Source organism: Linepithema humile, chromosome 1 (genome assembly GCF_040581485.1).
Source record: "Linepithema humile isolate Giens D197 chromosome 1, Lhum_UNIL_v1.0, whole genome shotgun sequence".
Classification (NCBI taxonomy): Eukaryota; Metazoa; Arthropoda; class Insecta; order Hymenoptera; family Formicidae; genus Linepithema; species Linepithema humile.
The window spans coordinates 31,618,891-31,726,219 of NC_090128.1; the positions used below are offsets into that span (position 1 = coordinate 31,618,891).

The window sequence follows — 107,329 nt, forward strand, 5'->3', positions numbered from 1 at the left end:
TTGGAAAATATGAAACATGTTGTTTTCGTTAATAGTAAATCTAAATAAAGCTTGCAATTTAATATATAAAATCTTGATATTGTTTAATACTAAGTTAGTTTATCCTACCTATGCTATCTGGGAAGAGTAGAATGATACCCCAGTGAGCATTATTAAGAGGAAGAGCTCTTTAAGAGGACTTTTTGAAGACCTCATTAACATCTCTTAAAAATGATATCAATAAATTATCTTTTTATAAGACGTCTTTCAAAAAATTTATGATGTCCACTTATAGATGTCTCTAGTAAGTAAGCTCTTGAACCGATGACAACCGGTAGTTCGATACGGTCGTCAAGGATAATAAACAATAATAAACGCTCGCGTTGTGCGCGCCAAGTGACATAGCCCAAGTAAAACGTAAAATAACCTAAACTTGGAGGAATTGTTATTTAGGAACACCTAATAAAACCAATCAACAAAAGATTGAACAAAATATCACAAGAAAAGAAGAATCTCATAATGAATTATGTTGTAGTAAGTGTATAAAAATAAATTTTTATTAATTCATATTCCAATAAATATGATTTAACTATAGTTATATATAAGGTAAAATAATAATTATTGGTTTCTCGAATATCTTCTATATCATATAATTTCTGTTAAGCAAATTTTTCTCCTACTCTAATACTTTCGAAAATATCCAAGGTGGCAATAGTTATTGTCTCTTCCTATATATTAATTAATTATAATATATGTACACATATTTATAATTATATATATATGTACACACACATACACACACACGCGCGCGCGCGCGCGCGCACGCACACACATTGTTTTTCTTAAATAGGAGCTTGTCAGAATGACATTAAAAAAATTACACGATTATTGGTTACAATCTAACAATTATTGTTAGATATACATCCATATTCTTCACAAGAGAACACAATAAATTTGAATTTACCGATTGGAACGCCTGAGGCACTAGAAAAATTTAATAAATTGATAACACAAAACTCCGTATCATTATCACAATATGTAAGTACTTTTTGTCAATTAAATTTAAAAAATAAAAATACATGTATAAAAGTTAAATTATATAAATTTTGTTACAGAAAAGGATAATTAGAATTATAGGAGGAAAAGATGCGGAACAACATGTAAGAAACGCATTAAAACTTACTCTAACTGATCATCCAGCTTACAAACTCTCATGGACCGGACAAAAAAATACTATACAAACGAGAGACATGAAATTTGTTGACGTCATTATCGGTATTTTTGTTTTCTTATAGTTTTATTTATTACTTTTAACTAATTATTATATAATTATTATTTTTGATAAAAATTATTAAAAATTGGAAAAAAATTAATTCAAAGTAAAAGTAAAATTAATTTATTAAATTATTTTATTAATTAGTTAAATTATTTTAAATTTTAAAATATATAAAGAGATACACAAAGTTCCAGAAATAAGCAATTGTCATATAAATGATATTAAACATAGTTTAACCAATCTGCACCATTTTTTAGGTGGACATTACGTATGAGCTATGCACTTAGTAGTGTACTTAATGCTTTGCTATGCATTCTAACAAACGTGTGACTTACAGAGATAATATCCATCTAAAGAGTTGCGCAGATTAGCTAAACTATGATTAATAACATCTCCTTTATTAAATATTGTAAAAAAACTCAAGTTTTTTAAAATTTAAATTCTATCGTCCGACATTCACTACACACCAATTGTGTCACTTTTTGGATACTTTGTGTACTGTAATCTAATAAAATGTAAAAAAGGAATAGTTAATAACATATTTTTATTGTAATTTTTCCATAATATTTTAATCATTATTATTATTATAGAGATTATTATTATTAATTAAATTTTTTTCATCTATTTACTACATATTTTTAACGTTCAAGAATTAGTTAATTAATTTATTTATTTTTACGTTTCTTAATTAATAAAAAATTTCTGAGTATAATATACTGAAATATATATTCTGAATATATTTTTTATATAATATATTCTGAATATCTTTTTAGAAAATAGTAAATATATAATAAAAATAAAAATTTATAATTTTAATAATTTTATAATAATTTATAATTTTAACTTTTTATTATATAAAATTCATTAACAGAATTTTTTCAGATGTAATCATCAGTATTAGTGGAAAGAGTATTTCTTCCCATTCCATCCAAACTGTAATTAAAAACTGGCTTCAGCATGCTGGAGATCGGATAAATCAAAATACATACAAAACGACATGAAAAGAAGAAATGAAATGTTTGAGAAAAAACTATAGATTTTTTTGTTTTATTTAGTTTTGGTAAATTATAAAAAAGTGGTATTGAAATATTCTATATATGCATTTTATTGTCATGATAATTTTATTTTTTACATATGCAATATAGTAATTACTTGAATAAATAATTAAGAAAAGTATTAAAAATAAAATTTCAATATTACTTTTATAACTTTTATTTTTATTATTTTTCTATGTAAGGATCATATATTATATGTTTTTATTTTTGTATGTAAAACACATAAAGAAAAATTATTTTTTGTATTACTCAAATGTACCATACAACATAATTTCTGAAATGTTTCTATATGGATTCTACATTTATAATAAAAAAGTTATGTAATGTATTGTATATAACATTGTGTTCCTTTTCATATAATTAAATTCATAAAAATAGTGCTATAAACTAAAAATAATGCTATAACAATTCTTAATGTTAACATTTTCTTGATATTTAGGAGAAGTCAGATTTTAATATTCTTTTAGATGTCATTTATGTGATATCTTTTTTTCCTCTAAAAGTGACGCATTAGAGGGCTTATTGATATCATTATGTTATCTTCAAGATGGTGTTGTTGGATGTCTAACTCTCAAACCTGAGTACTTGAAGAACTCTTTTTGATAACATAATGCTCACTGGGACTTTACATATGATTACTTTGGTCATAAACCATGAATCGATAAATGCTCAGGAGCTTTTGCATGTGTGGCAAGTGTATGTATTATAAAATTTTTAGCTGGTTAAAGTTTGAAACGTTCCTGGAATGATTTTTTAAAAATAATTTGTCGCTCTTGTCCTTTTGCAGGGAGAAAGTTTTGAGACCCACAAACAAAGTACAAAAGAGACCGATCCGATACATGCGTCGGAAGACACCCTTATACCCGAAAAACCACCCCCAAAATCACTTAAACAATTCTAGACAAGTTAAAAATGATTTGTCGCTCTTTTCCTTCTGCACGAAGAAAGTTCCAAAGCCTTTACACAACATGCAAAAAAGACCGATTTGATACATGCGTCGGAAGACACCCTTATACCCGAAAAACCACCCCCAAAATCACTTAAACCATTCTAGCCAAGCTAAAAATAACTTGTCGCTCTTTTCCTTCTGCATGGAGAAAGTTCCGAAACCCTCACACGACATGCAAAAGAGATCGATTTGATACATGCGTCGGAAGACACCCTTATACTCAAAAAACCACCCCACAGCGTCTAAAAAATCCTCGCCTAACAAAAAATAACTTGTCGCTCTTCTCCTTTAGCATAGAGAAAGTTCTGAGGCCCTCACATAACATATAAAACAGACCGATCCAATACATGCGTCGGAAGACACCCTTATACCCGAAAAACCACCCCCAAAATCACTTACACCATTCTAGCCAAGCTAAAAATGACTTGTCGCTCTTTTCCTTTTGCACGGAGAAAGTTCCAAAGCCCTTACACAATATGCAAAAAAGACCGATTTGATACATGCGTCGGAAGACACCCTTATACCTGAAAAACCACCCCCAAAATCACTTAAACCATTCTAGCCAAGCTAAAAATGACTTGTCGCTCTTCTCCTTTTGCATAGAGGAAGTTCTAAGGCTCTCACATGACATGCAAAAGTGACTGAACCGATACATGCGTCGGAAAACATTCTTTTATCCAAAAAACCACACCCAAAATCAATTAAACGATTCTCCTCAAGCTAAAAATGATTTGTCGCTCTTCTCCTTTTGCATAGGGGAAGTTCTAAAGCTCTCACACGACATGCAAAAGAGACCAAACCGATACATGCGTCGGAAGACACTCTTTTACCCGAAAAACCACTCCCAAAATCACTTAAACAATTCTAGCCATGTTAAAAATAATTTATCGCTCTTTTCCTTCTGCCCGGAAAAAGTTCCGAGGCCCTCACGCGACATACAAAAGAGACCGATTTGATACATGCGTCGGAAACACCCTTACACTCAAAAAACCACTCCCGAGTCTGAAAAATTTTTGCTTAGCAAAAAATAACTTGTCGCTTAGAATGGTTTAAGTGATTTTGGGGGTGGTTTTTTGGGTATAAGGGTGTCTTCCGACGCATGTATCGAATCGGTTTTTTTTGCATGTCGTGTGAGGGCCTCGGAACTTTCTCCGTGCAGAAGGAAAAGAGCGACAAGTCATTTTTAGCTTGGCTAGAATGGTTTAAGTAATTTTGGGGGTGGTTTTTCGGGTATAAGGGTGTCTTCCGACGCATGTATCAAATCGGTCTTTCTTGCATGTTGTGTAAGGGCTTTGGAACTTTCTCCGTGCAGAAGGAAAAGAGCGACAAATCATTTTTAGCTTGTCTAGAATTGTTTAAGTGATCTTGGGGGTGGTTTTTCGGGTATAAAGGTGTCTTCCAACGCATGTATTGGATCGGTCTGTTTTATATGTTATGTAAGGGCCTCAGAACTTTCTCTATGCTAAAGGAGAAGAGCGACAAGTTATTTTTTGTTAGGATTTTTTAGACGCTGTGGGGTGGTTTTTTGAGTATAAGGGTGTCTTCCGACGCATGTATCGAATCGGTCTCTTTTGCATGTCGTGTGAGGGCTTTGGAACTTTCTCCATGCCGAAGGAAAAGAGCGACAAGTCATTTTTAGCTTGGCTAGAATGGTTTAAGTGATTTTGGGGGTGGTTTTTCGGGTATAAGGGTGTCTTCCGACGCATGTATCAAATCGGTTTTTTTTGCATGTCGTGTGAGGGCTTTGGAACTTTCTCCGTGCAGAAGAAAAAAAGCGCGACAAATCATTTTTAGCTTGTCTAGAATTGTTTAAGTGATCTTGGGGGTGGTTTTTGAGTATAAAGGTGTCTTCCGACGCATGTATCGGATCGGTCTGTTTTATATGTTATGTAAGGGCCTCAGAACTTTTTCTATGCTAAAGGAGAAGAGCGACAAGTTATTTTTTGTTAGGATTTTTTAGACGCTGTGGGGTGGTTTTTTGAGTATAAGGGTGTCTTCCGACGCATGTATCGAATCGGTCTCTTTTGCATGTCGTGTGAGGGCTTTGGAACTTTCTCCATGCCGAAGGAAAAGAGCGACAAGTCATTTTTAGCTTGGCTAGAATGGTTTAAGTGATTTTGGGGGTGGTTTTTCGGGTATAAGGGTGTCTTCCGACGCATGTATCAAATCGGTTTTTTTTGCATGTCGTGTGAGGGCTTTGGAACTTTCTCCGTGCAGAAGGAAAAGAGCGACAAATCATTTTTAGCTTGTCTAGAATTGTTTAAGTGATCTTGGGGGTGGTTTTTGAGTATAAGGGTGTCTTCCGACGCATGTATCGGATCGGTCTGTTTTATATGTTATGTAAGGGCCTCAGAACTTTCTCTATGTTAAAGGAGAAGAGCGACAAGTTATTTTTTGTTAGGATTTTTTAGACGCTGTGGGGTGGTTTTTTGAGTATAAGGGTGTCTTCCGACGCATGTATCGAATCGGTCTTTTTTGCATGTCGTGTGAGGGCTTTGGAACTTTCTCCATGCCGAAGGAAAAGAGCGACAAGTCATTTTTAGCTTGGCTAGAATGGTTTAAGTGATTTTGGGGGTGGTTTTTCGGGTATAAGGGTGTCTTCCGACGCATGTATCGAATCGGTCTCTTTTGCATGTCTTGTGAGGGTTTCGGAACTTTCTCTATGCAAAAGGAAAAGAGCGACAAGTTATTTTTAGCTTGGCTAGAATTGTTTAAGTGATTTTGGGGGTTGTTTTTCGGGTATAAGGGTGTCTTCCGACGCATGTATCGGATCGGTCTCTTTTGTACTTTGTTTGTGGGTCTCAAAACTTTCTCCCTGCAAAAGGACAAGAGCGACAAATCATTTTTAAAAAATCGTTCCAGGAACGTTCCAAACTTCAACCAGCTACGAGGCAAAAATTACACATACTGTAATAGATCTTGTAGATCAATATTTTTTTGTATATATATTTTACTTAATAAGAAAAATGTTGTTTTCATTAAATATTAAAATTAGCAAATATATCAGAACTCAGTCGTTTCTAACATCGTTCGGTGAACAGGCTCTTAAATTCAATAAATCAATTATTTCTACTAAATAAATTTCGAATATGACTCAATTACGTAATGTGCATTTCTTTATTTTGATTTTAATTATTACATCAAATATATACAAATACTAATTATATAACATCGGTAAATGTATACAAATATTAATTATATAACATCGGTAAATTATTAAAACATAACATATTGGGTGACGTTATCGTTCTCGTTGACCTTCTTCCGAAACATTTTCTTATACCAAATAAAAATGCTTGTACTTTATTTATTTATTCTCCTTTTTGTGAGAATGTTAATTATTACCTAACAATTAAAAAAAAATTTTTTTTGTTTTTATTAATACCAATAAATTGAATTCGATTTAGATGTCGGTAATTTGATCAAATTCTTCGTTTATTTGTTTTCATTGAGCAAGGAATCGACGATGCACAAAACAGAAGTTAATAATGACAATTCGTACGATTGTATATCAGTTAAATAAACTGCAACAACTAAACGACTTGTCTAACGGTTGTAAATTAATTTATGCACATTTTGAAATTTTCTTTTTTTAGGATCCTTCTTCACACATGTCGATAGTCTCTTGAATATTGTTTTTTAAATGAGTAGTTTTCCGGAAGACAATAATGCTGCCGGCAATAATAATCCTGACCATCTTTATCTTTGTGACACCACGTTCCATCGGGAAAATATGGGAACAAAATGTACGGGTAACGTTCAAAATCGAACATTATTTCACGTACTAGGTAGTAAGTACTTGTGTTCTTTAGTAGGCAGAATATAGTGCAGGCTATCCATGGTTTCTCGACATCATGAGAGGCCTGCTTCCATGAGGATTCTATCCGATTTTCTAATTGGATTGTTGGACCTCTGAACCTTTCCATAGCTTTGCTCAATGTCCAGCACATTTTTAGAGCAAACTGATAAATTGTTTGGCTGGTGAAAAAATTACAGCTGAAATCATTGCACATAACAACATCATAATACGGTCCTTTGCAATTCGCCGTTCTTTTATTCCTGTGTACGCAAAATCGTCGTCTGATTTGCACGCCTTTAGATTTCTCGATGCAACTGCTTTTACAGGGGCCTACTTCCCATTCACTCCATTTATCCTTTCTATAATAATTAAAAATATATGGCGGTTCTTGAACGGGCACGCATTTTCCACCCCGGCATTCTTTCCTGGGTGCGCAATAAGTTCCTGAAAAAAAGTATATTAAATACATTAAACTAAAAAGTATGTGAGAAATCAGCAATAAAAAGCGTACCATCCAACGGCGCTCCAATGCGATTATATGATGTCTTATCGTTGGACGTACTAGGCACCTCGCATTCTAAAGTATCACATATATCATGCAACGTGACTACGTTTGCATTATGGTCACGAAAATGTAATTCGCATTGTGCTTTTGCGGTCCATTCTCTTCCGGGTAAATCATGATAACGCAAATGATAGAATGCATATGCGTCATCGAGGTTTATCGATCTCGCCTGATTTCTAAGACACTTTTCGTCGAGTTCTTCAATTTGGTTACGACTACATTCTGACCATGTTGCTTGGCCTCGTTTTAGCCAGTTATTGCCCATCAAGTATTTGTCCTTATTACATTTCCCATCTATCTCTACATCGTGATGTGCTCCTAAACTTTGAAACAAATAAATAATTGATTTTTACAATATATTTACTTCTTATCGTTATTTTGAAATACTCTGATATAAACAAACTAATAATAAAAATATCAAATAATAAAAAATAATAAAAAAATCAAATCTCTAAAAAAAAATGTTTTTATTTTTTATCAAATATAATATAATAATAGCTGCAATTATTGGTGAGAAATAATTTATTTTTCACTTAGAAACTTAATTGTCTACACTGAAACATTCTAATGTACACCGATTCCAAATTTAGATAATTCGAGTGTACGAAAATTAAATACATTAATTTCACAACAAATAATCAGAATTGCTAATAATAATTTCTTTTAATAATTTCCTACTTAATTCATACATTCTAATTCTTCGTTATGAAATCAATGTATCTAGTTTTCAAACACTCGAAGTATCTCAATCTGACGTCGGTATATATTTTGAATTCTCAATATAAACGAATAAATTTCTATATAAAAAATAAATTATTTCACACCAATAACCGCGACGACTTTGTAGCCATTATTATAATTAATAGATTACCATACGAGCCTTTCTTTTTATCTCTAACTTTAAATATATACATATATTGTACGACCAAATAAATTCTTATAAAAAATAGTGTTTATAAATAATATATACGTAAAATAAGTATATATAAACTTACACATGAGCAATTTCATGTGTGTGAGCAGCAATGCGAGCTGCTGCAAAGCCAGAATGTACTGCTCTAGGTACAGCACCGAATTTTGCTATCGCGCAAGACGACCAGTTCTTGCACAATCTTCCTATATAGGCAAGTCCTTCAATTCCACCATTACCTTGTCTTATAAACGAAAAATCTAATCCGCTTATATAAAGACCAAGGTCCCAATGACGCTTTTTCCTAAGACTGAGAGTCGCGTAATTGCAGAACGATTGGAGTATTTCCGAAGCAGTAAATATTTTTTTTTTCTCAAAGTCGTAAACTGGCAAACTTTTCGGTTGTTCTTGCATAATTTCTAAATGTACCAACCAAATATCGATGGAAACACCCAAACTCGGATGATGGAACAAAAGTTGGATTTGATTCACGTATGCAAATATCAGATTGCGTAACTTTTTATAATGGAAACGTAAAAAATATTTGTTCTTATCAGTGGCTGATTTGTCGAAGAAAACGGCCAATTCTACGATTAATTTCTGTTGCGTATTTCGTACATAACGTTGCTTCGATTTGAAATTGTCGAAATGATAAAGACTTGAATTAGCAAAATATTGCAGTGATCTTTTAATAAGGTGAGGTTTTCCGAATGAAAGATTAATTTGTTCTTGAACGTAAATATCGTCGAGTAATGACAAAGACGCAAGGTCGTTCCGCAAAGGTTTAATCTCAAAGTTGTCGTTCTTCAGAAAAACGAGTCCTTCCTACATTAAAAAAATATTTATTTGTTTTTTGCGTCTCATGTTTATGTATAAAACAAGAAACAATAAAGGTTAAAAGTAAAAATTTTAAGACAATTCGTCTTTTACATGATACTACCGACCAATCCATATTCGTCACAGAAGTTGATGATCGCTGAACTGACATGATCCCTGTGAATATATGTACATATAAACAAGGATCCGATCAGTGATGCAAACTCGAGCCGGCCAGCGATTCTCGCTTGTGTGCATGCTTCCCCTACCACGGAGCCCTGGTGCTGGCCGGCTCGAGTTCGCATCACTGGATCCGATGCTTTCAACTTGTCATTTAAATGACATTTCCATACTTCATACTCAGGCAATACAATACGATCGTTTTTATGCAAGTTTAGTTGAATCAATTGTCCGAAAGCTTTTAGAGTCAATGATATCTATAAATGGATAACAATTAAGAAAATACTTGGTGATTATGGGATAATGTTTTAAACAGTAAACAATAAAGCAGCACAATAAAACGTACGTACCTCTTTTGCGCCCGTCGGGTTCCGTGCTGGCAGCAGTATTGTTTCAGTATCTTGCGTGATATATGCATACGTTTCATTTAGTAAGGTTATTAACACTAATTTTAGTATAAAAAACATTTTACTTTTTGTGTTTTCCGATTTTAAATTATATATTAAATAATTTATACAGACACGTTAGAATACTCTCATGTTCGTCGTATCTCATAAGATCGCGTACCAAACACGTACTGGCATCTGTATTTAGGAATATGTTTCGTGTCGTTTGACTTTTGTTGTATATTCCTTCTTTGCTATATGTGTATGTATAAATATTATTTTGGAAACCCAAATTTGAAAAGAGAGAGTGGTGCTTACGATATCAATATAGATTTGGAAATTGAAATTTATTTTGCTAATATGTATAGTATGTAATATGATTGGGGAAAACGTGTAAATCCGAGAGAATGTAAAAATTAACAACAGAGAAATCACAATTCTAAATAAATTGAAAACCAATTGATTAATTTGAGATCTCGGGATGTTCTGAGAAATCACATAATTTTTCTTAGAAGCGGGGTATGGCTCGCACTTTTAATTCACGCTCGATTCGCACAATGGCACCGCTCGTCGGGCCTTATTAGAATCTGTATAATTGACGCATGATTGACGTGTGATTGATGTATACTTATGTGTATATTTTCCGTATGGGAATATGTTGAATTCAGATTTCAATTCCAAACAAACGTGATTTGAATTAAAAATTTTTTTTGTTTATTTTAATAGCTTAAAGAAACATAAAAAAACTGATAAAACTAACTGATTACAATGCAGTTGACACTATTGTGTTCAGCGTGAGGTATATGAATTTAAATTTAAAAAATACAAAGGCTGTGTTTAATTTTTTTTTTAAATTTAAATACATGTAATATAACTTTTAATCAAATTCGGTTTATTAATGCATCTGATAAGATATTATAATAAAGAGCTACTGCAAAATCTGCAAAAGTGGTATACATTTTTACTAATGTGATTCTTTATCTCAGAACTAAAAAGGAACTTTCGAATAGGAGCTTATACACAGAGTAAAGCGACTTTCCCAACATTGATCCATTGTTAAGCCTAGTAACTTGTTCGAATCATATGTTGCAGATTTCTGGAGTTCTCGGTTTAGAATGTGTAACGGTGCATTGAACAAAAATCTCATTTCACGTTATTTTAAATACACATATTATCCTTTTTGGTCCATCGTCCGCATTTATAAAAAAATGTAGATCCTTATTGCCAATAAACTTCTATTAAATTAACACAAAACACATTCATCTGTTCAACGGGATAGTTTTAATATTGCTTTGTTGTCAATCTCTAATGTACAGTATAATGTTTTCGCGTGGTAATGTTGACACAACAATATACGATTGTATCAAGAGAAATTTTAATTTCAAAATTTTAATTAACTAATTTTATTAAGTGATAACAATGCTACACCTGTTAGACATTTTGCACTCCATTCAATAATAATAATTTTACATTTGTTAAGCAATTTTTAATTAATCCAATTGTTAAACGTATCAAAAATCACAAAAAAAATATTTCCATCTGCTATAAGAGTATATTACAATAAGAAAAAAAAGAGAGCAGAGAGAGAGAGAGAGAGAGAGACAATAAGGGTAGAAATATATAACAATAAAAAATATCTCATATCATCAACTAGCCATAAATTCTTTTATCTCTCAACTTCTCTCTTTCAAATTAAAATGCTAAAAGTGCAATTATGAATTAATTATATATATGTTTCAACGTTCAACTAAAGTTCCACTAAATCAAGTCTTTTTATTTTTTATTTAAGTGATTTAACATATTACTTTTTAGTTAATTTTTGTTTAATTGTGCGTGAAAAGATAACATAGTTTTATGAATTTTTACTTAATTTAGAAAGAAAATTGTATATAAAGTTGATAAACACAATGTTAGTTTTTCCAATAGGATCAAAATCAAGATATCTAAAAATAATGGAAAAATAATGTTCTTTACAAGGAAATATAAAATATGATTAATGATGTACTTTCAAAATGCTTTTATGAACTTGTAATTATTAAAAATAATTGATTTGTAACTAAATTTTTAACATTTTTAACTGAGACAGAGAGAGAAAGAGAAAAATTGAAAAAAATGTTCATAGTTAGGTAATATATAATCCTAAACATGTTAAAAACAATAAGTATTATTATATAATAATATTTTATTTTTAAAACAATTCCTTAAAGAGTTCAAATACACTAACATATTAATAAAATAATAGTTTAGATTTAGGTTTTTTTTTTAAATGGCACATTGTGCACAATTAATATATATTAAAAAGTGATTAAAAGTAAAAGTAAATAAATGATTATGAATATCAATATATAAATAGATATTTACTCACCACAGCTGCAAAATTGTTCTCGTCTTCTAAGAATGTTTCCAATAAATCTAATTGATCTTCTGTCTTGACAGGCAGAGCTGGAGGATTTATAGGTTTTTGAAATCTCTTTTCATTCGGAAGAAGAGACCTGTTGAGCCTCCCTTGATTCATAATAATTATATCTGTCTTCTTATTAATTTCTTCTAATCGAACATATATTCTCTCACATAGCTTTTCCATTTTTGATATCTTATCTTCTTTACCAATATTAAAAAAAGAAATAAATATAATACATTTAAAAAAATTTATATTATTAAATTTTATAGGAGAACTTACCAACATCAGAATTTTCAGAAGAATTTTTAGCTAGGGAAGTAAAAAGAACGCGCTGATGAAATTTAGACTTAAGGGGACTGAAGCGTCTTGTTTGCACAGGAGAACCATGAAAAGCTACAGAGGAACCTGGAACATGCTGCATAGTATCTTTACACTTATAATTAGTCTGGCGTTTCTTATTTGGTGTTTCATTCTGTTCGCCATATGTTAAGTTCTCTTTATCTACATCCAAAGAGGAAACATAGCTTTGTGAGAGGGTATTTTCTGCAGTCACTAGTGATGTCTCCTTAATAGGTAATTGTACTATGTTCTTACGAGATAATTTTCCGTTACTGCTATGATTGGATTCATGTGTAATTAACATAGTGTGACTGACAGAAGCATTGTTACTATTGTTATTCACCTCCTGTGTCCTCTTCAGTCTCTCAAAAACACTGCTTTTTGAGCGTACCTGAACAGATGATTTTTTAAAGAATATTAAAACTTTTGAACTTACGATATAATTTCTTAAAATTAAGTTTAACATTCATTACAAATGTGTGACTCACTTTTAAAGGAGGAAAGGAAGTCACTGGAAAAAAACAATAATTGAGCTCGTTTCCAGTTTTTTGTATTATTTCCTTCCTGACCGGTACGTGTTTGAAAAGAACACTCGGCGGTGCTAGAACTGACTTCTTGCTGCAATTTACAATTTCTTCATCAGAATCAGTGTCTTCAAAGAGCCTATTTCGTACTCTTTTTCGTTTTCCTCTTCCAGTTTCTTTTTCAGTCTCATAGGCTGAACCTTATGCCACAAAACCTCTAACATCAGCTCTTGCTTTTATATAGAGATCTGAATAAAATTATATAGAAATCTGAATGAATAAATATTAGAATAGAAAAAAATGAAATAAATTACAAATGTTTACATAATAATTCAAGTGACTTCAAAATTCACTTACCGTAATACCTTAAGACCTCAATTGAATACTTTGGCCAAGATCGGTCTACTACTTTTTCCTTTCTAACAAAATTGCCAGCATCTTGATCAGATGGAGGCCAATAGGTGAAACCTTTCATTTCATCATCAATATCAGTTAGTCATTTGGTAAGGCCAATCTCATAATTAATTTCTTCCTCATCACTTTTATCATCTTCGCGTGCAAACTTTAATACTGCAAACTAAATTACAAAATTAAACATTAGCAATTCTAGCTAGTTCTAAATGATATGATATAGATCAGGGCTCGGAATTATTTCATCTTTTCGGCCGATTTTCGGTATATGCCTCCTTTCCTCTTTTTACCGCGCGCGCGGCAGACGCTACGGCCAGCGCCGCCGAGCGTTAGGAGCGGCGCTATTCGATTAATGTTAAAAAAATTTATTAAAAATATATTTTTCCTCAATAGCAATAGTACCTCATGGGTGACGTGGAAATCTATTAAAATATTTTTACATAATAAATTTAAAAATAAAAAAAATATTTTTAATAAATTTTTTTAACTTTTAATGATCAAGGGAGAAGAACCTAACGTTTATCGGATAGCGCCGCTCCTAACGCTCGGCAGCGTTGGCTCAAGCGGCTGCCGCGCGCGCGGTAAGAAGAGGAAAGGAGGCGTATACCACGAGAATCGGCCGAAAAGATGAAATAATTCCGAGCCCTGATATAGATAATAAAATTATGCATGCGTACTTTCATATAGGAAAATTTTGGACTGTGAAGGATGCGGTTTAAAATCATCATAGTGCTTGAAAAATTGAAAATGTATGCAACAATGGTACACGTAAAAAAGAGTCACGATCTGGTATAAGCCAACATTTAGCTTTTATTTCAGATATTGACAAAATTCTCACATTTTCACTTATCTGAGAGACAGACACGATTCCAAGAATAAATGAAGGAAGAGGATATGTATAAAAATCCTTAGTTTGTTAGAATGGTCTTCCCACTAAAAATACTACATTTTTACTGTAAACAATATCTTCAAGGAGTATTACTTCATCAGTAATTGATATAAAGCATGAATCCTTTTTCCCAGTTTGTAGGATAACATCATCTATAGAAATACGCTTATAGTGTACTCTATGCACAATTTCAGTTTGTGGTGTTTGTCTTTTAGATAATCTAATTTTTGGAGTATTGGTTTCTAATATCACTGGTACAGATACATTTCTCTCCAAATCTTTATTGACAACCTGATGTAAGAGCTTGTATCCAGATTGAAGTAAGTCCTTAATAGATTTCAGAAAATTTTCATATCTAAATGCACTAAAACATTCTAAATGGTCACGTAAGGCACATTCTTCTGCCAAATGAGATAGTGCATGGACATTGTACAACGAACTTCTTTCCATATATAGTAGCAGCATGTATAATAAATGTTTTTAATAACTGATTTGCATAATCATTCATAGAATGAACCAGGACAGGATTTGACAATATATATATAGCCGAATGTAATAAAAGAAAATGCTTGTAAATATTTTCATTCAAAAAGTTCCTGAAAGTCCTTAGGATATCATTATACAGGCACAATCTACGAAATTCTGTTTCTTTGAAAAATTTCAATTCTTCTAATTATGGATTTCTGTTAAAATCTTGAGGGCAATAATCTGAGAGAAATTCTAATGCTTTTGATATTGCAGCAACAGTAATTCTATGAAGTTTTCATAAACAATTCCATTTACACCAAGCTGTGATCAACCTTTTAAAGACACTCAGATGTACAAGATGGAGACTATCTAATCGGAATTGTGATACCATTCCAGTATTGATCCTTTCTAATATAGAATGATCTTGGTGATGTTGGGGTTGAGTTTGTTGCAAAAATAAATAATCAGTTCTTGGATTTTCATCTAGATTAATATATGTCACTCTATCTTCAATCCATTTGCCTACAACAGTACACTTCTCGCAAGAAGCATAGCCGCAGTGACCTATGCAACACTTCACAAAAGAGCGAGCAGGTGCATTACAAATATAATGCCTTATTTGAAATGGATATCTCCTATTATTAAAAACATAACCATTATTTAGCAGATCTTCTACTTCATTCACATACTGAAGATGTTTATTCCTGCATTCATAGGGCCGGTCAAAGCGCGGTCAGAAGCGCTTTCTGTAAAATGTTATTCTGTTCCGAAGTGGGGTGTTCTTTTCGTTTTCCCACTTCAGGGTATCATAATAGCAGCGCGCTACTACCGTTTGGCTTCTTCTTGTCTCGGCTTGTGAATGTTATATTTTTTGTCTTTATTCATTATAACCATATTTGTAACGACTATTAAGTCCTAAGCTAAATATATATTGTGTAAAACGAACACAATTGTTCTCGTTAATACGCCTGCCTTTACAAATACTCTCCAAGATAAATATTTAAATCTTGAAGATCTGTTTTTCCAAAATAAATGGCTACAATAAAAGGAGCATTTTTAGTCATTGTAAGATAGCTTAAAATTGGCCAAAACTTTGCCTTGGAGGATTTAAATAGTGGTAATCCGTCTATATTTATATCATTAATAACTTTACCATACATATGTAAATATGGTTCCAGCTGCATAGTATCCAAATTTTTTCTGATACCTTTATATCACATCTGTGATCCATCATGAAATTCATGTATCTTCAAATTTACTGGAGTACTCAACAGAGTTTTATATGATTTAGGTATATCAACAAAAACAGTACTTAATTTTCTAAGTAGATCATCCAGTTTTTTCATTGAAAGATATCCTCCCTCTAAAGCCCACTCTCGAATTAATTGAATAAGATACTGTTCTTTTTCATCCTCATTAACAATAAGAACAATAAGAACATTTTCATTGTCATCTTCACTATTATCGGAATTATCATCCTGTTTTTCACTCTGTAAGCTAACATTAGATTGAATATCTGTATTCTCTTCATTATCATTGTCCTCTCTATCACTGGTCAATTGCAGATTCACATTATCACTTAAAAACTCTATAAAATTAGCTTGTTCAAAATCATTGCACACATGATTTTCATTCAAATCAATAGATTCATCATTATTCTTATCATTGTTATTTCGCCGAATTTGTTTATATATACGGTAAAATATATCATCCACTTTCATTCTTTTGGATGAAATTCTAAGTGCCTCTCTTTGTAATCTCCTTTTATACGTTCTACAAATCTGATAAAGTCAGAAAAATACCGGGCAAATTATATTCTACCGCAACGCTCGGAATTAGTTGCACATTTCGAGCCGATTCAGGAGACGACGCCTCCTGTTCCCCCACTACCGCCCGGCCGCTGGCGGCCGAGCCGCCGATAGCTCTGGCTTGGCTTAGGAGCGTTTTATATTAGAAATAGGCTGAATTGTTTAGGCATCTCTCAGGAAATCGTAACATTTTCTTCACTACATAAATAATGTTTATTTTCTCATTAATACATAATATATATATATTTAATTATTAATAAAAATAAACATTATTTATGTAGCAAAGAAAATATTACTATTTTCTGAGAGGTGCCTCAACAACCCAGCCTATTTCTTATACACTCACCCGAAAAAAAAGCGGTACACTGAAAATGTGGGAAAAATTCATCAAATTTCAACTGACGATAACTTCGTAAATAATAAAGATAGAAAGTTCTATAAAATATGGAAATGAAGCTAAAAATCTCTACTTTAAAAATCAATTTATTTCAATGTTGCAAAATAAATTTATTGAAAATGGCGGATGACAAAGCGCGAGCATGCAAAATTGAAAAATAATGGTTCGAGTTTGCGACGGTGCACGGTATAAACAAAAAATTGTAGCTTATTGGGATCAAAAGCGTACGAAAGTACAGAGTCTCCTCTTTAAAATGCTTTTTTATGCATCTCGATACGATGATTTTTCGCCGAGAGATTCGCATTTGAAGAAAAAGGCAGATTCTTACTTCAAATGCGAATCTCTCAGCGAAAAATCATCGTATCGAGATGCATAAAAAAGCATTTTAAAGAGGAGACTCTGTACTTTCGTACGCTTTTGATCCCAATAAGCTACAATTTTTTGTTTATACCGTGCACCGTCGCAAACTCGAACCATTATTTTTCAATCAATTGTTTTGCATCCGAAGGAGATGTCTGCAGATCTTTTGTGATTTCTCCGCCCTGACTTTTTGTTTATGCTCGACCGCACATTGCGAGAAGAGTGCTTGATTTCTCTTGATCTTTTTCTTTCGAGACGCGTTACTTATTCGTACGACTTCGTCAAAGTAAACAATAATTAATCTTTTCGCATTGAAATTATTGGTCAATTATGGCGACGATAAGTCCTGAAAAAGCTGCTCAAGTTGTAGCGTTAATTGAAGATGGGAGAAGTCGAAGGTACGTTGCTGAGGCACTTGATTTATCAGTGTCAACCGTGCAACGTGCTTATGCTAGGTACTTGGAGACTAATTCTGTCCAAAGAAGACCTGGTTCGGGACGTCCTCGTTGTACGAATGAAAACGATTTATTGTTTTAAATTCATTAAGAGACAGACATCGAACGGCTGTTCAAATTCGAAACAATTTAAGAGATGTCCGCGAATGTAATGTATCCGTTGACACTATTCGAAACAGATTAGCGGAACACGGTCTTTTTCCGCGCAGGCCAGCAAATGTACCTTCGCTTATGCGTCGCCATCGCGTAACTCGACTCAATTTTGCTGTCGAGCATGCAGGCTGGACATATGCAGAATGGAGTACCGTTCTTTTTAGCGACGAATCTCGTTTTTGTCTGTATTCTTCAGACGGACGAGAACGAGTATACCGTCGCGTTGGAGAACGATTTGCAGACTGTACTGTAAGTGAGAGGCCTAGAAGTAAGAATCTGCCTTTTTCTTCAAATGCGAATCTCTCGGCGAAAAATCATCGTATCGAGATGCATAAAAAAGCATTTTAAAGAGGAGACTCTGTACTTTCGTACGCTTTTGATCCCAATAAGCTACAATTTTTTGTTTATACCGTGCACCGTCGCAAACTCGAACCATTATTTTTCAATCAATTGTTTTGCATCCGAAGGAGATGTCTGCAGATCTTTTGTGATTTCTCCGCCCTGACTTTTTGTTTATGCTCGACCGCACATTGCGAGAAGAGTGCTTGATTTCTCTTGATCTTTTTCTTTTGAGACGCGTTACTTATTCGTACGATTTCGTCAAAGTAAACAATAATTAATCTTTTCGCATTGAAATTATTGGTCAATTATGGCGACGATAAGTCCTGAAAAAGCTGCTCAAGTTGTAGCGTTAATTGAAGATGGGAGAAGTCGAAGGTACGTTGCTGAGGCACTTGATTTATCAGTGTCAACCGTGCAACGTGCTTATGCTAGGTACTTGGAGACTAATTCTGTCCAAAGAAGACCTGGTTCGGGACGTCCTCGTTGTACGAATGAAAACGATGACCGATTTATTGTTTTAAATTCATTAAGAGACAGACATCGAACGGCTGTTCAAATTTGAAACAATTTAAGAGATGTCCGCGAATGTAATGTATCCGTTGACACTATTCGAAACAGATTAGCGGAACACGGTCTTTTTCCGCGCAGGCCAGCAAATGTACCTTCGCTTATGCGTCGCCATCGCGTAACTCGACTCAATTTTGCTGTCGAGCATGCAGGCTGGACATATGCAGAATGGAGTACCGTTCTTTTTAGCGACGAATCTCGTTTTTGTCTGTATTCTTCAGACGGACGAGAACGAGTATACCGTCGCGTTGGAGAACGATTTGCAGACTGTACTGTAAGTGAGAGGCCTAGAAGTAAGAATCTGCCTTTTTCTTCAAATGCGAATCTCTCGGCGAAAAATCATCGTATCGAGATGCATAAAAAAGCATTTTAAAGAGGAGACTCTGTACTTTCGTACGCTTTTGATCCCAATAAGCTACAATTTTTTGTTTATACCGTGCACCGTCGCAAACTCGAACCATTATTTTTCAATTTTGCATGCTCGCGCTTTGTCATCCGCCATTTTCAATAAATTTATTTTGCAACATTGAAATAAATTGATTCTTAAAGTAGAGATTTTTAGCTTCATTTCCATATTTTATAGAACTTTCTATCTTTATTATTTACGAAGTTATCGTCAGTTGAAATTTGATGAATTTTTCCCACATTTTCAGTGTACCGCTTTTTTTTCGGGTGAGTGTATAAAACGCTCTTGCGCCAGAGCTATCGGCGGCTCGGCCGCCAGAGGCCGGGCGGTAGTGGGGGAACAGGAGGCGTCGTCTCCTGAATCGGCTCGAAGTGTGCAACTATTTCCGAGCGCTGTTCTACCGCAACATTCTAGAAGTCTAATTTCATTGCCTATACATTTTCCCGAAAGTATTTGATTGATTGTGATATTATGCTAGACTTTTCTAATACATCTTACATATCAATTATATTAGCACGTTTTAAGCATATTTATGATAATCACTACTTATATAACTACCAATGTAATGTAGGTTTCTTTCTATTGTAATGTATTATACTCTTTAATTATTTAATTTCTACCATTTCATGTAAGAATACGTAAGATATCAGTAAAGCATAATATACTTATAATTTTTTCTACCTATCACTAAAGATAGAATACTATAAAATAACCAATAATAGCTTATTGCTAAGTCTACTAGATAGTTGGAAAATATGAAACATGTTGTTTTCGTTAATAGTAAACCTAAATAAAGCTTGAAATTTAATATATATTATCTTGATATTGTTAACTAGTGTACTAAGTTAGTTTATCCTACCAATGTTATCTAGGAAGAGTAGAATGATACTTTACATATAATTACTTTAGTCATAAACCATGAATCGGTAAATGCTCAAGAGCTTTTGCATATGTGGCAAATGAATGTATTATAAAATTTCTATATTTGTTATATATTAAATGTAACATTACAAGTCAGCCGGATTAATTGAAAAAATTTGAAAAAAAAGGAAACAACGAGGCAAAAATTACACATACTGTAATAGACCTTGTAGATCAATATTTTTTTGTATATATATTTTACTTAATAAGAAAAATGTTGTTTTTATTAAATATTAAATATTAAAATTAGCAAATATATTAGAACTCACTCGTTTCTAACATCGTTCGGTGAACTGGCTCTTAAGTTCAATAAATCAATTATTTGTACTAAATAAATTTTGAATATGATTCGATTACGTAATGTGCATTTCTTTATTTTAATTTTTATTATTACTTCAAATATAGTATACAAATACAAATTTATATAACATCGGTAAATTATTAAAACATAACATATTGGGTGACGTTATCGTTCTCGTTGATCTTCTTCGGAAACATTTTCTTATACCAAATAAAAATGCTTGTACTTTATTTATTTATTCTCCTTTTTTGTGAGAATGTTAATTATTATCTAATAATTTAAAACAATTTTTTTTTTGCTTTTAATAATATCAATGAATGAAATTCGATTTAGATGCCGGTAATTTGATCAAATTTTTCGTCCATTTGTTTTCATCGAGCAAGGAATGGACGATACACAAAACAGAAGTTAATAATGACAATTCGTACGACTGTATATCAGATAAATAATCTGCAACTACTAAACAACTTGACTAACGGTTGTAAATTAATTTACGCACATTTCGTAATTTTCTGATCTTTCTTCACACATGTTGATAGTCTCCCGAATATTGTTCTTCAAATGAGTAGTTTTCCGGAAGACAATAATGCTGCCGGCAATAATAATCCTGACCATCTTCATCTTTGTGACACCACGTTCCATCGGGGAAGTATGGAAACGAAATGTACGGGTAATTTTCAAAATCGAACATTATTTCACGTACTGGGTAGTAAGTACTTGTATTCTTTAGTAGACAGAATATAGTGCAGGCTATCCATGGTTTCTCGACATCATGAGAGGCCTGCTTCCATGAGGATCCTATCCAATTTTTCAGTTGGATTGTTGGATATCTGAAGTTGGACGTTTTCAGTGTTCCTCCGAATATCCTGCATATTATCAGAGCAAACCGATCGATTGTTCGGCTGATGAAAAAATTACAGCTGAAATCATTGCATATAACAACATCGTAATACGGTCCTTTGCAATTGGCCGTTCTTTTATTTCGTTGTACGCAAAATCGTCGTCTGACTTGTACGCCTTTAGATTTCTCGATGCAACTGCTTTTACAGGGGCCTACTTCCCATTCACTCCATTTATCCTTTCTATAATAATTAAAGATATATGGCGGTTCTTGAACGGGCACGCATTTTCCACCGCGGCATTCTCTCCCGGGTGCGCAATATGTTCCTGAAAAAGGAATTAAATTAATTGCATTAAATTAAAAAGTATGTGAGAAATTAACAAAAGAAAGCGTACCATCCAACGGCGCTCCAATGCGATTATATGATGTCTTATCGTCGGACTTCATACTAGGCATCTCGCATTCCAAAGTATGACATATATCATGCAACGTGACTACGTTCGCATCATGGTCACGAAAATATAATTCGCATTGTGCTTTGGCAGTCCATTCTCTTCCGGGTAAATCGTGATAACGCAAATGATAGAATGCATATGCGTCATCAAGGTTTATCGATCTCGCCTGATTTCTAAGACACTCATTGTCGAGTTCTTCAATTTGGTTACGACTACACTCGGACCATGTTGCCTGGCCTCTTTTTATCCAGTTTTCGCTCATCAAGTAAATGTTCTCATTACATTTCCCACCCATCTCTTTATCGTGACGTACTCCTAAACTTTGAAACAAATAAATAATTTATTTTTACAATATATTTACTTCTTATCGTTTATTTGAAATACTTTTATATAAACAAACTGAATAATAAAAGAATTATATCTCTAAAAAAAAATGTCTTTATTTTTTATCAAATATAATATAATAATAGCTGCAATTGGTGAAAAATAATTTATTTTTCACGTAGTAACTTATTCGTCTACACTGAGACATTGTAATAAACACCGATTTTAAATTGAGATAATTCAAGTGTACGAAAGTCAAATACATTGATCTCACAACAAATAATCAGAAGTGTTAATAATAATTTTTTAAAATAAATTCCTACTTAATTCATACATTTTAATTCTTCGTTATGAAATCAATGTATTTAATTTTCGAACACTCGAAATATCTCAATCTGAGGTCGGTATATATTTTGCTTTCTCAATATAGACGAATAAATTTTTATATGAAAAGTTCATTATTTTGCATCAACAACTGCGACGACTCCGTAACCATTATTATATAATTAATAGATTACCATACGAGTCTTTCTCTTTCTCTTTGTCTTTAAATATATACATATATTGTACAATCAAATAAATTCTTATAAAAAATAGTATTTATAAATAATATATACGTAAAATAAATATATATAAACTTACACATGAGCAATTTCATGAGCAGCAATGTGGGTTGATGTAAAGCCAGTATGTATTGTTCTAGGTTTAGCATCGAATTTTGCTATTGCGCAAGACAAGCGCCCACACACTTGCCCTACATAGGCTAATCCCGCAACTCTATCTTTATCTTGTTTTGTCATTGAAAAATCTAATCCAGATATTTAAAGACCAATGTCCCAATGACACTTTTTTCTAAGACCAAGATTCGTGTAATTGCAGAACGATTCGAGTATTTTCGAAGCAGTGAATATTTCCTTTTTCTCAAAATCGTAAACTGGTAAATCTTTCGGTTGTTTTTGCATAATTTCTAAATGCACCAATCTAATATCGATAGAAACACCCAAACTTGGATGATGGAACAAAATTTGGATTTGATTCACGTATGCAAATATCAGATTGCGTAACTTTTCATAATTAAAACGTAAAAAAAATTTGATCAGTGGCTGATCTGTCGAGGAAAACCGCCAATTCTACGATTAATTTCTGTTGCGTATTTCGCACGAAACGTTGCTTCGACTTGAAAATGTCGAAATGATAAAGATTTGAATTAGCAAAATGTTGCAGTGATCTTTTGATAAGGTGAGGTTTTCCGAATGAAAGATTAATTTGTTCTTGAACGTAAATGTCGTCGAGTGAAGACAAAGACGCAAGGTCATTCCGCAAAGGTTTAATCTCAAAGTTGTCGTTCTTTAGAAAAACGAGTCCTTCCTACATTAAGAAAATATTCATTTGTTTTTTGTTTCTCATGTTCATGTATAAAATAAGAAATAATAAAGGTTAAAAGTAAAAATTTTAAGACAATTCGTATTTTACATGATACTACCGACCAATCCATATTCGTCGCAAAAGTTGATAATTGCTGAACTGACATGATCTCTGTGAATATATAAACAAGAGTCCGATGCTTTCAACTGCGACAACTTGTCTTTTAAATGATATTTCCATACTTCATACTCTGACAATACAATCCGATCGTTTTTATGCAAGTTCAGTTGAATCAATTGTCCAAAAACTTTTAGAGTCAATGATATCTATAAATGGATGACAATTAAGAAAATACTTGGTGATTATGGCATATTTTAAACGTTGCACAATGAAGCAGTACAATAAAACGTACGTACCTCTTTTGCGCCTGTCGGGTTCCATGCCGGCAGCAGTATTGTTTCAGTATCTTGCGTGATATATGCATACGTTTCATTTAGCAAGGTTATTAACACCAATTTTAGTATAAAAAACATTTTACTTTTTGCGTTTCCCAATTTTAAATTATATATTAAGTAATTTATACAGACACGTTAGAATACTCTTATGTTCATCGTATCTCATAAGATCGCGTATCAAACACGTACTGGCATCTGTATTTAGGAATATGTTTCGTGTCGTTTGACTTTTGTTGTATATTCCTTCTTTGCTATATGTGTATGTATAAATATTATTTCGGAAACCCAAATTTGAAAAGAGAGAGTGGTGCTTATGATATCAGTATAGATTTGGAAATTGAAATTTATTGCTAATATGTATAGTCAGGGCCGCGCCAACCCGAGGGTGCAAAGAGTGCATTGCACCCGGGCGGCACAACAAAGGGGGCGGCAAATTCAGTTTGTTTTATTTATGAATCCCAGTTATTGCGTGAATTATTCGAAAAATCTTTCACAGATATAGAATTTTGATTCTCTTCTATTTTTTTTTTTTTTGAAGGTTTTGTTATAGATTTTATATTTTTTGTGCCGATTCTGTTTTGTTAATCCGACGTCATACATATGTGACACATAATTAAAAAAACAAAAGTATGGCTGTGGTAATAATGCGATATTGTTAATAGCGATTCTCGTTTGTTGTTTGTGTGGACTCGAAAGCCGTAGATCGTAGACCGCTGTCAGTGCTCGGAATTAGATACCCATTACTCAAAATTTTGATCGTATTGATTACATTTAACGAATACGTTTTGAACTTATTAGTTTTTGTTGGTCAATGTTTCAGAAAAATACATATAAGCAAAGGTAAATTACTTTTTTATAATGTATATATTTAATATAATATTAAACCGTTAATAAATATATATTCTTCTAGTTTAAAATTTATAACATAACTATGTTTACTTATTATCTATAATACGTATTCATTGACTTTAATTATTTTGTTAATTAAAACTAAAAATTAAACAATTTTATGTCAATTTATGTTATGTTAATATTGTTAGTGTTGTAGCTTGACTTTTTTAATAAAAATAATTGATTTTTTCTCAACATGCTAAAAAGTTAATTGATTATCTATACATGTCAGATGGAAAAAAAGGCTTTCAAGAGCTGAATATCAAAAGTAGAAATTAGAAAAAGAAAAAAATATTAGTAAAAATACAACTAATATTTCAAAATTTTTTGAGCCCACGTTTTCAAAAAATGTAAAATGTACTGAACTTCCAAAAGAAAACGTTTATACAGAAGAGAATCAAGATTTCACATCTACAAAGGATTCGTTTAATAGTCCGTGCAACATCGAAGGCGTCTCCAATACTAAAAGCGTATCAGTTACAAATGTAAGTGCCTCTTGTATAAACGAAACTGTCAGCAGTACATCTGAAAAAAACGTGCACTACAGATGAAAGCTCCTACAATATTGATGATTTTCATGATCCAGGATTGTGGCCTAAAATTTTAATAGTGTTAGAATGACTTTAATTGATATTGGACCAAGACAAATTCAAAACTTTAACTTTCCCGTAGATAGTAAAAAAAAGTCATTTTCTTCAGAATATTATTATAAACATTTAAGTAATAACGAAAAAGTTCACAGAAATTGGTTATTATATTTAAAATTAAAAGACGCCGCGTATTGTTTTTGTTGTAAACTTTTTAATAATAAAATTAACGTTTTTAATAATGAAGATGGTTTTAAGGATTGGCAACATCTATCTAGAACTTTAGAACGACACGAAAAAAGTGAAAAACATGTTAAAAGTTTTAAATCGTGGGTTGATCTCAATAAGTCATTAAAATATGATAGAACGGTTGATACAATTAATGAAAATATCATTAAACTAGAAAAAAATCGATGGAAATTAGTACTTGAAAGAATTATACATGTAATTCAATATTTGGCAGTACAAAATTTGGCGTTAAGAGGTACCAATAATAAATTGTATAAAGAAGAAAATGGAAATTTTTTGAAATTAATTGAAATGATTGCTCAATTTGATAATGTCATGTTAGAACATATAAATCGTATACAAAATGATAATAATAAAATGCCTCATTATTTGGGTGATCGAATTCAGAACGAATTAATATCTATAATAGGTAAAAATGTAAAAAATCAAATTATAGAGATGTTAAAATTGAACAAATATTATGCAGTTATAATAGACTCTACTCCGGACGTATCTCATGAAGAACAAGTAACTATCGTTGTACGATATGTGCATTTAAATAATGAGAACAAAAAAATTGAAATAAAGGAACAATTTTTAGGCTTTTGTTCTATTTCAGATACAACAGATAAAGGGTTAACAAATTTTCTTATTGATTTTTTATATCAAGAAAATATTAATATTTACGACATGCGTGGTCACGCATTACGATAATGGGGCAAACATGAAAGGGAAACACAACGGCCTTCAAAAAAGAATTTTGGATATTAATCCAAGAGCATTTTATGTACCGTGCGCCGCGCATACCTTAAATTTGGTAGTTAACGATGCCGTGAAGGCTTCTCTAGAAATAGAAAATTTTTTCAACATTATTCAAGAAATATACGTATTTTTTTCGACATCGATATATCGTTGGAAAATTTTAAAAGACGAATGTCCCACTTTAACTGTGAAACGAGTTAGTGAAACAAGGTGGGAAAGTAGAATTGATGCTGTTAAGGTATTCAGATATAATTTAGATTCAATATATGATGCTTTATTTAATTTGTATAATGATCAATCCCGAGATAGTAACAGCAGAAATCTCGCCAAATCTTTACTAACAAGAATAAAGTCGTATAAATTTATATGTTCTGTGGTAATTTGGTATCAAATTTTATCCAAAATTAATGTTGTTAGTAATTTGATGCAAAAGTCTGATATAGTGCTACCAACAATAATACAAATGCTGAAGAACTTAACAGCTATTTAAAACAATGTAGATCTGATGACGGTTTCAAAGATATATTAGAAAATGCAAAACAAATTGCACAAGACATGGAGTGTGAAAATGAATTTCCTGCTTCTAGTGTAATTAGACCACGTAAGAAAAAAAACTTTTTATGTACGAAGCTATGGATGAAATAATTGACTCTCCGGAAAATTCGTTTAAGATTAATTTTTATTTTGTTATCTTAGATATAACAATAAGCAAAATAGATGAGCGTTTTGAACTTTTAAATGACCATAATAATACTTTTCAGTTTTTGAACGATATTTATCTATTAAAATCAATGAGTAAAGAGATGAAATTAAAATATTGCATAGACTTGCAAATTAAATTATCAGATGATTTACGAAAAGCAGCTGACATAGATGCACTTGAATTGTGTCAAAAAATAGAAAATATTTAGATTTATTTAAAACCTCAGATGAATCCATTAGCTGTTTTAGAATATATTTTTGCTAATGATCTTATTAGTATATTTCCAAATCTTGCAGTAGCTTTGCGCATATTTTTAACAATACCTGTAACAGTGGCTACGGGAGAAAGATCTTTCTCTAAACTAAAAATAATAAAAAATTATTTAAGATCGACTATGACACAGAAAAAATTGTCCAATTTAAGTATTATTAGTATTGAAAATAAGACAGCAACTGAACTAGATTTAAGTAATATAATAAATTAATTCGCAACAAAAAAAGCACGTAAAGTTAAATTTATATAGATTATATGTTAATATAATCAATTTTAATAACACTAAATGGTTATTAAAAATTCAAAACGTTCATATCTTGCTTATTGCCGTATCGAAGAGATTGAGCGCGATTGCGGCATAATGTATTACGACGTAAGCATTTTTAATATAGAATTCATAAATAAGATAAACTAAATATATATTAATATATATTTTAATATTTGTTTTTAATTTGGCAATTTATTTTACAAATTTATACTCCCTTCGGCGCGATTCTGAATATACATCTTTATGCTAGAATTTTATGCAATCTGTAAAAGTTACAGGAAAATCTAAAAGTTATTTTAATACTTACCTGGATAGATGAAAAATATTATCATAATATTTATATTTCGAATTTTTTTTCCTCTTGTTTTGCATATGATTTACCTGTAACTTTCAGAGATTATACAGTAATCGCTCATTAATTTGATATTTAATATGACAAATATATAATAAAAAAGGGCGGCAGTGTAGAATTCGCACCCGGGCGGCAAATACCCTTGGCGCGGCCCTGTGTATAGTATGTAATATGATTGGGGAAAACGTGTAAATCCGAGAGAATGTAAAGATTAACAACAGAGAGATCACAATTCTAAGTAAATTGAAAAGCAATTGATTAATTTGAGATCTCGAGATGTTCTGAGAAATCACATAATTTTTCTGAGAAGCAAAGTATTGCTCGCACGTTTAATTCACGTGCGATTCGCGCAATGCGGGTACCGCTCGTCGGGCTATATTAGAATCTGTATAACTGACGTATGAGTGACGTGTGATTGACGTATTCTTATGTGTATATTCTCCGTATGGGATTATGTTGAATTTAGAATTTAATTCCAAACAAAAGTGATTTGAATTAAAAATTTCTTTTGTTTATTTTAATAGCTTAAAGAACCATAAAGAAACTGATATGATAAAACTGACTGATTATAATGCACTTGAAACTATTGTGTTCAGCGTGAGGTATATGAATTTAAATTTAAAAAATACAAAGGCTATGTTTAATTTTTTTTCTTATTTAAATACATGTAATATAACTTTTAATCAAATTTGGTCTATTAATGCATCTGACAAGATATTGTATTAAAGAACTAGTGCAAAATTTACAAAGGTGGTATACATTTTTACTACATATATTATTTACATATAACATATGTATATATTATCAAACTTATTGTTAGTTGTTATATATATCGCCAGTTTTACATAGTTTTTGTGAATCTTTATGTGTATTTAATTTAAAAAAATTTTAATAAGTATATATACTGTAATACATTAGGTATAATTTTAAACGTTTATAAATTTATGAATGTGATATAAAATTTATGCTAAAACATATTGTTTATGCCAAATTTTTATCAATATTCTTCGATTTACTGATAAGTTATTAGTATTTGGTTCGTTGCAAATAATATCTCGAAGTTAACATAAAACAAGAATAAAGACGTTGCATTAATTACCTGTCTATTTTATTGAATGTCTAATAATATGTATTAGTTAACATCTCTATGTTCACATAAACAAAATTAAAATATTAATTGATAAGGTTAACCAAAATTCTATTTCTTTTCCATTAATTTCTAACAATATTGATCGATTTATTAAGAATTATTACATGTAGTTCATTATTAGTTGTTTGAAAAATTATGTAAAAACATTTTTATACTTTCTTAATAATTATAATTAATTGTATTTTGTAGTATAATTGATGCTACGTAAAACAGAAGTTAAGAAGGATAATTCGTCAGAATCAGACGATTGGTACATGAAGTAACAAACTGGACGGACGATTCTGGACTGATTACGTGCGTTTTGTGGTCCCAATTTCTTCACATCTTTGTTTGCGCATTGATAATTTGTTGAAAATTTTTTTCTAAATCGGTAAATCGAGAAACAATAATGCTTAGGGTAGTAATAATCTTTTCTTCAATGTTCCATCCGAAAAATACGGGATGAATTAAATCGATCTATTTCGTGGGGCGTAATAAGTAACGACGTCTTTTCGTCGACAGAATATGGTGAACGTCATTCATGGCATGTCAGTATCGTGAACTATTTGCACTTCCATCGCTGAAGCGTCCAATTACGGCGCATTAAGACTGAAAAAGTCGCATTTCATGGAATGAACTCGTCGATCGTCTTGCGTTTCTCATTGTGAGTAAAGAATGGACAATACACAAAACAGAAGTTAACAAGGACAATTCGTTCGACTCTAGGTAAGCAAATAACGATTGTAAAATTAAGTAACGTGCGTTTCGTAATTTCTTTGGATCCTTCTTCACACAGGTCGATAATCTCTCGGATATTGTTCTTCAAATGAGTAGTTTTCCGGCAGACAATAATGCTGGCGGCAGTAATAATCCTGACCATCTTTATCTTTGTGACATCACGTTCCATCGGGAAAGTATGGGAACGAAATATATGGATACTGATCGAATTCGAACATTATTTCACGTATTGGGTAATAAATACTTGTATTCTTTAGTAGGCAGAATATAGTGCAGGCTATCCACGGTTTCTCGACATTATGAAACCGCTGCCTCCATAAGGATCCTATGTTATTTTCCAGTTGGATTGGATGATTGTGCTTTTGCAGTGCGGACCTGAATGCGTTGCATATTAACTGAGCAAACTGAGAGATTGTTTTGCGTTTGAAGTCATTACAGCTGAATTCATTGCACATAACAACATCGTAATACGGTCCTTTGCAATTCGCCGTTCTTATATTCCGGTGTTCGCAAAATCGTCGTCTGATTCGTACGCCTTTAGATTTCTCGATGCAACTGCTTTCACAGGGGCCTACTTTCCATTTACTCCATTTATCCTTTCTATAATAATTAAAAATATATGGCGGTTCTTGAACGGGCACGCATTTTCCACCGCGACATTCTTTCCCGAGTGCGCAATAAGTTCCTGAAAACAAATAAATTTAATTAATTAAACTAAAAAGTATGTAAAAGATCAGCAAAAGAATGTGTACCTTCCAACGCCGGTCCGATGCGAATGTGCGATGTTTTATCGTGGGACGTTAAATGAGGATCTGGCGTCTCGCATTCTAAGGTATCACATATATCATGCAACGTTACGACGTTCGCATCATGGTCACGAAAATATAATTCGCATTGCGCTTTGGCTGTCCATTCTCTTCCGGGTAAATCGTGATAATGCAAATGGTAGAATGCATATGCGTCATCGAGATATTTTGATCTATTCTGTTGTTCAAGACACCATTTGTCGACATCTTTCTTTTCAATTATGTTACGACTACAATTGGACCATGTTATTTGACCTCGTCTTATCGGGTTAAAGCCCATCACGTATTTGTCCTTATCACATTTCCCACCATTAGGATCTTCATCGTGTTCCATTCCAAAACTTTAAACAGATAAATAATTGATTTTCAAAATATCGTGCACTTCTTATCGATTATGTGAGATCTTTTTGTATATTTTATAGTTTATTAACAGTAAACACACTGAATAATGAAAGAATTAAATATCTAAAAAAATGGTGCTACTATTTTTTTATTCTTTATCTAATATGATACAATAATGGCTGCGGTATTTTAGTGTGAATTAATTTATTTCCATACAGAAACTTATTCGTCTACACTGTGACATTAAAATATACACCGATCTCAAATTGGGATACTTCGAGTGTACGAAAATTAAATACAATGATCTTACAAGAGAGAATCAGAATGTTTAATAATTTTTTAAAATAATTTTCTATTTAATTCATACATTCTATTTCTCTTTTGTGAGATCAATGTATCTAATTTTTCACTCAAAGTATCTCAATCTGATATCGGTGTACATTTTAATGTCTCAATGTGGAGGAATAAATTTCTATCTAAAAAATAAATTATTTCGCACCAACAACTGCTGCGTAGCAATTATTATAGATTTGAAAGATTAACATACGCGATAGCCTTTCTCTTTATTTATTGTCTTTAAATATATACATACATATGTTACACAATCGAATAAATTTTTATAAAAAATATTATTTATAAGTAATATATACATGAAATAAGTAAATATAAACTTACATGTGACCAATTTCATGAGCAGCAATGCGGGCTGATAATGCGAAGCCAGAATTTGTGGTTCTAGGCATAGCACCGAATTTTGCTACCGCGCAAAAATGCCAGTGGTTGCACAAGTTCACCCCTGGAAAGGTAAGTCCCGAAACCATCTCATTACCATGTCTGTGCTTATGAAAATTTAATCCGGTTAAGTAAAGAGCAAGATCCCAATGATGTTTTTTAAAAAGACTATTAGTCGAATATCTGCAGAACGAGTTAAGTATTTCCGCACCGCTGAATACTTCTCTTTCGTTGAAGTCATAAACTGGCAAATCTTTCGGTTGTTCTTTCATAATTTCTAAATGTACCAACCAAATATCGATGGGATCACCAAAACTCGGATGACGGAACAACATTTGGATTTGATTCACGTATGCAAATATCAGATCGCGTAACTTTTCATCATTATAATATAAAAAATTGTTGTTTTTATCAGTTGCTGATTCGTCGAGAAAAACGGCCAGTTCTAAGATTAATTTTGGTTGTGTATTTCGCACGTAACGTCGCTTCGGCTTGAAATTGTCGAAATGATAAAGATTTGAATTAGCAAAATATTGCAGTCTTTTGATAAGGTGAGGTTTTCCGAATGAAAAATTAATTTGTTCTTGAACGCAAATGTCGTCAAGTAATGACAAAGACGCAAGGTCGTTCCGCAAAGGTCTAATCTCAAAGTTGTCGTTTTTCAGAAAAACGAGTCCTTCCTATATTAAAAAAATATTTATTTGTTTTTTGCATTTCATGCTTATATATAAAACAAAGAGCAATAATGGTTAAAAGTAAAAATTTCCAGACAACTCGTCTTTTATATGATACTGACCAATCCATGTTCGTTGCAAAAGTTGATGATCGCTGAACTGACATGATCCTTGTGAATATATAAACAAGGATCCGATGCTTTCAACTGCGACAATTTGTCTTTTATATGATATTTTAATACTTCATACTCAGGCGATACAATCCGATCGTTTCTATGCAAGTTTAGTTGAATCAATTGTCCGAAAACTTTTAGAGATAATGGTATCTGTAATTAGATAACAGTTAAGAAAAGACTTGGTGATTTTCGCATAGTGTGTTGGCAGTGCCGGATCTACACATAAGCTAGATAAACTACAGCTTAGGACCTCACATTATAAGAGAGTCTCCTTAGTATAGAAAAAATTTTAAAAAATGTATTTTTAATCAGATTTGTTAATCAAATTGATAATAAAATAATTACAGCAAAAAATTATTAAAATAATAAAAAATAATTTTTGTAACAGACGAAAACGAATGTTTTAAACAAAATTGGATCCCGATATTTTATATTATTCGTTTGAAATGTGAGTTGCAATAAATGCGAACATATATGTGTATGTATATTATTGTATATTATGTTTTGTTATTCCTATAAGCCCGTTGTGATAGGTTTTTTTTTTAATCGCTCGAACTATTGAAAAAATGAAATTTTGGAGAAATATGGGGGCCTCCTTAAGATCATAGCATAGAGGCCACAAAATCGTACATCCTGTGTGTTGGACATTGAGCAATGAATAAGGCAGTACAGTACCTTTTTTGCGTCTGTCGGATACCATGCTGGCAGCAATGTTGTTTCGGTATTTTGCGTGATATACGCGTATGTTTCATTTAGTAAGATTATTAACACCAACTTCAGTATAAAAAACATGTTGCTTTATGAGTTTTTCAATTTTCAATTATATATTAAATAATTTATATAAACACGTTAGAATACTCTCATGTCCGTTATATCTCATAAGATTGCGTACCAAACACATACTGGCACATCTGTATTTAGGAATATGCTTCGTGTCGTTTGACTTTTATTGTATATTATCTCCTTGCTACATGTATATGTATAAACATTTTTGTTTTTGAAATATAAATTTGTGAAGAGTAGTACTTATTGTAAGTACGACAGTAGGTTTAGAAAATGCAATTTATTGCTAATATGTGTAATATGTAACATTATTGAGATAGGCGTCTAAATCCAGGAGAACATATAAAGATTAACAGCAAAGAGATCATAATTCTAATCAAATTGAAAAGATTAATTTGAGATCTTTGAGAAATTGTATAATTTCTCTGAGAATCGAGGCATCGTTTGCACGTTTAATTCACGCTCGGTTCGCAAGATGGCACCACTTATCGGGTCTTATTAGAACCTGTATGACTGACGTATAAGTGACGTATGATTGACGTTTTATGTGTATACTCGTATGTAAATATGTTGAACTTTTAATTTAATCCCAAACAGCGTGATTTGAATTAAAAATTTCTTTTGTTTATTTTAATAGTTTAAAGAAACATAAAGAAACTGATATGACAGAACTAAGTGATAATACTGCACTTGGCACTATTGTATTCAACGTGAGATATATGGATTTAAATTTAAAAAATATAAAGACTGCGTATAAAATCTTTTTTTAATTTAAGTACGTGTAATATAACTCTTAATTTAATTATTCGATCGATTAATCCATTTGACAAGATATTATAATAAAGAACTACTGCAAAATCTTCACAGGTGATATAAATTTTTACTACATATATTATAACATTTATATACTATAAAAACTTAGTTGTTATATATGTCGTCAGTTTTATACAGTTTTCATGAATCTTTGTGTGTATTTAATTTTTAATAATTTTAATAAGTATGTATAATAGGTTTTGTATAACTTTAAACGTTTATAAATTTATGAGTGTGATATAATTTTTTTATTGAAACATATTGTTGATGGCGATTTCTAATCGACATTTTATCGACTTACTGATGAGTTATTTGGTTCGTTATAAACGATATCTCAAAGCTAACATAAAAAGAAGGGTAAAGACTTTGATTAAAACAGTTTTTATCTTGATTCGATGCGTCATATTATCTATTAATTATCTATCAATTTTATTAATTTTCTATTAGGTCCTTGAATAAGTTCTCGCTGTTTCTTAAAAGATGGCGTAGCGGCACTCTGTGCATGGAATTTCGTACGGAAACGCATCAGCTAAGTAGTACTATATGTAACCTCAAATTCTAGTAGATACAGTTTACCACAGTGTCAACCACGTATTTAATTACCTATTGCGAAAATGTCTACTTTTGTGCCAAATAAAGTGTTTTTGCGGGGAATTTTATTGCACTGCTTTATTCAAAAGAAATCTGCAGCTGAAGCACACAGAATTCTTGTTGAAACATATGGTGACAATGCTCTGTCGAATACGACATGCAGAGACTGGTTTAGGCGCTTTAAAAATAATGACTTTGACCTTGAAGATAAAAAACGTTCTGGAGCACCGACAAAGTTTGAAGACGAAGAAACCTAATGAAACTATCACGGGAGCTCGCTATCGACTTCAGATGATGCGTTTGAGTCGAGCTCTAAAAGAAAAGCGGCCACTATACGGGCAGAGACACGACAAAGTCATTTTGTTACATGACAATGCTCGGCCACATGTGGCAAAACCAGTCAAAACTTACCTGGAAACGCTTCAATGGGAAGTTCTACCTCACCCGCCGTATTCACCGGACATAGCCCCCTCGGATTACCACTTGTTTCGGTCGATGGCGCATGGTTTGAGCGAGCAGCGCTTCCATTCTTTCGAAGAAACCGAAAAATGGGTCGATTCATGGATTGCGTCAAAAGATGAATCGTTTTTTCGACGGGGGATTCAATTACTGCCAGAAAGATGGGAGAAAGTGGTCTCTAATGATGGACAATACTTTGAGTAAAGTTATTGTAAGCCTTATATTTTAAATTAATGTTTTTTTTTAACAAAAAAAACAGCGAGAACTTATTCAAGGTCCTAATAGTAAAATTTATTTGTTGATATCTCTATGTTCACATAAACTAAATTGAAATATTAATTGATAAGATTAATCAAGATTCTAATCTCTATTTTGTTATTAATTTCTGATAATTTGATTGAATATTGATCTATTTATTAAGAATTATTAAATGTAGTTTTTTATTAGTTTCGGAAAGATTAAGTAAAAACATTTTTATATTTATTTAACAATTATAATTAATTATTTTTCAATTTTATTATTAAATTTGATATTTTGAAGGCTAAATTGCATACAACACGCGTGCAATGCTTTAATATCTTAAATTTAAATACAGTTTTAATAGAAAAAATATTTAAAAGGATTTATTGTTTTTAATAATCTACGCCACTTTTGAAGGCCAATCTTACATTACTCAATGGTCATAAAAAAACAAAAGGGTTATTATATGGTGATATCAGAAGCATTATTACGTATATTGTTTTGTTTTTATAAATATGATACAAATTAGAAGCGTTGGCATGTAAATTTATATTTTACTATAGCTATTTAGAAATATTGACCTCATTTTTTATAAGTTTAACGTTTTCAATAATAACAAATCGTTAGTTAATAATGAATGGAAGTCACCGCATTTTTATAAGTTATATATAGAAATAAAATATGAAACTATGTTCTCGGAATATATTTACTAAATGAACAGCAATATTATGTACAACATGTCACGCGTATGTATATGTCGGTGAAGGTTCGTAATAAATCGTGACCTTCTTTTTCTGTAGAAAATGTTATTAAAACGATAATGTCGATATAAATGCAACTGTTATTTAAAATAATAATTTTGTTGCAATCCATAAAGTTTCTTAATCTTGAAGTATAATTTTTGTCTTTTGCAGCATTGAAAAAATGCGATTTTATTTATAATATGTTTACTAATATCTTTACGTCATTTAGATGTATTTAGTAAAATTCTTCATTTTATCACATTATTATGATTCCTTGATGCAACGTACTGGTATCAATTTTGATGTTTTCTTTATCGAGTGTTTTCAATAAATAAATTATATTAAATGTTGTCTTAATTAATGCGCGTTTAAAAAATATTTTTTTTTAATTTTGCTTATAAGTTGAACTCGTAAATATTTATGCTAAATAATATACAGAATAATTCATGTAAATAGTAATCTACAATTTTTCTGTCATCGTAAATTTCGACTAACATTTTAAAATATTTGTAGAAATTTTATAAATCAAATTTTTCATTATTATTACGTATTTATTATAGAAATTATATTTTTATCATCTTATTAACGTAACATTTTTTTTAATTTAATTTTATTTATTATATTTATACTTTTCTTTGTTTATGCTTTCTATTATCAGCAGCTAGGTCCGCACAATTCGGCGGTCAGAAGTCGATTAATTAGCAGTTCTCGTCGTGACTGCTTGAAATCATCCAAGAATGAAGTGCCGTTGTCGATTTTGCCGAGTGGTTGCGCTAAGGTCGGTGGTATAAGTGCCGATTTCACCAGCAATTTATTTATTCCGAAGCTGGAGCTTGTTCAGGCAACCACAGCATTGCGATTACAGCTTTTATCAGTTTATTGATTGTAGTATTAAACTTTGACGGTGATTTGCGTTCGCGATTAAATTATTTATGAATTTTCTAAAAGTACAAAGTTTTGCTATTTTTTAAACAATATTAACAGATTTTAAGTTAGTGCTCTAAAAAAATTTTTTTGCATTAATTCAATGCCGTGTGCTATTTCGTCTCTGTGATATCATCTTGTGGTATTTCAACAACAATATAGTTATTATTGTTTAAGGGATTCTTCAGTCTGTTCTTCATTGAATTCTTCAAAGCTCAGAGATAAATTTTGGGTGAGTATTAGAGCTGTAGTTTTAGTTATTAATTATTAGATTAAAGGAAGATTTATTTTATGCAAGATTAAAGGAAGAGAGAAGAGAGAGAGAAATATATTTTTCCTATATTATACTTATATATATGTATATGATTGTCCAAAATGTTATATTTGACTGTCTATAATGCACTTTCAAATCTAAATTAATTTTTTACCTTGATTAATTGCATAATTTTTCTATCATAAATGTATAGATTTTATTTTTTACTTTACGTTATCAAATTTTGCTGCAAAAAATACAAATTTATTTGACATTCTTAATTATGTCATACATAATTTTTAAGCTAATTAAAGTACTGTATGAACAAGTGAACGAGAAGCAGCATTTTCTATAATTTCTTCGGTATTTTTTCTTTAATATAAAAAGTATTAAAATAATTTGTCTTTGTTTTCACTCAAATATTAACGGAGACCCACATTTAGTGCTAAATATAGTCGTGCAATGTTTAATTTATGGTAATATCCTTTTTAACTAACAATTAGTATCAATGAACGCATATATATAAGGTGCAAATGTGGGTCATATCGTCCAAATATGGGTCCAAATATGCGAACACTTTATACCACATACTATTTATAGTATGATTTAAGAACCAAACAGTAAAAGCGTAGTCATGAATATTGGCATTTCGGCCAACTTAATCTATTTAAGTCACTGCTGTCTGGAGCAGACTATTTTTTTTAATCAACCAGTCTTTGTTACGTTAAAATCTAATAATGTTAGATTTGTAACATAAGATTTGTAAATTGTAACACTAGATGCTGGCTGTTATGAGATACTTAAACAGAATTGTTTAGAGTCAATCTAATTATAATAAAGTACAGTTTCAAATTTCCATCTCGATTACAACATAAATTATAATACTGATAAATTGTATATTTTATTTTTACTAAGAGAATATTATATCCTTAATTATGCAATGATAAATATAGTTAAAAACGCTTTTTTGCGATAATATTTGACTTTAGCTATTAAAAGCATCATCTACGATAATACCAATGGCAATTTGATACCGTATCTTTCGGTTAAAAGGAATTACGTAGCTGGTGTTATCGCAAGTAATGTTTTTCAGTAATTTAAATAACATTGCAACAGTCAATATATATCGAGATGGAAAACTATTTGCGCAAACAATATTTTTGAAAGAAACACTACGGTGCTTCAGCAAATCACATGTTACAGCATGTTGATTAATGCAAACGCATTGTACTTGTAGAACCAATTAAAAACTATTTACGTTTATTGTGTAATTTATTTAATCCGTTTGAATATCTGTTTGGACAAATTTTATTGAAGCAGTTTTTTTTCTCATAATTAATCATGTGGTAACATTGCTGTAGCGTATAACTGACTGAATATCGTCATAGGTAGGTCAAGTACAATTGGTTCATTTGAAGTACGCCAGTCACGTGTGTGTGTGTGTCATTCACAGTATGAAAAAACCAGCGCAATTGGTGTTGTAATCAGTGTAACGTGTCATGCGATTATCCATAGTAGACACAGATTATGATAAAATTAAAATTGTGGGTACAAAGCTGTCAGCGTAAATTACTTTAAAAATTGAGAAAAAAGTATTATGCACGAAAGAGCGAGAGAGCGAGAGATAGTATGTGTGTGTGTTTTGTAATAAAAGTATAATCACTTCAAGAGTTACGCAATAATAATATCACAGACATATTATTAAATGTTGCTCTGTAATCTAAAAAAACTGTTTTTTAAAATAAAGCACGTAAAGATACATTAAAAGAAAATAATTGAAAAATGATTTGAAACTTATCTTATCACTTGTCACTTTATTTATTTTTTGATCAGATTATTTAGGTTGCTTTGAAGATAAAGTTTATGACTGATTCTGAAAATCAGAATATATCTATTTCGCACATTTGCTTTCCTTCTCGAGTAAAATGTTTTATTATAATTTTTTCACGCTAGTGAAAATTGTACAGCGGTTGAAACCTGCATATGTCATTAGTCAGTGAAAAAATTTGTGATGTAAAAATATCTAGATAAGCGAAATGTTGTTTCCATACTGCTTAATTTTAAAACTGCATTTAAAAAATAAATGTACTTAAAAATAAAAAAATAACAACAAGATTGTTGCAAAATTACCTTTACGAAGCGACATTTCGGAAAATCTCTTACGGTTTCTCACGTTCTAGCATTTATGAAAATATTATCTATATAGCGCACGTGTGTTATCATTATAATATACGTGTATCAATGTGCTTAATTTATGTTCCGTTAAATAATACGAAACGACTCGTTTGAACAATGGAAATGGCGCTTCTAAAAATATTTTGTAATAAATATCGACACACAAAAATTTTCACATGTAAATAAAAATGTATATTTTAAAGTTTTCCGCGATTTTATTTCCATAAAATATACATATTTTGTATTTGCATGTTAAACTGTTCGTACTTGTTCAAATGTTAAGAAAATTGAATAGGGCTATGCAAATTTTGCGACTAAACTACGTAGTAAGCTTTTTCCATTGCAGTGTACCAGTTCGTGCAAAAGCGTCGACCTTGAATAAATGTAGAAAATGCAGTTTAAAATCACTTAACTCGAGATAATAGACAGCACTGAATGTAAAAATGACCATTAAATATGATTAGCGTAAATTTTCACAAGATTTTACGTAGAATTTTTATTATGCACATTTCATACACGTTATAATACAAAAATTATATTTATATACAACATAAAACAATATGTAAAACTTTACAAGCTGTTATTTAAAACAAATAATGTTATAATTATGCAAAATTAGTATAAATGTCAAATAATGTATTTTCTATTATACATGTATGTTAAATTAGAAACAGAACATGCTTTTCGTTAATGTTTGTTAATTAGTTATTTGTTGTTTAATTTACAATTTTAATTATCTTGCTAATGTCGTTTTTTTTATTAACAGCTCACTAGCCGCATCGTCTGACTATTCGAAGAATCTCCGCTTGACTCACACAAAAATCTACAAAAAGAGAATCTACCCATAAAGGATATTCAGAATTAATGAAGCGGTCTTGATCTTCTATCGATATCTATATTATTTTTCAAAATTTTAGTTAAATACATTGTTTAAAATAAATAAATAAATAAAAATAAATAAAAAAGTAGACAAAACAGTCTAATATCAATATAATATAAATAATTTATCTGTCGAAAAAGTTGCGAGAACAGCGATTTGAAATTTATTGATATCTGGTGATCGACTGGCATAATCGAGGAAGAGCATTTATACGCGACTTATCTGGAGTAAGCACGATATTGGAAAAGAGGTAGAGAAGTTTCTCGAAGCTTGAACGAACATACGCGGGAGGTACCCCATCGTCGAGAGAAGACTGTGGAGGGAGAAGGGAGCCGAAGGTGGGAATCGGACGCCACGAGACAGTGCGTCATCCTTGGAAAAGGTATATCCAGTGCATCGTTAGCCACGGATTTAAATGGCTCGATCAAAGGTAAAATATCGCGCGCGTACTGAACGAAAAGATGAAGTTGCGTTGAACTGAATGTGTTCATCAAGAAATTTGGCAGAATTATTGAAGACAGTGTGGCATTGTGGATCAACAGAGACTATATATACTTCAGATAGGACGCATTCTTTCTTTGTTGATAACGAGACAGTTAAACTCCTTACTATTGTACAAATGATTTGTTGATAGAAAATATCTTGAATAATTACTGGCAATTATAAGGATCGACTGAGGCAATACGCAACTTTTAATAAAAGAGATGATATTATTAAAATAGAAGAAAAAAAAACTAATCTTTGTTCTCCGTCTTGTAAAAAACAATTTATTAATAGCAAGTACAAGTCAAACTATGAATTGCTAAAAAAGATTACGAAAAAAGAAAGTGGGATCAATAGAAAGAATATATGATTGACACATTTTTATCGCGACAGAATGCTATCCTTATCTTCGTGAGAAAAAAAGAGCGTTGAACTTCGTGCTCCATTTTATACTGAATGATTCATTACAAACAAGTGATAATCACAAACGAGTGATAATCACTTTTCAATTAATTGTTCACTTTTAACTAACTGTGAGAGACAGAGGCGTTGTTATTGTTGAGTTACTTTCGTATAATTATTCTTTAGTGTCGTAGAAAAGATTTTTAGAGTTTGACGCTAAATCCGTTCTAGAGGCATTTCAAAGGAAAAAGCAGCTGCTAGGCCGAAATTGCTCGGACGGGAGAAGCCAAAGAAGAAACGATTTCTGTGATAATAAAAGAGTAAAAGAGAATCGAAGGAGAGTGGAAACAGGAAAGCCAGAGAAAAAGAGACAAGTCGATAGAGAAAGAGAGAGAAAAAGAGAAGCCTACGAGTTTAACTGCTACACATGGAACCGATTTAGTAGGCGCACGTATTTTGTTTGAGGAAGAAAGAAAGGAAGGGAGCCGTTTGTTGAGCAGTAAGAGGAGTGTTTGAAGATAGACGCTAAAAAACATAATAACAAAGAAAAAATAAAAAGGAGAGAAACGAAGCTTTACCTGAATTAGAATAATTTGATAAAGGGACAAAGAAATACGTCCTGTCATCAAGATGAGTAGTTTGACTAATTCGCGTGTTGCCAGAGATGTATTTGATGAGGATGCTATTGTTAAGAAGGAACGATGGCGTAATCTCATAGCCTTTTGGATTTTGGGGCTGTGCAACAATTATGGATACGTCGTAATGCTTAGCGCGGCTCATGACATCCTCAAAAGCAAGTTCGGTGAGGAGGTGAGTAATCATAATTTACATTTATTTACCGTAAAAAATATTGAAACTAATATCTGTCAAAATTTGTGAAGAACTTGGAGAATATACTTAATATTTTTTAATTAATTAATTTTTATTGTTGATATAAGCTGAGATCGCGGCTCAACACACACATATTATTACATATGTGTATTCTGTTTTCTAGCGTAATAACAGATTAATTTTAATATTAAAAAAGAATTTTAATACCTTTTTATTTAGCAATTTTTTACACACTGTTTATAAAATAGAAAATTAATTATGTTTAATTTCTAATTAAAAGTTTGATAGAATTTTACCATTTTATTGATTGCATTAATGATATCCGTTACTTTTACATTCACAAAGATGTTCTTTTTAGTCTTTACAAGCATGAAAAAATATTGAGTCATTAATAAATTATGTAACAAAAAAAAGATTTTTTTTTTCCGAGAAATGTAATTGTTGGATGTAAATACACTAGGAATTATTAGTGTACCTGATTATACAATATGCAATCTTCGAATTGTAAAAAATGGAAAATAGATAACTCTAGATAACATTGATAGAGAAATATTTAAGAATTTAAGATTAATTACAGTACAAGAAATCAATAGAATATTTGATATCTATTTTTGAAATTTATTGTTAGGCAGGCTACCTAAAATTCAATGGAGACACTGCTATTTTCTAGATAAATTCACATAATTATTTACATTATTGTTTTCTCCAGATAACAATAGCATTCATAATAATTGATAGTGAGTATCAGGTTCATCTTGGCATATGGTATGCCAAACGGTGCAACAAACTGCATTACTTTATTCACAAAGACATAATTATTATTTGTACCGCAAACTCCGAAAGACTTTTAAATATTACGTCTAGTTTCTGTATTTTATAAATCTCGTCACTTTCTTATTTCTGTAAAAAAGAAGCAGAGTTTAAAGAATAAGAAATATTTTATGATAATAGCATATATTGTAAATCTTTAAATTAATTTTTACTGATATAATTTGTTATCAATAGATATTCTTGTGCATTTGCTTTAAAATTCTCAGATTTTTTATTTTATGAATCTTTATCCGATAATAATCGGGAACACAATATCTGATAATGCAACAATAGAATCTGCGTAAGATATTTTACATCAACAGATACTTGAAACTTACTAGTCTAGATTTTAAAGTACAATGCGTTAAAGAAACATATATACAGATTACTATTAAAAACTATTACAGACTCCTATTAAAAAATTATATTATGTGTCTCGTTCTCGATGATATTATTGTAGTCATGCTTGTCATGCCTAGTACCACAACGTTTAGCGCTTATAATTTTTTAAAACTTGGCGCCTTTCCGCCATTTGGTGTCCTCCTATCCTCATATTGTTTCGTTGTGCCGAGGCATCAAGACGTGTTAGCGATCAAAATTAAGAAGATAACGTTCTTCCAGATATAATAGGATGTCAGAACGCAAAGTTAAAAAGCGAGCGAGATCCCGATCACGGGAAGATCGTCATTCTAAAAGAAAATTCGATCAACTACAACAACATGTGGATAACCTCACAAAAATCGTCGAGAAGTTGGTGAGCGTCCAAAAAGTACAGACTGCACCAACAGTCACAAAAGAAAAAGAAAATTCGTGCAATACTAATATAATGGGTAAGTAAAAACATAAAGTCGCGAAAAAATCTTATCTTTCCACACGAAAGTTGAGAGGTTAAACCCACACGGTTTTACCATAGTCCATACGACTTACATAAGACGTCAATGTGATAAAGTTCAACAAGAACGTTAGTATCACAAATTGCACAATAAGTGCCATGTGTCTTTACATAGAGAATCGTTGTGATAAAGTTTCAATAAGAACGTTAATATCACAGATTGCACAATAAGTGCCATGCGTCTGTATATAGAGATTCGTTGTGATAAAGTTTCAATAAGAACGTTAAGATCACAAATTGCACAATAAGTGCCCTATTAAAAAATCTTCCTTTCCTTTCTTTTTGTTAGAAAACGAGGAGAATAAAGAAAATAATCCGAACGTGGAGGAAATCGCAGATGTCGCAATCGGAAAGGAAGAGATAACGGAAATGGTTTCTGAACAAGAAAAAGACAGCGCCTTAAAAGTATTGGGAATGGATCCCAAGGATTCCAAATTCAAGCAGGTTAAATACCATCCAGAATTAAAAAATACATGGCTAAAATGGAAGAATGAAGGCCTTCCAGAGAAAAATAAGAAGGAGATTTTGGAATCTTACAATAGAAAAGGCGACTTATATATAGAAGCTCCTCAGTTAAATTTGGAAATAATTCCATTGCTCACAGAGGTTGCAAAAAAGAGGGACCAATATTTTACAGATACCCCAAATTGTGTTGGTACAGCCATAGCCGCCTTAGGTGCTGCAGTCTCCATGTTATTAGATCCTCCAGAAGAAGGATTAGATGAAGACATATTTACCGACTATATAAGCCATGCTGGGCAGATCTTAACAGATGTCTTTCATCAACAATCAATAGCGAGAAAGTCATTCATTACACCACAATTAAATAAGAGTATTAAGCCAGTGGTGGATACAATGTTCTCAGATGATTGGCTTTATGGAGATAATCTCAAGGAAAAAGTCAAGGATGTGAAAGAAATAGAAAAAGCTTGTACAAGCCTCAAAGACAAAACGCCACAAAAACACACATTCAGGTTTCGCGAACAGGGAAACTCGAAATACCCACCTGCGGGATACCGGCAAGTGGGTCAACAACCAAGACGTCGACAGATGAGATTCAAGACAAAACCATTCAAAACCTTCCAGGATTCGTCCAAAACAACTCAAGCACCAAACCAATCATTGACGAAGAAATAATTCCGGTAAATAAATCAGCAGGGCGTCTTAGTTTTTTCATAGAAAGATGGAAAAGTATTACCTCAGACAGGTATATTCTAAACTGTTTAAAGGGTTATAGAATTCCATTTATAGAAACACCGATTCAGAAATTGGTCCTTAAAGAAAAGACCTTTTCTGCTAAAGAATAAAAAAAATACAATTAGAAATTAACAAACTCCTTAAAAAAGGCGCGATTGAGAAATGTAAAGATTGTGAGGGACAGTTTCTTTCTTCCTACTTCTTGATTCCAAAACCTGATGGTACGAATCGTTTCATTTTTAATCTTAAAAAACTAAACAACTTTATTAACCCCCCACACTTTAAATTAGAGGATATTCGATCAGCAATGAGTTTAATATCATAAGGAAGTTTTATGGGCTCTGTAGATCTTAAAGATGCATATTTTCTGGTTCCCATCTACGAGGGTCACAAAAAATTTCTTCGTTTTAAATTCAAGGGAAAAACTTTCCAGTTTTTGTGTTTACCCTTTGGATTATGCACTAGCCCGTACGTTTTTACTAAAATTATGAAATCTGTTGTCAGTAAATTGAGACTACAAGAAATAGTGTTGGTATTATACTTAGATGATTTTTTATTTATTCACAAATCAAAAATTATATGTGAAGAAAATATAAAGAAAGCAATAGATATTCTGAAATACTTAGGATTTATTATAAACTATCAAAAAAGTTCTTTAGTGGCTAATCAAAAATGTAAATATTTAGGATTTATTATTGACTCAGTCAAATTTTCTTTAAATTTGACAGATAGAAAAAAGAATCAGATAATAGAACTGATAAATGAATTTAAAAGCGGAAAAGCATATAAAATTAGAAAATTCGCTAAACTTTTAGGAGTTTTAACATCAACTTGCCCAGCTGTAGCTTACGGATTTATTCATTGCAAAAGATTAGAAAGACAAAAATTCCTAGCCTTAAAATTCAATGGCGGAAATTATGAAGAAAACATCTGGATAAATGAAGCTATGTTAGAAGAGTTACAATGGTGGAAATTAAATGCGATTATTGGAACAAACCCAATCAGAACTCAAGCTTATATGATCGAAATATTTTCTGATTCTTCCTTATCAGGTTGGGGTTGCTACTGTAATGGTTCAGATGCCTTTGGTTTTTGGAACAAACAAGAGAAGAAAAATCATATTAATTACCTTGAATTATTAGCGGCCTTTTTTGCGGTGAAATGTTTTGCGTCACAGTTATCACAATGTGAGGTGTTACTAAGACTAGATAACACTACCGCTATTGCTTACATTAATAGAGCTGGTGGTGTACAGTATCCACATCTTAGTGAGCTTGCGAGAAAAATTTGGAAATGGTGCGAAGAAAGGAAAATATGGTTAAAGGCATCATATATTCCTTCGGCGGAAAATATAGAAGCTGACAGAGCGTCACGAAATATTAATATAGATTCTGAATGGGAACTTTCTCAGAAAGTTTTCAAACAAATAGAGAAAAAATTTGGTCCTTTTTCAATAGATTTATTTGCATCTAGATTAAATACTAAATGTAAAAAATTTTATTCTAGATTCCCGGATCCAGAAGCGCAATCGATTGACGCCTTTACTGTATCATGGGAAAAAGAGGAAAATTTTTATGCCTTTCCTCCCTTCGCACTCATTCTGAAAACATTAAAAAAATAATTAATGATAAAGCTATAGGCACTATTGTAGTACCGTTATGGCCCACTCAATCGTGGTACCCCCTTTTTTCATCACTCCTCATTGAGCGCACTATCATATTCAAACCTAATAGTACGCTATTATGGGCTTGTTCGTTTTAGCTGCACTGGGGCAGCTCTGGGTCTGCTCTAAACAAGATAATACAGGACAAACTATTTATCTGTCCTGTATTATCCTGTGTAGAGCAGACCCAGAGCAGCCCCAGTGTAGCTAAAACGAACAAGCCCTATTATCTCCTTACAGAGACAGGAGCCATCCATTAGGGTCCCACCTTTCATTAATGGCAGGCAGGTTATCAGGTCAGCATTCTTAAGAAAAGGATTAACAGAAGATGCGATAGATGTAATGATCGATTCTATCACAAAAACAACGCTGAGACAATACGAATGTAGCTTAAAACGCTGGTGGGAATTCGCACATTTAGAAAAAATAGACTTATTTAATGCAAAAACGACAGAAATTATCAAATTTCTAAATAATCTTTTCAAGAAAAGTGCAAGTTATAGCACTTTAAATACTACTCGTTCCACAGTTTCCTTAATCTCAATATATGATATTTATAAGGATGGTTTAATTAGTCGGTTCTTAAAAGGAGTATTTAAACAAAGACCATCTATTCCAAAATACGCTACAACATGGGATATTACTCCGGTACTTAACTACATTGAAAAATTACACCCTCTTAAAGAATTGAATTTAAGGGAAGCTGGGGAAAAGGTGGTAACACTGCTAGCCTTAACAACCGCTCAGAGGCTTCAAACTCTATCGCTAATAGATATTGATAATATAGTGAAATCGGATACAGGGTTAAATATTAAAATTACAGAACGAATAAAAACTTCTAGGCCTGGAGCTTTTCAACCAGAATTAATATTACCATTTTTTAAGGAGAAACCAGGTTTATGTGTGGCATCTACAATCCTAGATTATATAGATTATACTAAAAAGTTAAGAAATAAAAATAACAAAAGGTTATTTATAGCAACAGTGAAACCCTTTGGTGCAATATCATCACAAACTATTGGTCATTGGATTAAAAGACTTTTAGGTAAAGCTGAAGTTGATACCAACCAGTTTACAGCGTATAGTACACGACATGCAGCAGTATCTGCGGCTTACAAGCAAGGAGTAAACATAACAGCTATAAGACGTAGTGCCGGTTGGGCACCAGGTTCACAAACCTTCTTTAAGTTTTATAATAAACCAATTCAGACTCCGAATGACCAATTTGCGCGTGTAATATTAAAAAATAAGAAAAATAATGTTAAAAAGTAAGTTCAATAAAGAAAATAAAGAATTATCACGCAAGCTCTAAAAAACTACAATAATATCATCGAGAACGAGACACATAATATAATTGAATGATCAAACGAGCCCGCCTTCGGCGGGCTCGTTTGATCAAAATTATATGAAGTGTCTCGTTCGAAGATGATAGGTTCTCCCCTCCATAAACATTGATTCCTTACCTTAAATTAAGACCCAAAAAACATACCCACTATCATCTTCCAGTTACCTCGTGATAATCCATGCTCTTACACAAAACAATATGAGGATAGGGGGACACCAAATGGCGGAAAGGCGCCAAGTTTTAAAAAATTATAAGCGCTAAACGTTGTGGTACTAGGCATGACAAGCATGACTACAATAATATCATCTTCGAACGAGACACTTCATATAATTTTGATCAAACGAGCCCGCCTTCGGCGGTATTCAATTATATAAATCTGCCTGTTAAAACACTAAGATACATATTAATTGCAAGGTTTCGAGTACTTTTCAAAACTGACAATTTGTGATTAATTTAACGTTAAATAAAAAATAATAATAAAATAATAAAGTAAAAAGATATGTTAGTGGTTTGTTTGTTATTTTTAAGAATAAAATTTTAATATTTGCATAAAAGTAATTGAATTTAATTGATAATTAATATGCATAGCTTTCTGTGCCAGTCTTTTGTCTAAATCAAAATGTCAATTAGCAATATTTCACACTCGTCTGATGCTCGTCTGATAGATAATTGAATACTTGCAAAAGTTCCATGAAAAATTTTTTAATGGCGGTGTTATAATAGATTGATATTATAAAGTGTAATTATAAACTATATATTTTGATTTATATTGGATTAATTATTCGAATGCATTCTACGATAAAAATAAAAAAATAATTAAAAATATCCGCGCGAAAGATAATATTTAATGATATGTTTAACAATTATATTAAACATATATGTTTAACAATGTAATGATATGTTTAATAATATAATAATTTATTAGCATTACACGAAAAAACTCATCGCATTTCAATAATTCATATCGTTTGACCGGATTCTCGGAGCGAATTCCAGAGTAGGAAAAAACATGTCAATATATCATCAACAAAAGTACGAAACTGTCATATATGCAATCAGCGTTCTTTCAATATGTATATTGTGTTTATAATTGATGTGTTACATAAAATCAAGGAAAAGCAAGGTTGCAATAAACAATTAGTTTATCACAACTAAAGTGTTTCTGATGCAAAATTTATTTCTTAAATATAAACTTTTTGTTATTAATAAAATAGAGAGAGCCTGTTTATATGAGGAATAGTATAACATATAAATTAAACTAATGTGTTTAGAAAAAAATCATAAAATAAGACTTGTAATGTTCTCTTATCAAAAACTTTAATATTCAATATATTTAAAGCACTTTTTTTTTTAATTTCTTAAATTCTTTATATATTATACATAAAGGTATAGATGAAGTTAATTTGCAAGGGTTTCTCTGATTTCTCTAGGATGTCACGCCAGATACAAACAGCACGATTACAACGGGAGATCGCGCATGCAACACAGTTTCGACCGGCGCTATACTTTTAGCAGATATTATTCCATCGTTAGCGATAAAGATTACGGCGCCATTTTTGCCGTTTTTAGTGCAGTGAGTATCCACTTTATCTTTGTTTTTCAACTGCGTAGCGCTATGAAATGCATTTTTATGCGTCCTAGCGTTATTCTATGATCATTTGTTGAAACGAAGTCAGTGAGCACTGCAAACGAACATTTTCATGAAATTTGCGTTTTATATTTATTCGTTATTAATTCATGACGATTGAATTAAACATGGTACAAAATTTATTTTTTTCTTTTTTTTACAAAGTATATTCTCATTTATATTCAACACAATTATTTATTTAGTTTATCTAATTTATCAATGATTAATATTCAAATCTATGTACTCTTCTTTTGAGAATATAATTTTTATCTGAACATATGTTAAGATTTTACGCTTGAATACTTCATACGGTAATTAGCAAATTGACAGCTCAATGAATAAAAATAAACGTGTAAAGATTAATTTACATTGTGATGATTGAATGACATATGTTTAATGATAACATGATGAAATATATCGACATATGTTCAATGACGTACACATTTCTAATTATTGGATTGCCAAAATAAAATGCAAATAATTCTAGAAGAAATAAAAAGATCATAATAACTATATTTTTAGATTTTAATTTGTATTGTTGTATTGTATTATTGTTGTGATTGTATTGTTTGAAGAAGTTTTTTATATTATTTAGTTATGAAAAATTAATAATAAATTTCTTTTGTTATGTACACATCAATTATACTTTATTGATAGAAAATATTTGTGTGATTAAAAAAAGGTGGAAGATATATGTTATGTGTAAAATTAATTAAGTATGAAATTCAGCGTGTAATCTGAGTATTTCTGCTCATCATCGCCTCTCTTTTTTGATACTATGTTTTTTTTTTTATTAAAATCTTCGGTGCACGATGCGCGGATGGTGGAGTCTCGGATTTCGTGTAAGTCTTTTTCGCGGTTGTGGAAACTCGGTCGGCCGCAATTGTCCAAACTCTAATCGATTAATCGACTCGTTAATTACAGTGCTCGACTGGCTACCTGTGTGTTATTTTCCGCTGCAGGATTCCTCATGGTATCGTTAAGCACTACTGAATGGCTTGCCATTATGGGCGTCGTTATAACATCGCTCTCCTCCGGCTTAGGCGAAGTTACTCTTCTCAGTTACAGTAACGAGTTTCATAAGTAAGTACACTCTGTTATTGTACTATAATCGTTTTTGTATCTATTATAACGGAAACTGAATCTTTTTATTATTCAATTGTCAGGCGGTGTTTAACATGAATAGTTTGTTGTTGCAGATTCTTATAAAATTAAAGTTAACGATCTTGGAATAGTATAGTTTTGATAATTCTTTCGATATAGCGAAAAAAGTAGCTATAAGTGTACATAAAATAAACTCTATAACTCAGAATAATAACGAAAACTCGAAGGCAACTGTGGCTAAAGTCTGATGTTTTGACTAACTGTGATATCAGCTGCAGATCTTGATAAGTGTCTAATTATCGTATGTTAAACAATGAAAATGATTAATATTTTAACAAAACACAACAAAAACATTTTGTTAATTGGTTTCTAATTAACATTAAAAATGCGAATACAATTCCACAAAATTTGAATATATAAATTAAAAATATAAATTATAGTTTTTTAAAGAATATTTAAAGCTATTGGCTCGATATTTTTAAAGCGATGCATTTGACAGTCGGAAATTGTTATTTGTGGTTATTAGGACAGAAATATTTTCAGAATACTAAATGCGTTGACATTTAGACAGTTGTGACACAGAAGTAGCGATAAGATAACACCAACGGCAAATCAACCACTTTCAAGTTTTAACGTAGAAAAATACAATAAACTTCATCGCGCGCAATTGATATGGAGAATACTAAGATTAAAAATGCGCACGTGTGAAACTTTGTCGCCGCACGTACGTCTATGTATAATTATACTAGTGGATAATTATGGGTTGCAAAACAACAGATGTAATAACTAATCACGCTAATCATTTTCTTGTAAAGAGTATACATATTATAATTGGAACATCTATTATGTGAGGATTGTTTTATTTTTTTTCATCCTAGATGATTGCAAAAGTATGGAAACGGAAAAGAGTTACGTGATATAATCGTTAGATAAGCAGCATTTAAACTCTATTCAGCGTAATTACATAATTAAACACTAAAAATTACAAAAAATATGAGATAAAATTACACTTAATATTGATTTCAAACTTTAATTTTATTTATTTGTATTTGCGTTTTGTTTTAACGACTTCTCAACTAAATGATTAATCGAAAATTTGTGTTTATTACTTATTGTTATTAATTGTTTTACAGAGATGTGATCTCGACATGGTCATCGGGCACAGGCGGCGCCGGTATAGTCGGCGCTGTGTCCTACGCTGGACTTGCTATGGTGTTATCTACCGAAAACACATTGTTAGTCATGTTGATTGTGCCAGTTTTGGAAGCGATCGCATTCTGGTGTATTCTCAAACATCCGGTGCACACCAGAATTCCGATCACGAAGGACGGTATCAATAGTCAAGAACAAATCGTCAAAGTTCCTAAGAAGAGTTTCAGGGATAAGATCAATTTGGTGCCTGGCTTGATGAAATACATGATACCGCTTGGACTAGTTTATCTGTTTGAATATTTCATCAACCAAGGCCTGGTAAAATAATATTTTTATCACAGTTTATAGATAAAATTCTTCTCTCCTTTTATTATATCCACAAATTTTTATATATTTATTTCAATTTTTTTTTCCTTTCTGATAAGATTGGAAAATTTTGTGCGTTTGTGTTTTGTTAAGAATTACTTAAAGTAAATAACTAAATTCTTCTTTTAAATAGATAAAAGTTATATTGTTTAGTATTGTCTATAAAGTCATATCGCTTATTAAATATTTTTCTGGTTATAAATTACTATCCGACAATTAATTTTGCAAGTAACACGAGTGAAACATTTTACAGTACGAACTCATCGAATACGATGACATTTGGCTGACGCATGCCGAACAATACAGATGGCTACAAGTGGATTATCAAATAGGTGTATTTATTTCGAGATCATCGGTAAATTTAGTGAGCGTTAACAAAATTTGGATTATGTCCGTGTTGCAGGTAATGATTCAGACTCAAGAGAAATTGAACAAAGATATGACTTGTATGAATTCTGCAAAAAGTTGTTATTTCTTACGTTGATTTTCTTTTCAGTTTATTAACGTCATAATTCTTCTCTTTGAGGCTATTTATTATTACATACCATATATATGGATCGTTTTCATCATTGTATTGTGGGAAGGTCTGCTTGGCGGCGGGGCGTACGTGAATACTTTCTACAAAATATCAACAGAGGTGATAAAACTATTTTTTAAACAGAAGAGAAAAAAACAAATTTGAAATTAAATGCATGAGAATATAAAAATTAAATGCATTGAGTTCTTTTTGAATTTTAAAACTACGTAAAGGGATGAAAAAGATGTTTTACTGCATAAATAACTGGCAATATTTTTTTTTAAATATAGAATAAATAAATAAACATATATAATATGCCAAATTTTTTGTTCATAGATTCCGAGAGCGGATCGCGAAATTTCTCTGGGAATTACAGCGATGGCAGATGCGATTGGAATCACGTTGGCTGGATGGCTTTCCATGCCAGTCCATAATGCTATTTGTCGTCTACCGCAACCGAAACGATTAGGCGTCTAGAGATACGGAATTTATCTACCACCGAGTGTAATAATAAAATTAATACGAGCGGATACGTCTGCTTTTAAAAGTTCCTCCATATCGGCATTTCTAAAGAAAGATAACGCAACTCGTATCTTAGTGATTACATATAGAATGTAAGTGCTTCATCATATGATTGCGAGATTATAAAGCAATCAGCATACAGATTTGATCAATTTTTTGCAAAATTAGAGAAAATTTGCATCTGAAGAAGATGTTCAAGAATGCAAGCGGCACAGTCATAAATCTTTATCGTCAATTCTTAATACTATTTTACTTGTCTTGTATCATATTTTCTAAAAGAATTTTCTTAAACGCCGCTTCAATGTTCACTTTGCTATAACTATATCATTTAAGAATTTTCTTCTAGAACCATATTAAACAGTCTTGATTACAAATATTTAAGCTTTATTCAATACAAACGTTTAAAAGACTAAGAACAGAACATACAATATATATATTTCTATATAATGCATAATATGATGACATAGCACGTAACAAGGTTGTATATGACATACGAGCATCATCTGTGTTTTGATTGAAGAATTTTTTTTCGAGTATTGTATTGTATTATTGGTTTATTTATTTTATGATATGCATGCAACTTTTGAATTGTACTGTAATCTATTTTTTCTTATAATAATGTATCTAAATCTTGACTAGTACAATACTATTGTTTCCCCTTTTTTAATACATATCCAAAGATAAGTTTTGAAATTATTAAGTGTTTTGATTTTTTAGTAAAATTTTTTACATTGTTATGATATTTCAAGCTTACAGTGATGAAACGAAATGTTTATATAGTTTGGCATTCTCGAGCGTCCTAGAGCGTCCAAGATCCTGCACTATCAAATGTGATTCTATCGAATGTGCTGTTCTGTATTGTTTATCATTCGAGGATTTCCTCAGTATTAGTAGCTAGAGTTAATCTAATCAAGAACAATTTACAAATGCTCTTGCACATATCGTGATTAGATATAAAAATTATTAGTTTAAACTATATCTCTGTTTTGTTATATTAATTGCATTTATTATTTTGTGATTTAAGTGTATTGTCATATACATCTTTTGATTCAGTTATTATGATTTAATGTTATAATTTTGATGCCGATTTTAATAAAATGGCTGTTAAAACACAAGATGATAAATATTTTTTCCAAAATATTTGCTGAAGTATTATGTGATAGTATCTATGATACAATTTAAAAAAGCAGCAACTCAATATCTTTCACTTTTATAGAAAATTTTAATCTTTTAATGTTTTATTAATCTACCAATAAAAATTATAAATGACATAATTACACGTTGTAAGTAAAATATAAATAAATAAATAAATATTCTAAGCAATTTGAGAAAGAAAAATCCGTTTTTTTACGTAAAATTTTTAGTTGCTGCTTTTTGCATTTGTGCTATTATTGTGTTTAATAAAGCTTCGATTGTGTTTTAGTAACATTTAAGTCATTTCTACCTTTCGTATTAAAATATCTACAAATTAGTTTACTTCATTACGATCATGTTACTTCTTAAAGATAACGGATATTATCTCAATGTAAAGCGAGTATTTTGCTTACAGTGAAATAAATATCTAATGACAATCTATCACGATAATTTATATTGTACTCACTTATACTTGCAGAATAGCTTTAACGGAAAGCGATTTTTCTCTTCTAATTGTAAAGTACTATATATAGAAGATTCTTGAAATATTTAGAAACTATATTTTTTTTATAAATCGTGTTTTTTTATAAATCGTTATTATATTTATTCGCTTATTTAACCCTAGCGTCTGAGCGAGTTGTCGATTAAATACTGCTTACTCGCGATTTATGCATTACAAGCGTTTCTAATCAAATCATACTTCTTGCTAATTATATGTACGATACATTTCTCCAAAACATCTTGAATACATAAACATGTATAAAATTTTTTATTATAAAAAATTGTTATGTTCCAATCAAAATCATTCAACTTGTGTTTAAAACATTATTAGTAATAGTTTGAAGTAAATCAATTTAACTGTGACACCCTGTTTATGCACATGTATGTGTGAATATATGATTATGTACAATATACATTTTTTTTGTCTTCACAAATTCTAAAGTAACAAAAGTTATAACGAGTTATGCTTTTCATGTTTTCTACAAATAATAAAATATTTTAGATACAAGCCAATGGATTTTATTTTTTATTTTCTTTTTTTCTGAACGTCTGTTACATAAATTAGTTAATAATTTAACAAACTTTAGTAGTCATGGATACGTTTAACAATTGGCGAACCGACGTGGTGGCGATATGCCAAGGATGTTATGTCGGTCGATTATCAGTGAACTCTCTCTTCTCGAGAAAAAAACGGTCCCATGCGATGTGACGGGCGCGGGTGAAAACGATCGTGCGACGTTTACAAAATCGACGAGTGACAGAAGCAAGCAGAAGCAGAAGCATGGTTCTATCACCTCTACTGTCAAACTCATCGCTGCCGATATGTTTGAGAACTCTCGTACGTGTGACATCAACCAGGAACTTCGTCAGAAGTCGACATAACCGCGCTTTGCCGCCGACAATTTTAACGAAAGTCTTTGGCAGTAATAAAGGAAAGACATTCGGGAAAGAAGCGACTGCTGGTTCGGCGCAGAAAACGCTTAATTTCGTGTAAATATCCTTATTGTTATGCCTACATACTTATACAATAATTTGAAAATTTTAATAAAATATAAAAACGAAACTTGATGTATTCCAAGTTTGCTTAGTAATACATTTTTTTTTAATAAATGAAATATCGTCATAATGGATTGTTAATTAAATCTGCAAAGAGGATTTTTCGGGGAAACTGATATAATCAACTTTGAGATGCAAATGATTTTAAGCATGATTTAGAAATATTCATGAATAGTCATGATGTAACGTTTCGTCAGAATATTGAAGGAAAACGAATTATTCGAATTTTAGTTCACCATGTTTGCGAGAAGAACTCTTGTGCAAGGTCTCAGAGCCTGTCAGAGACTGTTGCCATAAAGTCACTATTGTTGGTGCCGGTATGGTCGGCGTTGCCATTGCCAATTCACTTCTCTTTCAAGTACCACGATCTTTTATACGCTTTTTAATTTAAATTTTGTCTTTGAACTATTTGAATTACTTGCTAGGTTACTTATTTCAAATTAAAGTAAAAATTTGTATATTATACAATTATAATTAAAGAAACGTATAAATATCATTTGCTTTATGCTGCGCATTAGTTATATAAATCACGTATAATTTTTTCGTGGATTAGAAATAAGAGTGGATCAAAATTTAATCTATTTAGTGGTATGTTTGATTAGTTTTTATAATTACGATTTTTTATTTAATATTAGCGAATTACTTCACATATCGCAATGGTAGATATCTTTCCTAAAAAACTCGAAGGCGAAGGAATGGACTTCTGTCACAGTTCCGTATTTATAGGAGATCCAAAGATCGAGTATGATACTGGTAACGGGTTTATTAAATATATATAAGTTAAAAAAATTGTACACATTTGTTTGTTTATATAAAATGCAATTAATTTTGTATATTCTGAAGACTAAGGGTTACAATCAAAATCTCATATTTTACAAAAGTATATTTACTTGTATCAATCCATTTGTTTCTAATGCTTCACTTTCTTTCTACTTAAAATAATTTTTTTCTGTTTGTATTTTAAATTAAAAAAGTATTTCTTTTGTAGATTTTTGTATAAGCCAAAATTCAAAAGTCGTAGTCATTTGTGCGGGTGTACGACCACAGAAAGGCGAAACTCGACTTAATTTGGTGCAAAAAAATACAGAGGTACTCAAAAACATGATACCACCTCTGGTAAGCTACAGCCCGAATGCGGTGTTCCTCATCATTAGCAATCCAGGTTAAAATTAATTAATCTTGCAAATGGTTCTATTAGTTAATACGTCACGGCAGCAATATCGCGATACGAAAATTTGACGCGTCTGAAATGACTTCCTTATATAGTGGATATTTTGGCCTGGATCACCTGGAAAGTAAGTGGACTTCCGGTCCATCAAGTAATCGGCAGCGGAACCCACCTGGACAGCGCAAGATTTCGCTATTTGATTGCTGATCGATTAGGAATAGCGCCGAGTTCGGTGCAAGCAAACATAATTGGTGAACATGGGGACAGTATGGGTGAGTTTTCTCAATCCTTGATAAATCGATAGATAAAAAAACTATGCTATGCAATTAAGTTCAATCTAGCATTCAATATTTTCTAGTTCCGCTCTGGTCAGGAGTGAATGTGGCAGGAGTGCAATTTCGCGATATTATTCCAAATATCGGTTTAGAGACGGATGACGAAAAATGGTACGAAATATCGAAAGAAGTTGTGAAAATGTGAGTCTAAAATAATTTTATTCTACAAAGAAATTGCTTAGTGCAAAAATATTACATTTCTTTCGTAAAGATCTGGTTTTTAAAAATATGAACTTTGGAAAAAAAATGTTTATTATTTAGTTTAGTTGCATATGTAACTAATGAATAGCTTGAATAAAAAAATTATTTTTATAGTATATCGTAGTAATTTAACATATCTTATTTGTTTAGGGGTCCGACAGTGCGATGTTTAAAAGGATACTCCAATACGGCCATTGGGCTTTCTACAGTCGACATAATAATAGCAATATTGCGCAATACACAAACGATAATGCCAGTTTCGACTTTAGTTCAGGTATATTTTATTATGCGCCTTGCTTTCCAAGAATATGTTATTTATGACAACAAATTTTTTTTATTTACATAATAAATAGTGATTAATGTCACCGATTATTTTTATGTATGTTGCGAAAACAAATAAAAATATGCTGAAATAAAAATATAATATATAAAAGTAATTCGTACTATTTAAAAAAAATTATTATTATATTAATTAAATAACTTTGAAAAGTTGTAAAATTTTATATTGAGCAAATTTGTCCCTTTAGGGTCATCATGGTGTAAGCAACGATATGTTTCTATCTCTACCTTGCGCGATTGGCGAAAATGGCATTACGCAGATCGTTCGAATGCATATCACTGAACATGAGAAAAAGTTGTTTCAGGCTTCGGCGAACATCGTATATAACGTACAAAAGGACATTAAAACTTGAACAAAAGAAAAAGATCGTGTAAACGCATTTTATTTTTGTGTAAAAAGTGCTATTAAATGTAATAAATTATACGTAACTTCTCACACTTTTCTTTATTATGATTGTCATGTTAATCGTTTGCCGCATAGGATGATTAAATTTTTTTTCGCCATGTGCAGAAAGATCCGCGCTAATCGGATGCTCCGATTGCTAATTTATGCAAATCAGGGAAGAGATTACAAATGGATTCTCCGAATTGCGTCTCTTCGAATTTGACGGTAATTTAAATTGATGGAATGGTCTTCGAGAATGATGAACGATATTACTTCGCTAACCATCTTCAGGTGCTAAAATCGGATTCAAAGAATTAATGACGTCAATGACCCATTTTTTACAATACCTGGCAGCATCTGAGGCACGTAACGCTTGATTTGCGCAACTTTAATCTCACGTTTTTTCCAAGTAAGACTTCGACGAATTGTAGTTTCACATTTTCGGAATTTCCTGCGCGTGTGGATATCAAATTGATACCTCCAGGAGGCGGTAAGAGTGCTCGTCATCGTCATTTCCACAACGCGCAAACGAGCGAAAGGTGACCAGTGGATGGTACCAGAAGGCCGCGATTACGCCGCAGGCTAGGCCACGGCAAGGTGAGAGAAGGATGTGAAAACTGTGCGCAAGATGGCGTTTCGAAGTGCCCGAAGCCTGTACAATAGGCATATCCACCTGCATTTGAAGCTGCACAGGGCCGTAAGAGAGTTCAAGTTTCTCGAAAGCTATTCTCGAAAGAATAAAATATCGCGTTACGAGTATTGCATTTATCCTGATCTATCGTCGAATATACTGCAATTAGGTATGCTAATGATAATACAGTCTATGACGACGCGAAGGAAAAAGAGGAATGATTCAACACGCGCAAAAAATAGTGAAACATTTAGATATTCATGGAGATATTAATATCGCCGAGGAGGCGAGCAGCACTTTGAACCATTCCCCCTTTACTCGTTGTAGATCCACTTGAAAGGCTAAGCGTGTCATTGATTTTGAAAGAAGGATTCTGCGTAAAACATATATTACAAGTGTTTGCAACAGAGTTACATAAATTTCTGGTCGATTCCGAATAGCTACGCGATCTGGGGTTAATCTGAGATGACTTTGAGACTGACATCCAATTCAATAGGAAGACTTTTCAGTGAAATAAATTCCTGGCGATAAGCAATTCGCGATAAGAATAGACAGAAAATTGCCACTCAACGTTTGCCATCTATCCATTAACTCATGATTAACATCACTTAGGCATGCATCAAATCGATTTAATCTGACGTAAAGTCTTCATCTTTCAATCTTTATTTCTCAATCGCGAGATCTTCGTGATAGATGATGTGTTTTGCATGTGTAATGTTTCGTTTAATTTTCCTAATTGACTCTTTCAATATTTCCCTTTTCGTGCAGTCAAGAGTTTATATAATAGTATATATCGAGCGATATCTTTACAAAATTAAAAAAAAAAAATTAGTAACATTTGATCTAAAGAGTTTAGACACAAAATAATTGTCTTTATATTCGACGTTGAACTTTCTTATATTCGATGCAAATTTAAAGTATGCGCCATTCCGGAATTGCTTTATCAATAAATATATTCCAATTCTTTTGCAAGAGCATGAAAATATTGGCGTCCCGTTGTTTCTCGTTCAATTCTCCAAGCAGGCTTAACTCAGGTGGGTTCTATAGGTGACGCTCACACACCTGGCTCTCAGGTGGAGGTGGCACAGCCGGGCCTCATTCTCCGTTGGTCCCGCCGTCAGTGGAGCTCAGTCAGTAGACAGTCGGTCCGCCCGGTCAGCTGGTTCCGTTCATTCACGCGTTACTCGGGCTTCCTGATGGTAAAGTCATCACGAGCGACCAGATAGATCCCGGCGCCTTCGAGCTCCTCCAACAGACTCGGTCAGCGATCGGACAGAATATCGGCGGCCCGCGCGCCGCATGTGTGCGAGTGTGCAGCATCTCCACCGGAAATATCAACGGTGCGAGGGACCGGGTCGTCCGTAGAAGAGGAAGAGACGGCGACGGAGGAGGAAGCAGAGGGTAGCGATTCAGGAAGGAGACGAAGCAGGAAATGACAATATCCTACGCGAGCGAAGTGCCGAACGGCTCCAGCTTTGGCTGCTTCTGGAGGATTCTGATCAAGTGAGTCTCTCGATCTCCGCTGCTTGTTCCGTGCAATCTAACGCCAAGCCCCTAGCTTTGATACGCTAAATGAATATACGCGGCTTTTTGCGGTCTACGTTTGACGTAGGCACCGGAGCTGTCAACTCGCTAGCGACTGACAGGTGGGACCGGCAACAGGCGCGTGGCAAGAATTGTTTCTTGTGTATTCCTCGGTTCTAATCGCATCGCGATGTTTCATTCTGTCGTTTGTCAAATAAATATTTATTTTGTTTTATTTTCCAGTAATTTCTAATTCAACTGACAATGAGTTTGAAGAATCGCAATATTTTATTCGCCGTTGCGAGTTATTTGCTTTTCCAAATTTTTTATTAATTATAATCGGCAAAGGTTGTATGCAGACCTACTTTTACTTCTGCTAAGTTGCATAAATTATTAAGTGACAGTATTTTTTATTGAAACTCGAACACGTGATCGGCTGGCGGCATTTGCGATTATGCGATTATTGCAAAATGTAGCAGTTTCGTGATACGAATTTGTCAAAGAACATCAGAATGTATTGGAGGATTAAGATTATTTCGTCATTTATTTTTTATACAGAGTGGTCCACACAAAATCTGATCGAGCTTTTAGCCGTCTACGCGTTGTCAGTATGCCATTAAAACGAAGACGTTGCGTTATTGCGACCGGCTGATCATTGTGCAACGTTTAACTTTCGATTTAATGCTGCACTCTCGATTTATAGCCTAGTTATATAGAAAGAGAAAAGGAATAATCCTTCAAGGATTCAACAGCTATTCTGCTGGAAATAGAAAGACAGGACATCCTTTAGGTATACTCGTATATAGCTACTTGCATTCACGCATCAAAACGTTTGATAATCCAAAACAAATTGATCAGTCACATGTTTCGAGACTCGTCGAAAATTAGCATCGTCGATTAACAACGTCCGTCCCAAATTTTACATTTTAATCATTGAAAAAAAATGCGATCTCGCGCGAATCACAATAGCGGAGCACGTAAAAGTCGTTAACACAGAAATAATGCTCGGTCAACGCTTGCTCGCGCGTTTTAAGGAAATAAGGTCGTCGATACATCGAACGACGCGCGCGTCACGCTTGTGCCTGGAATATCGTCGCTGAAAATTACTGTGCCACTACACGCTGATCCGTGTGTCGCTTATCTGATACGTAATGGATAACAATGGTAATGTTTATGTTGGAGGGATTGACTTGACAACATTAGCCGGACATGTGTTTAATCGAGTATGCATATGTAAACGTATCGTATGCCCAGAATACAGTAATGTCGCGCTATCATTGAGACCGTTCTTTCTGAATGATCCATCATGAGTGTGTGAACACTGTCAATAAATTCTGACATATCTCACAGGTGTTTTTTATTTAATTCCAGAGGTATGGCAGGAAATATTGATTAATGATATCCATTACATTTCCGTCATTTCATCAGTCTTTCAAAAATAGTCATGCATTATAAACGATATATTTGCGAAAGAGTAATAGATATTAAATGTCATTGCTAATTATTAATCACAATTAACTATTATTAATATAAAACCCAAATATTTTCCCTCTACACATATTTCTGATTAAATTCTGCAGTTCCGCTACTGATAATACTGGATGTTTTGCAAGAACTGCTATATCTTGTCTGCGAAATGCGTCACAGTAATCTGCCGTGGTAAAATTCCAGAAATGTGACCGATATGAGTTTTACACACCCAAGACGATTGTTTCATCTTAATTACAGCATAGTGCCATCAAACGTTCATAGTCCAAAATTCCAGTAATCTAAAATTGTTCGTCATTAAGTCATTGCATAATCATTCCTGTAAATCGGTGACATCAATGCCTGTCGAGAGCGTCTACACGATTCACAGTGTCGGAAATTACGTATGAAATTAAACGTTATACAATCTAGGATTTTTGTAGAAGAACATGAGAGTAAGGTGCGATTTCGTTCGAAACAATTTGCTACATTTAAGTACAATGGCTGATTGTTCGAAAATTTCCAAAAGGATGACGAGCAGAATCACTTGATTAAATAGAATTTATTCGACGATAACGATACGCCAATAATTGCTCAGCACGTCAGCCATTTCTCAAATACAATCGCGAAATGCAAAATATTTATAAACTTACTTTATCGTCAAAATAATTGTCAAAATTCTTGTCAAAATAATAAATAAAAGAAGAAAAATAGATCAAAATTGCGCTGTTTTCAAATAACAAAATGTTATATTTTTCTATACAACTCCCTCTTCTATCCTAATCCTCCCTCTTCCGTCAAAATATAAAACGGATGTGATAATTGTATTTTAAATCATTCGCATGACATGACAAACTATTTGCTGCTGACAATAAGACTCGCAGAGAGAAACATACATTATTATGAGTTAAAATATTATTGTATTTATACTTTACCGATTATACAAATTTATGCGAAATTATTGTCATTACTAATAATAGATGGCAAGAGCATTTTCTGCTAGAAAATTCACTAGTACAGTTTTGAGATATAAATACGTCTAATAAAAATATGATAAATAGATAGTTAAAAAAAACAGTATATCAAATAAAACAATTATATTTCTACACAATTTTTTTTCTGCTGCAAACTCGTTTCGATGCGATGACATGCATTTCGCACTCATTCGCAAAAATGCATCTGAAGCACCAACCTATTACCATTCGCGGCGTCCTTGTAGAAGCCCGTTTGTTAACATTTCCGCGACCTTTACACACATATACCTTTACATATTGCGTCGGTGGATGCTCCCTAGTGTCGGTTTCTCTCCGAGCGCCTCAGTGGAAACGGTATTAACGGCTTTCACGTAAGATCTCGCTTTCCTATGCGCGTTATACTACACATTGCAGTTGTTAAAGGAAAGACGACAGCGGCCAGTCTATAAATACGCCAGAATGTCCAGGAATAGAAAATCTTTCGCGATAGCGTGCAAACGAGAGCGCATATTCCGTAAGTCGGTTCTTGACAGAAATTATGATTAGCTATAATTTGCGGAGAAAGGAATGCCTATCTCTTATATGTTTTCCCGCTATTCTTGATATCTTAGGTATATAATTTTTCATATTTTTTGAACGCCGCATTCTTCATAGGATTATTTCGATTCTAGAACAGCCGTGTTTTTCGCATCGTCATTCACAATAAAAAGAAATAGTTCGTTACTATATTAGTTATGCCAAAGATAATTAGCGATCTTGCTTCGGCATTTCATCGCTAGCGTTTTGCTCCTTTAGATGCAGCGAGCACGCGAAGCACTCTTTTTTTCTCATTTGAGTCTTCCGCGGTGACCCATACCAGCTTTCTTATCCGCTTGCCGGTGCTCGCTGGCAAAAGGAAGCACGATCACCGATCTATAAATACTCAAGAGAGCCCCCGGAACATACTATAAATACATACCATGTCCAAGAATAGAAAATCCGCTTTTCCAGTACGTTGATAACGATCGAGCGGGCAAATTCTCATGTGGAGCAGATCTGTTACGAGATTAATTATGAATTAAGTTAGATACGATCGTTAGGACGTGATTCTACTGCACCCCAGAGAGATGCGTGGCGTAAATGTCCATGCATGGCGAAGGGCCAATTCCCTCGATTTCTTCTGAGGATTATAAATCGACTCAAGTTCCGTCAACGACGTGCTCTCGAAATTGTCGCAATATTTTTCCAGTATTCTTTACTTTTTATTTCTTCTGATATTTTTCTATGGTTATTTATTTTATTTGGCAACTTTCGACAATTTTATTTTATTTTATTTGGCAACTTCCGACAATTTTACTTGAAATCTTCGTGTTGTTAGTTAACGAGGAAGAAAACTTTATTGTTCAGTGGTCAGTCCGATAACGAGTAATTATCCGAAATATAAAGAATGTGTGACGTTAGCAAAATGACACAAAAGTGTTATACAGTATTTTTATGCTTCATGGTTATCACTTGGAGCATGACATTTGTGCAATAAGTGCCTGCATGTACAGCTGCCCCGATCACGTTCATGCGCGCGAAATACTCGCAGCGCATGAACGGAAGAATCATGGCGGCGAATCGCACGCGTGAAAGCAAGAACGGTTTCACGCCGCGCGGAGCTGGACGCCTAATATAGGCTTTCGTATCGTGTTTGCATTGGCGATTTCATCGAAAAGAAACTACAAATCAAGTGACTTTGATCGATACATCGGCAGCACAATGTTGCCTTCAAAGGGGCACGCAGACGATGCGCAAGGCCAGGTTGCGCGGGCAAAATTTGTGCAGATGTTTGCAGAATTACAAGCAGTTCATGTTGTGAAATAAAAAAAGCGTACGTCGCCGAATCGTTCGATTAATCGTGAAGAATCGTCACGCACTTTATGTAGGACACAGAATAAAACATGGGTATGTCGAAAATGTTGCTCTGGAACAAGGAAAACATAAATGTAAGGAATTACCACTGATTATACCGACGCGATCACTTTAAAACGGAAAATGAGTGCATAATTAAAATTTCCAGGTATTTATATACGCCATGCTATTTTAGAACACACCCTAAAGATTCGAGGGACGTGCTACGAATGTATTGTTTAATATTTTTATATGCAAGCAATTCTTTTCCATTATATATCGAAAATAAGTTTCAAAAAGCAAAAAGAGATATCATGCAATGTTACACGTAAAATGCTGAGTATGAATTCTTGACAAATATGCACACGCATTTTACGTCATTATTATGATATCATTATTTACAATGTTTATTTTGCATTTAATTTTGCATACGATTTAAGATTGTTTTTTAAATTTTAATTTAATTTTAAATTGTCTTGAATATTTAATAGTATTATTGAATAAACTCTTTTAGCGCATGTGTCACTAAAAAAAACCATAAACATTTATAACTTTACTCTTCACAATGAAATATTGCGCATTTATCACTTAATCGTACATAATCTTGAATTATCTCTAGCGTCAATCAAGAATAAAAATTTATTTTTCTTGCAGAAGGAAATAAAATTACTATGATAGAAATCAGTAAAAAAAAATGACAAAAGAGAAGAAACTATAAATCAACAATAAAAAAAAATATGTTGTTGTTATAAATAATTAGTACGTACATTACATTTAGAATCTCTTTAGCAGAATACATAAATAGAAAAATTCATTAAACAATTTAGTTTTAGTGAATAAGAAAGTTAGGAATAAGTAATAAATCTTGTAGAAACTTATTTGGAATTGGATAATCGATTTGAGCTTGATGACGAGGAAATATGGGCAGATGGAACTTGTTTTTCATGATTTCAGGGACGGAAATAACTGTCTCTCGTATCAGTGAAAGGAACATCGGAATCACGTCACATCCTTTTGATATATGATCTTTGGTGAAAACGATCGATGAAATTTTTCAAGAGTCTAACTCATGACTCACGAACTTTAATCATGTAAATCGCTTTTGCTTTAATCTATAAACCTGCCTCAAGCTAAAAATAACCGTACGAATCTCTACGTCATGGTACAGCTGCTGTTTCTTTTTTCATTCGTTATTTCTTTTAAAAATATTTAAGTGATCACTTTTACTTTATACAAATATACTTATGTGTACGTATTTCATTTCTATTTAGATTTTACTGGACTATTATCCATTTTGTCACGTCCCAAACTAAATCGTACTAAACATTGTCTTCTTATCTGCATAACATTTTCTGCGCGTGTTCCGTTCTTCAGCATTTTTATAAATTTTTTAAATTTTATCTCGTCTTTTTATGCTTTCGCGTGATTCTTCTCACGTCGACGTCAAAGAGACTTGTTTATAGCCTCATTTTTATGCGCAGCTTTTCTAATTATTCAAAAACTTAGACTAATAAGGTTTATCTCACGCAGCTTCGTCTTATCAAATTCGCGGACTGCGCTCAATTGTTTGGCCGCACGGAGACAATATCGATTAACCACGTTTGAGCTCGCGCGTTGTGACGAACGAGTCCTATCGCATCATCGGGCGGCGTCTTCGCGGCGCATCGCATCGTCCTCTCGCACACCTTGCGCGAGTATGAGCACTCGTCGCCTGTCGCTTTGCACCGCGCCGAATGACAATGAGAAAAAGAGCGAGCGGCGACGGCGGCTTGCACTTGGTTGCGCGCTACACTTCGATTGCGTGACACACATTTCGCTTACCTCGCTCGTCTTTCGTCGACCTCTCGCGCATAAGCACGCCGGAGAGCGCTTTTCACAAACGGCGCGAGACGACGCCGGGCTTAAGTGCCGCTACACGCCGCCCGGTATGTCGAATCGCCTAGAAACCCGAGCTGACCCAGTGCCTTCGCCATCGGCACCATCTCTAGCACGCCCGCGGGTTCTAATGTTCCCGCGAACTCGCATTCTCGGACTACCGGTCACAGTAGTTCGCATCAACGAGCATCTACCCGAGTTAATAAGATTTCTATGTGGCAGACGAAATTATAATCTAAAAGAAAAGTTATATTGCAAATTAAAAAAATTTAGTCTAAGAATTTAAGGAAATTTATGCTTTATATCATTAATGAATTACTATTTGCACGTATTTCAGAAACGTGTGCACTAAAAGAGGAGAGGATCGTAATCTATAGAAATGATTTAATAGATACATATACATATAACAAAGAAAAGCGCTTCAGGATAATACTAGTCTGAATGCGCTCTAAACGCTTTCATCATGTCTAACAAATGATGCCTTTATTCACTTATTAACAATTGAAAACATCGAAACAATACACATTATTGCATCAAGTATTGTGCAATATGTATGCTACGGTATCTCAAGTGCTAATTGACATTAACTAGACATTATACGTGACTTTTAAACTCACAATCTACGACTTTATGTCAAAATTTGTGTGGAACAATAGGAGAAGTTGTCCTTTTGGATGCGATTGTTCTTTTTTACAGAGTGGAGAAATACAGAATGCTATCAAGCAAATAAAAACTACATTTTATTCACATTCGGCGTTCTCGGTATTTCGAATTGCACTTCGAGATCTGACATTGGCGAGAATAATTTCCGTGTCTGCGTCTTGCAAAATACCTTCGTCGGTTGCACCCGAGGGCATAAAAGCTTGTTTTTTTCTTCCGCGAAGTCTCGTCGAAAATTTCCATTGGTCCTTGATCAACTCGGCGAATGTCCGTACGTGAGTTAAACGGCATGCCACAGGGACGCTTATCGTTTTCTCGCAAGAGGCAAAAGGCGGGCGTTTCGTTCAACGACTGATTGATTAACGTGTCACGCATCCAATTTTGCTCAATTTCTAATTGAAATGTGAGGCCACTCTTTCTTGCGCGCGGAATATGTTCTTGTCTGGTATGTTTTGATCAATCTGCGTGTAATAATCTAGATTTCTACTGGATATAGTGTGACACCAATCCTTCGATTCAGCGCATCAACCTGATGGCCGCGGAAGTACGATTCTCAAAGAATCTCCAGAGATCTGGCTAAGTGAGGGCGAACGAGGAGCATCACGCCGTGAAGCGTGACCGGCGTTAGTTATGCAACCTTTTATTGCCTTACGTCCTTGTTTCCCGCATTGGTATTATCTTGCTTAGAGCGAGGAATCAATTACAATTTGTTGCCTTGATGATGGTGTCTCTTCGAAAGGCGAGGGGGAAAGAGGGAAATCCCGGTCAATAAGTATGCCGTCGTAGCTTTCAGAGAGAATCGCGAAAATTTCAGTCGACCAGTAAAATTATGAAAAATTATCAGCTTGATTTATTTGCTGACACAGTTTGACCACAATCCGTGGCAAATGTGTTTATTGCTTAGAAGAGGCTTTTAGAGGTTTGCGACGGCTATTAAAGCCCTAATTTAAGCGTTACGTAATATATAGCACTAGTTCATAAATCATTCGACAACTACTTTTAGCACTCCATAAATGTCCGTGAGAGTTCGCATGTTACCGCGCATAATTGCAGCGCAGAGATTTCTAGATACGCTCGAACGACTAGAAAAGTCGACGATTAATGAATTCCTCAATGAATCCCGAATAGCATAAATTTACTACTTGCGATAATATCTTCTAATCATAATTTTAATCAATGTCTGATGCGCACGATCAAATTATTGTGTTTCTTAGAATATCACTTGTACTCGACGGTCGTGAAAAAGCAGAACAGGTATAGGAGCTCGAGGTGATAACAAAATGCAGGAGATATGCAAAGAGATAAGCAATAGCGTGCTTACCGCGTCTACGCACAACCATCGCCACTTCTCGCGCCGCGAACTTAAAATACAAGGCTGCCCGTAACTATGTCACTGTCAATCAGACTCATCGGTATGTATAACACTCACCAAACGCAGTCGTTGTGCCAGGACACTTAATTATCTTCACGGTCCGAGACACGGGAAAGACCTTACTATATGATTATTCCAGATTGCCAGTTAATTTGCTATTTAATCGCCGGATGAAATCTTTTTATAATGCTGCAAAGATTTATTCAAATTATATATGATATGTAGCTTTATATGTAATAAAAATATTTTACGATAAAAACAATGCTTTTAGGTTATGAGGATTATTGCTTTGCGATTACACTCGTGCCACTAAAATCACTTTATCTACTTGCAAAGGATTTGTCGGTCTTTGACCACATCAACATCCGGAATTTCATACATCATATTAAAATGACATGCAAATGAAAATAATAAGAGCCTGAGATACTGAACGCAAACCCGTAATATTTGTTTAACGCTGAATAAACATTCCCCGACAATCGTTTTGAGCGATTGTAGATTAAAAAATTTATATAATAATTTGTTTCAATATTAGTATCTTTGATAATAATTTTAATATTATATATGTATTAGCCAATCAAATATTATTTGATATCCATAGATTAAAATAATTGATCATTGTAATTATGTCAGATGCGTCATTATAAACATGAGAACTTTTAAATTAAATATTTTCGTCAACTTTATCAGTATTTTGCACTTAAATGCAATAAAATCATTACGTAGCATTGTTTCATTAGTAATCCAAACAGTCGAACGTTCGACGCTTCCCGTGCCAGCTGCGGGTGAGGCACGGCCTTGTTAACACGCTCGAGTATAATTTTCAGCATCGAGATGGGCGCTTGCCCATCACGCGGCACGATTAATTCGTTAGCGGCCGCGATTGATGTTAATCGTCTACTGGAATTATATAAACACAGAGGAAGCTGACTCTTGTTCCTAGCGCTCGGGCGCTTTACGTACTTCCGTAATCTGCGCGAATTCGCGTTAAGACTTTCATGCAGCTAATCGGCGCACCTTCTAACTACGCCTCGAATTGCGTCAATTTTTTCTCTTCTAGAATTCTTTCCGTTAATAGCTTTTCGTAATTTTCGTGCGCGCCGCCTGTTCTAACTTATGCATGACTTACGGAGTAAAAAATTACAAGACCATTAAATAACAGACTGCAACGTTTTGCTGAAATATTCTTATTATTAATTCGCAAGCTACACACGCAAAGTGCGGAGAATGCCCTTAATTACGCTTGTAAACCTTACGGTATACTGCAACAAAGTGTTGCGTACAAATTGTGACATGTAACATATGCAGAGTACATGTTTAGATTGCGCATGCATAGCTTTATGGTGTAAGAACAAAATGTAAGTAATCTTCGGGCTACGTTTCTCACAGTAATCTCGTAAATCAATGAATGTGTAACACACACGGTCAGATTGTTTTTTAATTTGTGTTAATTAATTCGACGATTATTGAATGACTCGATGGATCCCTTCGTAACAGCGCGGCGCGTCATCATTCTCGGAAACGCGGAAGCAGTTAAATCGTCGAAATCAACGGCTATTCTTTTTCCATACCGCCTATAAATTACCACGTTAGAATCAGCATTCTTGGTAAAAAGAATAATGCCCAATTATATCGTGATATTTTTCATACGTAGACAAAGTTAATCGATGTGAATCTTATAATGATTAAATCTAAAAAAAACAATAGTTGAATATCTACTATTTTTTGCGTATAATTTTGCATTAAAGAGAATTGAAAATGTGCTTGCGTAACAATTAAAATATAAATGAATGAAAAAAGCGGATTCAACCAACATGGTGCTTTTAAGTCGACTATAACTTTTCGAACACTTGCTTCGACTTCGTCCTCGTAACAATGCTGACCGCGGTTTGTGGGTTTTCATTGCCTCTGCACGTGCTTCGATATGCGTGGGCGAATGATTGGTGATTTTCTTCCTGGTTGTCCTACCGCTACATGAAAGATTCAAGTTGCTCCGTTCGTATAAATATAATTTGATTAACTTTAAAAAAAATTAAAAGATAAAATATTATTTCACAGCAATTTAAACAACGCATCTTACATATCACTCGGCAATTATACGATGCAATAAACACAAGAATAACGATAACAATTTGAGAAAGTCTTCAAGTCAACCGGTTAACCATAAATAGCTCAAGGGATCATTAACAATTATTTACTGACCACGAATCAATATTGACGTAATCATATAATGTCAATTAGCAGAACTTTTTTAGCGTGCGCGTAATATATTACGGAAACGTTACGAGAAAACAGACGTAGAAAAAGATTATCTCTTTTGCGCTCGCACGTCATTCTTCGCTTCGGTCGTTGCGAAATTCAGTTCGATTACCGCGCGAGACACAAGTAAGGTATTGCGTAGTAAAAAGATGAGCACACAGTGCCTTTTTTGCTATTATACATAACGTTATACTTTCTTTAGTCAAAGAAAATTCTATCGTGGCTCGGATCGTCGCTCGGATTCTGTGTCGCGGACCATCTTTGTCGCAATACGCAGAGAGATGAAAAAGAATACATAGCCGAGGCAGAAGCAATATAAGTTAGTGCATTTTTTCTCGACACAAACCATACACGGTCAGCTCTATTCATTCCGGGAGGATCGTCTTGATTTCCTTCGTTTCTTTTTCATCGATGCTTTGTGCTTCTAGCAAAGCGCCGTTTACAGGAATGTACGTATAAGTGGTCGCTGCCTTTGCTTGGCGCGAGATGAAGAAAAAGAAGGAAGCAGAAAGATCAGGTTCCGCTATTATTGTTTTAATGGACGCACTATTACAATTCATCCGAGAACGATATTTCAATGTCAGATCGTAAGGGAATACGCAAGAAATCGCACGAATGTAGCAAATGGCGCAACAAAACATTGTCATGGGAATCGCAGTCTTTGTTCCCAGTTATCGGACGTACTGCAGATTTTCTGCTAAACTCTCGATAAGTTTTGTAAAAAAATAATCATCAAAGCGTGCGTTCTTTTTCCGAATTTTTCGTAGAAACTATGATAATAAAAATAAATATATAAATATCTTTTCAATAATTCCTATATGTACATTAAGTTTCTCGATATATGAGAACAATGTACTTAAATTTTCGTACACTTTAGACATCTCGATCTGAGATCGGTGTACTATCTAACTGTCTCATGTAGACTAATTTACTAATTTCTTTAAGAAAAATTAAAAATTTATCATTAACATCCTGCGACGGCTTTTAATGCTCTTCTATTATATTTCTTGAATAAAAACAAATACATAACAATTTCATTATATTAATCTCTGCGCGTGGTGCAAAGTTTCATCGGAATTTTTGTATTACAGTAGCAGAAATGAGAGAATCTTCAATTTTTAAAAAATATTATACTGTTTTCAAGTTTAGAAAAAAAGCGAGAATCAATGACTACAATGAAATTAATTTATCATAAGTGACAAACAGTAAATCGCGCTATCAAAAAACTATTTTTTTAAATTCTATCTGCAGTATTTGTATATTTAAGTCGCGGAAGCTGTACCCAGTGCATCTGGACTCATTGACCATGACCACGGATAGTTGTTGAACATAACAGAACACCTTGGCAATGACTCGATCAATCATGGAGTCGATTTCCAAATACGGGCTGACCGGCTAAATTGGTTGATAATAAATACGCCGAGTTCGATGAACAGGAGCGTCGACGCAGGAAACTGCTGAAAACGGTACGATCACAAACTTGGGATGGAGTCGGCGTAACTGGGCATACCACATCAGTTATTCTATTTACGGATGACGGATCCGTTAACGCCTTCCTCATCCCATTGCTTGTTTACGAATATAAATTCATAGAGCTCGTCAGCGATAGCATCAAAAATTGTAGAATATGTGAAAAGTTACGGTTGATATTTCACATTAAAAAAAAATATTTAATGTCAGAATAAAAAACGCAATTCTCTCACGGTTATTTAAAAGCCGTAATAATTTAGCAGAAGTTGATGGTCAGTGCATATCATCCATCACTCTAAGTTAACAAGCACGACCATCGCATTGCGAGTTAAAACAAGGACAATTGCTGTGCAGATGTCTTAATTACCGTTTCTCATTGTTAACCGAGATCTCAATGCCGACAATTTTATCTATGTTAAACATGGAAAAAATCTAATATCTTCATTCAATGATATCTAATGCAATTGACGTATATTCCGCTTTCCAAATAACAAGCAGTTTATTGTCGATGTTATCCGCATTAAGTGCAGTATTATTTAATTAGTACAAATTTTTAGTAGTAAAATATACGAACAGAAATAATAATGTATATGTGGTGAAAATTTTATTTAGCGATTTAAGATTATTGACTCACTATACCAATTTTTTTATCTCCTCATCTCACAGTGCGTGACTTCGCCGCGCACGCATTATATCGAGAGATTTCGAAAGCGTTTTTTTTTGCAATCGCTTTCACCCGATCCGTCTCATTGTTCTCAAGTGTCAGTCTACCCAAAACCTTGTACCCAAATTTATATCATCTTTCGAAGCACGTGTGTAATAAGCACAGCTTATGTTGGAACACAAAGAAAATACGTCAGCTTAATAATATGTACACATACATATTTATACCTATGTTAAAATATCTAACATAAGACATCGATGTATGACTTTTAGATCAGATGAGAGTTATATAAACCATCATATAAATTATTTAAATTACAGCGTGCGTAAAAGAAAGTAATAGCTTTTAGATTATATCAGACTCTCTCGTTTCCGTTGGGGATCTCAGATTAGTAATTGATACTTTTAATATTTATTCGGCATCGAAATAACGCCGCCGCATCAAGCGTGACCATTGATGTAAATCGCGCGGAGAAATGGAGAAGGACAAGCATAAAGAGTAGGAATTGAAGAAATAGAATTGTGCAACATGGCGAAACATAGCGTGGTTGTCTGGCCGACAAGAGCGATAAAAGGCCTTGGCGAGCCTTGACCGGTGGACCGTTACTTTACGCCATCCACAGCAGCTTAAGCTCCTTATTTCCCTCTTACCAGTACAGCTAGATGTAAGACCTCACCCAGTCTCTTTGCAAAGCCACCGTTTCTAGTTTTCTTTTTTTTTTTCTTAATGATGCATCGATTAATCATGAAAATCATTACTTATCTGCTCGAGCATAATGGCCACATGCCACGAAGGAAGAAAAAAAAAGATTTTATAAAGTTTCCTTAATGATTGACGAGATGGTAAAGATATTATTTCCGCAGGTCTGACGTACGACATACGCCGATGTGAATTACGATTATAAGCAGCATTGTGTAATAATTTTCATTCAAGTACAGATTACATTGTTGCTACTTGTGTCTTAAATTGCACAATAATAAATAAGAGCGTAATCGAGAAGTTTCTAATAAATTCAGTCACTGAAGAGCTTTTCATATTATTTCTGTCTGTGAATGTGACATAAATTTTATATTTGGAATATAAGATATTCGAAGAATAATCAGGTACTAATCATAGATATTAAATTTTCTATTTGCGATGAGAATAAATCTGTTAAGCAGCAAAGCGTTCCTTCCTTTTATTCTATAAAATTCTCATGAGTGTAAACATTGTATCATACTAGGAAATGTTGATGCGAATATTCACAAAGCACATCGTACGTATGATAAATTCTTATTCATATTTATTCATTTACAATTAGTATAATACGCATTGAGAAATTATGTAGTGTCGTGTAAGATGTCTTTGCGATGCGAGTTGCATCGAGACTCTCGATTCGAGAGGCGAAACAACGGAGCCTCGATACCTACTGTAATAAACTGTATGAACGTAGATTATCGTTTGCTTAGTTTGTAAGACAGCACTGCAGTGACTCACGTTTCAGTAATATTTAGCATTCCGTCGTGATACCAAAGCGATTATGGCAAGCTCCCAGTCACTTCCTACATTGCTCTTTATTCTATATCGAGCCGAGTAAATTTATGTCTGACGTCCGAAACATAAGAGACATAGATAAAACCTTATCTATGCACTATAAGACGAACCTTTTACGTTTTGTGAGCGGTTTTATTTGCATCTTGCAATTAAAGTTTCCGAAGTTAGAGTACGAGAATATTAGAATACGAGTTCTTTGAGAATATTACTTTTGCGCGATAATTCCTCCATTTTCTTGCGTTACTTAAATTTGTTTAAACATTTTACGAAATTTGTTTTCAATAATTATTAATTTTTTTATTTAAAAAAAAGCAAAAAATAAAGATTAACCTATAAAATGATGTATAATAATTTATAACAATATAGTTACTTATAATCCCGATGAATAAAAAGTATAATAAATGAGATAAATTATTTTTTATATTCTCATATTGTGGAAAAAAGATATTTTTACGTCCCAAATAAAAAAGCCTAAAAAGTGCCTGGAAGATTAGAATGTCTTGCGGACGTCTTTACGATGTTTTCACACGTTTATATTGTCTGCGATGTTATCGCCTAACGATTACAAAATGCACTTTTCAACATCAATACGCCTTTCAGCGTTACTCGAAAAGCGCGCTTGATGTAACTATGCAATTCATCTAAACGAGGTTCAGACTCCCCGCGGCACATAGAAACTAGACGCGCTATTACAAAGCCTCCAAATCCGCACGCCCGATTTTGCACTGAAATCGCAAGATGCGCATAGAAAAAGGACTAAAAAGGAAATGCTTCTGCGCCTGGCTAAATTGCCGTCACGGCGCTATGTTATAACGATCTTGCATAAACGCTCGACATCTGGCTGACTGCGCGCAACTACGGCTTAATCGCACAACGTTCGCCCATTCACTCAGGGACCGCGAAAGTTCGTACACGTCATTGACGTTCACTTGCATATCTTTTTACGACCTGCGTCAACGTCTTCTTCGACCCCGTAGACAAGAAAAAAACGTCGTCCGATCGGCGATAAAAAAAAATCATCGCGGTACACAGATTTATTACCTGTAAACACGATCTTTACGAGTAGTAGATCGTGATGGAACATTTTCACTCAACTTTTTTTTATCAAACTATTTTATGTTTATTTCAAATGCAAATCAATTTGTTGCATCTAAAAATATTAGACATCCTTGACATATAGATTATATAGAACATTTAAAACTGTTTGAAATATATATGTGTTTTTGGAACGTCACATCGTTTGAACGTCAGATCGTTAAATCTATATAATTGTTGTTCATGTTTAAATATATTGTAAAAGATTAAATTTTTATTAACGCTTATGCAACGTACATGATATATATAATACAACTAATACTATATTATTTTTCTTGATACAATTCGCTATGCAGCGTTAACATATTGATTACTTTTAATTAAGTTTATCCTTAATTATATGTCAGAACATAAATCAATCATTTAATTGATATATGTTAGATAAATCAAGATGTATTTGTATAATTACACTTGATCTATAGTTAGCAATAATAATAAAAGTTTAGCATTTAGCATACTTATTTTAGCACATAAATTTTTAAAGATGACAAAAATAGAAACATTTTATCATAAAATTATTACAAAATAATATAATTTATATTATTTCTATCATAACTCATGCGATATAAATTATGATGTATCTTATTTTTAAATTCTGAAAATTAATTTCCGGCAATTTTGCATGCGATGAAAAATTTCGTTGTCTTGTGACGGTCAATCTTTAATTCCGTATTACGCACAAATATTTCTTAACCTTGGGAAGAAGACGAAGGTCAGTCTCATGAATTGATTAACAACACAACAGTATCTTCTTCCGATCACAGAATCGATATAACGACTCACATTACCCATGTACGTACAAATCACACGTATTTGCGTACATGAGATGAAGGAATACGGGCGTGTTATCGTGTATGTCAATGAAAAGCGCAGAACATTGCTACCATGACCCACTGACATACAAATAGTGAAATAATCAAATGCCTTTACGTGGTTGTCAAATATCTGTTTAGTAGATATCTCATTACGTATGTATTTGCGCAGCTAAAAATGATCGAAAAGTGATTCTCGTATGATTCTCTTTGTTGGCACCCGGAACTTTGTGCACCTGCAGCGTTTTAACTGATAAACGTAATCGAAAAAAATACAGACAAGAGTCCAATTATAAATATTTATATTTTTTTTGCTTATATTGACATTCCGAAATATGTTTCAGGAACTGCTGAGACTCGATGGAATCGTAAATTATTTTACAACTATATTTCAAAAATATACTTTAATGACAGATTTTTTAGGAATAATTTAGCATTGCACAAAAAATACCTTTGCAAAATTTAATTGCTTACTTTAAAAAATATATTTCTTAAAGTGAATTATATTTAATGTCTTCATGGCTACAAATTCGATGTAAACCTAATTTTAATTTAAAATCATTAAAATTATTGCAATTATTAATAAATATATTAATTTATTATTTTACAACAAAATGCAGAGCGCAAATGCTTTTAAAGAATACTGCTTCGTAAAAAAACTTCGTCGACAAGTTAAATACATTCTCTATATTTTTATTCTGCAAAAATTGTATTTAAAAACAGTTATTATTGATAAACGTTTAATAAGAAACGCATTTGTTATCTCTACGTAACAGACCGATTAAATTGTCTAGTGAACGATGACGAGCGCATTATATGTGTTAGATAAACAATTTAATTCACGACTAAAGATGCGCAATTGTGTTCCATGTACGTATGCCAATTTTATGGTTACTTTTGCAAAATTACAATTTGCGATCACAAATGTTGATTAATGCGTATTGCGCGACAAAAAAATATAATTAACAACGGCGCGCAGCTTCCCGTAATTACTAATTGCCTGATGTGCATAAGAGTCGCTATCGAAAGGAAATAATCTTGTTTACGCCATTCCAATGTTGGAATACAGTCACTGAGATTATATTCGAGGAATTCTTTTGATCTAAGCCGTTAGCGTAATTTGCTATTTCATTTTGCACTCCGCTTCAATTACTCTCTCCAGATTTTCGCTCTTCGTTGTCGTATCAGCTGCAAGTGAGTTCATCGTGCACAATAATCACCGTACCGTTACGGTCTTGTGAGCACACGAAGTGTTGCTCTGAATGTGGCGGATATCCGGTACGGCTTTTCATATCTTTCTCTCTCTAAAGAGGAGTGATATTAATTAACGTTTTTTTTTTTTACTTTATGTTTCATATTTTGTAAATTAATAGTTTGACATATACATGTATGATGTATGTGTCATTTGTTATACGCGTACTAATAAAATAAAACATTTTACTTTAAGTATGTTGTATTTAATAAAACATACATCAGCACATATTATGTTAATGAATTGCTGATAAAGACTAATTTTATTATATAGTTTTATTATATAGCATCACGTAGAGCTCATGACATAAAAACTAATCGAGAATCAGGATGTTCATAAATTCCGATAAATGAATGCCATTCATCTTTTGCATAAACTAGTGGCATAGTTCATAGCTCCATTACCAAACAATGGTTGACATATTAGCTTTACAATACCTATAAGTTGCTTTTTACTTTGACCTCATTTACACTGCATCTATTGGAGTGTAGGAGTCTGTTTTCTATTTAAAATCATTCTCTTTCTCTTTTTTTTCTCTCTCTCTCTCTCTCTGCCAGCGTTTCTAATTTGTAACTACGATCATATTGAGGAGGAAGAACATAAAAGATGAGATCATTGAATACTTTACGGCTTCCAATATTTCCTGTTGATCACTATAATCGAGTGATCGATTTCACCATAAAATATTCATGGCGAATTCACGTTCGGGAAATATTGCGTGCGGCGTATCTTCGGGACTCGTAAAATCGATTTAGCCGTGACATACTTTTCACTAATTCTCAGGCCGGTTCCGAAGCACACGTGCCGTTATCGATTTTATAGAGTGATCCAGCTCTTATCGATTATGCGCTCATATTGATCATGTTATTGCGAAAGGACAACTAATTGAAAGCAAAAGTGCAAGCTAATTCGTCTTTATACTTCGTCTATTTTCTCTTTTTAGATAAAACCTGTTCCGCGTGCATTTGTCACGCAACGCGACACATCATCGTTTTATTAATATCCATGATACTTCGAAATTAGTCTCATGCAAATCTTATGATAATGTTTCTCAATCAAAGAAACGTGCGATTCAGCGACGTTTAAAACATAAAAAAAATTATAGCGATCTTAGACGCGGTGTTTCTTAAATGTCCAAGTAAAAGTGAGGATTCTCGAAAAGAGAAAAGAGCACACTTGGCCAATACTTCAAAGTTTATTCACATAACACAAGGAAGTTTTGGGTGAGAATGAACGATGGATTTTGACTTTTATAGCTCAAGAATTGCGATTTTTTTATCACATCCGCTATTAATTTATGAGAAAAGTATATATATATCAAAGGATATATACCATATATGTATATATTTACTATAAGAATCAAGAGATAAAAAAAAACTGTCGTATATGTATTACTAAAAAAAAGTTTTTTTGCGTTTTTTAATAGATATTTTTTTATTCTGATTAAATTTGTTTATATTTTTTTATTTTTTTATTAAATATTTTAATTTTTTTATTTATGTATTTATTTTTTTATAATATATATATTATATGTAATAATATATATAGTATATATAGTATAGTATATGTAAAATGTAGTATATAATATAGTTAATTATATATACGACAGCTTTATGTGCAAGAGTTTTATAGAAGAGTTTTATAGGAATAGTGTACAACTGTTTTCATAGTTCTTTAGTCCCACTTGGAGCCATTTCCTAATATCATATTTTTTTGTAGAAAATATATATAATAGCTTTTTTTTTAATTTTAATATATATGACAGGTTTTTCTGAAAGGTTTAATATATACGACAATTTTTTTGAAAGGTAAAACAATACTGTCTTGTTTTAGTTGCGACAAGAGCGTATATTTGACGCCTTTTTTTACCTTTTTTTAAAAAGGTAATTTTTTGATAATATATATTTACTGCTAATAATTCAGCTTTTAAAATACGTTTGGATGAATATTTTCGATTAATGCAACGGCTACTCTTTGCCTTTTTTCAAAAGCATTGTGCAATATTTATTGTAATACGAGAAATATATTATAAGAAGTAAAGTTCTTAGCAACATGTAACATAATATATCGCGCTACATTTTATACTTTTATCTAAAAGAAAGCAAAAATTACGGTGCAGTATTTATTCGTGTAATCAATCATAATTAATGTATAATTAATATCAATTTAAATTAATTATTTGGTTTCTTTTTTTTTTGCAGATGGCGTGGCTCAGTTTACAAGCTAATCTGGCGGGAACTACTGGCGTACCTGTTTTTCTACTACCTCATCAATTTTACATATCGATATGTGCTCAATGACCATCAACGGTTGTAAGTAACATGAATATCTCTGGAATGAAATGATAAATTTTATTTTTTATGAGAAATTTTATTTTTATGAGAGAGCAGAAGGCTGAAATTCGAAGCAGAAAAAATGTTTCGTAATGAAATGCATTCTTACTTTTAGTATCAGAAGGATATAGTTTACGTTGAAATAAATTTTCTCGTATTGGGTAACAATTATTGCTAAGTTTAGTAACAATTATATTTTTTATTTTTTCCACGTATATACATAGTTGCTTTGAAAGAAACGCAATAAGCATTATATCGGGGCTTAGCGGATTAAATTCAAGGCGATGCGGGGTAGGAAACGTGTCTCAAAATATATATGTGTATAATTAAATCAGACAATGTGCATGCCTCTCTCTCTTGGTCGCGCAAGGAGAACGACGATTTAATCTCGCACTCCCCGATCACCAGTTCTTTTGTTGCGTCCTTATCACGGATAACCGGATTGCCGAATTCAATCGAGCAGTGCACGAACATATTTGCCATAACCGCGTTTTATGGACGTAGATAAACTCGTGCAACATCGACCTTGGCCCGCCCGCAAATCTGAAGGTTCCGGCACTTCAATCACGGTCGCGTTTCTTCGGCTAGCATTGGAAGATTCACAATACCCTCTATTTATTAGTATTCATTGATGTATTTTTTTTGCCATGCAGGACACTCTGTAACCTTTCTTTAGTTCACCTTCATAATACTCAGTTAATTTGCAGTCGATATAGAATCGCAGATCCAAGCAACAAAGGTTTATTATACACATTCATAATTATATAGGAAAAGCATTAATATTAAATACTGATAATATCAAAAAAGTAATTAACTTTCGAGTTCTTAAGCGTACATTATTACAAATCTCCATACTAATTTTATGAATATTTAACTACGTTATTCGTGAAATTGATTGAAACGTTCCATTTTTGGTAACGCACACATTTTTATATCGTTACTACAAAATAATGAAACGATCATCGTAAGTAATTATATTCAAAGATAATAAAAGTGGATTTCTATAAATACAAATAACTTTTAATTGCAGATTGCATATTTTTTTATTTTTTTGCAGATTTTAATTTTTTAATTGCAGATATTACGGTGTAAATTTAAGTGAACATACAAGATAATAAATTTAAGCAATCCTGATGATATTCGTGTATAAAATATTAATATCGTAAGATAAATTCATATTTAAAAGCAGTTAAATTCATTTATTATTTGTAGTATATGTGACAGTTTTGGAAAGATTCTTTTGACGCGCCCTGTAGAAGATCCCACATCGCGATACATCATGAAACGTGTTGGAGAAACGCCCGTGTCAGGCGTTAAAAAAGGCATAAAAATGTAAGCTGTTATTTATGCGGGGCTGAAGAAGAGCGATAAAGAAATGTCAGAAAATCCGCAAGGATACAAAAGGTTTCTCTTTTAAATCACTTTGATTCGTGAGGCTAAATTTAGAACTGTCTGGACGGTTTAAGGCAGATTTAGGATCCAGCGGGCCCAAAGAGTGAAAATTATGAAATGAGCAATTCAGCGATTATTGAATAGAATGAACCTGATGGAGCGTGGTTACAAGATTGATCGTTCTTTATTAAAATTTTTTCCACACACGGATTTATGACAAGTTAATTCTTCTTTTCTTTTCAGTGTCAAGTGTCAAATGCTCATCGTACTCGTTAGATATTTTATCGTAAAAGATATTCTTAAATTACCAGATTATTTTTTCAATGTACCTCTCGTATCTTGAGAAAAGTATCTAATATCTTTGCATCATTATTCGAGTAACTACATGTGATATCAATATCAGTTCCTTGTGACCATAATATTGTACGTTCAGGTAACGGTAAGTCAATATTATCTCAAGAGTACGAATACGGTACCAGTTACTCACGGAAATTCCAACATAAACCTACTTAGCGAAAGATCCTGGAATCGCGCGCTAATCGTTCAGAATTGATGTGCAAAGTTACTTCTTACGAAGTCGTAAAAGTAAGTACGGCTACCCATACGTGGTGATTACGTTCTTTTTAGAACGACCCACGAGGCAGTGACCGACATTGATGAGCGAAACCAGTGAGGAGTCAAACACGGTCTCGAATACGCTTTCGATAAAGCAGATTTGCGCTTTCGCCCGCAATCATTCGCAAAGACAAAGTAGAAGTTCCCGTTTACTAATACTGATCAGCATGTAAGACTGGTAGCAGTATCGGCGAGTGACGGTATCACCTCAACCTTGCTCCACTTATGTACGAGTTCATATAGGAAATTGCGCATGTAATAGGCTTTAGTAACATTTCAGTGCGTGCCAATATACCTTTCTGCTGTCTCTTGTAAAATATTTCCTTATTTAGAATTTCATTTAAATTACTAATCTTTAATTTATCATTTATTAATTATAAGATAGCACGATATTTAATGATAATACAATTAACATGCACGTATGTGTACACACAGAAAATTTTGTTCTAACACAATAACAATAACACAATATATAGAATAAAAATTTAACTAATAATTGTGTTAAGAAAAATATTTCTTTCTTTGCAGAATTTTTGAAAAAATCCGTTACTATTTCGGCAACTCCAGCGAGTCCATACCCATGTCGTTCGTCCTGGGATTTTACGTGAGCCTTGTTGTGAAAAGGTGGTGGGAGCAGTACAAGCTTTTGCCCTGGCCAGACAATCTGGCTCTCTTCATCAGCGCCGCCATTCCTGGAAATGTAAGTAGTACCTGCCCATCGAGAAGAGGCTTTCTTTGTTGGTTCCTACCGTATGATTAAAAATACAGTAGTAACGGAGCGGTTCTTCTTGGAAACGCTGTCCTCTCGTTTACAGTAATGGATTAGTCAAGTATTCGGCAAAATTTTAAGCACTTTTTCTAACAAAATATTGGTTTTTTTTTTCCTTAAAAAGAAGAACCGATAGCGTTAATAGACGCAACCTTGCTGCGGGTAGTTGTTCGTGTTACGCTCGTGTCTCATTACGCTAATGAATTGCCGTGACATGTTTCGGTGTCGTTAACCTAAGGTGCCAACCAAGTCACGCCACGCCCAGGAGCAAAAAAAATATGCGGGACGATGATCCTATAATTGGCAACTTCACGACAGATTCACTTTTATGTTCCTGCAATCGCGCTGCATATTGCAATCGCAATAATAACACGTTATATTATTCGACAAAACCTTGACATAAATTTGTTATATTTATATTTACAATTAGTCTAACTATGATAATTAGGCTCGCCTAGTGAAAAAACTTATTTCTCTTTAAAGAAAAATTAAATGTAACCGTGTGCATAATTTAGATAAAACTAAAAAATTTATGAAATGCTAATATATATCTATTATTTCAAGTGCTTTCAAAATTTTAATAATTTTACATAATTTTAAATAATTCTCTTCACTATTAAATCAACTAATATTTTGATAAATCGTTAAAAATAATCTTTAACTGTATTTTTTTGAAATTCTTCAACAACGGCAACCCTATTGAGAATAAATGAGCTTCAATTTGAACAAAATTTGGAGCGGATTCGTTACAAGCTTTTAGCTCTGGTCAATGACTCACATCAGTGTCGGAGTGAAAGTGCAACGTATCGTAGCGAAAAAGAAGGACGAACCTACACGCGCATCGTGCACACTTTTGTACAGTCTTTTTCTTCCTTATTGCTCTATTACTTCACCGATAATCGGTTTTTAAGAAAATATACATAACATTTCGTCAGTCAAGTATCGAGTGCTAAATTTATGCGGTGCGAGAGCTGAGCTGTATGTACATGCTTAATTTGCGGTCTCCGATTGCTACTGCTGTTACACTGTTGGTAGAGCGAGAGTCAATCGATCGCTGTTAAACGATTTAATTGCTATCTTATGCAACCGTCCTCTTCGTTTTCCTTACTTAGATCAGTGTTAATTTCACATATTAAACTGTGTGAAGTGCGCGCCCAGAATGCAACAATTTTCGAGAAAGTCTGCAGAAAAAGTGACTTGATTACACTATGTCCTACCACGCGTATGGTTTTTTTCAGTAGAAATATCGTTATGAATTTTTAAATGTGAAGTTAGTCTAGATGTTACTTTATCTCGCTACGCGAGATAGAACGCTAGATTTTCACGGTTTCCTGATGTTATTATTGCGGTGTCGGAGAAAGATACAAACAGCTGTGCTACCGCATAAATTCTACTGCATTCCGTTTGTCTATCTTCTAACTATCATTCTATCACCTTTGTGCGAGAAGTATTAAGTATAGTGTTTGTGTAGAGCTTTTTCAGTCGATGATTCACAGATGATTTATTGTCTCACGACTCGGCACGTGGCGCTCATCCCAACTTCAATAAATTTGTTTTACAATTTTGTTTTTATCAAAAATATCACATTATTATGCTGTAATTTACATGGAAAGTTGCTGAAACTAATTAGCTGTCATTTTTAAATGCACATAGGAAGCCAGAAAAATAAAATATTCTTCAAATAGAGGACATTTTACAGTTTTATTTACATCTAAACTAAAAACAGTCGGAAATATTTTTATCATTAAATAAACGTTCATAAAAAATGTCAGATTTTGCTAATTTTAATGGTTTATATTTTCAAAGTGCGCACCGTCAGAATTATAACAAAAAAATTAAGTCACTTTTGGAAACTATGTGCGTTTAAAAATGACAGTAAAGTTTCAGCAACTTGCCATGAGACATCCCGTACATTATAATTAAATGATAATGTACACGAGTCTTCGAAAATACACATATGTTTTTCAAAACATACGAATAATAATTCATATCATACGAATAATAATTTTTATCGCGTTGTATAGAATTAATTTAAAAAGATAATTATTTGCAACACGACTTATCCGCTAAAACAATTTTTGATGAGAACTTTAATAAGATTTTAATTGTACGGTGTACTGATGATACCACAACTCATTGCGATCGGTACACGTCTTCATGAGTTCTCGATTCGCAATGCATGCAATTACCTGCGTATAGTGCAATCAATCTCTAGAAACGATGAGCTCCGATGGAATTTTTATACGTAGGTAGGGGACAAGGTCCTCTGTGTCGCAGAGCGAGCCCACGGTTATATGTACACCCGCGGTCATGTAATCGCGTAATACAGAGTGTCCGATTTGTGAATGAGCGGTACCACAGTCGTCAGCATGAGCTTCTGAGGTGCGCCTTTCATTGAAATCTAATTGGAATGCAGACCCCGAGACGAGACGGTCGGTGTTCGGCCCTGCCATCTCTCCCCGCGGGGGGGATCGCTTCCAAGCTGCCAAGCCGGACATTTTTACACGCGCGATCGGTGAGCCGTAGAATTTTGAGGAAGGGGTCTAACTTGTCTCTCGCATATGCAAATGAAAGGTAATGAAAAGGTCATCGGAAAGGTAACGGCAGGCTTCTAAGCAATTCAAAGAGGCCAGAAATGCGGAAAGAAATTATCTTAAGAATCAAGCATTGTGTTACCATTTCAAAAGATTTCTCAACACGATCGTAATCGATAGTGCATGGCGCAATTTTTTATGAGAGCTCTACGTGCCTGAGAAGGTTTATAGCTTATTATCGCCATAAGTGAAGAATGCAAGGAGCTTCCGTGGAGATAAAATTAATCAATGTGGGATGTATAAGATATCGATGTGGCACGCTTATCACTCGTCCTGTTATAAAAAAGACTGATTTTCATCTTTTCGCGACAAAACATGATATCTTTTATTAAAGTTCCTCGACTGTTTTTTAAGTTGTAACAATATAACATGCGAAAGATCTCGTCGATCAACGTCGATATTCTTGTTCATTTCCGATCAAATTTATATTCCACCAAGCGATTGCAGCCGTCGGTGCATTACAAAACGTGATTGGTTACAAAAGTGTGTGTGTCAATGTTCAAGAACGAAAGGAAAAATAGGCGCCACCGGTTTTTCCTCCGATTAATACTAAAACGATTTAAAACCGACGGTAATTCATGCAGCGAGTGCGAATACGGTGGCACGGGGCGTCCGTAACGTCGGGCCAAGAGAATAAGGGGAAAGTATGTACGAGACGCGAAAACGTGTCCAGCATTCGTTCGGCTTCGGAAACGAATTTTGAAGTCAACGTCGTTCTCGCCAATGCTGATTTATTGCAAACTCATGGCATTTTAATTGAAGCGATAATCATAAATTTAGACACGGCGCTTCAAATAATCTGCTCTCATACGATTTAATTTTGTGAATGAATGAAAATTAAATTCAATGAAGAAGAGTAAATACGGGAGTTATCTAAAGTTTGCCAAAAAGTACGATTGATGTATGTTTGCCCGTCTGTTTCAGGATGAACGGGGACGGCTGATGAGACGCAACATCGTGAGATATGCTGTGCTCGCGTACGTCATTACGCTGCAAAGGATTTCGCTTCGCGTCAAAAGGCGGTTTCCGACTCTTCAACATATGGTAGATGTAGGTCAGTAAATCACATTTTACTAACATATTGTTTAAATATTTAATTCGTTTTTTTTTTTTCCTTTTAATTCGTTCAACTATTTTTGCAACTGACAAATGCGACGCATAAAGATAACAATCCAGTTGCATTGAGCAGATGTCACCTGCCTCTTTGTAGAATTCACGGTTTTCTTATCACATTATATGCGCTGGTTTCATGGTCGACGTGTATCGGTGAACAAAGCCATTTACCACGTCATCTATAAATATATAATATAATGTAGCTTTGCCGCACGTACCATGACGGCGCAAAGACAGTCTGGCGGTTTTGTCTTTTTCGCCATTCTTCGAATATAGCCGCTGCCAATCGCATGCAACCATTGAACATACGATAATTGTGACGCTTCTATCGCGCATTTATAATCGTGCAAAATGGATGTCGGCGGAACCAAATCGCGTCGTGTTTCAGCATTAAACGGTATTTAATGGCAGATATTAAATAAGACGCGTGTCTATCGTTGTTTATTCACAGATATGCAAATTTTACATGTAAAAAAATGCGGAAAATAAATTTTGGAGTTTAGTTTAGTAACATACATTTTTAACTCTTTTTAGTATAAATAATCTGTAAATTTACAGATAATTATTAGATTTGATATAAATACATATACAATAAATATAATTCCTTCAAATTATCAATCATCATCCAAACATATTTCTCCAAGATTTATTGTCTAAATTGCTACGATGCTTTATCTTCCTTATTATCTTTGAAAAGTCTACATGTTGACGGTTTAGTTTTTTATCGTTCGATTATCAGAGCGGATGTTACTCCGCACTAGAAATAGCACACATTTTTCAAACGAGAATCCCGCGAATGTTCCATGAACATGAGGGCACTGATCATCCCTCGATCGGGGAATAAACGATGGAATCCACAGTAAAAACTTACTTTTCCGTGGAATGACTAACTCCGTGGCATCGCGAAAAAAATATGTCGACGCACTTTATGCGACGGAAAAGTTTGATCGCACAAGACGAACGGGATCTAAATAGGACTCGTTGCTATTGTAAAAATAAAAGAAATTTACGATTGTATGTTCCGTGACAGTTCCACATTAATAATACATGAAAAATACCTTGAATTTCTTGAAATAAAATGACATCGGCTTTTTTTAGTTTTAATATCGTTCGTTAATATAAAAAGATAATCATTAAATGATGAGACAGAAGGTAAAAAATAAAATGTTAATAGTTCTTACGGCACGCGTATTAGAAATGTAACAATTTACACATTGTGCAAGTAAGACATTACACAATTATTTTTATCTGTTGAGATAAAAATAAGGAAGACCAAATATCTTCTTTTTGAAATATTCATGACAATGTTTTTACTGATAATTGATAAAATTACGAGCAAAAAATTTGCTGACGTAAAGAATTATATAGATATTATATATCAAATCTCAAGACAAATAATGTATTTTTGGTAAAGAAAACATTGTGAAAGTAGATATCACATTCAAGATTAAAAAAAAATGCAATATAAAAAATAGATTCTAATTATTTTTTTAAATCTCACTATGTCTTTCATTGACTCTGATAAAATTATGAACGAACATAGCATCCGGTACGACAAGATCACGATAATAAATTTTGCAGAAACTGACCGCACTTAATAATTGTCTTCCTCAAGAACATTCTGACAATTCCGGCAAAATTGCAGTGGACGTCATTCAAAACGATTTCATGCATGCGTGTGCACAGTGAATTGTCAATGGTCGTTGACATCAATAAAATATTGCGAAAGACTGTGACTCGCGTACCAATAGATACATATTTGTTAGTCACGTAAGAGTGAAATTCAAGATGAAAGTATGAAAGGTGTCAAAAATGGTATTAATTCATCCGATTTTTATTTTGCGCGTTTTTCCAATAATGATTGTCATTCAACAAAATCAAGAACTTAGACAAAATAGACTTTCTATCTCATTAATAATTTTCAAAATCAATTTAATTGATAAAATAATCTCACTTGCGCATTAATAAGTAATAAGTTTCATATTTTAAGCGAATATTTTGCAAATGTATTCAATAACAAGGTAAACTCCGGCACCGAAGGTTATTGCAGGAACAGAAAGTTGTCTCGTTGCGTGCTTGTGATTACTCGAGGTTATCGCGGCGAGAAGAAATCTCGAAACGTCTTGAAAGTAGACAAAATTATCCGCGTGTACCAATTCTCGGCGAATTACGATCTGGAAATTGTCGGGCGCCGCGGCAGGCAATTTTCACGTGCGTCCGGGTAATTTTCAACGAGCGCGCCGAGAGGCCGCTTAGAAACGCGAAGCGCCGGCGCCAGTCCCTCGCGCGTCCTGTTTCTTTTCTTCCCCGCGCAATTTCCTTATTTTGCCGCGGGACCGCGGCATGCAAGCGGCATGCAAGCGGCATCTCACCACTTCTATTCCCGGAGCGCCGAGCGAGTAGACGTTTGCTCTTCTGGACTTTTTCTGCTCGCATCGCGATTCACGTTGCCTCTACGTCTTCGTCCTGTTCTTGTTCTTGCGTGCCGCTCCTTCCTCCCGATGCATACAGAAATAACCCGACGCGGTTACAGCCGGTCCAATAAGCCGATGGCGTGCGCCGCCCGATAAGATAATCACCAGTCACGTCTTGGATTTCCTTGAGAAGCCTTCCTCGGTCTTCCTACCGCCCTTGCTTCTCTCTTTCCGCGGACTTTCATGCAATCATCCATTGATTTTCACCGTTAAAGCGCAATGCGCTCTTCCCTCCAGCTTTTTCAGAGATATCATTTAGCAGGAGCAAGCGAATCTCTCTCTATTTTCAGCGATTCGTCGCTGTATTAATGATACAGTACTCAGAAGCGAGTACTTCAAACGCATCTGCTATCAGGTTAATGGCGCCCAGGTAGAATTATAATTTTTCCACAGAACGCCCGTCCATCAATCTCTTCGAGGCGAACAACCTGTTAGCTTCATTCAGAGCGATCGTCGTGTTGCTCTATAAGACGCGAGATGAAGAAGATCGGTCGAGCGATTGTGGAAGTTATCTTGGGATCTGTAAGGATCGTTGCAGTTAGACCGCGGGACTAGATGTTAAATATAGCCGGCGTAATGAGAGCCATAATCTAGCCACGGCTGCAGATGGTAATCGGCCAGTCTCGACGGTATCACGCTGACGATGCGCGCGCAGCCATCTCGGCACCTCTACCGGTTGCAGCGGCTTCAGGAACCGCGCTGCTAGCCATCATCATTATCATCATCATCATTATCATGCGGATCGTCATCATCATCATCATCGGTGGCGTCCTCAAGCTGGGACCACGGCGAGAGCAGAGCAAGAAACTCGAGAATCCGTTTCTTCCCTTCTTTTTCTTCCTCCTCTTTTTTTTCCTTCCTCTACATAAGCCGGACGACCGTAATACGTCGACGTGCGCATAGCACGCGCTACCTATATTTAGCACAAATTATTGTTCCAAGCAGAATTTCTCCGCGATTATGCTGAACGATCGGCGGCGCAGGCTTGATTCGCAGGGAAATAACTACGTCCGGATGCAGTAGTTTTGAGAGCGCGCCACTCCATTCGATCGCAGATCGGGTAGATAAGACGGCCCGGTAGCTGCGGGTTTCATAATTTCACGGTAGTCAAACCGTGATAGAGATATTAATTAGTCGCGCGATAAAATTTACGTGCGAATATAAGTACGCGTAGAAAAATCGACATTTTCTCACGGCACGCGTCGCAAACGATGGTTTAAATTAGAAAGAAAAACAATAAAATTAACGTTTCGTGGGTAACGGATTCCTCTGCGGTTTATTCGTGGAACTCTCCGACATTCTCAAGTACCTCAGGAAACAGTTATAGCACGCTACTGGGTCACGTGAAACATGTTGGTATTCTTAAAAGAACGGAAAACCCATGAACTTTGTCTGAATGTAACGCTTCGTAGAGATCGGCCTTGGAGAAGGTCGGATCTTGACCATGCTCGCCTAAATGAAAGAAACGAGAGAACGAGGAGAAACGTGCCGGACTCCCGGAATATAAGATTTCTTAATCGTTTTCAATGGCCGTTGAACTCGCCATGTGATGCATAAGCGTGGATATGATATATTCCAGCTGACTCGTATGCAATATAAAAAAAAAATAAAAAAAGAAAATTATAAAATTGCTAATTGTCATATAAAACAAAATGTTTCTTGTGAGATTTTTATTCGTCAGGTGATTATTCGATATACTTATGTCTCTTTTCATAAAGATTCACATTGTACCGCGTTTAAAATCGATTTCTGTATAAACTTTACAGTTAATCAAACGTTTCGATGCACAGTATCATTGCACTTGCCTACACGATTAAGAATGCGAATCAGTTCAACTGGACATTGGCAAATTACATTTGATTAACGTGGTTTGCAAAGAAGTTTTGTTTCCACGGACACAGAATAATTAGAAATGCGAGTCACTTCGAATACTGATCAGTCTACAGAATGTAAACTAATTTAAATAGTCTTTTCATTCTGAAAGTGAGGTTGAAAAATTTATATGCATTACCCATCAGAGATAAGTACCGTTTAAATCGTGTACAACATTACACACAGTTGCAATAATTTCAAAAATATACAATATTTATATACAATCTGTCTAAATTAACAATTATTAGCCGTTTAAAGGTAGAACCATCTCAAATCTATAATTTGTGACAAGATTTTATATACAATTCATGAAAAAAAAATATAAATTATAGTCAAAAAATTAACAACATGACTTTTCAAGCATATATCCTATTATGATTGACTTCCAATATTATTTCGTCCAATTTCGACTCAACAAAGTATGTAGATCATCCTAGCGCAGAAAGTGTGAATGATGCTAGATTGAGGTTTAACTTATTTAATCATGGAAAATCCCATAAGTTTCTCCTGCGGGCGCACGCTTGGCGCCGCGGACAATGAGAGTGTTTTTGTCGCTCGGATGATAGTGAAATCGTTAATGGTGCGTCATGTGTTGTGCGATTGCGGGGATCGACGACGCGTTTGAGCGCATAATGCACGCGCGTCTTGATTCGTGCATGGACACGTCGATTTTCTCCTTGGCAGACACGGTCTATTGACATCCAGCGCGCATCCACCGCAATGCGCGCGCCGAGTGCTCAAAGTCGCTCGCGACTCTAATTACGCGGGAATATTTCCTAATCAGTACATTTCACTGGCGCCAAGTCTGTCACCGAACACGGCTGTACCTTCCATTATGCCGTCGACGCAGCGGAAAGTATTATTCATACGCGAGGGATTTTGTTATTACACGCGCAAATAGTTTCCAACAAACTCTGTTGAAAAAATCGGCAGATCTCCCGAGTCGAAATTTAGCACCTATATTGAACCTTAATCTTTTATTTTGAGGTAGGCATAAGAGAGTCAAAGTAGATGTTATGCATTGTATCGTATGTATATAATAGCACCTACTTTGGCGCTACAATATGTCTGAAATTTCCTTTTTTCCTGCTAAAGCTTCAAAGTAGGCTTTAGTTAAAACCCTCCGTTGACCCGCTTTAGACCCTGAAAATATATAGATTCCTTTTTGCCAGCACTACTTTTATGATATTATCAAGAAATTCTAATGATTGCAAATGTTCACAATAAAGAAAAATACTAACTATAATTTTGATTAACGATAATTTTTAATAGCATACAATTTAAAAATATCATTAATCAATACCATTTAGTTGAATTTTATTATCTTTTGAAAATTTGTAATTATTAGAAATTTCTTGATAATATCAAAATATAATATCAAAATTCAACTATTGAGTATTAATTTCTAATATTTTTAAAAATTCTATGTTATTAAAAATTATCATCAATTAAAATTATATAGTTAGTAATTTTTTTTATTATTGTGAAGATTTTTGCAATCATTAGAATTTCTTGATAATATCATAAAACTAGTGCTGAAAATCCATATACCTTTGTGATTATATTAAAAATATTAAATTAAGATATTAAATATAAAATAAGATACTAAAAACATTACATAATATTTATTGAATTAAATATTATTTATTAAGTATATGTAATACATATAGTTAAGAGTATATTATTAAGTATAGTTAACATGCGTTAAAACAAGTTCAGACAGAAATATTTATACAGAAAAAGGTCCAAATTAAGACTGAAACGTTTGATAATATTGTATCACTTAATAAAGCAATAATCAAAATACAACCACATTATGCATATTGCTCGTATAGTTTTTCATTCTTATTTGAATTTTAACGAGTACATCTAAAATAGTTAACATTTAATAAAAAAATTAATTTAAAAAAATTTTTTTGCGCTGAATCTTTTTCAGATATCATATCACTATTTTGAAGAAGGAAACGGAAAGGTATCAATATTAATAAAAGTTGGAAATGCAACGAATTAAATATTTTTCTTTATGATTAAACATTATAATAACTTTTATAGGTCGAATTTATCTAGTATATATATATATACTAGATAAAAGTTCGAGGTTTAATGGAGGAGTTCTCGCAGTAATACAATCTATTTTGTGAGGCTCTATAGGTTTAAAGTAGTATTTCAACATCAAATTATAGGAGATCAAGTTTTAAAAGAGGAGTTCTAGGTTCTAATTCCGTAAAAATAGGTTCATATAGGCTGTATGAGCATTAAAAGAGACACTAAATTTCGACTCGGGCTGTCGGTCACTTTATTTCTTTGTTTTCAGCCCACTCGCAATTATAGAGAAAACATTTCTTGTTATATCAAAGATCGTTGTTCCGTAAGAAAGCCTAGAACGGACCCGGATGTCATTATATCGTCTCGAGTGTTCCATCGTCAAAATTCCATGATACTTTTTATGTGGAACATCCGCATTCATGGGTTCCTGCGTTGTAGACCACGCTTAAGAAGTTACAGACCGGACGAGAGACTGGTTTTCTCCGAAGGATGCTTTTCAGCATCGTCACTGCGCGCTGGCAAGGGTGCGAAGAGCGAAAAGGATCGAGAGAACTTGGTTTATTTTTTACTTCCATGACGACCTTGCCAGCCGTGCAAGGATCTCCGCGTTTCTTGACCCCTGCTGGGTATCTTTCTCCCCGGATCCGTTGTGCTTATACCTTGCTCATCTTCGTCGCCGATGGTCCCGGGAGGTAAACATTCTACCAGGAACGGAGGGGACTACTTCTTCTTCGTCGAAGTCGTTTTACTTGATGAGATTCGCGAAACTCGACTGCGCTTTGGTGTAATTTTCTGGAATCTTGCTTATGGCGGTGTAATCGCATCTTAAAAATAAATCACTTGCTTTGTTCCGAGGTGCAATATAATTTTTATGTGAACGCTGTTTGTTGATTGGTGGTACATTGAACGTTAATGGAAATTATTTTCAAAATAAGATAAAGCAGATATTCCGTCAGTATTTGAAATGTCATAAATAATGACATTAAATCTATTCCACTTTCAATCTTTAAATATACAAATAAGAGCTATTACAAAATTCTGATAATAAATTTCACCTGCTTTTTTATCTTGTTATCACGTTTATGTGTTTTTCTCATATTTTAGCTATTAATATATGCAGATTTATTTATCTATATTTATATCTCAAATATCCTGTTATTTTTTTTATACGTTTATACGTTGGAACATATTTTAATTTTATGCTCTACACCTATATTAATTATCTATTTATATCGGTCGAAGCGTAAATGCGGCGAAGAAAGCTGGCTGCTAATCCAGATTTAATGACTGCGGATTTAAACTCATTACACGCGCATCGAGTTTTATGTCGAACATCACAGGCATCCCGCCATCTCTGCCAGTACGATAATCATGATTTACGAGCTATAATTTAATGTAAACACCGAGGAATTGAGGAACTAACTAAGCGCAGTTAGGGGCTTTCCTAATTAGCACATTGATTTGCTTATATTAACAGACTCTAACAGCATTAAGTAACTCTTATTTCTTAGAGACAGTGGTGACGTTGTGTCGCCAGACGCCTTGCGCAGCGTTCCGTTTCAACCGGTAAAACTTTACACCGACTTGCGAATTAAGCAGACGTCATCTCACGAATTCGTGCAATCCGTTAAATCCCGTGAAAGTGGATATAAATTATCTTTATAGAGGCAGACGCTTTCGAAATTTTTGAGGCATACGGCGCCACACATTTTTCTCATAAAAATCGTAAACATCCGACAAAATGTTAAGCGTGAAATATGTGAAAGCCGCCTACACAATGGAAGTTAAATACTTCTTAAATGATGAGTGTTTTTTAATTAAACAATGTGTAAATTAATTCATTATTTCCACATACGTCGAATTATATTTTATGTCGAGGATTCTTTAATATCTGTGTTTCGATCTCTTTGGTCCTCATCGCCAATAAAGGGTATCGCGACACTCAAATGAATCATTCGATGAGTTATCGATCGTTATTTTCAGTAACAGCGTGCAAATTCTCGGGCTCATTGTGCACGATACCATGTGACTATACGACGGTATCAAGGTCGTGTGACGAGTGGAGCGAACTGATCGTGTATCGAAGCAATTGATCACTCGAGAACAATTTTAGTTTGAACATTTTGCGGTGCTTTGTGTTTTTCAAATGTACATCGATATATTTTCAGATGTATTTTCCGTTTAAAAATCCAACACAATAATAAAACATTTAATTGTTTTTTTTTTTTAATATAGGGTTACACGAATCTGATTTTGTAGAAATTATTGATAATTTTCCGTCATCAAAACTTGCTGCATCATCATTTAAAATAGTATTGTTTTTGTGTAAAATTTAGCTCTACAAAAACATATCTCTTAAAGAGAATAACAAATAAATATGGCGCAATATACAGGGTGTCTGGCAATAATCGCCCCACCGGTCATATACAGGTAGAGGAGGTCAAATCGAGTAGAAAAGTCCTTTACCATTTTTTAATTTTCATAATAAGTACTGAGTAATTAACGAAAAAAGATCGGCGAATCCGCGCGAGTAAAGCGCGCGCGGTGAGAAGGACGTCCCACTGCTACGCGATCACTAGGACACAAGGATCTAGCGTTACGCGCCGCTCGTATGTTGCCATTGTCATTTGTAGAGCGCTCCTCCCAACGCTTCATCGCGCGCCTAGTGATCGCATAGCAGTGGGATGTCCTTCTCGCTGCGCGCGCTTTACTTGCACGGATTCACCAATCTTTTTTCGTTAATTACTTAGTACTTATTACAAAAATCAAAAAATGGTAAAGGACTTTTCTACTCGATTTGACCTCCTCTACCTGTATATGACCGGTGGGGCGATTATTGCCAGACACCCTGTATAATATTTAAAGCAATGTAAAAAATGATAAGAGCGATGCATCATGCATGTTTTATACACATACAATGTATACTATACATATAGGCACATATGAGTTCGATGCAAAAGAAATCAGTAGAAGTATAATCAAACCGTAAGTAAAAAATTTTAATTATATGTGTTTAAGGTATATAAATCACATAAAACGCTAAATTGAACGCATAATCCTCCGTGTCAGTTTTTATTATTAAGATGTGTACCTGATCCGACTATCGTACGTCTTCTGAATAAAAGAATATGTGTACTGTCATTAGTAATCTACACGTTTCCACCGGAGTTTCTTTCATCTCGCAGACAGTTTCTTCGATCAATGACTCGACAGAGTGACGCCGCAAATCATTTCGATAACTGCTCACAGCAAGGTTGCCTCTTTTTCGGACATTGCTCCAGCTTAGTTATGGATATACGCTTATGCGAATACAACCCTTTCTGCTCTAACAATAAAAAGATATCGTCCGAGAGAAATTACGATGTTCCCGTTACTCGATCGCGCACCAATCGACTTGCGACGCTCGCTGCGATTGCCGTGACTTTTAAAATGGTTTTTGTTCCGACTACGATCATTCCTAAGAGTGTCCAATCTATTTCCTTGATTGTAGAACGTATTCATAAGATATCTAATGACGGGAGACTTTGATCACCGCGACAAAACATTTTTATTGTTACGTAGATGTTTTCTTCATAGAGTTTGAAATAAATGGTACGAGAATTGTGTTTCACGAATTACAACTCGCTTCAAGAAGTAGAAAATGATAATTATTACACTTGTCTTTGATTAAGAAATAGTTGTTTAAGTCATAAATAATTTTAAAAAACAAATAAATAAATTTGAAAATATATTTAATTAAAAAATTAAGTTATTAAATCAATTTTTATTAATATTAAAAATAGAAAACAAAAACAGAATATATTTTTTCAACGCTGTATCCAGATATCTTATTGTATTGTATGATGCTTTCAAGCAGATTGTATATAAAGAATTCGTTTATACACTTTCACTAGGAAAGTGTTAATTAATAATTCGAGAAAGATTCTTTTTTTTAAATTTGTTCCGGAGGATATACTGATAATATTGCATAATCAGGTTTAGGTAACTTTATCACGCGTCTTTTCATTTTGTTTTAAACTAAAATCTGCATATGAAAGTCATTTGTTACACCTATTATGTTATTCTCCTTTCTTATCTGACATCAATAAAGGTAATTTATTGACTAATGAAACGTTCATCTTTTTCTACGATCCTTTCTGTTTTCATTACATGCACTATTGTGCATGTCTAATATTTATATAGACTCACATGATTATGCAATCGTTGTTTATCAGATAATAAACAATTGATCTTTTTGTGTAACTTTAATTAATCACTTGTAACAAGATGCCTTCTATTCAGCATTCAATATTTTCCGCGCATATATGCTTTTCACCTTACGTTGTCAGAGGTTCATCCAGCGTAAATTTATGCTCGAGAATTGTATGCATAGCATACATATTTATACTGAAAAAGATGTACATTATAAAAACGTCGTCAATCAATGAAAAATTCTGAACGTATTCCATAAATTTATTTTTTATATAAACAGTCACATTCTTTTTGAAATTAAATTTGGAATAACAGAAATTAATTTCGGAAACTGATTTTTATGAAAATGATATGCGATCTGATAAAACATAAAACATTTTTTAACATTAAGAAAGTTTATTTACATAAAACATGACAATGCTTAGCAAAGCTTTATGTAATAATATTGTCTGCGTAGGTGCGTCACTAATCAGGAAATGAAGTAAAATTGGTTTGAACGACGATTTCACTTTGGTTTTGAGGAATCTATTACGCGAGGAATCTATTACAATGATTGTACAATACATCATATTTTGTGTTTCGCGTTAGAGATTTATTCGATTTTATTTACAATCTAACTGGAATGCACGACTATGCTGTTATAGAGCTTGCGCACGCGAAAGTCGGCGAAAGATGCTGATTATTTGATAATCTGCTGGCGATTAACGAACCGTGCTGATGGGTTTGTTAATTAACGCGGGTTCGCCGAGCATTGCAAAGCACGGGCTTGCTGACTTACTGCCCTGCGATATCGATCGCGATTTACGATATACTGGCGTCCGTTGAAGAAATTTTTCAGGCGTATCAAGCGGGGAAAGTTTGCGTAATTACACAGTTTGCTGAGATGTCCGGAAATGTTTTTCGCTTAAGCCGGACAAATACTGAAAACATCTTATTCTTTTTCAGGCTTGATGATGGAATCGGAGAAGAAAATCTTTGAGATGATGAATAAGAAGGCGGCTATGTCCAAGTATTGGATGCCGCTCGTCTGGGCAACCAACATCATCAACAGGGCGAGAAAAGAGGCCCTGATTTCTAGCGATCATGTAGTGCAAACTCTGCTTGTCGAGCTCAGCGACATCCGGAAAAGGCTTGGCGCATTGATTGGTTACGATACTGTTTGCGTTCCTCTAGTCTACACTCAGGTGAGTAGCCTCGCGTGATATCGAATCATAATTAGATGCGCCAGTTATTTGCTTACAAAGCGCACTCACAAGCTGGCGTGAAATAAATCGTATGATTATATACTTATGACAAATATCAATAAATTAAACAAAATATCGAGTATCGAATTAATTGGATTTGATTGCTAAAGCGTATTAAAGTAATAAAATCGGAAAATAAATCTGCAAGGCAATAACTCGTAAATGCTGCATGTAAATTTATTAGCGATTCCGAGACTAGTGAAATTCTGTGTAGCAATTCGTTTTATTTATTGCACCTCTTTCGTAGACAAGAAAGAAACGAGAAAATATTACTTTCATAGGGTGTTTACGATAATTCAAGTTCGAGTTAGTTTCACTAGGACCGACAATGAGATATACATAACCATCTAGAACCTTTATGATTCATGACAACTCAACGCTGTCTTGTATTGCTTGAGTTAAATTCATTGAATTTGTTGAGTTTAATAAATATAAAATTATATACATATATATATAATTATATCTATTAAAGAGGTATACCAACATACATACCAACATTATTTGTTTCTTTCATAGACTGATTTGCAGTTAACATTTTTTTATTACAATAAAATTTGCTCTATAAACTCAACAAATTCAATTAATTTAACTCAAGCAATACAAGACAGCGTTGAGTTGTCATAAATCATAAAGATTCTAGATGGTTATGTCTATCTCATTTTTCGGTCCTAATGAAACTAACTCGAACTTGAATTATCGTAAACACCCATAGTCTTTTCACACTGGCGCCGTCGAATCGTATAAACAGCAATTATATATCGATAGTGCTACTCGTCATTGGCAGATGTCGAATATGTTACGTGAATGTCTTCATCAATTCCCCTGTGGTCATGTCATTATCATGCTTCAAGCGCCAGGAGCGTGACGCATTATTATGTAATTCTTCAACAACTGTATCCAATGCATTATTTACATTTACAATACGTGACATCAAACTGAACTGTAAATAAATAGAAAAGCCACAAATTTGTATTGAAGAGTGCATCAACTGTTCCTGATGTTGTTTGCAAAAATTTTGGAAATACTTTTTCAACTACGCTACTTAAATGTTATCATCGTTTTACTCGATAAAAAAAACATTATTATGCACGTAAATCAATTTTTTAATTTTCTCTATTTATTCGAAGAACTCAGAATTATGTGTCTAGATACGTTGAGGCTGTAGAATGGATCTGTTCCCGGAAAAACATTTTGTTTTCGGATTTAATCAACATGCATATATTGTGTAATTGTAATTGCTCAAGTAACTTCCATAATTGTCGAGTGTAAGCGCCATTTTCGAGAAGAAATTAAAGGCAGCACCATTTCGTAAATCTGGGCGAACGTGATGCGACGAGAAGTTTCATTCTCGACTTCTGCTATATATTGTTTTCCTATTCTTTCTTAAACCCTTTTCTTAATTTATTTTATTTCAATATTATCTGAAATTATGCTTATCAATACTGTACAGCTATTTGAATAATTATGAAATAAATAAACCTAAAATCGCCTAATTGAAATACTAATAATCAATATTTAATCTTTAAAATATACTGTAAAAAGTAATATAAAATTTTATTGATATTATATGTAAGTAATAATTATCCCACCGAACAAGTTGTTATTAATTCGGGAAAGCAATGATGTATTGAACACAATCTTTTCTTATATATAAATCGTAATATAAATCTCTCTCAAGACGATAGCGCGATTCGACATACTCCGTGAAATCGCAAGATTACGCGTAACGACCGCGGCGTATTCATCGTGTAATGATACATCCGTCGAAGATTAATACCCGTTTTAAGAGACGCTTGCTGTCATGTTGCATATTTTACACTGCAAACGTTTTTGCTCGCTCGTATAACAATCGACGAAGCTGTTTTATCGTGTTTTACGGTGACAAAAATATTTAACTCAAAAAGCATCTTGCATAATATACAAAATGTAGTATAATTTTTTTCTATATAGTTACTAAAATATAAATATTTAAAAAAATGATTAACGAGTTTCATCGAAATAATGCACTGAGAATTTAATTTACTAAATACAATATATACTTGTAAGACGTTTCAAAGTTTCAACCGACGAGTGCAGCGCGGATAATGAATCGTGTAAGATGAAGCCTACATACTGCATGGTCAAGGTCGACAAGAGAGTTGAACAGTAATTTTGTCGCGATACGTCACGCCTTCGGAAATAATTTCGCGCTACGTTCGAAAGAAATCTTTTGATCCTGGCGGTTTCATGCTCAAAGTCCACACGCGACATTACCTATTGTCTTATGTATAATTCGTGCTATACTTTTGCATAAACTATCATTTCCTGTTAACCTTCGATGGGAAAGGCGGCGCTCGTAACGACCTTGATAGGTTTCATTCATTAAACCTGTTTGCCTGTACTTACACAACAGAAAAGAAGCAACCAGACGGTAATCTTCGATAAAGTTCGGGACTTCCGGCGGAAATAATTACTTTCAGTCACGATTTTGCTATTTGCTTAAAACAACGGAGCTTTAAGTAAAATAAACTACAATTCACGCTAATCTTTTTATTACGTCTGATGTGATATTAATTATTTTTTAGACTACAATTTTTTTCACAGCAAGTAAAAAATATTTTGCTAGTAATTATCGACTTTTTTTATCGTAGTTTTACGTGAAGAACTTTGTCACAAAACTCTCGATATATTTTAGGTGGTCACACTATCGCTGTACGCCTACTTTTTCTCGGCTTTACTCGGCAGACAATTCGTCCAACGTTCCGAAGGCACCGGGAAATATGAGGATCCGGACATGTATTTTCCATTTTTCACAACGTTGCAGGTGATTAGAATAAACGATACTATCTTTCATTGACGTCAGAATTTTTCTGCATAATGTTCAGCACTTTTTATAAATCCGACGTGTTCTTGCAGTTTTGTTTTTATGTCGGATGGCTGAAAGTCGCCGAGGTGCTGATTAATCCTTTCGGTGAGGATGACGACGATATCGAGCTAAACTGGTTGATAGATAGACATATTAAGGTGAGATAATTAGAATAAATTATAGTTTTATATCCAAGCAATTTGCAGTAATGCGACGTTTTATATGCTTTTTTTTACAAAGTGTAACATAGTTAAAGGAAATATTAAAAGTATATTTCCATACGGAAATATATATCTTTCTGCGTAGTTTTCAGTTTCCTCATTAACGGTATGTTAATGTATTTTTTCTTATATTTTTATTACGTTTATCATAACAGGCAGGTTACATGATCGTTGATGAGATGCATGAAGAACATCCGGAACTTCTGAAAGATCAATACTGGGACGAAGTCGTGCCCAAAGACTTGCCATACACAGTTGCCAGCGAACAATATCGAAAAGAAGAACCAAAGGGTTCCGCGGAACATTATAAAGTAAAAGATAGCGATGCTCTTTACGCAAACGTTATGCTGGGCACACAGATTCACAATCACGCTCAGCATCGTAAGAGTCATCAAGATGATATGTACGCCGATTATGTAAGTGAATTGTCCAGACGCAATAATAAAAAATTTTACATGAACGATAAACTTGAACTGCGCTCTTTAATCAAATAGATTCGCTGAAGAAGCGTCTAAGCAATCAAGATTCCAATCCTTTTTATCAATTTATCATCTTTACCTAATAATTTTTTATTAAAAAATTTGCAATTATTAATTCATTGTAAATTTTAAAAATGTTGTAGAAATGTTTCCATGATTTAAAAAAAATTATTTTATAATATGCTGACTGAATTCATATATAAGTTCTTTCGTTTAGATCTTTTGGAACTTCCACACAATTATAATTTTATAATGCTTTCAATATTGAATCTCGCGTGTTTATCAGGAAAGTGTGGATACTCCGTTGGTGGAACGGAAGAAGAACGGCTGGTTCCAACGGCAGATCACCAGAGTGGGTTCGGTACGTAGTTCCTCGACCACGTATAGCAGCGGCGGTGGTTTCTTCTCGCGACATAGACACAACAGCGTGTACAGCAGCCCGGAAACCGGTGGTCTCCCTCAAACGAATAATCCAAATCTGAAAATATCGCTCTACGATCGTCTTGTGGGACGCAAAAGCGTCCGCAGTCAGCGCATGGGTCGTCAAGGTGTGTATATCAAAAAGTTGGATAGAAATATTCTTTTTCTGTCTTTTTTGAACGATGCGATAATTGACGATGATGCATTTTTATATTTTTATCTCCACGATATACCGTGAACTGTTTGTTTCATTAACGATTTCGAAGAAGATCCGTCAATGCGGGCGTTTCCAGAAGATTTTTTCCTCTGAATCATAACTTGTCTTGAAAGAAAGTCTTGAAGAATCGTCAGCTTTTCCTTCATTACTTCCACGTAGATTGCGCAATGCATGAACTTGTATGGCCTTCGCAATTTTCTCAATTTCCGCAATTATTCTCTTCAACGCGTTCAACGAGAAAACTCTCTAAGTCCTTGGATTTTTTTCTACTATTTTTTCTTCTTCTCGCATGTCCCGATAGGATAGAAAGACAGTACTGTAAAAGTATCATATCCGCGTAATTATATTTTCATCAATATAATTCAATGTATCGTCTGTCTGGCGCCAAAGCAATGATCTAAAACTCATTTCCACGCTCATCCGCGATGCTGTTCTCCAGACGGGAAAAGTTACGATCGTTATTTTAATCGGTAATGTTATTACCTATTTTCTACGTGCGTCCTCGAAATCATCCCGAATCCGGAACCAATCAGCCAGGCGTCGTTCCAACGCTCACCACAATTTGCTTCTAATTTCAGGCACTCTGACAAAGCTGAACTCGGTGCCGGTATCCCTGAAGAACAGACCGCGTATACCGACTCCGGATGTAACAAAAGAGGTAGTCGACCGTGAGCAGAGGCTAGCTCTGTCAGCCACCAATGCGGCGAACATCGGCGCCGGCGTGGTGGGCGTGATGACGGCGAATGGTCATTATCCGACCGACCTGTCGGTGGTGGTATTATCGCCGATACAGGAAGCGGAGAGCACCCCCGCTTCAGGGAAGTCCGGCACGGCGGCCCTGGCGCAGGCCGTGCTCTCGCCGACGTTGACCAGCGCCGGTCTAATGACGCCGGTGACCTTAACACCGGTCACCATGGGTCATCTAACGCAATTGGGCCTAATGACGACGGCGACGACGACGACACCGCACATTAACCATCAGAGCAACATCGTCCAAGCGACGTTGACGGAGGTCACGTCGAGTGAGGAGGATAGTAGCGGAAGTGGTAGCAGCAGAAGCGGAAGTATCACCGGGCAGGAAGATCGCTCGACGCCGCTCATCGATAATAACAACAGTCTGATAGGTAGCAACGGCAGTTCGCCCACCTTCGATAGTTACAACGATCGCTCGCCGATCTTGATGAGACCCGAAAAACTCGGTTACGTGATCACCGCAGCCGTAGCCGGAGCGGCAAGTAACGCGGCGGCGGACGCGCGCGGTAGACGATCAGCGTCGTTGCCCGGTCCACCGGTTGTGCAGTCTGTTCGCGACAATAAAAGCGCATCGCTGCCGCAATCTCCGGGATTGCAGCCAAGAGAAACCCGTATGGTTTCCGTATCGGGCAGGCAGGACGGTCTCATTGTGGACAGGCTGGCCGTCTTATCCGGCAATCGGCCGAGAACCAACAGTTTTGGTCATGATATCTCCAGGTCCAATCAGAAGGTGCAGGATACGTCGAGAAAAATCAGTAGCGTTTCGTGTACAAACGCATCGCTTTCAAACGGTTTAGGCACAGCGTCCTCGACGTCGTCTGCGAGCGTATCTACTAGCACGACTGTCACCGGTAGCAAAAGAGGCGAAGTTTACGTTTGATGAAGGAGATAGCATAAACTTTAATCGTTCTAATGATTAGAAGATACAGACTTGTCGATGTTTCTTGAGATTCATTTCCGTCCGTTATTGTGATGTCTCGTATATGCACTGCATGCAGTGGATCCATCCGGAGAACTTTTTTTTTTTTTTTGATCATCTAGATTGTTTCGAATGATCTACTGCAAATCGCAATAGCATTGATTGCGTCTTAAATATCTTATCGTTAACAATCAACAAAGAGGAATAATTTTTATTCCCCTTTAATTTCGCGCCATTATTATTTGTAAATAGTTATTTATATATTAAAAACTTTATATGACTCGTAACGATCAATCTTATAAAAACATATATTTAAATGTGTATTATAATTATTAAATTGACTCGACATGCGAGTGTAAGATGATTGATTCCCGTGGGATAAAATCACGCGGGAAAGATCAATTATTACCAATCGATTATCGATTTTACACTTGCAATAAAAAAAAGTTATAAGTATAATGTTTAGGGCATAAAAGTACTTTGACAATTCAATGGAAAATAGAAATATTTTTGTATCGTCGTGCAATAAATAATCTAGTACTGTAAGAATATATCAATTAATATTATATACATATACATACTGTTGCCACACTAGTGCGCTATTTGTAAAACATTCACTCATACCATAATTTTATTATAAATTCGCTCATTTGCATACATCATAATGTGATACCACTTTTTAAATATCTGATGTGACGTGTTTCGTAGAATGTCTGTAGCGATAATTGTGGATTAATAATGCCGAGGAAAATCAAATCCATTAGTCATGTAATATTCATGCGCTTTTGTATATAGCTAATTTTTTGACTCGCTGTTTTCTTCCTTTCTGTTGTCTTGCGAAAATTTTTTATATATTTGTATTGCCATATATTCTCTCAACATATTATCCGTCTTGGATTTCAAAGATACAGAAGATAGCAATATGTTTTCAAACACGTTACATATTTTTTATTTGCCATTTTTCCATATATATCACATAAAATAGTTACATTCGTTAGAGTATTCATCAAGGATGCGGGTGATTGCGTAGCATTGTCTCTCATACTCTTTTTGTATATTTCGCTCTTTTCAATTTTATCCGACGTGGCTAATAGAACTGGCAAAAATAGATTTTTAAACAACTGTAAAATATATTTTGACACTAGTACGATACTTGATCAACGAAAAAGAATTTAAGATGGAGCGCTTTCTGTTTGATCATCTCGGTGATTAACGTGGGAGCACGTTAAAGCTCAAGTTGTTTGTAATAACAAAGTTAGTTATTACTAATTGTTATTGCAAATGTATTAGTGCAATAGAATAGAGGGGAAAAAGCGTGGTGGCTCGTCAAATGACGAGTATATGTATATATAACTTATGTAACTATTAAATTAATATTTCTATTGAGTTAATTAATATGCTCAATGCCAATGCGCAAGTAAACCTAATCCATAGGTGACAAAGTGCTATATATGTATCGCAAACCATTATATATTATCGAATACCATTATTTTATCGTACATTAAAGTACGTATAAATATTGTTTCCTGATTATAAGAGAAGCAATAATTTTAAACACTCGCAATTTTGTTTTTGCAGTAAGTTAATTATATGAACGGACAGAATGAAGAGATTTTATGGAACTGACGGATCTGTCAAAAATATCAGAATTTTGTTTGTAACTATAAATTATTAAAACGTATAGCCTTTCGTTATAAATTAGTATAAAATGTATCAACATAATTATAAACGTTTTTTTAACGTGGATTATACTTTTAATTTATGGTTACAACCAAACAAGCAAAATTTTTTTTTTGCTAAGAAATTAATTGGCCGTATAAGTCGCAGATCAAAGAGAGATAGTTCCATAGCGCATATATGTCATATTGTACATCCGCTGTAAAGACTATCATGATAAACGAAAAATTAAAACAAAACATAACTGTAGTTTGTTATGTAATAGTTATATAATAAATGTTATATAATAGCTGATTTACACATACATCGGTCTGTGATGAACAGAAAAAAAAATAGGAAATACGTGTGCCCTATATTGATACTTATTTATAGCATTAATATGCCTTAACTGGCAACTAATCGAACCGTTAGAGCCATACGTTATCATTGTGCAATGACTGTTCGCTTTGAACTTCCTACACTCGACGACGGAATGTAAGGGAGAAAAATCTAACTTTGTAGATATTTAATTTGCAGTATTTGTATATAAATACATTCCTTGTTATTCGTAAACGCCTAATTATTATTATTATTATAAACAGTTTTACATAAATACCTTTTCTAAGTTTCTTGGTGCCCAGTCACATATATCTAGCTTAGTGATATTTCATATTATCTATTATTATCTATAATCTCTATGATGGAATAAATACTTTGGAAAAAATATCAGCAAGTTTTATTTAGTTTTTTAATTTCTTATACAAGTAATACCCGGCCAATTGTATCACCTGTTAATAGCAAATTTTTGAAGTCATTAGGAAACAAAAATCTTTATACAAAAATATCGAGGCTACAATAGTTTTTAAATAAAAAGGGTTTAAATTTAATAATTAAATAATTTAAAAGTAACAATTTTTTAGATTGTCAAAAATTTACGCGCTTAGGCACGTCGCATATTGATTTTTATATTTTTGTCATATGAGAAACCTTAGAAATCTACTATTAACGGGAGATATGATTAGTCTGAGACTTGTATATTTTACATTATCCAATTAATTTTCTTTTAA

The 107,329-nt window shown here is 33.6% G+C and overlaps 5 protein-coding genes and 2 pseudogenes across 12 annotated transcripts; 4 read left to right on the top strand and 3 right to left on the bottom strand.

Annotated features, from left to right (window-relative positions):
* Positions 1–274: 274 nt before the first annotated feature.
* On the top strand, positions 275–2,634 carry LOC105678400 (uncharacterized; annotated as a pseudogene).
* Positions 2,635–6,220: 3,586 nt separating this feature from the next.
* Positions 6,221–10,646, bottom strand: LOC105676887 (A disintegrin and metalloproteinase with thrombospondin motifs adt-2-like). Of its 4 annotated transcripts, none has more exons than XM_067354926.1 (6): positions 9,880–9,934; positions 9,703–9,786; positions 9,478–9,526; positions 8,619–9,358; positions 7,570–7,946; positions 6,223–7,502 (listed from the first exon to the last, which is right to left on the bottom strand). In XM_067354926.1, the coding sequence occupies exons 2-6, from the start codon at positions 9,705–9,707 to the stop codon at positions 6,865–6,867; spliced, it is 1,809 nt and encodes a 602-aa protein (XP_067211027.1). In that variant the 5' UTR covers positions 9,708–9,786; positions 9,880–9,934; the 3' UTR covers positions 6,223–6,864. The 4 variants fall into 4 exon arrangements, with proteins under 4 accessions (XP_067211022.1, XP_067211027.1, XP_067211033.1 ...); XM_067354932.1 differs by having other exon boundaries at positions 9,474–9,526; XM_067354921.1 differs by having other exon boundaries at positions 6,221–7,502; positions 9,478–9,786; positions 9,880–10,646.
* Positions 10,647–14,314: 3,668 nt separating this feature from the next.
* LOC136997075 (uncharacterized) lies at positions 14,315–15,338 on the bottom strand (annotated as a pseudogene).
* A 7,798-nt stretch (positions 15,339–23,136) lies between these two features.
* LOC105676970 (A disintegrin and metalloproteinase with thrombospondin motifs 7-like) lies at positions 23,137–33,652 on the bottom strand. Its single transcript, XM_012375214.2, has 7 exons — positions 33,434–33,652; positions 32,705–32,908; positions 31,852–32,588; positions 30,781–31,175; positions 24,059–30,713; positions 23,765–23,968; positions 23,137–23,645 (listed from the first exon to the last, which is right to left on the bottom strand). The coding sequence occupies exons 1-5, from the start codon at positions 33,548–33,550 to the stop codon at positions 30,187–30,189; spliced, it is 1,980 nt and encodes a 659-aa protein (XP_012230637.1). The 5' UTR covers positions 33,551–33,652; the 3' UTR covers positions 23,137–23,645; positions 23,765–23,968; positions 24,059–30,186.
* Positions 33,653–37,186: 3,534 nt separating this feature from the next.
* On the top strand, positions 37,187–54,645 carry LOC105676952 (CLN3 lysosomal/endosomal transmembrane protein, battenin). 5 transcript variants are annotated; one of them, XM_012375184.2, is made up of 9 exons: positions 37,187–37,543; positions 40,506–41,049; positions 41,736–42,314; positions 49,673–49,815; positions 50,794–50,952; positions 52,107–52,443; positions 52,745–52,894; positions 52,988–53,128; positions 53,345–54,645. In XM_012375184.2, the coding sequence occupies exons 3-9, from the start codon at positions 42,135–42,137 to the stop codon at positions 53,483–53,485; spliced, it is 1,251 nt and encodes a 416-aa protein (XP_012230607.1). In that variant the 5' UTR covers positions 37,187–37,543; positions 40,506–41,049; positions 41,736–42,134; the 3' UTR covers positions 53,486–54,645. The 5 variants fall into 5 exon arrangements, with proteins under 5 accessions (XP_012230607.1, XP_012230615.1, XP_067203438.1 ...); XM_012375192.2 differs by having other exon boundaries at positions 40,506–41,001; XM_067347337.1 differs by lacking the exons at positions 37,187–37,543; positions 40,506–41,049; positions 50,794–50,952; ... (2 more) ...; positions 52,988–53,128; positions 53,345–54,645 and adding exons at positions 43,767–43,975; positions 44,327–45,179 and having other exon boundaries at positions 42,135–42,314; positions 49,673–49,810.
* A 138-nt stretch (positions 54,646–54,783) lies between these two features.
* On the top strand, positions 54,784–58,340 carry LOC105676882 (L-lactate dehydrogenase). Its single transcript, XM_012375091.2, has 7 exons — positions 54,784–56,155; positions 56,453–56,579; positions 56,857–56,974; positions 57,210–57,383; positions 57,488–57,661; positions 57,748–57,865; positions 58,076–58,340. Exons 1-7 carry the CDS (start codon positions 55,947–55,949, stop codon positions 58,269–58,271), a joined length of 1,116 nt encoding a protein of 371 aa, XP_012230514.2. The 5' UTR covers positions 54,784–55,946; the 3' UTR covers positions 58,272–58,340.
* A 2,030-nt stretch (positions 58,341–60,370) lies between these two features.
* Best2 (bestrophin 2) lies at positions 60,371–106,991 on the top strand. The gene is made up of 10 exons (XM_012375204.2): positions 60,371–60,783; positions 80,311–80,421; positions 82,978–83,149; positions 86,737–86,866; positions 98,454–98,692; positions 101,427–101,555; positions 101,648–101,755; positions 101,974–102,234; positions 102,584–102,845; positions 103,513–106,991. Exons 1-10 carry the CDS (start codon positions 60,713–60,715, stop codon positions 104,565–104,567), a joined length of 2,538 nt encoding a protein of 845 aa, XP_012230627.1. The 5' UTR covers positions 60,371–60,712; the 3' UTR covers positions 104,568–106,991.
* The last annotated feature ends 338 nt before the right edge of the window (positions 106,992–107,329 follow it).

Bases quoted from the DNA above. Each gene is read 5' to 3' on its own strand.
- LOC105676887 (XM_067354921.1), bottom strand. From the start codon at position 9,996: ATGTTTTTTATACTAAAATTAGTGTTAATAACCTTACTAAATGAAACG. The intron at 9,787-9,879 runs GTACGTACGTTT...ATCCATTTATAG, and splicing joins ACCCGACGGGCGCAAAAGAG to ATATCATTGACTCTAAAAGC. The intron at 7,503-7,569 runs GTACGCTTTTTA...ACTTTTTTTCAG, and splicing joins CATTGGAGCGCCGTTGGATG to GAACTTATTGCGCACCCAGG.
- LOC105676970 (XM_012375214.2), bottom strand. From the start codon at position 33,550: ATGTTTTTTATACTGAAGTTGGTGTTAATAATCTTACTAAATGAAACA. The intron at 32,589-32,704 runs GTCAGTATCATA...TTTTTAATATAG, and splicing joins TTTGCAACGAACATGGATTG to GAAGGACTCGTTTTTCTGAA. The intron at 31,176-31,851 runs GTAAGTTTATAT...ATCTGTTTAAAG, and splicing joins GCTCATGAAATTGGTCACAT to TTTTGGAATGGAACACGATG.
- LOC105676952 (XM_012375184.2), top strand. From the start codon at position 42,135: ATGAGTAGTTTGACTAATTCGCGTGTTGCCAGAGATGTATTTGATGAG. The intron at 49,816-50,793 runs GTGAGTATCCAC...CGTTAATTACAG, and splicing joins TTTTTGCCGTTTTTAGTGCA to TGCTCGACTGGCTACCTGTG. The intron at 52,895-52,987 runs GTAATGATTCAG...TTTTCTTTTCAG, and splicing joins GGATTATGTCCGTGTTGCAG to TTTATTAACGTCATAATTCT.
- LOC105676882 (XM_012375091.2), top strand. From the start codon at position 55,947: ATGGTTCTATCACCTCTACTGTCAAACTCATCGCTGCCGATATGTTTG. The intron at 56,156-56,452 runs GTAAATATCCTT...TTCGAATTTTAG, and splicing joins CAGAAAACGCTTAATTTCGT to TTCACCATGTTTGCGAGAAG. The intron at 57,384-57,487 runs GTTAAAATTAAT...TTCCTTATATAG, and splicing joins CCTCATCATTAGCAATCCAG to TGGATATTTTGGCCTGGATC.
- Best2 (XM_012375204.2), top strand. From the start codon at position 60,713: ATGACAATATCCTACGCGAGCGAAGTGCCGAACGGCTCCAGCTTTGGC. The intron at 98,693-101,426 runs GTGAGTAGCCTC...GATATATTTTAG, and splicing joins TTCCTCTAGTCTACACTCAG to GTGGTCACACTATCGCTGTA. The intron at 102,235-102,583 runs GTAAGTGAATTG...CGTGTTTATCAG, and splicing joins ATGATATGTACGCCGATTAT to GAAAGTGTGGATACTCCGTT.